The sequence below is a fragment of the Ctenopharyngodon idella genome, chromosome 22, assembly GCF_019924925.1.
Source record: "Ctenopharyngodon idella isolate HZGC_01 chromosome 22, HZGC01, whole genome shotgun sequence".
In the NCBI taxonomy this organism is placed as follows: domain Eukaryota; kingdom Metazoa; phylum Chordata; class Actinopteri; order Cypriniformes; family Xenocyprididae; genus Ctenopharyngodon; species Ctenopharyngodon idella.
In genome coordinates, this window is record NC_067241.1 from 14,939,364 (window position 1) to 15,063,254 (window position 123,891).

At 37.4% G+C, this 123,891-nt stretch overlaps 6 protein-coding genes and 4 long non-coding RNA genes across 18 annotated transcripts in view; 7 read left to right on the top strand and 3 right to left on the bottom strand.

Moving 5' to 3' along the window:
* LOC127505509 (uncharacterized) overlaps positions 1–22,776 on the bottom strand; it is a 25,792-nt gene extending 3,016 nt beyond the window's left edge. The window contains exons 1-2 of the long non-coding RNA XR_007927726.1: positions 17,240–22,776; positions 787–899 (exon numbers count right to left, since the gene is read on the bottom strand). This is a non-coding gene — a long non-coding RNA (uncharacterized LOC127505509). The remainder of the gene's footprint in view (positions 1–786; positions 900–17,239) is intronic.
* LOC127505510 (uncharacterized) lies at positions 1,306–8,324 on the top strand. The gene is made up of 3 exons (XR_007927727.1): positions 1,306–1,558; positions 4,659–4,808; positions 7,994–8,324. It is a non-coding gene; the product is annotated as an uncharacterized LOC127505510 (long non-coding RNA).
* Positions 22,777–42,450: 19,674 nt separating the features above from the next.
* Positions 42,451–54,606, top strand: LOC127505507 (uncharacterized). Its single transcript, XM_051881107.1, has 2 exons — positions 42,451–44,012; positions 52,640–54,606. The coding sequence occupies exons 1-2, from the start codon at positions 43,565–43,567 to the stop codon at positions 52,861–52,863; spliced, it is 672 nt and encodes a 223-aa protein (XP_051737067.1). The 5' UTR covers positions 42,451–43,564; the 3' UTR covers positions 52,864–54,606.
* Positions 54,607–54,722: 116 nt separating this feature from the next.
* On the top strand, positions 54,723–66,632 carry LOC127505505 (cytochrome P450 2J4). Of its 2 annotated transcripts, none has more exons than XM_051881102.1 (10): positions 54,723–54,863; positions 58,235–58,437; positions 58,514–58,676; positions 58,783–58,932; positions 59,790–59,950; positions 60,104–60,280; positions 61,642–61,780; positions 61,873–62,060; positions 62,629–62,770; positions 62,847–66,632. In XM_051881102.1, exons 2-10 carry the CDS (start codon positions 58,240–58,242, stop codon positions 63,020–63,022), a joined length of 1,494 nt encoding a protein of 497 aa, XP_051737062.1. In that variant the 5' UTR covers positions 54,723–54,863; positions 58,235–58,239; the 3' UTR covers positions 63,023–66,632. The 2 variants fall into 2 exon arrangements, with proteins under 2 accessions (XP_051737062.1, XP_051737061.1); XM_051881101.1 differs by having other exon boundaries at positions 54,729–54,863; positions 58,217–58,437.
* Positions 66,633–71,008: 4,376 nt separating this feature from the next.
* On the top strand, positions 71,009–80,772 carry LOC127505504 (cytochrome P450 2J4-like). 8 transcript variants are annotated; one of them, XM_051881094.1, is made up of 11 exons: positions 71,009–71,130; positions 75,011–75,060; positions 75,568–75,770; positions 75,844–76,006; positions 77,347–77,496; positions 77,606–77,766; positions 78,450–78,626; positions 78,836–78,974; positions 79,059–79,246; positions 80,088–80,229; positions 80,553–80,772. In XM_051881094.1, the coding sequence occupies exons 3-11, from the start codon at positions 75,573–75,575 to the stop codon at positions 80,726–80,728; spliced, it is 1,494 nt and encodes a 497-aa protein (XP_051737054.1). In that variant the 5' UTR covers positions 71,009–71,130; positions 75,011–75,060; positions 75,568–75,572; the 3' UTR covers positions 80,729–80,772. The 8 variants fall into 8 exon arrangements, with proteins under 8 accessions (XP_051737054.1, XP_051737055.1, XP_051737059.1 ...); XM_051881095.1 differs by lacking the exon at positions 71,009–71,130 and adding an exon at positions 74,066–74,278; XM_051881093.1 differs by lacking the exon at positions 71,009–71,130 and adding an exon at positions 74,300–74,706.
* A 1,604-nt stretch (positions 80,773–82,376) lies between these two features.
* Positions 82,377–84,822, bottom strand: LOC127505042 (uncharacterized). The gene is made up of 4 exons (XR_007927543.1): positions 84,741–84,822; positions 84,575–84,630; positions 82,975–83,125; positions 82,377–82,883 (listed from the first exon to the last, which is right to left on the bottom strand). It is a non-coding gene; the product is annotated as an uncharacterized LOC127505042 (long non-coding RNA).
* Positions 84,823–92,147: 7,325 nt separating this feature from the next.
* LOC127505306 (protein-glutamine gamma-glutamyltransferase K-like) lies at positions 92,148–97,058 on the top strand. Its single transcript, XM_051880770.1, has 11 exons — positions 92,148–92,304; positions 92,427–92,545; positions 92,624–92,731; positions 92,838–93,015; positions 93,130–93,268; positions 93,370–93,556; positions 93,877–94,030; positions 94,479–94,763; positions 95,736–95,896; positions 96,046–96,182; positions 96,308–97,058. The coding sequence occupies exons 1-11, from the start codon at positions 92,148–92,150 to the stop codon at positions 96,459–96,461; spliced, it is 1,779 nt and encodes a 592-aa protein (XP_051736730.1). The 3' UTR covers positions 96,462–97,058.
* Positions 97,059–100,092: 3,034 nt separating this feature from the next.
* LOC127505329 (uncharacterized) lies at positions 100,093–101,944 on the top strand. Its single transcript, XR_007927688.1, has 3 exons — positions 100,093–100,273; positions 100,884–100,906; positions 101,790–101,944. It is a non-coding gene; the product is annotated as an uncharacterized LOC127505329 (long non-coding RNA).
* A 203-nt stretch (positions 101,945–102,147) lies between these two features.
* On the top strand, positions 102,148–109,410 carry LOC127505307 (protein-glutamine gamma-glutamyltransferase K-like). Its single transcript, XM_051880771.1, has 10 exons — positions 102,148–102,196; positions 102,495–102,613; positions 104,117–104,224; positions 104,363–104,540; positions 105,006–105,144; positions 105,554–105,746; positions 106,440–106,593; positions 107,008–107,292; positions 109,019–109,179; positions 109,270–109,410. Exons 1-10 carry the CDS (start codon positions 102,148–102,150, stop codon positions 109,408–109,410), a joined length of 1,527 nt encoding a protein of 508 aa, XP_051736731.1.
* A 290-nt stretch (positions 109,411–109,700) lies between these two features.
* On the bottom strand, positions 109,701–121,663 carry si:ch73-217n20.1 (CUB and sushi domain-containing protein 1). The gene is made up of 12 exons (XM_051880795.1): positions 121,469–121,663; positions 120,017–120,217; positions 119,829–119,925; positions 119,588–119,661; positions 119,105–119,293; positions 117,242–117,442; positions 116,779–116,973; positions 116,449–116,634; positions 116,117–116,213; positions 115,582–115,655; positions 112,383–112,562; positions 109,701–111,804 (listed from the first exon to the last, which is right to left on the bottom strand). Exons 1-12 carry the CDS (start codon positions 121,536–121,538, stop codon positions 111,602–111,604), a joined length of 1,767 nt encoding a protein of 588 aa, XP_051736755.1. The 5' UTR covers positions 121,539–121,663; the 3' UTR covers positions 109,701–111,601.
* Between the last annotated feature and the right edge of the window lie 2,228 nt (positions 121,664–123,891).

The window sequence follows — 123,891 nt, forward strand, 5'->3', positions numbered from 1 at the left end:
GCCATCCCGCTCACTGCCATTATAAAGTTCAGATGCGTCAGGATGTTTATTAATATTTCTCTGATTGTGTTCACCAGAAAGAAGAAAGTCATATACACCTAGGATGGCTTGAGGGTGAGTAAAGCTTGGGCTAATTTTCATTTGAAAGTGAACTAATCCTTTAAAAACATTGCTGTCTTACATTGCTATTTTTCCTAATATTTTGATACAAAAAGGTTTTAATTAAAATGGTCATGAATAAATATGAATCTGAACTATCTGTAGGTATGCTATCTGAGAGTGAGACTATATTAAACATTCAGTTTGATACTGAGCTGAATGAAACTTGAATAAAACCTTTTTTCCCCCTGAACTTTTCAAGAGTTAATGTTGGATTTTCAAAGAGCCGCTGCTCACGGATGATTGCCTTCCCACCTCTATGCCATTTTATGACAGTGTGTGAATCCGCCACTGATAAGGAAGCTTTGCTGACAGACAGAGAGACTGACGGTCTGTCATGGGCTCATTGCACATTGGAAAAAGCCTGTCGCTTGATCCGGTTTAACTTGCTACTAAAAGGGGTCAGCGCTGGATTTACCCCAGGTGCTCAAGCGTTTCTTTGAATGCTAACCAATGCAAATAGCCACTGTTATATCTCAATTATGCCAAATTATTTCAATCCAACAATACTTTAGATCCGTAATGTGTGCCGGGAATGACGGATGCCAGCTGTTCGTCAAACTCAGACAAAGCCCTGTTTCGTCTGAAGCATTGATGGTTTCTCTCTGCAATAGTGTTCCAGCTTACCCAGGGGACGAGGACGGATAATGGAAGTTGAGAGCCGAAATGCTTGGGGGTTTGCTGGGAACGCCACGTGCCTTTTCCCTCTGGATCCACCTGAAGGATTCATTGAAACGGCACTGAAAGGCATAAAATGAAATTGAAAATGTTTGTTTAAAATGCTTTGATGTGACTGATTGAAATGTGTCTCATGCATGGCTTGTTTCTGTTCAGCAAGGAAAACAAAACATCATGAGCTACTTTCTGATTTATACACCTTACATTTCACTTTTTATTATTGTATTTGTTAATTCAAGAACAACTATTGCTCATACGGTTTGTGATTTAGTAGTACTAATATCAAGTATTAAATTTGGTATCAGTTATTAAAGGGGCTATTTATGTAGAAGTCAGAAACCCTTGTTATTAGCGGCACCGGTGGCCGTTAAGTGAACTGCAGCCAGAAACGTTTTGCTCATGCTCGAAGTTCCTCAAACTAAGGAAGGTACAAGAGACTGAACGTGATTCGAGGCCCCACGGCGAAGTTCTTTTTCATTCTTCATTTATAAGTATATAGAAGTTGGAAATACCTTTGCAGCGGTATACTATTAACAAACATCCCGACGCCATCCACTGCTGAGAACGACGGTTAGATGAATATGTAAATATGCGCAGCGCGCTTTCCTGTCAATAACAAAATAAACAACAAAAATAACAGAAAACGTTAATTAAGAAAGGATCAGCGATGTAGATGTTTGAACCATCTCTGCAATTCCCCGGCATGATAACGACAGATGAGGTAATTAAAATTACACTGTTATGATAGTTTGATTATAAAGTATATTTGAGACCTAGACTATATCTGACTATATCTTGAATTAATCCATTTTTTGCTTGAAACATTGACAGTACAGTACAGAATGTCTCTCTCGGCATTATCCTGAATATTGTAAGCATTCATTTCGTGAGAGAGAGGTTCTCGGGAGCGCGCGTAACCGTCACATCCTTTTGAATTTCCCGGCGAAAAACGAGTCACTAGTCCTTCACATAAAAATCAGTCTACAGTCATTCAGACAACCTAGGAAGTCGGGGGTCTCGTTTTTAAAGTTTTGTTACAAGCTGTTCACGCATAAGTAATTAATAGGCCTACACGAACATTCTTACATACAGCCGCTTTTTCTTGTCTTAAGCTTAAACTCACTTAAATTTGTGGTTGCTTTCGCCATGATCTACCGTTTGAGCTACAGTAGAGCATGGCTTTTTTGCACATAATTTGAATAATTCCTCAAATCATCTTGTTTGTTGTCTTGTTCTGGACAGGTGTGCTGTTATTTTAGACTGCTAAGGAATGGTGGATGTAAAACGGTGCAAAAATCTCATAGATTTACAATGGAGGAGGGACCCAAGCTATATTTAGTCCAGCCTAATCGGCCAGCAAAACAAACAAAAACGTCCTTAGTGCACCTTTAATGACATGAAAATGACAAACATGTACATATACATATGTATTTTATGGAAAATAGAGGGGTATGCAAATAAAAAGCCACCCAAATCATTAATTATGCTCATATCTAGGCCATCTCTCTAGGCACGAAGCGTCTGCTCTCATTGTGCTTGAAAAGAAACTTGCTGGATGTTTAAGACCAAACTGAGACACAATGTATGATTTTGTGGGACACATTTATACTGTTAACTTTTCATAACTATAATTTAAAGAGTTAGTTTACCTAAAAATGAAAATTATGTAATTTATTACTCACCCTCATGTTGTTCCACACCCGTAAGACCTTTGTTCATCTTCGGAACAGAAATTAAGATATTTTTGATGAAATCCGATGGCTCAGTGACTTTGGCAGTATCAAACTGCCAAAGTCATGTGAACTATTGAAATTGTGAAACACTTATGATGTAACGAAGCCTCGTTTACTGAAATCACGTGACTTTGGCGCTCCGAACCACTGATTTGAAACAAAAGATTCGTAAAGCTTCGAAGCAGTGTTTTAAAATCGGTCATTGCTAGATATTGTTTAAAAGTTGTTATTTTGTTTTTTTGGCGCACAAAAAGTATTCTCGTTGCTTTATAATATTAAGGTTGAACCACTGTAGTCACATGAACTGTTTTAAATAGCTTTTTGGTCATCTGAAAGTGTTAATTATCTTGCTGGCAATGGAGGCCTCACTGAGCCATCAGATTTCATAAAAAATATCTTAATTTGTATTCTGAAAATGAACGAAGGTCTTACAGGTGTGAAACGACATGAGGGTGAGTAATAAATGACAGATTTTTCATTTTTGGGTGAACTAACCCTTTAAGACACATAAGTGACTGATTTGGAACATGATTTCATGGTAACTTTAACAACCATTAATCCACTCAAACGCAATATACTAATAGCTGATTCTGTTAGCATATGAATGAAATGTATTGCATATGTATTTATTTGCATTTGCATAGCTTTTTACTATGCATTCACAGATTACCTCCTTCAGATTTTGGCCAAAACAAGGTATCTTAGAAAGTAGCATAATATAGTTTGCCTGTGATAAATGCTATCTAGGTAGGGATTTGAATACAGTCCTGTGGGTGTCAGTGTCACTATTCACAGTTTTCACATGACACAAAAACCTTTATAGGAATGCCCAATCTGGAGGCCAAAACAAGGCTTTCTTCCACTGACCACCAGTTATTTTTTTACCAGGTTTGTACTAAGTAGCTACTAATGTACTAAGCCAGTTACATTAGAAGTATACACAATAACGTGTATGTAATATGCATCATCAGTAAGGTGTATATTGAATTTGATCTTTTGATATCACTGTCCACGTACATTAAAGCATGTTAAGTGTTTTTTACGTTAAGCGTTTTAGAATGTCCTGCTGTTTTTAGTGACTGAAATACCGTGGCTGGTGCTGTATATGGATCGCAATGCAGGTGTCCCAGACTTGCAGTTTGTTCACATATCTTTGTTTTTCTTCCTTTGATAGTTGATCTAAATATTCATGGCTTGAAATTGACAGGCCTGTGCTGCAGTTCTATAGATAATTTGCCCTCCAGTCACATAACTGAAATTATGAATTGCAACAGTTGTGCACAGTAAAATTTGGATATTGTGCCAACATACATTCTGTGTAATTCATAAATAGTTCGAATAAATAGTAAATAGTCCGAACATTCTTGTTTGCATTGAAGCTGTATGTGTCCATGTCTGTGTGGATGTGTGTCTGCTGTAATAAAGGTTAATAAGGACGTCTTTTCGCTGCCACACAGACAGAGCTGTCAGTCCGGCGTGGAACGCGACTCCAACAGGTCTCCGCCACATGTCGCGGTAGAATATTTTAGAATATTAATTGCATACTTGGTATGCTGTTGTCATATGGCTTTTATTAGTATTCTATCAAGCCAATGAGGCGAGACCACCAGATGTAGCTCAAATGTCTCTCACTGGGGGAGTTCCGCAATGTGTTGAGTTTGTAGTGTCAGATGAGCGCTCAGCGCCGCGGCTCCTCGTCTCCTGTTCATACTGTAAGTGAAATGATGAAGGTTTATAAACGCTGTGGGCAAACATTGAGATATGAGTGAGCTTAACAAGTCAAGGACAGAGATGCTGGTTAAAAACCTCTCATGATGCTTTGCTGAAATAAGGTTTCAAAGTCAACATGAAACACCTTTTGGGAACAAATTAAAAAAAAAAAAAAAAAAAAATGCTTTTGTCTTGTTTCTAGTCCAAATATCTAAAAATTCTTAAATCAAGAAGCATTTTCTGGACAAGTAAAAATTGTTGTCTTGTTTTCAGAAAAAAATTAAAATCAAAATTAAATGTTTTTCCTTAAAACAAGCAAAATAATCTGCCAATAGTGTAAGCAAAATAATCTTGAATCTTCTTCTACTCTTTTTAAAGTTGTTGCATTACCGTGTTCGCCCCCTTCTGGTTTGGAGTGTGGATTGCCCGTGACTGACTGTATTCGTCGCCTGACTGTATGCACTGAACCGTGACGTCTGTACCGTACGGTATGACGAATACATGTATCGCTACACCCCTAATGGCCAGGTAATTAATATTAATAATAACTTCTGTCATTTGTGAAAAGACTGGTTTACAGTGGTTGAAATATTATGTACTTGTGAATAATATTGTTATTTTGTGTGTGGATTTTTTGTAATAGTCTTGTTGATTTTAGTTTTGGTATTAATTTTGAACATAATATGATGACGTTATGGTAATGTTATTGATAGACGACATCAAGAATTGATTGACGACACACGGTAGAAGGCCGAGTTGTGAAACGTTTGTTTCTTCTCCTAATAGAAAGTGACTTGTATTATTTTTTATGTGGACCATCATCATCATCTTTTTGAGATTTATACTAATACGGTCTGCGCACCTATGTGAAGTTTTCCCAGTGGCATCAGACTGTACAACCCTTTCTAGTCCCAATTGGTACTTTTATTTTCAAAACTAAATATTTATATGCTAATGGTAGCGATGGATGAGACAGAGAGAGAAACATCTTAGAGGGGCTACAGTGACTCATGACACTGAACACACTCAATAAATCAAGACGACAGAGATATGTGTGTGTGTGTGTGTGTGTGTGCAGACCATCTATTTGTGAAAAACACAAGCAGCGTGAGAGATTGTGAGCATGTGTGTGTGTTTCCGCTCTCCTCTCGTCTTAGGCAGCTGAGGTCAGTGCTCTTGACCTGCTTAAATGCCACAGTCGCTGAGCGCTTTATCTGCACCACGCAAATGATCAGTCCCCTCATCTGTATTCAGCACATTACACACACACACACATTTGTTTCACTATACTAGTAAGGACATTGCATAGATTTCCAATGATTTTAAATCAGTTTAATGATATTTTCTGTGTCTTAACCCAACCCTTACCCCTAAACCTACCCATCACAGAAACATGTGCAAAACACTAGATTTAAAGAAAAACATGTTTTGTCCAATTTATGGGCTTGTTAACTAGTGAGGACTAGTAAAATGTCCTCACTAGTCGGTGGTCATAATATTTCACTTTACAAGTGACTTGGCCCTCACAAGTATGGCCAAACCTGTACACAAACACACATACTGTTTACCACATAACCACTCAAGCACAGCAATAACATTATCTCACACAGTCTTTTGCATTGGGAAAAGTTGAGGACCAGCAAATAAAATAGGTGTGACCTGTTCATTCTGTTGTAATGAATATTCGTATGATTTACACACTAAACATGACTTAACTAAAACAGGTGTGACACGATAAATCAATTGTCTTTCTACGCTGAAAGCGACATGCTGGGTGACGTACAACAACCAATCAGAACATCTGGTGTTTAATATGCAGCTTTATGGGTTTGGATTTTTGGACCAATGAGATTTCACTGTGGGCGGGGCTTGCCAGTTGTTCATTGCGATGTACACTGATCAGGCATAACATTATGAGCACTGACAAGGTGAAGTGAATAACACTGATTATCTCTTCATCACGGCACCTGTTAGTGTGGGTGGATATATTAGGCAGCAAGTGAACATTTTGTCCTCAAAGTTGATGTGTTAAAAGCAGGAAAAATGGGCAAGAGTAAGGATTTGAGCGAGTTTGACAAGGACCAAACTGTGATGGCTAGACGACTGGGTCAGAGCATCTCCAAAGCTGCAGCTCTTGTGGGGTGTTCCCGGTCTGCAGTGGTCAGTATCTATCAAAAGTGCTCCAAGGAAGGAACAGTGGTGAACCGGCGACAGGGTCATGGGCGGCCAAGACTCATTGATGCTCGTGGGGAGCGAAGGCTGGCCTGTGTGGTCCGATCCAACAGACGAGCTGTAGCTCAAATTAAGAAGTTAATGCTGGTTCTGATAGAAAGGTGTCAGAATACACAGAGCATTGCAGTTTGTTGCGTATGGAGCTGCATAGCCACAGACCAGTCAGGGTGCCCATGCTGACCCCTGTCCACCACCGAAAGCACTAACAGTGGGCACGTGAGCATCAGAACTGGACCACGGAGCAATGGAAGAAGGTGGCCTGGTCTAATGAATCACGTTTTCTTTTACATCACGTGGATGGCCGGGTGCGTGTGCGTCGCTTACCTGGGGAACACATGGCACCAGGATGCACTATGGGAAGAAGGCAAGCCGGCGGAGGCAGTGTGATGCTTTGGGCAATGTTCTGCTGGGAAACCTTGGGTCCTGCCATCCATGTGGATGTTACTTTGACACGTACCACCGACCTAAGCATTGTTGCAGACCATGTACACCCTTTCATGGAAACGGTATTCCCTGGTGGTTGTGGCCTCTTTCAGCAGGATAATGCGTCCTGCCACAAAGCAAAAATGGTTCAGGAATGGTTTGAGGTGTTGACTTGGCCTCCAAATTCCCCAGATCTCAATCCAATCGAGCATCTGTGGGATGTGCTGAACAAGCAAGTCCGATCCATGGAGGCTCCACCTCGCAACTTACAGGACTTAAAGGATCTGCTGCTAACATCTTGGTGCCAGATACCACAGCACACCTTCAGGGGTCTAGTGGAGTCCATGCCTCGACGGGTCACGGTTGTTTTGGCAGCAAAAGGGGGGCCAACACAATATTAGGAAGGTGGTCATAATGTTATGCCTGATCGGTGTAAATTTCCAGTTAAAATAACAAGCGATTTATCTTGTTTTGAGAATTTTTTAGATGTATTTTACTGTAAATCAAGTCCAAATGAATAATTAAAAAGTTATTTTTGCAGTGCAGAAGTAAGTTTACATGAAACTGGATCTGCAATGAGGAAAATGTTTAGGCCAGGACTGATGATTCTTTCTCTGAAGTGCTTCATTTTCTGCTGCCTGGAAAACTGTAAAAGATTTTGTTGCCATACAAAAAAAAACAAAAACAAGATTCATGTTGTCATGATGACTCTAAAATCAGTCAGACAGCCCTTGTTATTTTTATGTGCAATAATTCTGTTATATTTAAGCTGGATATTCACTGTCAATCCTCAAGCACTCGGATCACTAGAGATTTGTGGGTTGTTGTAATTGAAATCCAGTATTATGGTAAGACTTTGAAATGCAGCCATGAATTTGCATTTTTGCGTTTCCGGTTCCATCGTCCTGAAGTCAGTGGGTTTTTTAAATGCCTGAAATAAGGTCTGTGGTTCATACAAGCTCAAGATATTTTAGTTTTTTTTCCTATGATATACAATACATCAGTAATTCCCTCAGTGATTTTTTTTTTTTTTAAATCTTATACTTGTCTTAAAAAAGGCAGTCGCTAACAAGTGTCTAAATGGGATTACAGAGGTTTTCGGCCATTAAACATCATCAGCCTAACAGGTAAACTCATCTACTACTAGTCACTTTCACAGTTAATTTGTGTAGATTATTCCGTTTCAAAAGATTCTGCAAAAATTCTATTTTTCTTCCACAGAGAGAGTAAAAGCACATGGGTTTGGAAAACACGAGGGTGAGTAAATATGACAGAATTTTTATTTTTGGCTTATTTATTTTTATTATTCGTTTAGGTGCAGGATTATTACCTGCAAGTGCTCCCAAACCAGCTGCTTTAATACTCTTTCCATTCAGCAGGAGGAGTGTTATAAAGTGTGTGTAAAATTGCATGCGATTTAAATGCATTGACTGGATTCCCTGCATATGTATTAGTGTAATATCATCAAGCAGCTGTGATTGAGGAGCGAAAGCCATTTCATTCAGCCATGTTTGTGTTTGTGTAGTCATTGCTTCCTTTTGGAAACGCACGCCTGATGGACTGATAACGAGGGTCATTATAACTCAGCCGTCAAATTACACAACAACCAATCAAAACTCTGAATGAGGGCACGGAATTTAGCACGTTCTCACTATCACTGGCGCTCTCTCAATTTGTGTGTCCTCTCTCCTGATCTCTCAAGAGAGGTGTGTATTTATGTGTGTGTGTTTGTGTCTTCTCATTTCAGAAAGAAGCCTGGTATTACTGTGAGGTGTCTGACCCTAATGTCATGAATATTCATGAGCGTATACTATCTGTCAGCCGGTGGCCCATCATTGTGTCATCTTTATCAGCGTGTGTGTCGTTTCCCTGGCACTGACTTGGAGAGGCCTGATTTGTAATTATGTTGTTCGATGCCACAAGGCACAAGGCTTTGGCTATGAGGACGGATCCTGGGCACAAGGACACAGAAAGAACCAGTTGGAGGCATTTCACCGTGGTATATGAAACCTGCGCTTTTTGTTTGACTGGTGGATTCATGAAAATGTTACATAAATTTAGAGGGGTATGGAAGCTTGTTTCCGCCATGAAATAAAAAATAAAAAAGGTAATTGCGACTTTTTATCTCACAATATTGACTTTTTTCTCAGAATTGTGAAATATAAACTCATTATAAAGTCAGAATTGGGAAAGTCAGAATTGCGAGTTATAGTCAGAATTGTGAGATGTACAGTCAGAGTTACGTGACATAAACTCGCAATTCTGAGAAGAAACCTCTTTTTTTCCCTCACAATTGGACATTATAACACGAAAATGCGAGTTTATATCACAATTCTGACTTTATATCTTGCAATTCTGACTTTATAAGATGCAATTGTGTTTATATCTCGCAACTCTGAGAAAAAAAGTCAGAATTGCGTGATAAAAACTTGCAATTGCGAGAAAAAAGTCAGAATTGCAACTTTGTATCTCACAATTCTGACTTTATATCACGCAATTCTGAGAAAAAAAAAATGAATTGTGAGATAAAAAGTCGCAATTACCTTTTTTATTTTTTTTTATTTTTTTAGTGGCGAAAACAAGCTTCCATAAGAGGGGTCATATCATGGCAAGTCGATTTTTTTCCTTGATTTTAAGAAAGAAAAGAGTTGTTTTAAGACTTTTCTTGGTGCTAGAAACCTTCAGTTAAGCTCAGGGAAGAAATAAAAATGAAAGAAAAAATATTATATGACCCATTAAAAACAATATATCTATATATATATATTTTATATATATCTATATATCTATATTTTTATTACATTTAAATAATTCAATGTATTATATCATATAAAATATCATATAAAATATATTTAAATTAATATTTAAATGATTACATTTACTATAGTACTATAGATATAGTACATTTAATTATGTAAATATAATAAAATATTTTTTAATTTTTATTAAATTAAATTTGTTTTAAAAGTACCATATTTAAATATATTATATATGATAGTACATTTAATTATTCAATATTTAAAGTAAAGTAAATGTAACATTTTAAAATATTAATTACAATTAATATTACAATATTACTAATTTATTCAAATATATTTAAATTTAAATACAATATAGTACATTTAAATAAATTAATTAATGTTTGATAAGGAAAAGATGGGAGACAGAGAGGGACTAGGAAAAATAGAAGACATATTGTATATTTTGTATATTTATAGTGTCTCCTATCTTTTCCTGGCTGACCATACAACATGGTACGCACATACACAAGCACTGTCCATCCATACCTTCAGACACAGATAAATTGCCGCTGTACCTGGAACAAATTGGCCCAGGTTAAAGAGAAGGTGTTTGTAAGAGCGTATAGAGAGGTCGTTCTACTCTGCGTCCCTGCAGTATTGCTGACAGTCACTTTACTTCAGCCAGCACATATTTCACATGTCTTCACAAGCTCAGCAAGGATTTCTCATTCAGACCTCATTACCTCGCCTGACAATTAATTAATAATAGTGGTCTCGGCTCGGTCCGTGGGGATCACGGTCACACAGGCCTGCTCATGTGTGGCCTGAGTGGGACCGGTGCCTGAGTTGTGCAGGTTGTTGAAGGTTGGTTTGAAGGGCCAGTTTTTCTATGAATCCCAGAATTGGGATAGTTAATATTTAGTTAATATTTTTAGTCAATATTTTATATTTAATTTTTTTTTAATATTTTTATTTTATTTAGTTTTTGTTTAGTTTATTTGTAATTAATTTAAAGATTTAAAGCGGTTCACTTACAACAGGCATTATTAACCATTAACCAGATTTTCACATTCACGTAATTCCAAAGATTTTTGCCATTTCGGTTACCATGCAAAGATAATTATGAGGCGTTGCTATTTCATTGCTAGGTTATTCAGAGTGGTTGCCACAGTATTTTTATGTAATTACTAGGCTGTTGTTATGTGGTTGCTAAACTATTCTGGGGTGCGTTTCCCAAAAAGCATCATTAGCGAACCACGGTCGCAAGTTTGGCCACATAGGCTATGTTCAGACTGTCAATCCAAATCCGATTTTTTTGTGAATATCCAATTGAAATCCGATCAGATTTAGCAAGTGTGAATGACAAAAAATCACATGAAATGTGATTTTTACAAATCAGTTTTGAGTTACATTCATATGTGGTTTGAAATCCTATTCAAATCGCATTTCTGGAAATCCGTTTCATTTTGCGTGGTTTTTGTGACTTTCTCACACCACGTAAAACATAAACGTCAGACGTTGTTATAGGAAACATGCTGAAATTCCTCGATTAAATTAGAGTACTCGACTTTAAAAAAATGATTACAATTTCCCTGTGTTGAGTAACTGGCAAAATACCGGAAGTAACGCATTCAGAGGCTGCACAATGTATTAAAAAGGTTTAAAAATCATACTATAGCATAGTGCTATTGTGAATTCACAAATACTGCGAGTCAATAAAATAAATATAAGCCCTGCAGGTTTAATATTTGCACTTTAATTATTTACATGGCTGCACAATTAATCGAATTTCTAATTGCAATTACGGATGCCACAATTTTGTAATTGTTCAAAGGCGTGATTACAAAAAAAATATCCACTTACATTATTCTGCGTGCTTAAGAGGTGTGTTCAGAGCATGTTACATTGTAAGAGGCGAATCATGACTACTTCAGAGTGTAAAAGGTCTAACCCAGCACAAAAGGAACTACCAGTGACGTAAGTGTACGCTGATTGGTCGAACACACACGAAACACCATCACCTGCCATTTTTAAAAAGCCGTGTACACAGCCTATATGTTAACTCCATAAACTAACTCTGCAAACATGGAAAACAGTGATAGATGGACCTCTCAACCTTAACCTAAGAAGAAAATACAGCGCGACTTTGAGTGGACCAAGCCACTCAACGTGCTGTCAAAATAAAAGTCACAACAACAAACGCAGTTTACGTCACTTCAGAGATCCTACTGATGGTGCAAATGCAACCAGGAAAATGGCCCAAAAAATTCAGGAAGAGTGTTTTCAGCTTGTTTTTTTATTTTTATATAAAAATATGTCATGCAGTTGCTTCAAACAATGGTATAAAGCTAATCAAAACATCATTCAACGCAATTACAATTTCAAGGGAATAATAGACAATTATGATTTTTGTGATAATCGTGCAGACCTACTTGTAGGTTAAGTGTGTCTCAGAACGGCTCAGTTCACAGGAAATACTGCTCCACATGAACTGTTATCATTCACATGCGTGGAGCTCGTTTCAAACTCCGTCACTGCATATGCTGTGAGTTTGGGTTGCTTATGATGTTCATCTGTGAACAAAATGTGCGCCATTTCATGAGATTTGTAAGGTAAATCATTTGTAAACCTACGCCAACACAGGAGAATACGTCAATATGTTTCTAAATATGCGAATTGTTCATCGCGATTTCAGAATAAAAAGTTTAAACTCTCGCTCTGAGTTTGCATGTTTTCATGTCCACATGTTCTTGTTTAAGAAATGAAAGTGGCTGTAGCATTTCTATCATAAAGAAGTCGCCAAATATTAAAGATTAAGTGAACATTTGAATTAAATGTTGTTTGGCCAATTTTAAACAAGGATTTGATCTGCTGTAAAGTGTAACAACACCAGGCCGTTGAAGCCCTCTGCAGGCATTTGTTAAAATACATATGTGTACATAATGTACATAAGATGGTAGAGCTGCATGATTAATCGCCCGTGTCCATTAAACCTTTGACAAAATCATACCAGAAGATTGAAATCTGTGTTCGTGCTTCTGGGCTGAGCCAGAGAGAGCAGTTTTGAACCACACAAATGTTACAAAATATTCAGTTTAAAATTAAGATATAAACACTGATGTCTACGATAGCGATCAACACATTTTGAAAATAACTTGGCTCTTCAAATAACTTGTAGCAGTTACATCTTACGCTAGGTGGGGACAAGTGAGTGTTAAAAATGTATTTGTCATTGAATCATTCATTCAAAAGATCTGTTCAAAACACTGATTCATCCAGTAATGAAACATTTGAGTCATTGAGTTCATTCAAAACCATTTAAAAAAATAAATAAATAACCCATTCAAATTAATTAAACATTTTTCCAGCAATTAATATTTTGTCAGAACCTTTAGTAAATAATGTTATATTGTTTATCTTGTATATTCAGAATCGTGGGAGAATCGTTATCTCTATTGGAAACCAAAAAATCTCGATTCTCATTTTATCCAGAATCGTGCAGCTCTATAAGATGATCATTAAAATTGTTTATTATGTATTTTAACAGTGTTTTTCAATAAAACCATATGATTACTTGCTTTTGATACTTTATTTGAACCAAATATTATTGCCTCATTGTTATGATTACTCGATTACTCTTCAAAATAATCGACCAATTACTTGATTACCAAAATAATCGTTAGCGACAGCCCTAAATCAAACTGACAGGGTTAACTTAGCCGTTTTAACAAATTAGATAGCTATCCGATCAGAGTAAGGTGTAAACAGGCCCAATATTTCACACCACTTATATCTTTAGACTCTAGTAAATGCTTTTGCGGATATTTGCTAATGTGATTATACACTTATCAAATAAACCGGTGTATGTCGTTTAAATCACACGTCCTGTCGCAGTCAGCTGTGTTGTGTTGTGTTGTCGCGGCGTGTTTTAATGATGGAAGTAGGACACAGACTGTGGGAGGGGGCGGACGAGGAGTGTTGCATTAGCTGATGTTCGTGACACACACAGTTCGTGCGGCTGCGGATCCTCAGACTGTTGGCGGCGATAATTAAATTTCCCAGAATGAGCACTGCCACTGTGACACAGGGGTAACACCTAGAATATCCCCCCCTCTCTCTCTCTCCGTCAATCCATCTCTGCAGGAACAGATAGAGGCAGGGTGAAACAAATGCGTTTCATCAGGGGACCGCATGCCACAAAAAAAAAATCCTATTTGTTCCGAGTTGCTCTTTATCGGCGCTGAAGCTGAGATATGGGCGGCACTGGAAGGTCGTGAAATGACCTAATGAATCCTGTCCAAACTGCATGAAGGGGAGGCGAGACCTGCTTTTAGGCAGATACTGCAGAGAAAGATTTCGTCCAATATTTCTTTTTTCCCTTCTTCAGTAAATTGTCATGAGTGAAATGATTCCCCATTCGCTCCTCATCTCTCCGTATTAAAATCCACACGGTTGATTCAATTTTCTCCTGCTAATTTACTGCTGCACAACTTTAATATTCTTTAACCTTTCGTGATTAAAGTTTTCTCGAGGTGGGTGGATGGGGAACGGTTAAATCAAAGACTGTTAATCTTCATTCTTATGTTATTATTTCCCGTCTCACATAGCGGTATTCGGCTGTCACGCTATCACACACCTGATTATTTCACACAAAGCTGCGTGTGTTTGAAATGTCTGTGATTGACAGCCTGAATGGTGACCATTAATGACTGTGCGTATTTATCAGGTGAATTGTTTTTAGGATCATGTTCACAATTTGTGCTATATTTTGTAGCTGATACATTTTGAAATATTAATTTCTCTAACCGTAACTCAACTTATGAGGTCACCTTGAAAATTAGTTCATGTTAATGTTCTTTCGAGTGCATTTAAATATATCAAGAATTGTTTTATTTTTACATTCGGTGGTTGCTAGGGCATTTCTGTGTGATTGCTAGGGTGTTCTGAGTGGTTGCCAGGGCATTTCTATGTAGCTGCTAGGGTGTTGGGGGTTGCCAGGGTGTTGCTATGTAGCTGCTAGGGTGTTGAGGGGTTGCCAGGGTGTTGCTATGTAGTTGCTAGGGTGTTGGGGGTTGCCAGGGCATTTCTATGTAGTTGCTAGGGTGTTGGGGGTTGCCAGGGTGTTGCTCTGTAGCTGCTAGGGTGTTGAGGGGTTGCCAGGGTGTTGCTATGTAGCTGCTAGGGTGTTAAGGGGTTGCCAGGGTGTTGCTATGTGGTTTCTAGGGTGTTCTGAGTGGTTGCCAGGGTGTTGTTATGTGTTTGCTATGATATTCTAGGTGGTTGATCGGCTGTTGCTATGTAGTTTTTAAGGTGTTCTGAACAGTTGTCAGGTCATTGCTTTGGTGATTGCTAGGGTGTTCGGAGTGGTTGCCAGGGCATTGCTATATGGTTGCTAGGGTGTTGAAGGGTTGCCAGTGAGTTTCTATGTAGCTGCTAGGGTGTTGAGTGGTTGCCAGGGTGTTGCTATGTGGTTTCTAGGGTGTTCTGAGTGGTTGCCAGGGTGTTGTTATGTGTTTGCTATGATATTCTGGGTGGTTGATTGGCTGTTGCTATGTAGTTTTTAAGGTGTTCTGAACAGTTGTCAGGTCATTGCTTTGGTGTTTGCTAGGGTGTTCGAAGTGGTTGCCAGGTCATTGCTATGTGGTTTTTATAGTGTTCTGAGTGGTTGCCAGGGCGTTGCTATCTAGTTTTTGGGGTGTTGATAGGGGTTTATAACAGGGGTATCCAAACTCGGTCCTGGAGGGCCAATGTCCTGCCGAGTTTAGCTCCAACTTGCCTCAACACACCTGCCTGGAAGTTTCTAGTATGCCTAGTTAGACCTTGATTAGCTGGTTCAGGTGTGTTTAATTGGGGTTGGAGTTAAACTCTGCAGGACAGTGGCCCTCCAGGACCGAGTTTGGAGACCCCCTGGTCTATAATGTTCAGGTCCTTCTTTCAATGTAAATCTGCTGCATTTTTGTCATAAATGACTCAATGACTGAGGAAAAAAATAGCACACCTCTCCTTAATAAACCACACAATTTGAGGTGTCATTGGGGTTGTAAGCGTAAAGTATAAGCAATACTATAGTAATAGTGACGCTTGACTTGGCAAGCACGACAAACTACGAGCCAACAAGCATATCTCTGTCAAAAACTTAATATATTCTGCATATGAACCAACTCTCTTATTGTCTGTGACTGATGATAAGATCGAAGTTGGAATCATTCATGTTACGGTTGTTAATAAGCAATTAACAGCTAGCAGCTTAGCTGAAATCTGCTGTGTCAGTAACTGAGGACCTTCTTCTGTGTGTTGTACTGATTTTATCAGCTTCTGTTCAGCAGTTTCTATCTCCACAAAACAAATAGGAATAGCCAGCTTTGTAAACAGTGGTAACAGTCTGTCTCGACTGACATGAATTAAAATACATGTAGCTAACAGCACCCTGACAGATAAAGGCTATGCTGTGTATCACAGATTGTTTATTTTAATGTACAGAATTTCTGTCAAGACAACTCTCGGAGTGTTTGGCATGGTAATGAATGTGGCAATGCTGATATGTTTGGTCTTGGCCAAATAGATCTGCTATGCTACTGCTGTTATTGCTGCTGCTGTTGGCTATTACAGCTGCTATGGGTTATTGCTGCTGCTGTTGGTTATTGATGCTGCTGTTGGCTATTACAGCTGTTTTGGTTACTACTGCTGCTGCTGGCTATTGCTGCTGCTGCTGGTGGTTATTGCTGTTGCTGTTGGTTATTACTGCTGCTGTTGGTTATTACTGCTGCTGTTTGTTATTACTGCTGCTGTTGGCTATTGCTGCAGCTGCTGGTGGTTATTGCTGCTGCTGTTGGTTATTGTTGCTGCTGCTATATCATACATGAATTACCCGTAGCAGATCTGTACAGGTGGAGCTGGGGAAGGTGGAGGGTTTCTGAAAGCGTGCTGCAACTGCTACAGCAAATGCTGACAGGTATTTGGAGGTTGAGCAGCAAGCTCATTGGCTACTGATACAGCAGGAACCAATCAGCTGTGCCCTGATGTGATTGCAAGCAGATTGAGTTAAGGACCTATCAGCCTGTGCCATCTAGAGTTTCATGACAGAACTTTGTGCTAGTGGCTCTGACTTTGAAGATTCAGTACAGAGTTGTAATATTTTTGAAGAAAAATAATTGAGTTGTGGAAAAATTGCAAGCAATTATTGTTCACATTTCTATCATGTTACTATATTTTGGCTGCAGGGCTCTGAAATATAATTTAGCTCTTATTGTGTTTATTTATTTACGAATTTTTGTTATTTATTTAAAAAATTATATTAAAAAAAATGCCTTTATGGTTGATTGTCATTAATATAAATGTTACTATTGCTAAATGCATGGAAGTTTAACAGTGAATTTATTTTAATTTAATTTAATCTAAAAAACTATATTTTAAATATACCTTAGGAAATAACATTATTGGTATTTACATATTTACATTTATATAATAAATTTTAAGTGTACAGTTTTTGTTTTTTTTTGCATGTGGGTTGTTTAGTATGACCTGAATTTAATCCACAAGAAATGTATATTACCATTTAATAATTACCCATTTCTTCTCCATTTCCAGGGAGTAGGTGTTTTCACACATCAGTCTTAACTGACAGCCGTCCTGTCACATGGACACATGGAGTTACTGCAATATTTAAGGCGACTGCAGATGAAATGCTTCATTATTAGTGTCGTGTCGGAGCGAGGAGGAAATCTCTGCAGATGGACACCGGGACAAAGAGCCTTCGGAGAGAGAGATAGAAGAGCAGTGTGGGAAATGCATTACAGAGGTATTGATCACAGTGACATGACTATCAGCTGTGACTTCCACAGAAAAGGTCACACGGCTTGAGCCCGTCTCCCGGATTCTGAGAGAAAACGAGAGAAAAGACAAGACATTCAGAAACTGAGACATTCTGAAAACAAAATAATATAGTCATGTTTGTTCATCTCAAATAATTTAATATTGTGTCATCATTGGTGAGTAAATGATGACAAAATTAAGATCATAGCATTCAAACCTATATGACTTTTCTTCCATGGAACACAAAATTAGATATTTTGCCAGTTCAGACAGCTCTTTTCCATATAACAAAACCTTACAGTAACCCCAAAGGAGAATATCAAGCTTCAAAATGACACATAAGTTCAATAAATGCATCATACAATAGTGCACATTACTTATGTGCTGTATTTAAGTCTTCTGAATTCACACTTGGTATCGCATTGTGCCTGGTGTATGATATGGCCCATAGTCAGCAGAATGTCTGTTGGGGAGCATCAAAATAAAGTGTTAGCAATTAAGCAGACAGTCTACTAATAGCCTACTCTAATGACTGGTAGGTAGCTGACATGTAGTTGCAAAGTTACTTGTAGTTAGTAGAATGTCTAAAGCAGACTATTGAAATACCCTGAGGTGGAAACTCCCATATGCATATCATTTTATTCATGCATATAAGTTGGACTACTTTTACATGTTTTTTTTGTTTGTTTGTTTTTTCGTTTTTGGAGTTCATCCCCAATCATTATGTGGGAAAAAAAGGCATCAACATTAGCTAAACATCTCCTGCATTCCACAGATGAAAGTCATACAGTTTTGGAATGGCATGAGGGTAAATAAATGGTGACAGGACTTTCCTTTTTGGCTGAACTGTTCCTGTAAATAGAGTCATATAGAGTCATGGTTTGCACTCCGACATGTAGTGCAGTTCAGGTGACCTGAGTTCGAGTCCTGGCTCGTGGTCTTTCCCGATCTGACCCCCTCTCTCTCCCACTTCACTTCCTGTCCTCTCTCCAGCTGTACTATCAAAACAAAGGCAAAAATGTTGCATGTATGCATGCTTCTAAGAAAACATGGTGCAAGCCTTTAACCGAAGATGTTTCTAGTGATCATTTATGTGAGTCAGCGTTCTAACTCTAATTTCCTGTGAGAGAGCGTGCATGTGCGTATACGTGCGAGAGAGGTTTTCACCTCGAAAATTCCTCTGTGATCACAACGTTACAAATCAAAGCAGACAGCAATGCCTGCACCTATTACAGTCCCCTCATTCACCGTAATCGTGACTCATCTCACTTTCCTGTAAATCTTTGTCCTCGGGTTTATGTAGTGCAGTTTAAATCTCTGAAACCCACTGGGCGTGAAGCGTCTCGTAAAACTGATGAATCTGCTATTCATGACGGGATTGGTGAAGCCTTATCAGAGCAGCTGGGACGTGCCCGTGTCTCTCGTCAGGCCCGGATGTGTTGGGTTTCACTTCTCAAGGGGACTGGTTTGTTCTGCAGTGCAGTGAGGTAAGAGTCAAACCCTGACCCTCATATGTTCACGGTCAAACTCCAAAAAGGACAAAAAAAAGCAACATAGAAGTATTTTAAAAATAGTGCATATTTTCCAACTCTTCTGAAGCCATGAAATAGATTTGTGTGAAAAACAGACATAGAGTGCTGCAGTGATGACGTGTTTTTGTAGCGTCACTCCAGGTTCCCTCGACAAAAATCCAATAGGATTTTTCCATTGGCTTTTGGATTATAGCGGAAAATAAGCTCTGTGACCAACAAACGTTAATGATTCTTACACATTTTGTTCATCATGAAAAATTAACACAACTTTTATGAATTTTGAAGCCTAAATACAAGAAGCAAAAAGCTAAACGTAGGCTATGATATCCGACAACTCTTTATTTAAAATACAAAAAAATAAATCCCTTAAAGTTAGCAAGAGCATGATTATAAACACAATGAGGTTGTGAAAGTGAATAGTTAATAGAGTATGGAAGCTGAATAAAAACTGAAAAAAAAATAAAAAAAGGTAATTGTGACTCTTTATCTCGCAATTCCAACTTTATACCACGCAAATGCGATTTATAAAGTCAGAATTGGCAGTATAAAAAGTTGCAATTATCCTTTATTTTTTTATACCATGTGCGGAAACAAGCTTCCATAGTAGACCAATTTAGACACTTGTTAGCAACCGCTTTTTTAAGAAATGTAAAAGCTTTTAAAAAATCATAAGGTATTACTGATGTATTTTATGTCGTTGAATAAAACGTGAACGTATCTTGTGCTAGTGTTCATGACAGACCTTATTTCAGGCATTTAACCAAAAACCCATTCAAAAAAACATTGATGATGATGGAACTGATAGTGCTAAAAAGCGAACTAATTTCTGTGTTTTGGCATATAAAAATATGCTTGCACCACTCTATTGTCATTTTTGGAGAAACTATTCCTTTAACATGCTATGCATATTCGGTGTGTGTGTGTGAGTGAAATCTGGTTGGTGTGCAGCAGATTTTCATCCCGTCTGAAGAGAAACAGCCTCCATCAGATCTCCATGCTGTTTCGATTCCCCCTCACGTCAGCGAGACACGCGGCTCTGAGTCATGCAGGCTGGGACGGATCCGCAGTTCTGCAGCATCACTGCAGACTCTCTCACGCACCGATGCTTTGTGTCTCGACAGCCGACTGTCACTCTGGTAGTATGTGAATGATTTTCTCTTCCAATTTATTTCCTGGAAAGGTTCCATAAACTCTCTTCATGTTCTTGACATCATCCGTAGAAGAATGAAAGAAAACTACCAACAAGAAGCCTCTTTTATCTTCACATAATAAACGTCACATAAACAAGATATCTTGGCCTTATTAATTTTTGTTAGCATTTTAGTGCATATTTAGTTTAGGTTTGTTCTTTGTTCTTTCTTTTTTTTAATTTTAGAAGTTTTTTTTTAATTAACGATAACAGCCTTGCATCCCAGTTGTCACAGTTATGTTCAGTTGGTTTTCTGCTTGCACCTTTTCTCTGCCTGAGTTTGCTACCATAGTGACCTAGTTAAGTTAATCATTCCATTCAGCTGTGCACCTCATTATCTCTTGTTTTTAGCTCTCCCTCTTTTAGTTTGAGTTTGTCTGGCCTCATCTATGCTACTGTCACAAACGTAAAGGCTTTGTAGTAGAAACTCACAAAATGAAGAAACATGAAAAGAATTTACTAATCAACTCGATCACAACTACTCCTTCAACGTGTAAACGTAATGTGAACCGAAATTAGAATAAACCTAACAGGATATTTATACATAGAGTAAATGAGGAACTGAATCATGCACACCTGAACGTGATTAACAAATGAGTAGCCATAGAAACAAATGAGAACTAATACAGACATGACAGAATCTGAACTAAACTGAACATAACCATGACATAAGCCCCCCCTCCAGAAGGCGTGACCTCGCACCATGATAGAAAAAGTTCAGGACGAGGAAAGATGGCGGAGGCTTCGGTGGAGGGCGTGGAGCTGGTGATGGAGCATGGGGTAGGTAGGCACAGGCACCATTGTGGCACTGACGGTGAGAGGATCTAGGGTGGAGTCTTGATTGAAGGGGCGGATGGAACCCTGGGACCAATCGGTGGAGGCGGAACCATGGTGAGATGAGGAACCGGCGTAGCAGAGCGACTTACGGACCTGGGCGACATCAAAGGGCTGGAAGACTAGGGCTGAGCTGCTGGCTTGTGGTACTGAGGCAGCGACGGGGACTCGGATGACCGGGGCGACGATAGGGCGAGCAAGGATGACGGGGAGGTCGGAGAAAGGAAGGAGTGACCTGAAGTGCTGAGGGAGCCCAGCGGAGTCTCAGGGCAGATGGGCCACGGAGGCAACGAGGGAGCAGTGAGCCAAGGCGATAGCAACGGGCTGACAGGCCGAGGTTGAGACATGGGCCTGGAGGCCAGAGGCGGGGAAGATGAGCCGCACGGAGTGAGCGGCGGGGGCAGAGCCAAGGAGCTGAACAACACCAGTGGTGCAGACAGATCCAGAGGACTGGCCGTGATCAGCAATGGAGACGGGATCAGGAAGTCAGGAAGGGATACAGACAGAAGAAAGTCATTTCCATACAGGACCCGCGAAGACGACGAGGACTTGAGGGTGGGAACTGGATCCGCGGACCACAGATCTATCAGGTCCCGGTCCACTCCTGGCTCTGGGGTGGACTTATCAGTGTGCTTCGTCTCCGGAGATGGAATGGTCTCTGGCTCTGGGACTCGGACAACAGTGGTAGTGGCCTCGGGCTCACAGATGGTGAGGGAGAGGCTGCCATATTTCACTATCCAGCCCGTGTACCCCAGAAGACTGCAGCGCCAGTAAGTTCATATCCGTTTCTCTTTGTACTCATTTTTGAGGGTCGGTTCATCTGTAACAAACGTAGTAGAAACTCACAAGATGAAGAAACATGAAAAGACTTTACTAATAAACTCAATGATCACAACAACTCCTTCAATGTGTAAACGGCCGCACGCGCTTCTCACTCTCTTCGGTCCAAGGCGCGAGGGGTGACGGCTTCGGCACAGCGGCTCGTCCTCTTTAGGCCATGACAACTGAGGGGAATAGCGGCCCGGCGTCCTAACCTGTCGGCAGCGTTACGCATGCTTCTCCATTCCGGACCGCGGGTCCTGCGACTCACATCTATGGCGGTGCGGGAGTCCCTCCGCCCTCCCTTCCTGGACCCACGAGGATACCAGCGAGCATGCACAGGGGAAAAAGACCGGTCTCCCGAGGAGAGGCGCGCTCAGCATTTAACAGCGGCGGTGACGAGGCTTCATTATCTTAAGGTGTGCCTCATCACACGGCGCCAGACCTGGTTATTTCAGCGCCAAAGTACCATGAAAGTACCATGGTATTACTGGTATGGTCTCTTGGCTATGGAACCATGGTAATATGTTTTTTGAACAAATACCAAAGTAATTTCATGGCATTCTTTGAGGTACCTTGGAACTTCAGGCAAATACCTTAGTACATGATAATATTATTCATTCAGTAGTAGTACCATGATATATATCAGAGTACCATGGTACTGCCATCTGAAACCGTCTTTCAGCATTTTTGTGTTCATTTTCAACACTTTTGTCATTGATTTTCAATTACCGCTTCATTTAAACCCAGCAGCACACTAAGGCCGCATTTATATTACATAAACCTAATTACGATATTTTCCCCCATGTGGCTCAGATCGGATATGACCCACGAACGTGTAAGCAGGAAAAAAGCTCATGGATTCCGATATTCTCAGATCAATTTCAGACCTCATTCATATGTGGAAATAAATTGGATACGTGCATTTGCGTCTGCCATGTAAGCAGACAGATCGGATATGTGACGGTGGCGAATCACATGACACTTTTCAATGGCGCAATGAAGGACGAAGGCTTAACCCAATGTTTTGCTGAACTTTAAAGATGGTGTGGAAAGCAAAAGCTTGTATTATAATTTCATCGGCGTCCATTGCAAATTGCGCTGTTTTTAACTTCCTTTCTGGCTTAAGCTTTTCTGGGTCAGTACGTCTACCTTGGGTTGTTTTGCCAAGCATAGAGTGTAAACGCAGATATCAGATATGGGTCACTTTTAAAAGATGTAAGCTGGTCGTCAAAAAAAATCTGATATAGTCAACAAATCGGAACTGGGCATCAAGACCTGCAGTGTAAATGCGGCCAAAGTGAGCACTAAACGAGCGCACGAAGACAGAACAACCCTGCTTCTCCCATCACTTCATAAGCACATTAGAGACAAGAGAGCCAGAGCTAATTAATATCCAATTAATATGCATGACAGCACTTCAGCAGCCCTTATCGAATGAAAATGCACTGTTTAATGCTTTCACTGAAGGGTTTTTAAATCAGGATTTTGTGTTTCATTAACAGAGAGACAAGATGTAACATATTATTATTGAAACCTATGCTCTCAAGTGTTGGCTCGCATGCACTTTCCTAATGTAAATCAATACTTCTAAAAAAAAATAGATATCTATATTAATAGTAATCAATAATCTGACTGTATGCTGTATGAATATGCCATATACTCAATTCAGTTTAAATGTTGGGTATAACATTCACAACTTGCAGTGCCATTTTACTGGAACTGTATCAGTGTGAAATATAGTTCAAATTTTAATGCTTGATGATCATATTGTTTTACTGGTACTGCATCCATTTGTACTTTCTAGAATCTGTTCACATAGGATGCATGTCTTCTGTCATGCTAATCAGTCACCGTGATTTTGCCCAGTAAGGCATCTTGGAGCAACATTCCTTTCCAAAAACATAAGACCTAACTCTATCCCTACCCCTAAACCTAACCCTACCCAAAACTTATCCCTAAAATCATAAGGAAATGATAGGTGAATAAGAATGGTGAAGAAGCCCCTAACCCTTGTTGTAAGCCTATACTTGACGTTAACTGTAAACTCAAATCTGATTGGTTGATTGGAATAATGTTCTAGGATCAACAAGATGTTCTACTTGGTGAAATCATGTTCACCCATGTGAATATATGTACATACACGGATGTCTTTGGCTGCTACAGCATGTCTTGTTGTTTTTTTGTCGTCTCACGCTATGAGTGCCACGTTTTGAGTTCGGAAAACAACTTGCATGCGTTCATGCAAACCTCAGTACTGAAGGGGGTGATAGAGTTTCCTTTAAATGTCTTTGTCATTAATTCAGTCTAGGTAGGCAGCTTACTAGAGCCCCTTTCACACAGAGATTCCAGGAAAGTACACTGATAATGTATCCCGGGATTGTTTGATTTTGGTTCATTCACACTACCATTGATTTACTGGAATCTGTGCGTGCATCCTCACACATTTGCTTATGGTCTGCAGTTTCTCTCTCTCGAGAAACCACGTTTGTGCGCATCACGTACCGTTCCATAAGCTGGCAAACTATCTCAGCCTCAGCGTCATCATTACGACACACCTCACCTCGGAATTGATTACGGCTTTTGTTCATACAAGGGCACGTTCTGGGACTGATCCCGGCAATGTTACTAGGTCCCCATCCTGGAATCAATCCCGGGACATGTTTGCGTTCACACAGAAGGCACTCTGGCAATTTTATGGGATCAACGTGCTATGCAGGGTTGCCAGGTTTTCACAACATGCTCAACGTATAGAGTATATGTATGTTTAGTAAGAGAAATCCTAACGGTAAACATCTAGTGCTTGTTCGTGCTCTATTTTGGTTGCTTTATAAAACTGCAAACTGCAGTAGTAAAGTGCTTCAAACGTGTAGAAGTTTGCCACACTGCTGAAATAACTATCAAATGTTTCTTTTTTTGAGTTCACTCTGTCCTTCACAAACAAATATTATTTATCACACCATTTCTTCCATCCTGCGTCTTTCTCTGGAGAACGCCGCGTTTGTCTGATTGATTGAACGTCTTGGTTAGATGCTTTTCACGCGGGGCCGATACCAAGCTGAGCTCCGTCTGCCTCTCATATCAAAGGTAAATGTTTACTCTCTGACATAATATCCAAGCGAACATTTCCTCTCTCTTTCCTTTTATAAAAATATTCATAGCGTGCATTAATACATCAAATACTTCAGAGTGACACTCAGATGAAAATAACACTAGCCGTGCACCTATTGGTCTGCTGAATCCTGTCAGAACAACAACAAAATGTATGTTGTCAGAGATGGAAATGCATGTTATATGTACACCTTTTTAAAGAAATTAATACTTTATTCTACAAACACATTAAATTCATGAAAAAGTGACAGTAAAGACATTTATAATGTTACAAAAGATTCTAATTTCAAATAAATTCTGTTCTTTTGAAAAAAATGTATCACTGTTTACTATCACTGTTATTGACCTTGATTTGAAGAAAAAAAGACAATTTGAGATTCTAGGGCAATGAATGTATGAGGTTTATGTGTGTGTGTGTGTGTGTGTGTGTGTGCGTGTGTGTGTTTTTGTGTGTGTGCACGCGCTAATAATGACCAGTGGGAGTCTGAGACCTGTAGAACCAGGGAAAATCCTCCAAGCGTCTGGCCGGACTCTCCTGTCATCAGGGCTGTGATGGCGTTTTTCTCTCTTTCTCTTCCCGAGGGAGCGAGTGACAGAAGGGATTAGAGAAGCCAACTAAAATGTGTGAAAGGAATGTGCGGTGGACTTGAGGCTGCATCCCTTCAGCAACAGATGGGCTCCTAATGAACAATCTTACAGCCAACAATGTGGAATGAGCTGAACCATGTCAAGAGCCACGGCACACGGAGACAGCAGGACCACCGAATGAGTCAGCGGGCCACCAGACTCCCGTTTCAGTCGTGGGTTGTTTTTCCAAAGAGGAGAGAAGAGATGTCACTACAGGTGAACACAGGAGGTGACCTAAACCACCTGTCCACTCATTTGTATCCTAGTGGCCACCTGTTTCCACGGCAACACAGTGTTGATGGGTCACGTCACCTCAAAAGTTTAATAATTTTCACATTGTTGGAGTTAAAGCCCATCCACACCAATGAAGATAACTATAATATGAAGTTTTAATAGGCTAATAGTTCTAATTTGATAAGAAAAGGAAACCACACAGCTGTAACAATAACGGCACAGAGGAATGATATTATTGGAATCACTTTTCAGAGCTGTTTTTTTTCAAGTTGATGAACGAAAAAAAACATTGATAGCCAATCAGAATTCATCCAGTTTTGAAGAGTTCAAGCATTTAAAGTGACAGGCGACATAACTGCATTGCATGATTAGCTGAGGAACGATAAAACATTTACAGCCAATCAGAATCAAGACAACATAACTGCAGTGTGTGATTATAATAAAAACAAAATGTCATTGTGTGTTGATGTGGATGCTAATATAGTTACCGTTCTAGTGTTGGGGGTAACGCATTACAAGTAACGCGAGTTACATAATCAGATTGCTTTTTTCAAGTAACTAGTTTACTAGAGAAGAATTGGTTGAATAAAGTTGTTATTTTTGTTTTGTTTTTGCGTACAAATAGTTTTCTTTTTGCTTCATAACCCTCAAGGTTGAACCACTGTAGTCACGTTGACTATTTAAACCATGTTTTTACTACTTTTCTGGACCTTGAATGTGGTAATTTCGTTGCTTTATATTGACGATAAAAAAACTCTAGGATTTCATCAAAAATATCTTAATTTGTTTTCCGAAGATGAACGAAGGTCTTGCAGGTGTGGAACGACATGAGGGTGAGGGTGACATGAGGGTGAACTAACCCTTTAAGCCAGTTTAGTATAGACTGAAGGATTAGTTCACCTAAAAATGAAAACTCTGTTATCATTTACTCACCGCGAGGGTGGTTTCAAACCCATAGGAGAAGATTGGAAAATGTCCCAAAAATATGCATATAATGAAAAGTTGTGCTATATTCCAAGGCTTCTGTAGTCATATGACAGCTTTATGTGAGGAACATGAGTTAATTTTAAGCCGCTTTTCCATCGAAATTACCCGGAACAATTTGTCCCAGGTAATTTTTTCCCCCAGACCTGTTGCTGTCTGCGTTTCCATCCAAGATTAATGCTGCCTTCAAGTGCTCTTGGAATTATCGTAAATACGAGTTTCCTAGGTAAAAATTGCATATGAACACCCTCCAATTTCTAAAGTTGAATGCGATGAGTTTGTAATCACGACTTCAAAAGTGGGAATTATCAAATTTCCGATAGCACGTGAAGGCAGCATTAGTCCGGTGATGTAGGACTGTGCGCAACTTTCCAGTTCCAGCTGGATTTCGTCCTCCACATATAAGCCTGAACCTCGTCGTTGGTCCATTGGTCATATTTTTTTTAAACTCCTTTGTTGATTCGAATAGCAAACAACTCCCACTGCACGCGCTGCTACAGACTTTTAAAAATGGTGGTTGAAATAAAATGCTGCGTGGAGTCAACCAATCAAAATGCTGCATGAACTAAACCAATCAGCATGTTCAGCGCCCAAGTCCCACCCTCGAAAGTTCCTTAACTTCGAAAAAATACTACCTTGTGAGCAGGGACTTTCTGAGGGGTAATTTTTTACCTGGAACCCTGGTTCCTGCGGTCGAAACACACTGAGTACCACCTCAAACTCCCTAGTTCCTGGGGAAAGTTCCTGCGGTGGAAACACGGCTTTAGATGGGCATTGCTGGTCTATTACTGGTGCAAGTTGGTTGTAGGAGAAAAATGTTTGTTCATTGCTAGGATTTATTTCCACAGCAATATAGAGAAGTATTTATGACAATATTTCAACAGTAATAGTCGTCTGAATTACATTGACTCAACCTGTTAAATGTTTTATTGTAAACACCTTGACTTTGGTATTGGGATCGACTGCTGACATATCAGCTGTGTTTGTCTCCACAGTTTTCAGTGTGATAGTGTTTTATAATGCATCATATTTGAGGACTTTTGACCTCCTTTGAATCTCTCAGTGCAGATGCATGAATAAAACATCTCACTTGTAGATACTGTCAGTAAATCTGGGCCAGAAGACCTCCAATGTTTAAGGTGGGCTAACAGGCTTAGTGGATCCTTAGATTGTATTGCAGTTGAATTTTAGCTCAGTTACTACTTGACCTTTGATTTTTAGTTCTTGTGATGTGGTATAGTGGTTAAAGCTGAAAACTGGTAATCATACATTTGTGGTTTGAGTCTTTGAGCAAGTCTTTTAAATAAACATGAAACAATCATTTTACTTTTGTTGTGTGGCATGTTTCCAAAGTAGAATATGTTCAAAAAGAAAAAATGTAGGATGGGGTTATTTTTCTGGAACTGTAGAAAAATAAGAGAAATTTGTGACAAATGCCAAACAGGAGAGTTGTTTTAGAGGTGGAAAAAAGATTATGAAGAGAAACTTTTTTAATTGGAATAACATGCACTGATGGATCAGGCATTGTGTAGTTAAGAAAGTTTAGGGTCAATTTTGATTTAACATTTTACTTATTTGTTAATTTAAGGATTTTAAATTCCAGAAGTAGTTTCAAAATGATTGTATATGTCATCATCTTTATTTTAAATCAGGTAGAAACCACAGAAAACATCGACCATCAGAATAAGACCCCATTAATAAGCAGTGGATGTTTCTTTCGGTGTGGTAATTTTAGCAGGACGAGTTTAAATGCCTTTTGGTTGCATTACACTGTGACGTAAGTCCCCTCTCCCGTTTTCAAATTAATCTTCTTAAAACGAAGCTGTCTGATTTGATATGCTTTACTATATAGAGACGAGGCTCTAGTATCTGCTCATTAGTGAAAAGGATAATGATAACCACTCGTGCTCTCATACAGAGACAGTGACTCGAAGTGTGTGTGTTTAAATTTGTGTGTGTCTTCTATCTTTGACCTAAAGACACTGTGATGTCTTGCTCTAATCAGCTCTGCCTTCACAGATTTAATGAGTTAAACGAACTCCATCACAGGCTTTTTTTCATTTCTACAGCGAGGATATTAAACTGAGCTTAAATCACAGAGTTCACATCAAGTTTATAATTAACAGATGTAGAAATAACAATAATGTTACCGCCACCACACTATGTCTGTTTGTTCATGTGTATTTAGGGGTTCAAGCGCGTAGCACTGAAACCCTATTGTAATTGTTAGTTTCCAAGGATCAGCATTCTCCCCTAAAAGTGATCGAGCAAACCGTAGAGACTTGAAACTTTGAGGGATGGTAGTACTCACACCATCTACCACGTCACCAAGGCTCGCCCCAATTGGCCTGATGGTGGCGCTACAGCGATCCAAAGTACGTAATGGCTTATAACTCCTAGACCGTTCGCCACAGGCTCAAGTGTCTTATATTGTTGAAATCCTTGACTCAAGATGAACAAAACAAAATTTCAGGTATTTTGGATTTTTCGAAAAACCTACTTTTGCTAACTATTCTTAGTTTTTTCGCCTGATCTGAACCAGACCAGTGCAGAAAGTCCATGACAGGACAGCAAAACATTCAAAGTGGGCGTGACCACTTTCACTAAAATGGCTATCCCTCTTGAACTGAATGAGATAATTTCACAAAACTTGGTACACCTATGTATGGGCTCAGTCTGTGGTTGTGTGAAAAAGGATACAGCAATTGGCCACTTGGTGGTGCTATAAGATGAAAAAAAGTACAAACAGCTATAGCGACGCAACAGTCAGTCTGACTGACTTAAAAACTGGCATGCGGTGTCTTTGTCCAAGGTGTTGCTATCTACGAGGACATTCGCATATCTTGAAAAACACAGGCGCCGTCGGACAATACATTTCGAGCGGCTGTCAGACAAGGTTAACGGAGGCCACCGTTTGATTCACAAATTCTAAAGAAATCGGCCACCGGGGGGTGCCTTTGCATTTTTCACGTGCGTAGGATTGTATATCAAGCAATTTTTGGCACATGCCCACGACATTCATACAATATGGTAGAACTCCTCATTCTGAGCAACTTTGCTTCTAGGACCACCGCTGTCAATCGAATCATTCGTTAAATATGGGAAATTATTTCAAAAACCTACTTTCGTGAACTAGTCCTAGGTTTTTGGCTCAACCTCGATAACTGTGAAAAAGCTTAAAAACATATTTCCTTAGTAAAGTGCCTGTTTTGGATGTATGTAGTCTTTTCCATCTATGATCTAGGTGGTTGCAGGCTTGCTAAATAAAACATAATACCTTTTAATGCATGTGCTTAAAGTGCTTGAACCCCTTTAATTGCTGCTTGCAGCTAAATTCATGTATATTGAGTCTGTGTTGCTTGAGTCCAAAGAAAAGTCCAGGGCCAGGCCAATACAAAATTATATACAAAGAAAATGTAGTCCTTATTAGGTTCTTTTTCATGATGACTCTTATTACTATATATTTTTAATGATGAATATATGTTAGGAAATGTCTAGGAATTTTAAAATAAAAAAGTCATGAAAATGAACATATATTTTTATTTTATAAAATATTAATTTTTCTAGATGGGCTCAAATATTTCATGACATTTAATAAGTATAAATTGATAAGCCACAGGATGGAAAACCACAAATGGAAAAAAAAAACACAAAGACGTCATTGAAATCCATTGGTCAAAAGTTATGTGAACCATTTACAAATATACTTTAAAATCTAATTAATATCGTTTATTTATGTAGTTGTTTATGCAGTAATGAGAATGTTTTTCAGAGCATTTCAATGTGCTTAACTGCCATGAAAATAATATCACAATGCAAAACATTTTATTGGTCCTAAAAATTTCTTTCTTTCTTTTGATTTTAGGGTGAAAAATTAGGTTCTTGACAGGTTGCATCACCCAACCAGTAGTGAGAAAATGTGTGAGGGTGAGTTTGACATTATTCCTAACATTATTGTCTGCTTCCTTTAAGCTTATCACTGCCTTCAATCATAATTCATAGTGCCATAAAAACAAACTGCTAATGAGTTAATCCTTATAGCGGTCTGCCCTTCCAAACTTCTCTCCATCAGTATCCAAGACTAATCCAGCGCTGAAACTTTAGGATTTACAGCCGTGTCCCATAAGATACATATCCTGAATATAAAACAGTTGCGGTTCACCTTCTGTCCCACTGTAAACTCAAGGGGGTCTGTCAGGACCTCCTGCCAAACCCAGAGGAGGTGCTGATGAAAACTGCTCGCAATTTACAGCTTTCAATTTCCATACTTAGTGAGGCGGGTCACTGTGGACTGCTCATTTTTCCACTATTACTTTCTTTTCCATATATCTTATTAATTGCATGTTTCACCTTCAGTGATCTGATTTGAGCCTGGCTTTGTTTCTGCTGTTGATTCTGATTGGTATGGACAAGAGCGACTAATATGATTCACCTTTTACACAAGAAGTCATACAGGTTTGGAACGACATGAGGGTGAGTAAATAAATAAAGGAAAGAAATCACATGCTCCAAGTGCAATAAATAATGCCTGTGTTACTTTTTCAGATAAGTAATGCAAATTACTTTGATTTCCCATTTATTGACTGACAGTGTGGATGTGTGCACATGATGGTTATTGTAGTTCTAGGTTAATGTGAGCATACATTTCCTCCTCAAATAACGTAATAATAACTTCCATTTATGAAACAACTTTCTTTTTCAGATGCTGCCACTATTTATTGTTCAAATCCTCCTTTTAAACCACATGTCTCCATTTAACACACATTTACCATGATTCAGTCAATTCCCAATGGATAATGCCATGCTCCACCCTACATTTTTTTATCAGTCAGTATCCAGTATCACTTTGAAATGTGCCAGACTACAGATGTGTTTTTCATGTTGACTTCAAACTCAGTGACTCAGTTACACTTAAAACAATAAACCTGTCTCTAAGAGATCAGTTGCACTCATACAAATTCAAAAAGACTTTCTTTTCTCCGGTGTGATATGTATTCAGGAGCGTTGGACTGCGACTCTGTGACTGTGGCAGAAGTCATTACTGAGCTCCGTGGAATAGAGAGCGGATCTTTGCTTAAGGTGAAAGATTGCTGCAGAATTCCCCCTCATACAGATGAAGCGGGATAGAATGGAGTGAAGAGGAGGGCAGCAAAAGTTGATTGAAGACTGAGTGGTTGTGTTACTGCGTGAGGTCAATTTCATTTCACCCGAAAGGGAAAAAATCAACAAGGCTGGGAGTCTTCTTTAAGCCACCAAATAACTAGCGGAAAAACACAAAACACAACTGGGGAGGGAGGGGGGGGTTGACCTTTCCCCAACATATCTTATAACAGTTAAACATGAAACATGCAAATGCAATTGCTATGATATTCTAAGTGGTTGCATGGGTGTTGCTATGAGGTTGTTACGATGTCAACTGTGAAGTTGCTTGGGTGTTCTGAGTGGATGTCAGGGAGTTGCTATGTGTTTGCTAGGGTATTTAAAGGTGGTTCCTAGAGTGTTCTGTGTGGTTTCCAGGGTGTTGCTGTGTAGTTGCTATAAGAATATTCTAAGTGGCTGCCAGGTTGTTGCTAGGATATTCTGAATGTTTACCAGAGTGTTGCTATGTGGTTGTTAAGATGTTGACTGTGTAGTTGCTTGGGCATTTAAAGGTGGTTGCTAGGCTGTTGTTGGTGGTTGCCAGGGTGTTGCTATGTAGTTGCTAAAGGATATTCTAAGTGTCTGCCAGGGGGTTGCTATAAGGTTGCTATGATATTCTGAGTGGTTACCAGGGAGTTGCAATGTGGTTGTTAAGATGCTGACTATGTAGTTGCTTGGGGGTTCTGTGTGGATGCCAGGGAGTTGCTATGTTGTTGCTAGGGTATTTAAAGGTGGTTCCTAGGGTGCTCTGTGTGGTTTCCAGGGTGTTGCTATGAGGTTGCTAGGACATTCTGAGTGGTTACCAGGGCATTTAAATTTGGTTGCTATTGTGTTGTTGTTGGTTGCCAGGGTGTTGCTATGTACTTGCTATAAGACATTCTTGGTGGCTCCCAGGGGGTTGCTATGAGGTATTTAAAGGTGGTTCCTAGGGTGCTCTGTGTGGTTTCCAGGGTGTTGCTATGAGGTTGCTTGGATATTATGAGTGGTACCAGGGCATTTAAATTTGGTTGCTAGGGTGTTGTTGGTGGTTTCCAGGGTGTTGCTATGTACTTGCTATAAGACATTCTTGGTGGCTCCCAGGGGGTTGCTATGAGGTATTTAAAGGTGGTTCCTAGGGTGCTCTGTGTGGTTTCCAGGGTGTTGCTATGAGGTTGCTTGGATATTATGAGTGGTTACCAGGGCATTTAAATTTGGTTGCTAGGGTGTTGCTATGTAGTTGCTATAAGACATTCTTAGTGGCTGCCAGGGGGTTGCTATGAGGCTGCTAGGGTATTTAAAGGTGATTTCTATTGTGTTCTGTGTGGTTTCCAGGGTGTTGCTGTGTAGTTGCTATAAGAATATTCTAAGAGGCTGCCAGGGTGTTGCTATGAGGTTGCTAGGATATTCTGAGTGGTTACCAGAGTTTTGCTGTATGGTTGTTAAGGTGTTGACTATGTAGTTGCTTGGGTGTTCTGAGTGGATGCCAGGGGGTTGCTATGTGTTTGCTAGGGCATTTAAAGGTGGTTGCTAGGCTGTTGTTGGTGGTTGCCAGGGCGTTTCTATGTAGTTGCTAGTATATTCTAAGTAGCTGTCAGGGGTTACTAGGATATTCTGAGTGGTTACTAGGGTGTTGACTATGTAGCTCCAAGGGTGTTCTGAGTGCTTGCTAGTGCATTGATAGTTGTAAAAGCAAATAAATACAGTAACCGAACACAGACTTGTTACAGTATGAAGAGAATCCAAACTGTCAGCCCTGAAGGACAGGATGCTGGCCTTGTTTAGACAGGAAGTCTTAAATAAAGTTTAGGGGATCCCTCATCATTTCTGACAGCTGCTGTGATGGATCTGAAATTTACATCACACATAACCTTGAGAGGAAGTGTGGCCAGAGCAGCGACAGGCTGTACAATACAACAGCAATAAATGGAGCAATGAAAAAGAGAGCAGGACTGATGGCGGAGCAGGATTGATTAATGTGAATATAGCAGATCGCTCGTGAGAGGAAGAGGAATGCGCTCACTGTTGTTATTACTTTCCTTGTCCCGTCCCTGAATAGAAAATGAATGGAACATTTAAAAAAATCAGCATTAGTTCCTTAAAATTTTATAAAATAATTACTTTTAAAAAAGTTGCACAGTAATACAGTAAAGAAATACTGAGAGTCAAATAACAGCCAGCATCAAGAATAATGAGAATTTAGAGGAAAATGTGCTTAATTGTTATCAAAATAATGTTACAGTGCAAAAAAGAAGGAAAAAAAAAATCAAAATATTGATTTTTATATTACTTAATGCAAAATATTGTTTTTTTTCCCCCTTTTTTATTCTGGACTATTTTCATATGAATGCTTAAATGCACACTAGTCAGAAAAAGTGAATGTACTGGAGAGACAAACATGTTTTCATTTAATTGGGCCATTTTTATAGCGCTTTGATACTGAAATATAAATGTTTTAGAAGTGCATATATAAATAATGTATACATTTTTATTTGATGTTTTGTGTTGAAGCCGGTCATCTCTTGCAATCAAGGTTTATGTTTTACTAATTATACAACAGTAACACTCATTTATTCTCTGTGAAATGAAGGTGCTTTGAAATGTAAACGTTGTAAGTTGGCCTTGAAATAAGAGTATATGTATCGTGCACGCATTGCCATTAGCTTGAATAGCGTTGTCACATTAGCATTTCAACAAACTGATTAACAGTGAATCGTAATGGCTGTTTACAAATAACAGCTCTGATCGTGACATAATGACATCAGACTTGGATGTTTTGAATGTCGTTTTTCTTTACTTTAAATATCATAGGATTTGTTGTCTTTTTTTTAATAGTCAAGCAACAGAGTCACAAGATATTGAAGTAGTGCACTTGAACCTAAAAGGAAGCTGAATATGTTTTCAGCTCACGACGACAGTTACGGATGAGTCTTTATTTTCTGTCCTGCCACACCATCAGATGAGTTTGTTAAGGCTTCAGGGCTAAATATCACCACTACAGCATGTTCCCAAAGACTTAATCCCCATCAGCCATTAATGTTATTTTTAGAGGCCTCTGGGTCATTGTGAAATGAACGTCATAAAGGGTGTCTAATGGAGATGTGGGGCGGCGGCACTGAAATTGAATCTGCTTTAGTGCTGAGCTCACCTGAGGACTCGAAGAATTAAACTGAAACATTACATGAGAGAGAAAACAAGCTCTCCGTCCATCTGTGTTTACAATGCACACTAAATGACCTCGCTTTCAGCCAGCACAGATGGAGACATGAAAACACAACCAGATTTGCATTTCATAAGAGAAAATTTAGCAGCGCCTGCAAAGGCAGGAACACAATAGATAGATAGATCCTCACTGGTTCTTGCGGAAGCTCAAACGTGCTGCGTAACACGAGAATGAACCTCATTGGTTCTTGCGGAAGCTCAAACGTGCTGCATAACATATGAGAATGAACCTCATTGGTTCTTGCGGAAGCTCAAACGTGCTGCGTAACACGAGAATGAACCTCAATTGGTTCTTGAGGAAGCTCAAACGTGCTGCGTAACATATGAGAATGAACCTCATTGGTTCTTGCGGAAGCTCAAACGTGCTGCGTAACACGAGAATGAACCTCATTGGTTCTTGAGGAAGCTCAAACGTGCTGCGTAACACAAGAATGAACCTCATTGGTTCTTGAGGAAGCTCAAACGTGCTGCGTAACATATGAGAATGAACCTCATTGGTTCTTGCGGAAGCTCAAACGTGCTGTGTAACACATGAGAATGAACCTCATTGGTTCTTGTGGAAGCTCAAACGTGCTGTGTAACACGAGAATGAACCTCATTGGTTCTTGCAGAAGCTCAAACGTGCTGCGTAACACGAGAATGAACCTCATTGGTTCTTGCAGAAGCTCATACGTGTTGCGTAACACACGAAAAGGAAACCTCATTGGTTCTTGCGGAAGCTCAAACGTGCTGCGTAACACAAGAATGAACCTCATTGGTTGAGTAAATGATGACAGAGTTCTAATCTTTGGGTGAACTATCCCTTTAAGTCATTTTGCTTCTTAAGTAATTGTACCTTCATTTAATATTGTTTATTTGTACTGGAAAACAAGAAAGTACTGAAGAAAATCTTTTTTTTTTTTTTTGCAGTGTAAAGATTTAGAACATGTTTGAGAAACATGGCTTGAAAGCCCTGCAAAGAATGAATGAAATTCATTTAGTCCACTGAGGGATGTTACACACACACACACAGCCTCTCAAATGACAGGAAGAGGAAACAAGGACATGGAGAAAAAGCATCTACAGAGACAGAGAAACAGAGAAACACACGTGCGCACACACAATGTGCCATGTGCTTCTCCGTCTGAGGTCATACCTGATTTAAAGGAGTGTATAGTGAGCTAGAGTACGGAGTAATTTTCATCAGGGCATTTTCATCTGAGATAAGCAGCTCCACAAAACTGTGACTGTTTATTACACAGTGTCGCTCGTGAAGATCACGAGGAAGAGGGGAACGCTCCTCTTCCTCCACCCTCATATGAATCTGTGCTGATTAGCTCTGATTGGAGAATCACAAGCACCTACCAAATGCTTCACTTATACTTAATGAACCACACAATCCATTTTACACTATAAGTCGAAACTACAACACAATCGAAATGCTCACCTCACTGCATGGATGAGCTTGATTTTACAGAAAACTGAATAAATATACAGTAAGTTAAAAGAATAGATCATCCAAAAAAGATAAAAATTCTGTCATTTACTCAGCCTCGTGTCATTTCAACTGTTTTGAACAAGGAGAAAAGCATTTGCAAATATCAGCAGTGTGTTCAGATATTTTTAGGGATGCTTTAGATTATGCACTAATGTGGTGTGATGTTTAAGTCTGTCACGACCCCTTAAACCTCTTGTCTTTTAAAAAAGAGATTAACGTCTCTTCTGAGGACTTGGATGATGAAATGTCTGGCCTAGATCTACAAAACACCCAGATGTGCCGTCCCGGGCTGGGACAAAAAGGTTATGAATGAAACATGCAAGATGAAAACAGAACAACTGTCTGGGACAAACTCTTTTAAAGAACCAAACTTGGAAACCGTCAGATGGTGGTGCAATTCTGGAGGTTTTCAAAGCTACTTGAATTGCTGGAGTTAAAAGTTCCCATTTTCATGTTATTAGATGTGTACATCAGTATTTTTATTTGATGTTATTGATATGCAATGTAATGGAGAATGATAAACTGTTGGTATGATAATGAGAAAATATCTCTGAAGCCATTCTATCTGATACCGCTATTTATCTTTACTATTCGCTGAAAATCTTCTGCCACAACTCTCAAATCTAATTTGAGCTTGTACACATTCAAACAACGTGTCTCAATAACAACAGCGTGCAGAATTTCCTCCAGAATCAGTGTATTCTGGCTGGGTCTGGCGACTGCTCATTCCTGGATATCCGCCATCAATTTAAAGTTCAGGGCTGTTCCTGACAAAGTGCCCAGTCATCTCAATGCTGAGTGAACAAACTCAATTAAGTATGTGCACATCTGGAGACCTGCACACCAAATGACATGGCAGCGCTTGAAATTAGCACACTTTTTGAGAGGATTAGTGTTTTTTTTTTTTGGTTTTTTTTTTCAAAATAAAACATTCTGCTCAGATTATCCACCCAGAATATCTCCATTTTCCCTGTGCATGCCTTTTAAATGATTGCCCTGAGAAAATGGGAAACCTTTAATCTACCCCTCACTGCATGATAGCAAGGGAGAGTTTTATTCTTGCAATGCAGATGTTTCCATCTGACAGATTACTGCGAGGATATTGTCATTGCAGAGATTTCAGTGTTACAGACAACTGTATTAAAAAAGACTTTAAAAGCTCATAAATAATTGAAAGAACTATGGAAGCTTGTTTCCACCACTAAATAAGGGAAAAAGGTAATTGTGACTTTTTATCTCACAATTCTCACAGTTGCGATTTTACATCTCGCTATTCAGACTTTTTTTTCTCTCTCAGAATTACATGATATAAATTCGCAATTGCGTGTTAGAAAGTCATAATTATGTGATAAAAGTCACAATTGCGAGTTATAAAGTCCGGATTGCGAGATATAAACTCGCAAATTGCGAGTTATAAAGTCAGAATTGCGAGATATAAAGTTGCAATTGCGAGTTATAAAGTCAAAATTGCGTGATATAAAGTCGCAATTGCGAATTAGTCAGAATTGCGTGATATAAACTTGCAATTGCGAGTTATAAAGTCTGAATTGTGATATAGAGTTGCAATTGTGAATTATAGTCAGAATTGCGTGATATAAACTCGCAATTGCGAGTTATAAAGTCAGAATTGCGAGATATAAAGTTGCAATTGCGAGTTATAAAGTCAAAATTGCATGAAATGAAGTCGCAATTGCAAATTATAGTCAGAATTGCGAGATATGAAGTTGCAATTGCGAGTTATAAAGTCAAAATTGCGTGATATAAAGTCGCAATTGCGAATTAGTCAGAATTGCGTGATATAAACTTGCAATTGCGAGTTATAAAGTCTGAATTGTGATATAGAGTTGCAATTGTGAATTATAGTCAGAATTGCGTGATATAAACTCGCAATTGCGAGTTATAAAGTCAGAATTGCGTGATATAAACTCGCAATTGCGAGTTATAAAGTCAAAATTGCATGATATGAAGTCGCAATTGCAAATTATAGTCAGAATTGCGAGATATGAAGTTGCAATTGCGAATTAGTCAGAATTGCATGATATAAACTTGCAATTGTGAATTATAAAGTCAGAATTGCAAGATAAAGTTACAGTTGCGAATTATAGTCAGAATTGCGTGATATAAAGTTGCAATTGCGAGTTATAAAGTCTGAATTGTGAATTATAAAGTTGCAATTGCGAATTATAAAGTCAGAATTGCATGATATAAACTCGCAATAGCATGTTATAAAGTTAGAATTCTGAGTTTATATCTCGCAATTCTTAGAAAAAAAGTCAGAATTATGAGATAAAAAGTCGCAATTATATTTTAAATGGTTTTATTCCATGGCGGAAACAAGCTTCCATAAAGAACACATGCATATTAAAATATAGTATTATCGGTAACACTTCAGAATAGGGAACACATATTAATAAACAGACAATATTCTAGCAATATGCATGCTAATAAGCAACTAGTTAAAAGACCCTAAAATAAAGTGTTACCGTATTATCTTAGCAACAAGACAAGGCTCTGGTGAACACTATTTGTATGACTTATGGAATTGCTGCCTATGTCGACCGTTCCAATTTGGTAACTAATAAGGTTACAAGGCAAATTCATACAGACAGTTTCCTTTTGTTTTAGGTAATCATACAAAGGCAAGACTGAAGGGGAACATTTTTTTTTTTTTTTTAACACCATATTCCCTGAGGTATGTTGGAAAAGTGTTTGTTGTAAACCTGTTGTGGCATGCAATCAACATTGCTAACTGAAATAATGGAAAGTAATAATAAAAGTAATTAATTTATAAGACATATCTTGCTGCTGATAAGCAAATAAATTGGTGTGGTTTAAAAAAACAACTAAATATGCACATAAAATGTAATAAAATGTGCTTTTCTTCCCTGTAGGATGTTAATCTCACCTGCAGACAAGGAGACAGATCTTAGATGGAGCATTGCTGCTTTCAGCCAAGCTTTAATAAATGGTCTTTTGATATTTATCATCAAACCTGCAACCAGGAAATCCATCATGTCTTGCTCAGACTTCATTCTCACACGCCTCCCTCCACCACGACAAAACCCTCTACCTGATTCAGCCCTTTGCTGTGTGAGGTCACTGACTCCCCTCGCTTCCTCTTCTTCTTCTTGTTGAAAGCTCTGATACGCTCTTAATTGACTCCAGTCCATCAGAGAGGGGGAGACGGCGAGGCCAGCGGACACAAAGGTGCGCAAAATATCACAGGAGGTAATTGACAACCGCAGACGAGCTGACCTCCTGCAGAGAAAAGTGAAAGGGGTTAGAGCTGTATTTGAAAAGAGGGACTCATGGGGGTCAGTGCCGGTGAACTCTTCAGCTAATGGTGATGGTTTCCAACATCAGTCACAAAGTTATAAAATAGATAATTCCTTTCCTTACTGGTCAGTACAGCATTCCTGCTGAGGTGAAATATAATGATGGTTAACACGCAAAAGTCTTTAGGTGCGTCCCAATTTGCGAACTTATGTACTATTCTATGATGTTTTTAAGTAGCCTATAAATAATGCGACTCATACTGAAAATTCCAAAAAGAAAAAGTGCACTTTAAATACCCGGATGATGCACTACATTAACGGTAAAAGCGAAGTGTGGAATGTTGGACACTTCATGCACTCAACTGTCCCAACTTGAATTATGTAGCGGAGGGGGAGGGGCATCAGACTGAATGACAAAATAACCTTATAAAATTCATATTCTACACGGATGAGTACATAGTATATAAGTGCATAGTGTATAGTGCGTCATTTGGGATGCAACTTTTGTCTTAGTCTTTTCTTCCTCATTGTGATGTATATCAGAGTGAAACTGCTTCTCGAACAAGAACAAATGTAGGGCGGGACCTGATTTTTTTTCCAAGGGGAATTGATTGGATGATTGTGGTTTGCTATTGGTGGATCTCTTGTGAGTGTGTTATAAAGTCAGAATTGCATGATATAAACTTGCAATTGCGTGATATAAAGTCAGAATTGTGAGATATAAAGTTGTAATTGCTTGATATAGTCAGAATTGCGAGTTATAAAGTCAGAATTGCGAGATATAAAGTCAGAATTGTGAGATATAAAGTCAAAATTGCGAGTTATAAAGTCGTAATTGCGAGTTATAAAGTCAGAATTGCGAGATATAAAGTCATATTTGCGAGTTATAAAGTCAGAATTGTGCGATATAAAGTCGTAATTGCGAGTTATAAAGTCAGAATTGTGAGATATAAAGTCATATTTGCAAGTTATAAAGTCAGAATTGAGATATAAAGTCGTAATTGCGAGTTATAAAGTCAGAATTGCGAGTTATAAAGTCAGAATTGTGAGATATAAAGTCATATTTGCAAGTTATAAAGTCAGAATTGAGATATAAAGTCGTAATTGCGAGTTATAAAGTCAGAATTGCGAGATATAAAGTCAAAATTGTGAGATATAAAGTCAGAATTGCGTGTTATAAAGTCAGAATTGCGAGATATAAAGTCAGAATTGCGAGATAAAGTTGCAATTGTGAGATATGAAGTCAAAATTGTCAGTATTTGAAAAGTGAAAGGGGTTAGAGCTGTATTTGAAAAGATGGACTCATTCTATCTGAAATAACTATTTTTGTACATAAGTATTTTACAGTATTTGTGGCTAAATTTGCAAGATTACCCTAAAACAAATGTAAGGTTTTCTTCAACTACATGTAGTTGAACATATGGCCTAAATACCTAAATAAATGTCTCGGCCTAAATGCATGGTCTTCTGGTCATAAATATGCTGTTTGACTTTATAGGTCAAAGAATTTAAATCCTGCCGAAATCAATCATCGGGAGTCTGGATTTTGTACTAAAATATGAAGATTTAAACTAAAGCTTGCAGCAAAGGCACAGCCCTACCTCTTCATTCATGCATTACTCATAAGAATAACGTGCTTTTATGAACTGGGTTGTTTTTAAAATGTGCCATTAATCTCCATGACAAATTTCTCTTGGGAAGTATGAGCATTTATATGAGGTCATATTTTGTCTTGTGTAGGGAAAAATCACAGTACGGATGGCATTGAAGGCAAACTAAACCATTTTATATTTAATTATTTCCGGTGGCACCATTAATTTGGCCTATTTTAAATTGTATTAAATAAATTATCTTGCTTACAAAATAAATCTCAAACAGCTGTTGTTTGCTTGTTCAGCTGGTTTTCTTTTAAGGCCAGTGCTAGGCTAGTTTAGCTGATGGTCTTCCAGCCTGAGCAACTGACAGATGCCCAAAATCCTGCTAAAACCAGCAACCTGTTTATGTTTTGTTGTCCAGTCAACGAAGTTGGTCGCATTAAGATATATATCTCTGTCTCTCCAGCTCTTGGGAGTCGTGAGGCACGGGTCAGCGCATGAAGGATGTTTTCGCCTCGTCTCTTCATCTTATCAGGAGCTAGAGGATATCTCGCGACGTGATCAGAAAAAAAGGAACACGTGACTTCTGTGGCGCGCACGGCTAGTTATGGATGAGTGTAGTGAGGTGACGGGATTTTGAGGCCCAGGACCACCATTATTACCCTGCTAGTGATGGTGATTGTATAAATGTGATTATTTATACAAGAACATTTCTGACAAAATTTGGAGTGATGTCTCCGTTCACTTTTCCTAGTCTCCTTCAACCTTGTCCTTCAAAGATGACTAAAAAAAAGACTCCAACACATAAGTCTGCGATAACATTGTCTTTTCCGCTTTAAAATTCCCATACATATCACCCAAAAGCTAATGTTTGAAGTGTTTTTGTGAAAGTTATACCTTCGATTAGCCTTGACGTTTCCTCCCCGCGCTCCCTTCAGCACTTGTCTGCGCGCGCTCTCAGTGGAGGCAGCTGTGTCCTTATACTACCTTGAGAAAAGGATGGGAAAACCGTACAAAACCCGTTTCCAGGTCAACACGGGGTTAGACTAGCTGAAGGCGACCCTCGTTACGCTCTTGAACGCGCTCGCTTTGAATCCCCCACCCCCTGCATACAAAATTGACGCGCGTGTTTGGAGCTCGTGAGGAAAATGCTGACGCGTTTGACCGTTTCGTCAGCGTGTTTGACGTGTAGACTGCTGAGGGATATTTATTACTCTTAAGGACTTTTTATGGAGGCGAACGATCGTCGAAAAATATTTCGTAAACGCGGAAACACTTTCTTGGGAGAACGACATGAATTTGGGATTTTTGTATAGGCCTTATAATGAGAAACGATGTGTAGGTTACGACAGTAGCCTACTGAGGGATATTTATTACTCCTAACGACTTTTTATGGACGCGAATATCGTCGCGAAGATGTTGTTATGTGGAAATACTTTTGGGGTAAACAGAATGTTTGGAAATAGACGTTAATATAAACGCAGGTATGTTTTATTATTTATCCTCAAATCTCGTATTCTGCACCATTTTCCATTTAACGAATATTTGATTGCATTATTAAACAAGAAAACAATAATTCTTTCCACAGCAAACAAACTCGAATGATCATCTCAAACATCCTGTGTGAAACTCTTTCTCTGAGAACGTCCTTGCTTTTGGAAACGTTTTGAATATTGTGAGATAATTTAAACGACGTGTTTTACATATTACAGGATATTTATTGCTCCTTCGCGACTTTTTGTGGACGTGAGCGATCGTCTTATATGTGGAAATACTTTAAATTTGGGGATGTTTTGAATAAAATACAGCGCTAATTATTTTTTTTTAAAGCTTTTACTGCAGCGTTTTCATTTACAGAACATTTATCTCTCATTGAACAAGCGTATACAGTGTTTCATGTGGAAATAACACAATTTGGGAATTTTAGCGAATTTTTGGGACAGATTTCTCTCTTATTAAACCAGGAAAATTCATGTTGCACTAATGTATGAGGAAACTGATAACCTCATTTGGATAAACTGAACGAGACTTCAGCAAGAGTTTGGCGCAACTACATCCACTGGTGATGCCGGAGGTCACTTCCACCAGAAGTGATAGGCTAACATCCAAAGGCATTATGTTTTTATGCAACACCACAGCCATCAAGGACTGGAGTTATTTTCTCTCTCAGATCTTGCCTCTTGTGAATAAATCAGCGGGATTTGTTCATAAGAGTATGGATCGGGTGGAGGCGGTGACGAGCACCATGGTGACGGCTCTGGAGCCCGATCTGAGCGGGATGAGCGCCAGTCATCCGCCGCTCAACTCCAATCACACATCCGGGATGGAGCACGTCTTTCAGTACTCGTACTCCGAGAGTGACCTGCAGTACACGGACTACAGGACGCCGCAGAGGGACTCGATACCGCTGCCCAAGGCGGTGCTGTACCTGGTCATGGCCGCGCTGGTGGTGGTCGCCGTGGCTTACGCGATCGTGGGGCACCTGGTGAAGGATCTCGTGCATGAGTTTTTGGGTAAGTGCATTCTGGAAATGTACTGTGTATGTGTTCAATTAAACAACACTCTGACAAAACACTGTGCAAGTATTTGTGTGTTTTGGGTATGCATTCAAATCAGCAAGAGAAATAAAGAAATGCAACTCTGCATCTGTTTGGTGCATTGCACTAGTACTGATAAAAATAAAACAAGCCAAGGTCTCTGATTTCCCAGCCTAAACCAGCAAGTGCCTATACCGAGCGAGCTAACAAAAATATATACCAAAGACGTTTTTCTAATGTTCCCATCAAGTTATGAAAACCTTATTTTTGAATTTTTCCTAAACGCTCAAAACGTTTAAAAAACATTGCAAAAGACATAGAGGTAATATTCCATTTGTCATCCTTCAAACATTATGGGAACGTTACTTTTGAATGTTCTCTGAACATTCTAAAAATAGTAACATTTAAAAAGACGTAGAAAAACTAAAATGCTTCAGAAAAAGTTCCATGAATGTTTTTGTGCAGATAACTAACAGACATGCTATCTATGTTACTGGAAGAACGTTGCCAGAATGTTCTGAGAACATTCCCTGTTATCTGGGTAAAACCGCTCTAAAACCAGCCAACAGATCAGTCTGACAGTGCTGGACCATCTAAGGTTGTTTTAAAGGATTAGTTCACTTTCAAATGAAAATTATCCTAAGCTTTACTCACCCTCAAGCCATCCTAGGTGTATATGACTTTATTCTTTCTGATGAACACAATCTGAGAAATATTAATAAACATTCTGACGCATCCGAGATTTGTAATGGCAGTGAGCGATACCAACGAGTATGAGCTGAAGAAAGTGTCTCCATCCACATCCATCCAACATAAACGTACTCCACGCGATTCCAGGGGGCTAATAAAGGCCTTCTGAAGTGAAGCGATGCGTTTCTGTAAAAAAAATCCATATTTAACAAGTTCTGAAGTAAAATATCTAGCTTCCGCCAGACCGCCTTCCATATTCTTCAGAAAGCTTACACTGTTCGTCCTACGCCTTCCCTATTCAACTTACGGAAAAAGCTTAGCTGACACGACGCCAGCCCCGTTTTTTTTTTTTTTTTTCGTAAGTTGAATACAGAAAGCGGTCTGGTGGAACTTGTTAAATATGGATATTTTTTTACACAAACACATCGCTTCGCTTCAGAAGGCCTTTATTAACCCTCCGGAGCCGTGTGGAGTACGTTTATGATGGATGGATGTGGATGGAGACACTTTCTTCAGCTCATACTCACTGAACCCGCTCACTGCCATTATAAAGTTCAGATGCGTCAGGATATTTATTAATATAACTCCCGATTGTGTTCATCAGAAAGAAGAAAGTCATATACACCTAGGATGGCTTGAGGGTGAGTAAAGCTTGGGCTAATTTTCATCTGAAAGTGAACTAATCCTTTAAGCTGTTTTTTTTCTTCTTCTTCTTCTTTTCCAGCAGATCATATATTTACAGCTCATTTATTCATCCATTGCAACCATTAACTAGTACTATGGTAATTTCTAATATGAAATAGTTTTCTGAAAGTGTGCTTTTGGATTTCGGTGTGTTTAGGTATTCATAAGGGGTTATAATGAGTTTGTCTGGAGTGTGTTTTTTGGGGGATGCTCCATATGTTTGATATTTACGCGTATGTATGTGAGTGCATTAGACTCATGATATTTTGTTTGTTGGTGCACACTACTGTCTGCATCAGTTCTGACATGAAGCAGTCTGAACTCTGAAATGCACCTCTGTTGTTCATTCACACATTTACATTCACCTCCACAAACATCTCGTCTGATCGCTGAAAGCTCAGAGTTGAGTATCTGGAAGGGGATGAAAAGGAATTACAGTTCCTCACTTCTGTTTTTCAAAGACCTTGATGTTTACCTGAAGCGATGAAGCAGGCGAGTTTCACACACACACACACACACACACACACACACACACACACACACACACACACACACACAGGAGAAGCAGAGAGGGGACATGAGCACTCAACAATACCTAAGAGATTTCCCCAAAAGCCCTGGTTACAGCAAGCACTCTTCCTGTAGATGTGCTCTGTGCATTTGTGTCGGTCCTGGAGGTGTAAATGTGAAGATTGTCTGTTTGGTGAGATTCTCACTGTAGTGTTTCTCTCTCCAGGGTCAAGACAGGAAGTATAGGAAGCTTACTTTTTCTATCCTAGTAGTCATGTGCACTATTTAGTTTAAATTCATCTGCTTGTTTATTATGATATGGCAAGCCTCACTATTGCTGATATTTATAGGTTGGAGTTTTCTTCAAAATGGACAGGAGTTGCATTTTTTTCCCTTGTTGGACAATAAAACGGCTGGAGAAAAAAGCAGGTGAACGCCACTAATATTTTCTTCAGCAAATTAAAAATCTAGTGTTTATTATGAACTATTTTAAAACTGATTAAAAATAAGTACAAAATTAACAAAAAAAAACAAAAAAAAAAACATAACCATTGGAGATTATTTACACAGTCTGTCATATAAATCAATGACACTATTAAAAAATACAGATGAATCAGACATGCAGATTGTATAGGGGAGAGTGGGGTAAGATGAGCCATTTTAATTTACTTATGTGCTCCTCAAGATAAGGGAAAATGAGGCAGGAAGTACAATGAAAGTATTGCGCACACTTTGGCCCAAATGTTGGGGACATTTAATTTTCAAAAGCATATAAATTATCTGAAAGAAAAAGAAATGTTAGTTATGATTAATTTAAAAATTCCCTAACAGTATCTAAAGTAATTTCAAGATGTTTCCTATCATTTTAAATGCTCAGAATACATCTATGACAAAGAGTTCTAAAAATATGGCTTATTAAAAAAGTGCTCCTGTGGCTCAATTTACCCCAGGTTAGGGGTAAGTTGCTCCATATGGGCGTAAATGGACTAACTGAATCTGAATCAAACCCATGTGAAATTTTAAAGATAATTTAACTATTTTAAAAACAAATAATTATATTTCTTAAAGGTAACTTAAAGGATTAGATCACTTCAGAATGAAAATTTCCAGATAATTTACTCACTTTATTTCTTCAGTTGAAAAGAAATTAAGGATTTTTCTCCATATAGTGGACTTCACTGGGGTTCAACGGGTTGAAGATCCAAATGTCAGTTTCAGTGCAGCTTCAAAGGGCTCTACACGATCCCAGACGAGGAATAAGGGTCTTATCTAGTGAAACGAATGGTCATTTTCTAAAAAAATAAATAAAATTTTTATACTTTTTAACGACAAATGCTCGTCTTGCACTGCTCTGCAATGCGCCACATATTACGCAATCATGTTGGAAAGGTCACGCGTGACATAGGCAGAAGTACCAAGCGAACGTGCAAAGACTAAGTCAAACGCCCTTTACAAAAAAAGGTAAAACAACGATGTTGGATGATTTTGAAGTTGAAGTTGAAGTTCGCCCTACCGCAGTACTTCCGCCTACATCACGCGTGACCTTTCCAACATGATTACGTAATCCGTGGCGCTATTAAAATGAAATAAAAACTAAATTAGAATGAATGGCAGCATTTGGTTCACTTTGCCCCATAGCTGCCATTTTGGAAAAAAATTAGCTAGTTACCCAATTCAGGCTAATTTTTAGCTAAATGATTTGTATGGTTTTACACATTGCTAAATCACCAATATGGATCATAAATATTTTAGACCTGAACAAATTTGCTTTGATGTAACAGCCATTATATCTATAATGCTAAAATTTTACTTTGACACACCAAAAACAGTTTTTAAAGTAAATGGGTGCCTTCCACTCCTCCCATGTGCTTCTCCTTTCACCATCTGGCAGAAATGATGGGAGGTCACATGACAATAAAAGTGTATAGTTGCCAAGATAAAAGGAGGTGGGTCGACTTACCCGCTGGCTTATCTTACCCCACTCTCCCCTACAAGAGCCAGTTCTCTTACATGTTATTTCTCATGAATTATAAAAATCCCTTTTAATGTCCTGATTATATTGCCATGCTCATTTTCCCTCTCCCTCTTTCATTGAAGCAGTTCAGCCTAACTGGCATAAATTTGTATGTGGGAAGTTTTCGTGCCATCACATGGCTCTGCTTATCAGCCACTTTTGTTTACTCACACCCTTCAGGCCGACTCTGCTGTATTATCTGCTCATCTTAATTCCAGGAGGCTTTCTGAGTCAAAGGCGAATGCGTTTAGCAGAGCCAGGCTGGTGCTTTCTGTCATGGATCTGAACTAAGCGTTCGGATTGATGGCGCATTCATACTGGATGATGACGGTACCTTAGAGTTATTTGAATCATTAATCAAGTAGTGTAGTACTTTAATTCATAACTGCAAGGTATAATTAATGCAGTCAGACAGCAGCCTGAGGCTCATATATAATATGTAGTGTGTATTGCATTACAGAAAGAAGCTGTTGTTGCTTCCTAATTGGAATATCAATATTGTTTTCATGAATTGTGAAATATGACCGGACATATTCTTGACAGGTTTTGTGAGATTCTTGGCTTCTGTTTCATAAAGAAGGCCTGCACATCTTTTTCGATTTCCATCATGCTTTTCATTAAATTATTGAAACCAGACCTTTTAATCAAGTCATGGGCTATTTTTAACTTAGTTTATGTCCTTGAATAATAATAATGTTTGTATAGCGCGTCTGTGAAAGTGCACTGCTCTTTTGTGTTAGACAAAGTGTCTTTGGTACATTAATGCCATTTCTAATCAGATATACATGTTTGAGTGCATAGAATATGAATATTTATGTTCAATCTCAGACTTTTTTCCACCTCTGTCAGTGCAGATTACCATGGTTTAACCTCTCACTTCTGCTGCCACAGGCTGTTTACTGCTATTTTCTTGTGTCCTGTGTTTCCTGTCACAGTTTTCTGACTGAACCCGTCCCCAGACCATTTTCCACAACAAACAGTTTCACATTGTTTTGTCAAAATGGACTCAATAGATGAATTCATTCAGCCTCCAACAGGGTTTTCTGTGTATTATGAGTGGTTCAAAATCATAACTCTCAATCATGAAAGTTCAATTTAAAGTATACTGTGTTTTTTCCCTATTCTGGAGAGAAGTTATTCTATTTGTTTAGTTATTAAACTTAAAAACGAATCATACACGTGTTGGTATGAATCGGCGTGGACAGTAACAGAATAAAGGCCTATTCAAAAGATTTTGGCATGAAAATCGCCCAATTTCAAGGCCATTTCAAAACAAAGCACTCTATGGCCCCTTTTGTACTGAAAACGTGATTCATCAGACCAGGCCACCTTCTTCCATTGCTCCGTGGTCCAGTTCTGATGCTCACGTGCCCACTGTTGGCGCTTTCGGCGGTGGACAGGGGTCAGCATGGGCACCCTGACTGGTCTGCAGCTATACAGCTCCATACGCAACAAACTGTGATGCTCTGTGTATTCTGACACCTTTCTATCAGAACCAACTTCTTGAGCAATTTGAACAACAGTAACTCGTCTGTTGGATCGGAGCCTTTGCTCCCCACGTGCATCAGTGAGTCTTGGCCGCCCATGACCCTGTCGCCGGTTCACCACTGTTCCTTCCTTGGAGCACTTTTGATAGATACTGACCACTGCAGACCGGGAACACCCCACAAGAGCTGCAGTTTTGGAGATGCTCTGACCCAGTCGTCTAGCCATCACAATTTGGTCCTTGTCAAACTCACTCAAATCCTTACGCTTGCCCATTTTTCCTGCTTCTAACATATTAACCTTGAGGACAAAATGTTCACTTGCTGCCTAATATATCCACCCACTAACAGGTGCCGTGATGAAGAGATAATCAGTGTTATTCACTGTTACTCACCTGTCAGTGCTCATAATGTTATGACTGATCAGTGTGTATTATCTCTGACATGTAAACTAAGCTCAATAGTGGGATGCTGCACTGTGATATATTTATTTATTTTTTAGTTTATTTAACAGGGATAATAAACTGCTCCACATATAGGCTTCTAGCCAAATAAGGCTAATTTGCAGCCCCAGTCCCTGGTTAGGCTTTTTTAACAATAGTAAAACATTAATCACAAAAAAAAATAAATAAATAAAAAATATAACAATAATAAAAAAGTTGAGACCGTGCATGACCATGAGTGTTCACAAACCTGCTTTTGTTTGAACCACTTTTTTAAATTTCTTTGAAAAATGTTTAACTCTGTTTGCATTTTCAGTTCAGCTGGCAGGCTGTTCCAAAGCAGTGGACCTTGAACTGAAAATGTGGATTGTGCAAATTTAGTTTTTCTCTTTGGTAATGTGCAATTTTGATTAGTTGCACCTCTTGTAGTGATCCCCTTACTACTCTGTTTTGATATTAATTGGCATATAATTTCTGGAGCAAGATTATGTACACATTTAAACACCGTTTTAATAAGAGACAAATTTATAAAATTTTCAAAACTAAGCAAACTATATTTTTGTAAAATATTACAATGATGAGTTGAGACACAGGTGTTTTACATCAGAGCTCTTACTGTATGTCTTTCAACTTGACTGGTATCATTTATTGGCCAATCACCAAAAAATAAGCATTATTTTTTTATGCACTCAACAAACTATTTAGGCCTAAATTTAAGATGTATGTATTTGAATTGTATATAAAATGTCAATTATTTTGGATGGAAACAGTTTTAACCTAAACAAATAGTTATTATTATAATGTGATACATATTTGTCAGTCATACAAAAATAAAACAGGTAAGATTTCTGCACTTTATTTAAATAATTTTCAAAAGGAATTTATTCAAATTGCTTTGTTCATTGTCAAAACAATTAGATTTATTTAGTTAAAAAGTATAAACTTTGTGTAAGTATGTCTAGCTGTGGAACAAGCAATACACAGTTCAAATGTATAAGACTGAAATATTGGATTGATATATAAACCTGGTTATTGTAAAACACATTATTAGTACTATTACAGAAATCTTATACCTGTTTTGTTTATGTCTGATTGACAAATATGCATCATATAAATTTTATTAGTTGTTAAAACTGTGTAATCCAAGTGGATGGAAATTTTATGTGCATTATGTATTCAGATACATAAAACTTACATTTACGAGGAAATATTTTTTGAGTGTGTATCATACTTAAATATAAAGGTTCACAAAAGGAGAGTTTTGTCATATAAGAACCATTTTTGGTTCCCCAAAGAGCCTTTCAGCGATCAGTTCTTTTTTCTTAGTTGAAGAACATTTTAATAATAATAAATTATTATTAATTAATTAATAATTTTAATAATCTGAAGAACCTTTTCCATTTTGTGGACGTTATGGACGTTAAAGTCCCTCTGTGGTGAAAATCAAGTTTGTTTATATGTCTATCTGGTGTTTTTAATGTGCTTTAAGACAACCATTAATCACCATTCATTCATAATCAACACCATTGCTGAGTATTTTCTCTTTAAAACTGCAGTGATCTAAAGATGCGGTTTGAATCAAGAAAAAGGCTAATCATTTATGTGTCCGACGTTGTAAAAAGCAATACCATTGTGCAGCGTTTACCTCAGTAAGTTGACCAAGTGGATCTCTGAGCTCGTGCGAGTGAGTGGAGGCGTGGCTAATTAGCATATTCATAGATTCATGTATATTAAATGAAGCAAGGGTGTAGAGTTACATTCAAGCTATTTTAAAGGGTTAGTTCACCCAAAAATGAAAATTCTGTCATTTATTACTCACGCTCATGCCGTTCCAGACCCGTAAGACCTTCGTTAATCTTCGGAACACAAATTAAGATATTTTTGTTGAAATCCGATGGCTCCGTGAGGCCTACATAGGGAGCAATGGCATTTCCTCTCTCAAGATCCATTAATGTACTAAAAACATATTTAAATCAGTTCATATGAGTACAGTGGTTCAATATTAATATTATAAAGCGACGAGAATATTTTTGGTGCGCCAAAAAAAACAAAATAACGAATTATATAGTGATGGCCGATTTCAAAACACTGCTTCAGGAAGCTTTGGAGCGTTATGAATCCGCGTGTCGAATCCGCAGTTCGGAGCGCCAAAGTCACGTGATTTCAACAGTTTTGGTGGTTTGATACGCGATCCGAATCATGATTCGAGACGCTGATTCATAACGCTCCGAATCTTCCTGAAGCAGTGTTTTGAAATCGGCCATCACTATATAAGTCGTTATTTTGTTTTTTTTGGCGCACCAAAAATATTCTCGTCGCTTTATAATATAAATATTGAACCACTGTACTCACATGAACTGATTTAAATATGTTTTTAGTACCTTTATGGATCTTGAGAGAGGAAATGTCATTGCTCCCTATGTAGGCCTTACAGAGCCATCGGATTTCAACAAAAATATCTTAATTTGTGTTCCGAAGATAAACGAAGGTCTTACGGGTGTGAAACGGCATGAGGGTGAGTAATAAATGACAGAATTTTCATTTTTGGGTGAACTAACCCTTTAAGGCATGAAGAATTTTTTTTCACAGGAAAAAATGTTTAGACATGTAATTTTGGTAATCAAAGAAGTGATAAAATGATTGACTACAGGGGTTCCTCGTGGAACCATCAATGCCAGTAAAGAAGCTTTACTTTTAAGAGTTTGTCCTGTCTCATGCAGTGGATCCTTTGACTTTCTGTGTGACTGATAATCATCTCTAATCTGTGTCTCTCATCAGAGTGGGTGTTTGGGCCGCGTTCAGACGACCGCAGGAGCAAGAGTGAGGTGAACTGCATCAGCAGCAGCGTGAATGAAATGAGCGAACTCTCGCGTCCAGTGGACACGTGCTGCATCGTGTACAATCACTCCGAGTCCCTGAACGCCATGAAGCCGGAAGAACTGGTGGTCACCATCGATGAGACCTTGCAGGACCTACCTCGTGAAGCTTACAGTGGAACCTAAATGAGAAAAACAACCGCGGTTTGATCCAGCCCTTTATTATGAGGAGAAAAGCACGGTTGCTTCAGTTTGATCAGCATCTGTGAGCCGGTGCAGTAAAGTCAGATGACCATTGGCGGTCATGTGGAATTTAGGAGACTTTAGAAGGAATGGAATCACAATAAAGTACATGTACATGTTCTTTATCGGAGTGCTGTGAGACACTATATTCTTTGAACTCGAGAAAGAGGAGAGACACTTCTTTATCATTCATATCAGTGTTATTTTTCTTGTTTTGTGGAGACATGCACTGTGAATCTAGAATAGTGTTCTGCTGTTATCCGTTTCATACTCTACCCACAACCAGCTTTGGTTTGATTTTCCCACTTTTTTTGCAGATATTTATGGCTGAGAACTTTTGGCTGTGTTGTAGTATTTGCAAATACTTACATTTTACTTACTTTCAGGTTTCCTGGAATTGATTATGCTGCTTGAAAACAGAAATACTTAGAGATCTGCTCCCTACAGGTTACTTGAAAAGTCAAGCAATGAAGATAGTTTAGATATATACAGCCCTTGATGAAAAGAAAGAGATCAACAATGGTGAAATGGTTTCATCTAAGGCAGTGTTACCAAAAATGTGTGTTTTATAATGGAAGGAGATGCTACACAAACAATTCTCACTGAAAAGATATATTTAAATGAATGAAAACAGCAGTTAAATACACTTGTAAGTGGCTTTTGATAATATATTTGAGTTATACGTTGACAGATGTCTCTGTTTACTTCACAACTAAGGGCTATAATTTCAGGTTTCATTGCAGATGGTTATCATAACGAAGCTTCAGATCTGAGTATCACAGATTTTCAAAGTCAAAAAAGGGGATAATTGGTAGAATTATTCCCTCACACACACTCTAAAAAATGCTGGGTTAGAAACAACCCAAGTTGGGTTGAAAATGGCCAAACTTAGTGGTTGGGTTAAATGTTTGCCTAACCTGCTGGATAGTTTTATTTAAATCAATTATTGTTTAAAAATTAGTATATGACTAGCTTAAAATGAACCCAAAATATGTTGGAAATTAAAAATCAGACACACCATTACTAGGCAACAATAATGATCAAAAGGTAAACACTTTTTAATAAGCAATTTAATAAATGTTTATTGTTAATGTTCATTTATTAAACATTAATAAATGTTAATTTCCAACACATTTTGGGTTCATTTTAAGCAAGCAATACAGTAATTTCTAAACAATAGTTGGGTTAAATAAAACTACCCAGCAGGTTGGGCAAACATTTAACCCAACCGCTGGGTTTGTCCATTTTCAATCCAACTTGGGTTGTTTTTAACCCAACATTTTTAGTGTGCAGTTGTTTCAAACTGGCAAAAGAAAAGAAAAAATGTTCAGAAATAAGATTGAGCCGTCAGATTGAAGGCTTCGTCCACTTCTGCTGTTCTCTCTTTCATACATTTTCAACAGTAAAGGTGAAAAAATAACTTTACCTGGTTTACCATACTGACAACTTGTTTTGACCTTTACTGCCAAAGTGTAATTGTTTTGTCAGATTGGAAAAAAAAAAAAGAAAAAAAAAAGAAAAAATCGTTCTGTGATCCATGTGTCCAGTCATGCCATGTAACAATAATCGAAATATGTTACGAAAGTTGTAGAAAAACACAGAAAAGATGTTTTTCCTGTTTCATGTCCTGCATTTTACACAAACGTCACAAGTCACCTTAATAAATGTGACATTATGTCAAATTTATCTAAAACAACTTGACATTCATTTATTTTTATTTTTACATATTTTTATAATATTATAAATGTTAAATACTATTTTTCTTTATTCTGAACGTGTGCGCAGTGACGTTGAAAAGTAGGCGGTCCGTAGGCGGGCGCGCTGTGACGCAATCAAAACAACATTCAGCCGTTTCTTCCTTGTAGACTGACTCCAGTTTTTAACTTAACGGCTGTACGTTTATGTATTTCTACGACGGTCCTTTGATAAATAACATTATTCTCGTAAGTACAGATATCCTGACCGACATCTACGCGGTGTAGCGATCATTTGACATTAATTTGTTTGTGCAGCAAACTCAGGCAGGTAGAAGGTCCGACTTTTACTTCGTTGTGTTTTTATGATAATTGTCTTAACCGTGAAGTGACTGAAGTAAAAGCGTTATTTTTTTTTCTTCTTCAAATCCTGGGTTTTATATGAATCTGCGTGAGGTTGTAATAGAAATGCCAAATTAAATTTAAATAATTTTTTTTTAGAAATATTTTATAACTTAATAAATATAAAGTATAAAATTACATCAAAGTAGACCATAACATTTTAATGTGGTCTTTCATAGTAAAATGAATTAAATGCATTAGTCAGGTCAGGTATAGTTATTTGATTAATTCATGTAAAATCACTTAAATGTTTCAATTTATTTAATTTAAGTATTATTAAAATCTAGCTGGTGTGATGTCAAAGTACTTGCAAATATCTTTTTTTTTTTACCTTAAAAAAATATCTTTGAAAACCCTTACAAAAATAATGACCAAGTTGAAGTTCTGTAGTATACATTGTACTTGATGGTTGTCATGAACACTCCTCAGTTTTGAGTCCGATCTGCTGTGGTTTGAACAGCCAATTATCTCCCGTCACTTATTAAAATTAATGAAGTGTGTTTTAGCACGATGATGAAATATTACCACAGTTCCCTAAGTCTTAAATGGGATCAAGCACGAAGGCAAGTGGAAAAGCGATCGTAATTAGCCCATATTAACATTTAAGATGTTTGTGTTTCTGACCCAACATCCATCCTGCTTGTACTTGTTAATTCAGGTTTGAAGCAGTTGTCAAATGTGTCTTTCTTACGTCAAGCTGAAGGAGTCTTGAAGGGACTTTTTCTGTAAATCAGTTTGCCTGCTAACAATAAAACAATAACAGTAAACATCAGTAGGAAAATAGGCCACTTCATACATATCAGGTGCAACAGACGCTGTCATAAACATTCATAGCTGACAACAGTTGTGCGTGTACAAGGTCAAGAGTGTAATATAACGTCTTGTGTGAATTGATTTATCAGGTCTGAGTTCCTCGATGGGACCTGTATGATAATTAGGAGTATTTTCTCTCTGACATGTTTCATACGCCGTGTCCTAGTTCTGTATGCAGCGTTTGAAAGTTCAGGACTATTAGTCAGACATTCACTGATTCTTCAGATGTGAGAGAAAACATGCGCAACAAATTTACCTGTTGTTCGTTTTGAAAATGGCAGCATTTCCACTTTGACATTTATTCAAGATTGATTCCTAAGCACAAAATACCTCCAGCGGGAGTTATTCTCTATATCAGTGCGCACTGTTTCTGAACTCCCTGAAACACCTCCATCTTAAAGGGTTAGTTCACCCAAAAATGAAAATAATGTCATTTATTAATCGCCCTCATGTCGTTCCACACCCGTAAGACCTTCGTTAATCTCCGGAACGCAAATTGAGATATTTTTGTTGAAATCCGATGGCTCAGTGAGGCCTGCATAGCCAGCAATGATATAGCATAGCAAATATATAAATATAAATATATGCATAGCAAAGATCCATTAATGTACTAAAAACATATTTAAATCAGTTCATGTGAGTACAGTGGTTCAATATTAATATTATAAAGCGACGAGAATATTTTTGGTGTGCCAAAAAAACAAAATAACGACTTATATAGTGATGGCTGATTTCAAAACACTGCTTCATGAAGCTTTGGACCGTATGAATCTTTTGTGTCAAATCAGCGGTTCGGAGCGCCAAAGTCACGTGATTTCAGCATTTTGGCAGTTTGATCCGAATCATGATTTGACACAAAAGATTCATAATGCTCCGAATCTTCATGAAGTTTCCTTCCAGGAACGAACACAACACAATATTTCTCATTTAAATAATTCCCGACAAAGGCATACGCAAAATAAAGGGGCGCGGCCTGGTTGAGTTTGTTAGTAGTGTGTTGAAACCATAGACTGTAAAAAAAGATGGATGACGCAGCTTCACTGTCTTCCATTGGCGCTTCAATATGGCGCTGACATCTTGAGGCTCGATTCTGCGCAGTAGTGAGCGTGAGCCATATCAAGTTCCCGCCCACACTCCCGCAGAATCGGTTAATACAGTTTACTGCAGAACAACTCATGTCGGTCCTCCCGAAGATCCAAAGTCCGTTGGGGCCTCAGTGACTACTTCACTCAGAGAAGCTGTCCATCTCAGCTGTCAATCATGACGTCAAAACCTGCGTTTTTAAGGTTATCAAATAACTAACTAAAACCAAACTTATTTAAAGAACGAACACTTTAACTAACATCAGCATGATAAAAAGCTGCCTAAAATGACAGACACCATCTTTGAAAAAAAAAAAAAATTTAACGTGTGATTTGACTGTTTAGTTTGTCTCATGTCCCATTACATTACATGGAGAGGGCGGGGCTTATGACCTATACTGCATCCAGCCACCTGGGGGCGATCGAGATGCTTTGGCTTCACTTTTAGGCTATGTGTGCACCGAAATGTTTTTTCTCCCACAGCTAGTGTATTTTTTTCAATTGTTTTCAATGGGAGCGCCATTGAGCAATCTCTCGCCACAAGTTACAACCCATGTAAACATCTTTATATTCTTTCATGCTAAAGTTGTACAAATGAGAGTAGTTTCTAACCTCTTCACACAATCTCTCGTCTATGTAGACCTCCATCATCGACGAAATTCGTGTCGCACGCTGTATGCTGACCCTCGCGTACGCATAAAAAGTGAAGTATACATTGCTTAATGAGGCGCTGAGCGTTCGCCGTTTTTTACCACTGTCACTTTTTACCCAGCTGTCCAATCATAGTGGAGGAGAAACAATACAGACACAAACTATATGTGAAATGAGATACTAGTAATTCTTCCGTGGATATTTTGTATCATAGCAAGTGAAGCATCTCAAATGAAAAAAACATTGCGCTGCCGAAACGCTCTCAAACGCTCACAGATTTTTCAGTATGCTTGGTTGAAACTCGCAGTTATGGTAAAAACGCTCGAAGCGCTTGACCAATCACAACACACTGGTCCAATCGACCAATCAGAGCACATTGAGCTTTTCAGAAGGAGGGGCTTCATAGAGACAGGAACTAAACAGAGCGTTACTGACGGACTGGGAAGAGAGGAGCTGCAACAATGGAGAAAATGAGAAAACAAATGTGTTTTTTGAACATTAAAGCATGAAAACCTGTTCCAGTTGAGCCCAAAAACAAAATCAAGACTTTGAATAATATGGACTCTTGCAGTGACACATTTTTAAAGGATTTTTTTGTCAGCGTTTATTTGAAATGGAAATCGTTTGTCATATTATAAATGTCTTTGTGTGTAGTGGTCTCTCTCGTCTCAGTAAGCATGGCGTCAGTGTTGTCACAGCTGATGGGGGAGTGGATGGATGTTCAGGGACTCCTGATATTTCTGTGTGTGCTGCTGTTGGTGAAACACCTGCGAGATGTTCAGTCCAAGAACATGCCGCCAGGACCCTTTCCTCTGCCTGTCATCGGAAACCTTATAAATTTAGGCTTTAGTGATCCACTGGGCTCCTTTCAGAGGGTAAGTCACATATGACACATACAAATATGTAAAATGATTCTATGTGAATGTATAACATGAAGATCATGTTGATTAGATTGCTGAGAGGTATGGAAATGTGAGCACACTTTATTTGGGAAGCAATCCCTGCATACTACTCACTGGATACGAGACTTTCAAAGAGGCGTTTGTGGAACAGGCGGACATCTTCACAGACCGGCCGTACTTCCCTATAGTTGACAAGCTCAGTAAAGGGAAAGGTACAGATGGAGGAAGAAGTTATATTGCACCTATCTGATTCAAATACTGGCAAAATCCTTAAACATTACATTTCATTATAATCATAAAATTATTCTTTCTATGTAGGTCTAGTTATGTCGAGTGGCCACATGTGGCGTCAGCAGAGGCGTTTTGCTCTGGCAACACTGAAATACTTTGGTGTGGGGAAGAAAACGCTAGAAAACTCCATCCTGCAAGAGTGCCGCTTTCTCTGTGACTCTGTACAGACTGAACAAGGTCAGTGAGCATCATTTTAGTGCCAAACACCACTTTTTTTCTCCTCACAAGCAAGATTTGCTGTCATTCTTTTATTAAAAACTCAAACAAATATGAAAACAGAATGAATGCACAATGTTTTATAACCAAGAAATGAAATTTTAGCTCAATGTCATAATCATGTCTTGAAGGGCTGTGTGTACATACTATCCTCTAGAGGCCACGATCTGCAAGTGCAAGTGTCTTTTTGAAGGTCAAACATCTGGGAAACCACATGAGAGCCCATCTTTCCTTTTCATTTTCATAAATATATAGTATACAGTGAGATCCAAAGTCTGAGACTTCACTGAAAATCCTGGATATTTTTGTACCTGCAAATAGACAGAAGGTTTTAGGATTTAAATGTTTATAATAATAATTATAATAATAAATAAAATAAATATCAATGTTGTAATCATAAAAAATAAATTAATTAAAATTTAATAAAATAAAATAAATAATAATAAATAATCTTTCCTTAATTTTAATTCATTCTATTTTTAATTAAAAAAGTACAGTGAAATCCTGGATTTTTTTGTACATGCAAATAAGCAAAGTTTTAGGATTTAAATGTTTTTCATAAGAATAAGAATAATAATAAATTAATTAAATGTAGGAATCATAATTAATAAAAAATGTAATAATCACAAATAAAAATAATAAATATGTTAATAATAATAATAAATTAAATATATATAAATTAAATACAAATATTTAAGATTAACTATTGTTCAGATCTAGAGTAAATTTGTGAGCAAATGTGTATTTTTTTTTGTTGTATTTTTCCATGTTTTCTTAAATCTTATAACATTGCTTTAATCTCATTGTTGTGTTTCTAGGTTTGCCCTTTGACCCTCAGCGTCTCGTGACCAATGCCGTGGCTAATATAATCAGCGGGTTGGTGTTTGGTCACAGGTTTGAGTATGATGACCATCAGTTTCATCTGATGCAGAAGTATGTGGATGACTTCTTACAGCTTCCCATCTCCAACTGGGGACGGGTACGAGTTCACCCTGCTATTAAGTTCATACAAAGCAGTGAAACTGGAATTGACTTTATTGACAAGTGCTATCAACGTCAGTTTCATTCAAGGGATTGTAGTAAATTGTAGCATTGTTTGAACATTTTTTGTCCTTTATTTGTTTCTTTATAGTTATATAACCAGTTTCCAACCCTCATGTCATTGCTGCCAGGAAAGCACCAGACGGCATTCGCCAGCATGTCTAAACTTCAGCCCTTCATGCAGGAGGAATTCAGAAAACACAAGGAGGAGAGAGACCCGTCCAACCCCAGAGACTACATTGACTGTTATCTGGATGAAATCGAGAAGGTAGTGTTGTCCTAGGATGCCCTGCTGGTGTATTTATATTCCTTTAAGAGGGCTTTATTGGGAGTTGGGACATGTGTTAGCAGCTCCTTTATGAATATTCATGTGTAGTTACAGCATCTTACAGCTTATTGGATCATGTTAACTAGTCAAACCTTAACCACCAAATTCTACTTCTGTCCTTTGTGTACGTAATAAGGGCTGGTGCTGAAATACCACCAATTTATTTAGAATATGAACCTTTAAAATTGAATATATGTTTAGTTTCAGGGGCAAAAATACATGCAGTCAATGCAATATATATATATATATATATATATATATATATATATATATACAATCAAACCAAAAATTATTCAGACATTTTTGATATATTTTTACTAGTGGGTGCAGGACACTATAGTTCATTTATGTAAGTGAGGATAGCAAAATAAAGTAAACTGTGACATATTATACCCAAAAATTCTTCATACAGTGGACTACCAGTAAAATTGATAAAAATTTGGAACCAAAAATTATTCAGACGTTTGACCTGACCATGTTTTGCTTAAGTGTTATCTGACATAATTAAGATTATTTTTTTCTGACAGTTTAACTCTGAGATCTTGTCATATTTTATTACCATTTTTTTAAACTATAGTTAATAAACTGTATTAATGAATGAAATGTTCAAGGTGTCTGAATACATTTCGGTTTGACTGTATGTATATATATGTATATATATAGCCCTAAATATAATATAAAAATATTTAATTTTTTTAGTCATTTATTTTAGTTAGTAAGATATATATGTATATAAAAGAAAATATATTATGTATTTATTATATTTATGTTAGTATATTTTAAAATGCACATTACCAAAATAGTTTTGTATATTTTGTATAGTTTTATATATCTGAAAATATATTTCTAATATATAAATACATATATGTATAATATATAATTTAAAATATTTATTATATAAATATGAATATAAGAAAATATCTGTATGTACAGTAAATATAAAATATTTATTGTGCATGTATGTATATATGTATGTATATATATATATATATATATACATACATACATACATATATACTATTTATATATATTTACAGTACATACAGATATTTTCTTATACTTATTTATATTTACTATATAATAAATATTTTATATTATATATTATACATATATGTATTTATATATCAGAAATATATTTTCATAAATATTTTTAAATTCACTTCAAAATAAACAATTTTTTATTTTTTTATATATATATATATGTGTGTGTGTGTGTGTGTGTGTGTGTGTGTGTGTGCGTGTGTGTGCGTGTGTGTGTGTGTGCCATATGTGAAGTGTTTTTTGTGTTCCATCATTCCCAGTGTAAGGACAGCGAGGCAGAGTTCACAGAGGAGAACCTGATGCACTGTGTGGTTGATCTGTTTGGAGCGGGAACAGAGACCACCTCTAACACACTCAGATGGGCTTTACTCTTCATGATCAAGTATCCAGATGTGCAAGGTGGGATATCAGTCAATCAACAGATGTGACTTCTTGTTGCTTGTCCTCAAAAACTACCATCACCATGTTCTTCGTTGACTATTTTCTTTCAGAGAAAGTCCATTCTGAGATCGATCAGGTGATTGGACAGACACGTCAACCACTAATGGATGACCGAACAAATCTGCCGTACACCTACGCTGTGATCCATGAAATTCAGAGGTTCGCCAACATTATTACCTTCACGCCTCCCAGAGTGGCCAACAAGGACACAATGGTGGGAGGACAACTCATCCCGAAGGTCATTGTGTTTTTATGTTATGTACAATACAGCATTTGTGTGACTGAACAAGGTCAGTTATGTGCAACTAAAGAAAATTAAAGTGGTTCTATTATGCTTCTTTTTATTCATCTTTCTTTAGTGTGTAATGTTGCTGTTTGACCATGAACTCAGTTTCACTGTTTCTGAACTCCCTGAAACGCCTCCATCGTAGTCTTGAGTTTTCTTCCCGGAACGAACACATTACAATATTCCTCATTTAAATAATTAATATGCAGAATAAGGGGGCGGGGCCTGGTTGAGTCAGTTAGTAGTGTGTTGAAACTGGCGGTTATAGTAAGAGGCGGGACATTTCCCAAACACATTCGAAGCGCTTGACCAATCACAACACACTGCTCCAGCCGACCAATCAGAGCACATTGAGCTTTTCAGAAGGAGGGGCTTCATAGAGACAGAAACTAAACAGAGCGTTACTGACAGACTGGGAAGAGAGGAGCTGCAACAATGGAGAAAATGAGAAAAATAAGGTGTCCAAAAACAAAATCAAGACTTTGTAAAAGTCGTAACTTTGTATGTTTGGTTATTACAGGGTGTGATAGTGATGCCCTTGCTAAAGACAATCCTACAGGATAAGAATGAGTACAGCACTCCGTATGAGTTCAACCCTGCACACTTTCTGGATGAAAATGGCATGTTTTTGAAGAAAGACAATTTCATTCCTTTTTCAATAGGTAGGTTATGTCCATATACAACTCTATCATTACACAGATTATGAACAAATGTACTGATCCAGACTGTGATTCCCAGGTAAACGGATGTGTCCAGGTGAACAGCTCGCTCGTATGGAGCTCTTCCTCTTCTTTATCTCGCTGATGCAGCGTTTTACCTTCCTGAATCTTGAAGGACAAAAGCTGAGTCTGAAAGGATCTATAAGCGTCTCATCCGGTCCTGAACCCTTCCAGATACGTGCTGTGCCTCGATAGATTTTAATCATGCAAAAATCAGCTTCCTTAAAGCAGTTCTGTTCCTGAATCATGTTCATTACATGGGCTCTTCTCCCAAAGGAACCTACAGCTACAGCTCACAAACTTAATTACTGAAGGGATGTAATGTGTTTTTGATAAGAAATTGATCTGATTTTATTTCTTCACTGTTATTTTCCTGCTCATATACTGTCTGGGCATCAAAATGCAGAGACAACAAACTTGATACGATAGTTCAGTACTCTACTGTTCAAAAGTTTGGGGTCTGTAAGATTTTTGGTTGCACTTCCAATATATTTACAGTATACTTGCCAAGAAAGTACTGAATAATATAAGGCAACTACATGGGTTAAGGTTAGGTTCAGGAGTATTACCTAGTTATTACAGTTATTGTAATTACTACAATAAGTATATTGTACATGCGAAACAGGACTGTAAAATGATTTATGCATTTATTTGATCATATACAGTAAAAACCGTAATATTGTGAAATATTATTACAATTTAAAATAACTGTTTTCTATGTGAAAAATATAGTAAAATGTAATTTATTCCTGATCAAAGCTGAATTTTCAGCATCATTACTCCAGTCTTCAAGTGGCATTATAATCATTATAATATGATGATTTGCTGCTCAAGAAACATTTCTGATTATTATAAATGTTGAAAACTGTTGTGCTGCTTCATTTTTTTTTTTTTTTCAGAATTCTTTTTCTTAATAAAAAGTTCAAAATAACAGCATTAATTTGAAATAGAAATCTTAGTAAAATGTCTTTACTGTCATATTTGATCAATAATTTGCTGAATAAAAGTATTATTTATTCCAAAAATCTTACTGACCCCAAACTTTTGAATGGTAGGCTACTTTACGTGGTGCTATATAAGCTAATTTGCATCCTTTAAGTATTTCTGTAGAAAATTAGGCAGACGTCATTTAAGAGACAAAAGAATTTGGAGTCATCTGAATTTTTTGCAGACAAACACTAATAAAATTTTCTGCAGAGCTCATATTAACATATTGACCAATATCTTCTGAAGGCTCAACCTGAGGGTACGTTTACACGACAACGATGTACTAAAAACGGAAAAGTTTTTTCTTTGATGACAACGTTATCAAAACTATCCCGTTCACACAGATCCACGAAAATGACTAAAAACGCTGTTTTACACATGCCAGACGAGTAGTTGGCGATGTCAGTTTGTAAATAAAGACTACGTGCCTCTGCAAACGTGTTCTTTTACAGCGCACTCGCACCAAACGCGCATGCATATCCACTTTATTTTTACAGTTTACTACACTTTGATATTCTTCTTGGTATTTCCTTATAGCCGCTAATAAATCGGAAGTCTCGCACATTCACAGAAAAAATAAGGTGGATAGATTAAACGCATAATACGCATGTGCATGACGTCACTGTTTTCACAGATTCGCGGTTTTTGCAGTTTACACGGAAATGACAACGGTAGCGTTTTCAAAAACGTGCACTTTGAAACCCGTTTTCAAAAGTTTGCAAATGAACGGCCAAAATGCATTAAAAGTTTTGTTGAAAACGGTGTCGTTGAAACAGCCCCTTTTTTCAACTAAAAACGGAAAACTTTTTATGCGTTTCATTTACACGAGAAGGGCGTTTTGGGTGCCGGAAAACGCAAACTTTTGAAAACGGGATTCAAAGTGCAAGTATTTGAAAACGGTCTCTGTGAAAACAACAAAAACGCGAATATGTGGAAACGTTCGCGTCAGGCACATGCGCTTTACATGTTCAGTCTATTGTGTTTCATCGCCATCTAATGGCCTGCCAGCAGATAACAGCGTTTTTAGTCGTTTTCATTGATTCGTATGAATGGGGATCGTTTTGACAATGGTGTCATTTGTACGCGGAAAACTCAAAGGAAAAACTTCTCTGTTTTAAGCATATCGTTGTCGTGTAAATGTACCCTAAGCACAGAAGTACATCAGAAGTACCTAAGTACATCTCTATAAAGATGACATAACTCATGCAACAGGCATTTATTAGTAGTAGTAGTAGTAGTGTATATGCAATTTTTTGCTGCCTAATATTTTTTGTCGAAACTGTGATATTTTCAGGATTCTTTGATGAATAGAAAGTCCAAAAGAACAGCATTTATTTGAAATAGAAATCTTTTGTAACATTATAAATGTCACTTTTGATCAATTTAATGCATCTTTGCTGAATAAAAGTATTAATTTCTTAAAATAAAAAGAAAAATCTTATTGACTCATTGAGAAAATGATCTAGATTAATACATAACATGTGAAAGCTCGTGACATATTTGAGCAAATATGAAATCTGGTCTGGTATTGTATCTCAATAAATATGTCTCATGAATATTAATTAGGTGACATGATAGTCCAGAAAGGGCCTAGAATCATGATCATTAATTTAGTTCAGCTGACTAGTAATAGTCCAATTTCCACCCCGTAACTTCCGACAAACCCTTGAAAATCAAGTAAACTGCCAGTAATCTAGGCCATTAGCTCGGCATATGTCTCAGGTGATGAACAAACACAAACACCATAAAAATTCATCACTGGCAGCCGGACGAGGTCAAGGGTGTAATATAATTTCTTTGAGCTAATGGCTTTCTCAGATACAGACCCCACAGTGAGACCTGAATTACAATTAAGTGTATGTCCTGGCATGGTACATGAAAATCTCTGAAAATGTGGACTTGACTATGAGTTTAAGAAGTGATGGTGCAAATTTCTGGTGTAATGTTCTGTTTTGTATGATGATCATTGCACCTCAAGTTAATATAGCCTAATATTAATAAGACATTGTAATCATATCAGTTTTAAACATTAAGGGCCACAATTACTAAACAGGGCAAATGGGAGTGAAAAGTTCTTGGCGATAAGAATGAAGCTTTTCGAAACTTCGAATCAATTGAACCAGTTGCTTCGCAAAATGATTCACTGTTTCGTATCGCTGGAAACGCCACACGCTGGTGACGCCTGCTGGTCAGAACGGTGTAAATGCAGCAAAAATTCAGCTCAAATGTGCATAAACATCTTTTACAAAACCATTGCAAAAAGGTTTAATCTATTAGACGCAGTAAACAAATCATCTATAACATTAAATACGAAGTGTCTTTATAATATGAGTTATTTTATTAAACTGTAGGGCTTGGATAATCAATCCAATAAGAGACTTGCAACTCTTCCTTTTTATTATACAAATGTGTCCTTAAATGTCTACAAATTTATAAAATTAATCCGAGATCATCGAGTAAAAATGTGTGTGTGTGTGTGTGTGTGTGTGTGTGTGTGCGCGTGTGTGTGTGTCATGGCAGGACAGTGTCGACTTTTTGTTCTTTTTGTTCTCTCTCTTTTACGCTTTCTCTCTCTCTTTAAACTTTTGTGACGACGTAGAATGTTCATTTGTGTACTGTTTGTCTTTAGTAAATCCTGACAGATCATTGGAGATATGAAATTTTAGGTTTAAATTCATAATCAGATCTTGCAGAAACAGTTGCATGTATAGAAAGTTCGCACTGCCCTCTTCAGGCCACAATATGCAAGTGCACGTTTCTGATGGTCAAGCATGAGTTCATCGGTCCTCTTATTTAAATAAACACATTTTCCAAAATCTCTTAGCATTGCATCTGCCTGTTTTCTTTCATTGTTGTTTTTCCAGGTTTGCCTTTTGACTTTTAGCATCTTGCGATCATTTTGGTCACAGGGTTGACTGAGTATGATCTATGATGATCATAAATTTCATCTGATGCAGAAGTATTTAGATGACATCTTACAGCTTCCTATCTTCATCTGGAGTAGGGTATGAGACCAGCCTGCTATCACGACCACAACCTTGAGATATTAAGAATGACTGCCATTTATTTCTATTAATGTAGAAAAGTGTAGAAAATCACCCATTAAGTTCAACTAATGTCCATGCAAAAATGAATGCACAGTTAAACATATTATGCAGAGATGGAAGGAAACACTTATAATAATAATAATAAAAACACTGCTATGTTTTAATGAATTTCCATGTATTTCAGAACATGCTGCTTTTACAGCTAAGTTTTAAATCATCAGTAGCCAAAAAAGTGTTATTTTATATCAAGTGATGCCTCATTCCCATAATTCCTTTAGTAAACCGGGTGCTTAAACGAAGCAGACATTGCATGCAAATAAACTCAGTAATTTTTAGTGCAATTCCCGCCTGAGTGTTTCAAGAAAAAAGAAAAAAAAACTGCAGAATTGAACCCTGCAGCAAAAAAATGTTTTTCATCTCATTCTGGGTATTGAATAATAAGTTTTTGAGCTTGTATGATATTATCTCTGATGTCACAGATAATCTCAACTTCACTCTTTGTAGATTATCCGTAGGGTAGCCGACCTGAAGAAGGCAGTTCAGCTCTGAGATCAAACCCTTCACACTTCAGAGAGCTGGATCTGAGCTACAGTCACTTCACTCTCTGCTGTCTGATCTACTGAAGCGTCCATATCATAAGAAAGTGCCTCCATCCACATCCATCCTTCATAAACGTGTACTACACGGGTTAATAAAGGCCTTCTGAAGTGAAGCGATGCGTTTGTACAAAAAAATCCATATTTAACAAGTTATGAAGTAAAATATCTAGCTTCCGCCAGACCGCCTTCCATATTCAAGTTAGGAAAAAAAAAAACGGAACTGGCATCGCGTCAGTTAAGCTTTTTCCGTAAGTTGAATAGGGAAGGCGTAGGACGTAGCGTTAGCATTTTGAACTGCAAGACGTTACACTTTCTTCCTAAGTCGAATACGCTAGATATAAGAAAATCATATACACCTAGGATGGCTTGAGGGTGAGTAAAGCTTGGGGTAATTTTCATCTGAAAGTGAACTAATCCTTTAAATATATTTTTTTGTGTTTCCATTTGCACAAATAGTGAAAGAAAAACTCCACGATCAAAAAGAGGAAAAAATAGAGAGCAATTGATAACGGCAGTTAGAAGAGAGAAAGATGGTTTTTGTTGGGTTTTTTTTTGTTTTGTTTTTTACCGTCGCTCCCATAGCCGCTGTATTAGAAACACACAGCAGCGTTAACTATTTTTTTTTTGTTTTTTTGTAATTTGATGCAAAGGTAATATAATACAATGTATAGTGTTATAAATGTAGCCTACATATATTTTAAAAAAAAGATGAAGAAAATATAAAAAGCTTTGCAGGATTTACGATTTTGATGACCGTTATAACGCATCATCGCAGTCTGTGAAAAGGGTCTATTAGCAAAAATTAGATATTTTTGCAGTAAAGTTGAGTAGGTCGTATATTTTTACATTTTCAGTATTACTATATGTTATATGTTGAATTGATGTTTATAAAAAAGACGTTGTAGACAGTGACGTCATATCACGACCGTTGCAGCATCTGATGACATTTTGCACGTTCAAAGTCTAGTCAAGTCCCTTTAAGGCAAGCCATTTTACTCGGCCGCCATCTTTGAAACGCCTCTCAGGCATGCAATTGCAGCTCCTATCTCTTTGAATGGGGAAACATCAAATTCTCCAAAGCTGTTTGCCAAGCTTTAGATTAAATTTCATATTTGAAATCATCAATGAAATCTAACAACAAATGTCTCATGACATAAAAGCAGTATTTTTTCAGGATGTATCAAGCTAATGCGCATGCGCAATCCTAATTGCGCGTCTCATTTCGGAGGCCCGCGTCTGACTGTTTCTATAGGAACCGGAGCTTCTAACGGCAGCTACAGTGATGAGATGACTTTACCAATTGGCGATTGGCTCTTATTTATAAGACGGGACTTATTCCGCCATTTTGCGCGTTGCACTTTCTCCCATTCAAAACAATACGAGTGACTCGTCTTGTGTTATTCTATAGTCTTTGGTCTAGTGTGACCACGGCTTGAGTCGTCTGCCGCTTTAAATGCTCGCGCAGCAGGACGGATTCTGATTGGCTGTCATTGTTTTTATCGTTCATTTTAGCTGGAAACAAATTCGTTCTGAAAGTGATTCCAACAATATCGTTTCTTTGTTCCGTTATCGTTCTAGTTGGGGTGTGGATTCTGCTATTCTTTTATATTTAGAACGAATTTTAGAACTAGGCTATACATTTATCGTTATCGCTCGGTGTGAACGGGTCTTAACTCATTGTTTTCAGCAGGCTGTAGCTCATTTGTGGATCACGTACGTTCATCAAAACCACTGGCCGTTTAATCAGGTACACTTTTCTAATACTGGATAGGACCCTCTTAAACACTCGAAGCCTTCATTCAGCAAAGTGCTAGAAACTTTCCCCAGAGATTTTGCTCTGCGATGACGTCATTCATGCCACAAATCTACCATTCCACCTCAATCCAAAGGTGCTCTATTGAACGGAGATCTTGTGACTGTGGAGGTCATTGGAATACAACGAACTCATTGTGGAACTAGTTTGAGATGACGTATGCTTTGTGCCTTTGTGCCATATCTGTCAGTCATGATTCATTAGGTTAGGCGATGTTTTTCTCATGCACTACCCTTAAAAAGTTTAACTTTTTTTTTTTTTTAAAGAACTTACTCTGTAAGGATGTATTAAGTTTATCAAAAAAAAAAATATATATATATATATTTCTAGTTCAAATAAATGTTCTTTCTATTCATAAAATTCTTTTAAAAAAGTATCATGGTTTCCACAAAATATTACATTTCTAACACTGATAATAGTAAGAAATGTTTCTTGAGCAGCAAATCAGCATATTAGAATGATGCTGAAAAGTCAGCTTTGGTCACAGGAATAAATTACATTTTACGTTATATTCAATTATAAATGTGTTATTTTAAATTGTAATAATATTTTACAATATTTCTGTTTTTACTGTATTTTTTATTGAATAAATGCAGCCTTGGTGAACATAAAAGACTTCTTTCAAAAACAATAAAAGACGTACTGACCCCAAACTTTTGAATGGTACTGTATGTTCTTATTGTAAAAATTAAATTTAAGTCAAGTGACTTTCAGTGCTTTCAACTGTTTATCAGTTTGTGTGTTCCCTGGGAACCGCACAGACGCATGGCCTTATTCATAAAACACAAGCTGAAAGAATTTGTGTACACCACACTTGAACTTGTCTCACTGAATGCTGAAACTGATTAATAAATGATTTACCCAGAAATTTGTTATGCTCTCGCTGCCATTAAGGCCCACTGCAAAAAAATGCATTGTCATGTCATACTAAAATAATACATCAAATCAATTAAGATTGTTTATTTCTTTTTTTAAGACTGTTTTTGCTGTCTGTTTCACAGGCTCCTTTTAGCTGAACATCTGACCACAGAGATCTGACATTTTATTTGCTTTGTTTAACAAAGAAAGATAGAAGAGACGTGACGCAATACAGTATGACCATTATTTCATGGACATCTCACTGATGCTATGGATGATTTTTATCTGATTTAACCCTATAAATTTTACAATTTGTTTATACGCTATAAACCGTTTGGAATATGATTTTTAAATGTTTTTGATGTCTCTTATGCTCACCAAGGCTATTTAATGAAAATACAGTAAAACGTTAATATTGTGAAAATGATTACAAATTAAAATAGCTGTTTTGTAATGTAATTTATTCCTGTGATCAAAGCTGAATTTTCAGCATCATTACTCCAGTCTTCAGTGTCACATGATCCTTCAGAAATCATTCTAATATGCTGATTTGATGCTCAAGAAACATTTAGCTTACCATTAAGTTCTCTTTAACTAAACCCCAGACCAACCTGTTATTTCATACTTTTGTTAAATGTCCTGTAAATTTGATTTATACATAATTTACAGTTGGTATTTCTCCATCATGTACTGAAAAACAAGTCTCAAGACGTTTATGTTGTGAATCAAGGATGCCTGTGCTGGTGCTCTCAGGAAGAACAATCACATGTGTCATGTGATGTTTTCAGATTTTAGCCATTCTAAAATTTCTAGCTTTCTGCTTTCACTATCAAGGTCAGCAGTGTTTTCAGCACGTCATAAGACATGGGGTTCAGTTTTGTTGGTGACGAAATTCTTCCACAGTCTATAAATTTCTGGAGCAGCCACCAAGAGAGACACACTGGCCGCTTCCACATTGGCAACGTCTTCAGCCAGCAGCCACTGCTCAAAGCACTCAAGGTAAAATTAAATTTTTTCCCCTTGTTAGCCTATGTTTATATACGGTGAATGTTGTTTTACCAAGTAGAACTTGTTCCTGGATCAACATTATTCCAATCAACCAATCAGATTTGAGGCATACATGTAGGTTTACAGTTAATGTCAAGTTTACGCTCACAACCAGGGTTCTACATCAGTGTTATTTTTCCTCTGATTTTAGGGATGGGTAAGATTACTATTAGGGGCAGGGACTGGGTTAGGACTATGTTTTTGGAGAAGAATGTTGTTCCAGGATCAATGGAAGATGTTGATCCAGGAACATGTCTTACTTAGCAAAATCACGGCGATGTTTTGGCTCATTTCCACCGAGCGGTACAGTTTGGTACGGTACACAACTTTTGCCATTTCCATTGTCAGAAGTTGTGAATTGTACCCTTATTCCGAACTGTACCATATTTTTGGGACCCTTGCATTGGGGTACCTAGCACAATAGTACCAAATAGTACCGGTACCAAAAGGGTGGAGCTACACTCACTGCAGAATGTTGATTGGTTGACAGAGAATCGTCACTTGCGCGTGCTACAAGGTGAATGACAACACAGTACCTTTGGAACACAACAGGCTTGTTCGACTTCATGCGGTGCCACAGCGATCGGCTGCCACCTGACAAAAGCAATGCATTCTGGTTAGAAAATTTGTCCGACTTTGATCGACGCTACAGCCGCCTTACGATCACACGTGCCATCAAAGTACCACGAGAGCAAAACGAGACCAGCCGTCTAGGTCAGGCGCTGCAGTTGCTTAAAATCGGCTGCGAAAGCCTTGAGGACGACACACTTTATTCTCATTGGTCAGAATCTGTGATGACAAGGACGATGTGTGTTGCGTGTTTTTTCTTACACAAGTTCCTGTATTTAACCAATCTTGATATTGAACATCTGATATTCAAAACATGGGAATTTCAATCGCATCCACTTCTTCGGCTAAAATCAACGCAAAAATCGTGTGGTCTGCCATGAATGACGTTGGTTCAGCACACTATGGAAAGCACGAAGTGTCCAACTTGACGGCCGACTCTGTAGGCTACTTCTCCCCCGCCCGCAACCGGAAGATCTCCCAGCTGGCGGCAGGCTAGTGTAGTTCATCTCTAACAAGCCTAATAGCTGCGTCCGAAATCGCGTACTCTTGAGTAGGTACTACATTTGAATTTAAATTTACTTCACGACCGTTGAAAAAGTACGTTCTATATAGTACGAATGCGTGTAGTATGAACGAATCCAGACGTACTACATCCGCCATGTTGTTACTGTCACATGACCTACCAGCATCAGTTGCGTTGCTTCAACTCCATTCACAAATCCTCTCCCGTGGCCTCATGGGATAGTAAAGTGTCCATCGTATGCACACCAGAAGTAGTAAGTCATCCGGGTAATTTTCACCTACTGTTTTTCGGATACTATGAATTCGGACATACTACTCTGTTCGCATACTATATAGTAGAGAAGTATTCGCTTTCGGACACAGCTAATGTGTATTTTTCAGCTGTTTTTCCTTGCAGCCTTCAGCTTTTGATCAAGCAAAGCTACTGAATGTCCTCCATTGTTGTTTACTGTCACTTTCTTCTTCATGTGGAATGACGTCGATCGCTATTTTCCGGCATACACAACGCATATCAAGTAAGGGTATTGTTGGTGGTGGAAACGCTAGTGTTGTTTCTACATTTAAAGTCTTAAATGAACGTAAAGTGTTGTGAGAAAATGCGTGTCGGATCCGCATCATGTGCGTCGGGTCTTAAAGTGACAGCAGCCTAATAAACCAGCTGCAGTCTGTTGTTAATGTTAATCAAAGAACAAAAGACAAAGAAAAAAATCACTCGCTGCTCTTGACTGAATAACTTTTGTAGCCTTAATAAAAATTAATCTATATTTAATTTATAATATATGCAGTGAAGACTGTGAAGTGTTTGATAACTTTATTCAATTTCTGTATATTTCCTACATGTTAAGCCTGGAACACACCAAGCCGACAGCCGTCGGGCAGTTTTTGTTCGTCGGCCGACTAAGTTTTCTCAGTGTGTTCCGCGCCGTCGGCTAAAGTTGGTCCTCGTCGGCTTTTTTTCCGGGCGATTCGACATGTTGAATCGGCGTCGGAGCTCGTCGGTCAGTTGGGCCATCTGATCATTCTGATTGGCTGTTCAGCTACTGCCACCTGCTGGTATGGAAAGGCATTTCTTCTTACGTAGGTGCAAAACTTGGCCGTCGGGTGTCGAGTGTCGGTTTGGTCTGTCAGGGCAACTTTGGACCCAGACTCTGCCGACGTGAGCCAACCCCGCAGTCTGCTTTCGTCGCCACTAGTTCGTCAGCATCAGCTTGGTGTGTTCCATGCTTTAGATCAAATATTTACTGTCTTTGTGTTGTTTCTACATTAATTTGGAGATTAAATTCGAAATTATTACAATATGAAAACATATTAAAAACGTTAATGTTAGGTGTGATTAATTGTGATTAATTGCAGAAAAATATGCAATCAATTAGTTATTTTCAATCGATTGACAGCACTACTATTGTTATTTCTTCTATTTGAGTAGTTTTATATTTTATTTCTAGTTTTCTGTTCTTTCTTTTTGCTGTTATTTATGTCAAATAATTTAATACTTTAGAAAATAAGATTATGCTAAAAATAAAGGGTTTGTAAAGGTTTGTCCCATTACAAAATGGTTCAGTCAAGGTAAAGGTAAAAGGTCCTACAACCTTTGTACTATGTGCAGTCTTCCATATGTTTTCCATGTCTGAGTTCAAAGAACTTATGGGTCAATATACACTAATTGTACACATTGTATATCAATTAAGGCAAAACGATTATGGAAGATAACACAAAGTAGAAGCCCACACAGTTACACCTGAATCAAAACTATAATTGCACACCTGTTAGAAGCTTAATCTGTTTAGATCAGTTTTAACAGTTAACAACCTGTTTAAAACCGTTTTTTTTTTTTTGAGATATGCATTTATTAAAGTGATAAATAATGGCAATAGGCTAGTTATTTTTTGTCGACGAATCGTCCGATTCTAATTCTGGAGCGGTTTACTTTTGCTATGGTTATCTCGAATGAACGTGACTAACCTTGTGTAACATCTAATTGGCTGCTGCTGTAAATTCGCACTCTATGGTAGTGTTATCTGAAAATACTGTTGATACGCTGATTATGTAATTAGGTATATCACGTTTTGCGATATGATCAGATGCAGGGGGCCCACCAAGCGACAACTTTGTGGTTCGAACTTTGTACGGACTATTTCCTTCACGCTCTCCCTGACGGTCGAGCTCGAGCAATTCACATGTTATATAACATTAAGTTGACAAGATAACAGAAGAATACAAAAGACAAGGAAGATAAGAGTCAAACGGTCCGAACCTGCATCATATTTTCACGCCTGTTAGCAGCTTGATTATATTGGTGACTATTTAGACTAGTTTTAAAAGTTAACAAACTTTTTAAACTTGTCCTACGTAAAATAAAAAAATCCGCGGGAAACTTTAAAGCGGTCTGCTGTTTTTATAACGAACGCAACTTCTGTTTGGGAGCGTCGACGTCAGGTGAAAATCATAAACGTTTGAAAACGCGGTTGAGATGTACCTCCTAAAATATCTAAAATAAAATGTTTTTTTTTGATTGGGTCGCGACTTTATTTATTTATTTTATTTATTTAAACGAGACAATGCGGTCTGTATAATACAACGACGCCTCAGGAGTCATAGATCACATAAAACTAATCAAGTACCAAAGTGAATCAGCGCTTAAATGCGAAATGTGTTGAGAAGTTTCGGTGTGAACATCGTTAGGTACCACAGTGTAGAGCATCTACAGTACATAGATAGTAATTTGCCGTGTTTCTTTTAGGTTTACTGATGAAATTCGTAAAACAAATCAGGACACACTGTGATCTCTCGGTAAGTACAACCTTGTTCCCTTCATCTGCAACGTTGCATGTCCTTGGCAGTAGTATATTGTGCAGTATAAAACAATACAACTTTTGTGAGTGTGCCGAGCAAATGGGTTCATATTACAGTAGTCAACATTTGAAGTGGATCAAAACCTTTAATCAAAGTTGTCCTAAAACCTTCTTAGTACAACTTTGATTAACTTTTTTGATCCAGTGTTTGTGCACTTCAGATTCTCTTAAAATGCATTTAACAATACAAGTAGTGTTCAAAACTTATAATGCCCTAAAAGTGGAATGAAATTTGTGAAACATGTTTGTAGTTAATGTGATGAACTACCTGTGTGAACCTGAGGACTTCATACGTCCACTAAACACCAGGATGACCAGTCATTGATAGTTTTGAGAAAAGCTCCTACAGCATTTGAACGCAGACACAGAAATTTGCTTTGATATTTTATATGTAATGCAGTGGCATTCATACTCATTCATGTGTGGAAAATCTCTCTCGTCTCAGTAAGCATGGCGTCAGTGTTGTCACAGCTGATGGGGGAGTGGATGGATGTTCAGGGACTCCTGATATTTCTGTGTGTGCTGCTGTTTGTGAAACACCTGCGAGATGTTCAGTCCAAGAACATGCCGCCAGGACCCTTTCCTCTTCCTCTGCTTGGAAACGTAATGAATATAGGCTTTAGTGATCCAATGGAGGTTTTCCCAAAGGTATGTATTTTTTTTTTAGATGCATATGGTTATTAAATGAATTGTGTACATTACAAGTCGACATCTTGATCAGGTTGCTGAGAGGTATGGAGATGTGAGCACATTTTATCTGGGGAACAAACCCTGCATACTGCTCACTGGATACGAGACTTTTAAAGAGGCGTTTGTGGAACAGGCGGACATCTTCACAGACCGGCCGTACTTCCCTGTGAACGACAAGATCTGTAAAGGGAAAGGTAAAAATGTACACATCATTACACTTTAAAATGCTCAAAAATATTAAGTCTGTTATCAGTCATAAACTGCTCAACAGTTCATCTTTTTGTTGAACGTAAGTTCAACATATCATCTTGTAATTCTGTTTTTACTCAAGGCATTATATGGACTTTCAGACACAAATAATTTGTTTTATTTTGCTATATCAGTAAAATGGTCTGAATAAAACTGAAATGTTCCAGTGTTGTTGAAAGAAATATCAACATTCTGCTATCATTTTCAATCAGTGTACCAGAGCTGTTGTATAATTGGTAAAATTACCTTATGCATTGGCTACAATAGTGAGCTTTGTGGTTGAAAACATGCAGAACTGTTCATATGTTCTGTAGATTTTTACAGTTATCCTGCATTTAATTTAACATGAGAAATTGAATTTTCCTGTCTCTCTTGAAATAAAGAAGTTCATTCATTTAGTACTATGAAAACATATGGTTTCAGAATTCAAAACTCCCATGGGAGTTCACTCTTGTGTTACGCATCACGTTTGAGCTTCTGCTAGAACCAATGAGGTTCATTCTCGTGTTACGCAGCACGTTTGAGCTTCCTCAAGAACCATTGAGGTTCATTCTTGTGTTACGCAGCACGTTTGAGCTTCTGCGAGAGCCAATGAGGTTCATTCTCGTGTTGCGCTGCACGTTTGAGGTTCATTCTCGTGTTACGCAGCACGTTTGAGCTTCTTCAAGAACCATTGAGGTTCATTCTTGTGTTACACAGCATGTTTGAGCTTCCAGAAGAGGTTTGTTCTCACGCGTCAAGCAGGTTCGGTTGAGCTTCTGTTTATGTTTGCTGATCAATGTTTATATGTGAATAAATGCCTAAATTCAATCTGCTCATATAAAGCAATCGAGTCTCTTCATAAAATTTGGACTAAATCACTCAATTCATATGGATTAGTCTTACGATCTCTTTATGAACTTTTTGAAAAGTTCAAAGTGGTAGTTACATAGCTGTCTATGGAGAGACAGAAATCACTCAGATTTCATCAAAAAGATCTTCATTTGTGTTTCAAAGATGAACGAAAGTATAATGGGTTTTGAATGACATGAGGGTGAGTAAAGACCTTAAAGGTTTGTGTGGCAGATTTCGGCACAGATTAAATTGTTACTGTCAAAGTGTAACAGTTTTGCAAAGTATAGATATCGAAGGATCAGGCAACGCAAATATTGGAAACAACATCAAATTCGCAGGCTTTGAGTATTAACTGTTACCAATTTCACTTGCAAAAAGGGTGTTTACATAGCCTCAAGGGAATATGCTTTAGTAATCATAGATTTTGCTTTTTTTATCTCTTTAAATGTAGGTCTGATCTTCTCCAGTGGGCACATGTGGCGTCATCAGAGGCGCTTTGCTCTGGCAACACTGAAGTATTTTGGTGTGGGCAAGAAAACTCTAGAAAACTCCATCCTGCAGGAGTGCCGCTTAGTCTGTAGTGCTTTTCAAACCAAGCAAGGTCCAACCAAGCACCATTTCTGCATTAATTCATACATCTGAACAGGCTACAAGTACATACTGCTCTCTACAGCAGCCGTAACCATTCTTTCTTTCTTTTGCTGTCCAAGGTTTGCCATTCGACCCTCATCACATCTTGACCTATGCGGTGGGCAATATAATATGCAGCCTGGTTTTTGGCTACAAGTTTGAGTATGACAACCATCATTTTCATGAGCTGTTGCAGTATTCAGATGACACCTTCAAGCTTCCCATCAACGTCTGGGGCCGGGTACGAGACCAAATGTACCTTTTTCACAGACTATGATGTTTCCATAGTTATTAAAGTGCTCCTATTATACTATTTTAAAAGCTCCTGATTTTGTTTTGGAGTCTCTTAGAATAGACATGATTTCAAGGTCAAAAACACTTTATTTTTCTCATAATAAACATTTGCAGCATCACCTTTTTCTCACAGTGTCTGAATCGGTTCGATAAAGGATTCTGTCTCTCTAAACCCCGCCTTTCCGAGAGCCTACTCTGCTCTGATTGGTTGAGATGGCTCAGTGTGTTGTGATTGGTCAACCGCTTACAGTGCATGTCGGAAAATTTTAAAGACATTTATAACCTATAATACTTTGTTCTTTTCTTTTACTATTGGAGCAAAAGTGGATGCAAAAATTCTGTTTGTTGTAGTTTCCTTTTACCACTAAAAGTTTACCCAACTATGATGAATGTCTAAATTGTAATTTGTAAAGACCAGGAACATGTATTTAAAAAAAAAAAAATGACCAATTTTGATTTTGTTGACTTCACTAAGCAAGATCAATGATACTGAAATCTTTTATTTTTTTCTTTTTCTGGTCAGTTATTTCAGTACATGCACTAAGATGCGGAATTTACTTGAAAAAATAAATTTCTTTATGGCAAAGGTTTATGAAATCCTGATGACCAAATGTATTTGTCCCTCAACAGTTGTATAACACATTTCCCGCCGTGATGTCCTTGCTGCCAGGAAAGCACCAGACTGCGTTTGCCAACCTTTCCAAGCTTAAGCTCTTTTTTCAGGAGGAAATCAGGAGGCACAAAGAGGACCGAAACCCATCCAGTCCTAGAGACTACATTGACTGTTATCTGGATGAAATTGAGAAGGTAACCGGTTTTAGAAGATCCTGGCATAATGATTTCAGAAAATCATTTCAGAGTTTTTGTACACTGATAATTCATGTATTTCAAATGAAATCAAGTGAAACAAGCAAAATGCATCCCATATTTTACTTTCCTTTTACCTTTTTGTCTCTGTGTTTAACCCCTCTTTCTGTCCATGGTTGAATCCTCTCTCATCTTCCCATAATTCCTAGTGTAAAGACAGCGAGGCAGAGTTCACAGAGGAGAATCTGATCCACTGTGTGTTGGATCTGTTTGGAGCCGGAACAGAAAGCACTGCTAAATCACTCAGCTGGGCTTTACTCTACATGGCCAAGTATCCAGATGTGCAAGGTGGGCCGCTCCGCTCCTGTGACCTACTTGTTAGGCAAATGTGTCCACATGTGTACTTATACTCTGCATGTTGACTTTCCATAGAGAAAGTCCAGTCTGAGATCGATCAGGTGATTGGACAGAAACGCCAGCCGCTGATGGAAGACAGGACACATCTGCCGTACACCTACGCTGTGATGCATGAGGTTCAGAGGTTCGCAAATGTTCTTGCCTTCATTCCACCGAGAGTTGCCAGCAAAGACACCACAGTAGCAGGATGCCTCATTCCAAAGGTGAGTCAAAAAATACTATTTGTAGCATATTTCAAAATCAAAATTAAGCATAAGTTTTTTTTTTTCTCTCCCAAATTTTGCATGAAAGTATTTTTTTACTGCTTTCTCAATGATTATTTTCACTAGCTACTGCATTACATTACTGTACAGGATTTAAACCGGCACAAATTCAAGGATTATGGAAGAATGTAGAGTAAGTTTTTCTTTGAGTTAACCCTTATGCGTCCTTAAAACTGAAAAAGATAAAATTTTTTTTTTTTTTTTTTTTTTTTTAGCCAGCTGCATAAATTTTGGCAAAAGTGTGTATTTTTATTTATTAATATTTCACCATCATTTCCTTTAATAAATCTATTTTACACTAGAAAGAAACTGAATGACAGAAATTATACTGTACTGCAAATCTCAAATCCTAGTGCTGTGTATCAGTAAAGATTTGCTGGGATCTAATGAGAAATATTTGACACTGCGCCCAAACAAAATCTTGCTGAATGCTAATTTTTTTGAGATCTCAACCTCAAATTTGGAACACAACTTTAGATTTATGGCTCTGATTTTCTAGCAGTTTTTTAGTTCAAGAAGTTTTATAAAATATATATTGTTCATAAATCATTTTCATAAACTACAACCTCTAACTTATTTGTTTCACTTTAACTTTTTTAACTTTAACAATCTGCCAAGGGCCTCTTAAAATGAGACCCCGAGCTCCCAAGCTTCAAATTTTTTTGAGTAACTTTTAAAATAAGGGTTAAATTTGGTAAAAGTACAGATTTAAACAATATATTGTAGCCATAACATGATTCTATTCTGTTCTTACAGTTCCTTGTGTTTTGTCATGTGACAGGGCGTGATGGTGCTGCCGATGCTGAAGCCAATCCTAGAGGATAAAAATGAGTACAACACTCCGAATGAGTTCAATCCTGCACACTTTCTGGATGAAAATGGCAAATTTTTGAAGAGAGAAAACTTCATCCCCTTTTCAATAGGTAGATCATAAGGAATATGCAATATATAAACTATAACTAAAATGTATATCAGCTTATTAAGGCTGCATTTGTTTGATAAAAAATACAGAAAAAAACAGTAATATTGTGAAATATTTTTACAATTTAAAAGAACTGTTTTCAATGTGAATATATTTTAAAATGTAATTTATTCCTGTGATCAAAGCTGAATTTTCAGCATCATTACTCCAGTCTTCAGTGTCACATGATCCTTCAGAAATCATTCTAATATGATGATTTGCTGCTCTAAATGAGATTTTTATAAAGTTTACCTTGGCTTTACTGATCCAGTCTGTGATTCCCAGGTAAACGGATGTGTCCAGGTGAACAGCTCGCTCGTATGGAGCTCTTCCTCTTCTTTATCTCGCTGATGCAGCGTTTTACCTTCCTGCCACCTGAGGGACAAACGCTGAGTCTCAAAAGGACAGTTGCCATCGCTTCTGCTCCTGAACCTTTCCATATTCGTGCTGTGCCTCGATAATGTGACATGATTGCAACCTAAAATAAAAGAATCAGCTCATTAAACCACACTGGTTGACTTTCTCTGGTTACATGAAACGCTTGTAGTTACGAAAATGGCATTTTTATTTTCATTCCATACACAAGGTTGTTTATTTGATCTTGCGTATATTCAGGCTACTTTTTCCCCATTTTAATAAGGGACTGTCCAGATTGCTACTCTGTTGGGTTTTTGTATTGGGTAATATTGGCCGTGTTCAAAATCAAAAGCAGTCGACTTTGCTGCACATTCAGGCAATGAAATAAGACCACAAGAGTCTATCTAGGGTGCAACGCATCTTTTTCCATTAACAGCCATTAAAAGTAGCTTTATATTCTGATTGGGGCTGTTAGTTATTAACATTTCTAATCTAATTCATTACACCATGTGACCATTAATTAATCGCACATCAAATTACCCCCAAAAGATAATTTAAAGTCATCATTGTGTTAAATGAGAAAAGTATCATATACATTACAAAAAAATAGCTTTAGAAAGAAGTAATATATTCGATTCAACATAGATTTTATTACACGATCTTTTAGGCTTATGCCATGGGGGTGAGTAAATGATGACCGAATTTTCATTTTTGGGTGAACTATACCTTTAATGGTTTTTTTTTTTTTTTTTTTATTAATATGGAATATGAAATTATCTTTTAATGAAATGATACGCTAAGTAACAAACTAAAACTGCCAGTAGGTGGCAGTAAATGTCTTAATGAGCAAGTCATTGAGTCATTCTTTTTTTTTTTTTTTTTTTGGGTGAACTAACTCTTAAAGAACATTAAGTGTACTTAACTGTGCTTTTTTTAGACACCATGAATATGAAGTAAAATGTGCTTTTAACATACTATCTCTGTATTAAAAAATTTATTTAGTTACCACTTGTAGTACACTCAAACCTATCTTTCTATGTCCCTATACGGTTCTATGAATATGCAAATTAGCCCCGCCTCCACTCACTCACACCAGTCCAGAGATCCAGTCGTTGACGTGATTGGTTACAAGGTAGTTTGTGACATAAGAAACACCAGCGATTTCAAACCACGGGTTTGAGACTGTCTTTAGATCACTGCAGTTTTAAGGAGAAAATACTCAGCAATGGTGTCGACTTATGAATTTGCACATGGTTTGTCTTAAAGCACATTAAAAACACCACATAGACAGATATAAACAACATTAAAAACTTGATTTTCACCACAGGGGGACTTTAACAACCACCATTTTCTTACACAGCTGCTCTAGTTTCACATCTCTTCTTGCACTCTGTGGTAGTAAAATAGCCTCCACTTAAATCAATATTTTACGTCTGTGTATTTATTTTATAAGTAACCTTGTAATGCGATAACAAGGACCGTTATCGCAAAACAAACTGTCAGAGTAATACAAGAGCCTGTTTGGGGTTTAATATGGGGTCATTTTGCCAGGATGGTTGATGGTACTTGACACTGATAAAAGGCATCAGTACACACTAAAGAAAGATGAACATGGGAAAAAAACATGATAGGACCCCCTTTAAGTAACATTGCATGTCTGCTACTGCAGAAATAAACCATACACTCACGTTTTCTTTTTAATATTTTAATTTTCTAATTTTTGCATCATTCTAATCTAAGTTTTTAGCTCCATTCAATAACTTTTGCAATAAATTTCTGCTTCATTATTCTAAACAGAGGAACCTGAAGACTGAAACATCACAGTCCAACATAATCACAGCTTTCTGTCAGTTAGTGGCAAAGGCAGTTGATCACAAACCGGTGTGCAGCACACGCCCTTCCACTTATTGACCGGGAATGAGACTGACACTTCAGTTCCACATGTTCTCCTGCATTCATCCTGGATGACCGTCTTGACCCCATGATCATGGCATGACCTCAGGTTTCTGCAAGGGTTGTGCTGACAAACTGGCTTGAAGCAGCCGCACACCTGCCGTCCACACGCTCCACTGCACTTACAGTCATCCTGGATGACCACAGCCTTACGACCACAGCATGTCTCACAGCTGCATGGGTTCTTGTGAACAGGAGCGCAGAACTTCACTTTGCTGCAGTCGTCTGACTGTAGTTTAACAACTTGGAAACGTCCGACTGCACAATAGTTGTTGATGGACGACTTATCACAAGACATAGTGTGAGCTGAAACAATAGAAATGATAGATTGATGAATAGCAAGAAAATACACAATGGTTATCTTTTAAAATTTACAAGAGTTGAGTTGAGTACTTACATGTGTTCAGTCTTGAGTTTGTGTACTCGTAGTAACTCTTCTCTCGCTCTGATGTTCCTCTCCTCTGCAGCCTGGTATATATTCACGTCTTCATCTCCACCCCATCCACAGCTCAGAGATGAAGAGTGTGAAGAATTTCTCCATCTCATGCCTGGGAGGGAGAGTTTAGTGTTTATGATGAGTCTCACTTATTTAATTTTAAGTACAGCATTAGTGCAATCTTGACAGCGTTACATAACAGAGAATGTCATTTTTTTATCACAATGGGAATGGATGTTTACTTAAGTTAAAAGCAGTTTAATGAGCGGCACGTGTGGAATCTCCATGTGATGCAATAGTAAATAAAGTTCCAAACTAAAGAGCATTTATTCTCAAACTATTATGTTTTCATACTGTATGCATGTAGAAGATTTTAGTTGGTTAAAGGGATAGTTCACCCAAAAATAAAAATTATCCCATGATTTACTCACCCTCAAGCCATCCTAGGTGTAAATGACTATCTTTTTTCAGTCAAACACGATCGGAGTTACATTAAAAAATATCTTGACTCTTCAGAGCTTTATAATGGGAGTGAATGGGGCTCACGATTTTGAAGCCCAAAAATAATGGATCCATCCATCATAAGATGACTCCAGGGGGTTAATAAACGCCTTCTGAAGTGAAGCGATGTGTTTTTGTCAGAAAAATATCAATATTTAAAACATTATAAACTATAATCACTGGCTTCCATGTACGCGAGTCGAGTTCCGGCGGAAGAGTGACCTCTGACCCGACGTATGACGTAGGAGTAGCGTAAGCTTAGATGCCTCTCGTGGTTCAAGCAAATATGGCTGGGCAACAAACTCGAGCTCATCCGACATTTCTCATTAAAAATTCTCGTTTTAGACTTCTAATTCTTGACGGGCGTTTTGTTTTGCTCTATCCTCTGAGCTTCCACGTTTGTCAATACGTCATGCATTGGGTCAGAGGTCATTCTTACGCCGGAACTAGACTCGCGTACGGCCATTGCCAGAATCCCATGATTATAGTTTATAAATGTATAAATATGGATATTTTTCTTAAAAAAAAACCATCGCTTTGCTTCAGAAGGCCTTTATTAACCCTCTGGAGCCGTATGGATTATTTTTATGATGGATGGATGCATTTCTTTGGGCTTTAAAATCTTGGAAGCTTGGAAGAGCCAGGATATTTTTTAATATAGCTCCAATTGTGTTCATCTTAAAGAAGATAGTCATATACACCCAGGATAGCTTGAGGGTGAGTAAATCATGGGATAATTTTCATTTTTTTGGTGAACTATCCCTTTAATTTGTGCTTTAACCTTTTACTTCTCTAAGGTCAAAGCTGAGGTATATTTTTACTTCTTGTTAAACCTTTCCCATTATCGCTGAAATGACTCACACTTTCATTTATGTAATGCTAAATACACATACATAAACAATCTTTTTCTCTTATGTAACACTAAAGATTGCAATACTATTGTATTTAAGTTTAAATAAGTGAGACTATTCTAAACTCTGAACCCGCCCTTTTATGAAACAGAAAATTCTTCAGCTCTGAGATGTGGATGGGGTGGAGATGAAGATGTGATTATATATACCGGGTTGCTTGTGAGAGAAAAGTCAGAGCAAACGAAGAGTTGCATCCAGTGAGACTCTGAAAACACAGATACACGAGTCGTTATTCAAATACAATCAGGAAAAAGGACTGAAAATGTAAGTATTCAACTTAGAAAATCAATCCATTCAAAAAGCTGATTTTCTCACAATCTCTCCTTTCAATTGTTTCAGCTCACACTATGTCTTGTGATAAGTCAGCCATCAACAACTGTTATGGAGTTGGACGTTTCCAAGTTGTTAAACTACAGTCAGACGACTGCAGCAAAGTGAAGTGCTGCGCTCCTGTTCACAAGAACTCATGCAGCTGTGAGACATGCTGTGGTCGTAAGGCTGATTGCAGCTGTGGTCGTAAGGCTGTGGTCATCCAGGATGACTGTAAGTGCAGTGGAGCGTGTGGACGGCAGGTGTGCGGCTGCTTCAAGCCAGTTTGTCAGCACAACCCTTGCAGAAACCTGACGTCATGCCATGATCATGGGGTCAAGACGGTCATCCAGGATGAATGCAGGAGAACATGTGGAACTGAAGTGTCAGTCTCATTCCCGGTCAATAAGTGGAAGGGCGTGTGCTGCACACCGGTTTGTGATCAACTGCCTTTGCCACTAACTGACAGAAAGCTGTGATTATGTTGGACTGTGATGTTTCAGTCCTCAAGTTCCTTTGTTTAGAAGAATAAGGGAAGAGTTATTGTTGAATTTTAACATTTAATGTAACTGGACAAATTAGGCTAAAAATACAAAGAAATAACAAATGACCAATAAAAACTTTAAAAAGAAACTGTGCGCGTGTGGATGGATTATTTCTGTAGTACTAAACATGCACTTGTGTAACTGAAATCAAATATAGAGATCAGCACAGAATGTGGTACTGATCAATATTTTCACATTTTAATATAAAAACTTTAAAAAAGGACACCCAAGACTAAAAGAATCTGCAAAAATAAAATATATATATGTGTCTAGACTGTGCTATCTTAATTAATTGAGTTGGTTTAATATTTTATAACACACCCCCTTAACAACCACAATATTAGAGAAACATTAATAGGCCTACAACCCTGAATACACTGTAAACAGACCACAAAAAATCATATTCAATATGAAAAAGCATCAAAACATTGTTCCTTTCACATCTTTCTCCAGAGGAAAACTCGTTATTCGACACTCAGTTTAGCAAACATGGTGATTAGCTAAAGACAAAAAAGAAGGAAAACGACTAAAAACCGATCTGACATTGTAGCTGAGAAAAAAAAAAAAAAAAAAAAAAAAAAAAAAAAAAAAATATATATATATATGCGCTAAAGAAATCAGTCATTTTTAAACCAGAAAACTTTTAGAAATTAACAGTAAATAGTAATTGTGCTACAAAACTTTTTTATTTAATTGTTTTAATTTTATATAGGCCTAATTTTCTTTCTCGAAATGGTAAGCTATTTCATTCACGCACACCAGGGTCTGAAATTAACCAGAGGATTCATTCTGTTTGCTTCACATGCCATCCTTGTTGATGATGAAGAGTGACTGGATAAATGGTAGAATGAAGCATTTTGACTTAACAAGCATTCTTGATATTAAACATGACTAGTTCATTAACTGCAGACTTGAGTCAGTAAAGACTGATAGCTGACTTACAGCTCCATAATATTATTTAAAATAATTACATTATTATGTTCTGCATCTGTGGCTTTTCAATGAGGCTACAAATAAGATTATGTAAAATTTTATTAGAAGTTAGAACAAATTATTATCTTTATTTTGATTTTGTTTTGGTTTAGTTATATTTCTAATTTATGTTTATATATAACAACAGGAGACTATGCTATGGACGACGTACAGTAATAGACAAATGCTTAACAACTCGCATTCATTTTTAATTAAATTTAATTTTAATCTAGATGACAATGAATGGCATTGTGTTATACTCTCATTACTTCTCATTAAACCTCCCTCCCCATCATTACTTAATTGACACAATTTGCTTATGTAACAATGTGAAGATTGCACTGATGCTGCGTTCATCCTAAACACTAAACTGTCCCTCTCATGAGATGGGGAATTCTTCACACTCTTTAGCTCTGAGCTGTGGATTGGGTGGAGATGAATACGTGAATATATACCGGGCTGCAGAGGAGAGGAACATCAGAGCGAGAGAAGAGTTGCTTCCGACAAGAGCCTTTCAAACACAATCAAGAAAAACGACCAAAAACATGTAAGTATTTAACTTTTAACATGCACTTAATCCTTGCTTTCAGAAAACAGGCATGCAGATTTTAGAGACTGAACAACTTACCGTTACATTCTAGTACCTTTAAAGGGGAACTATTATGCCCCTTTTAACAAGATGTAATATAAGTCTCTGGTGTCCCCAGAATGTGTCTGTGAAGTTTCAGCTCAAAATCCCCCACAGATCATTTATTATAGCTTGTCAAAATTGACCCTATTTGGGTGTGAGCAAAAACACGTCATTTTTGTGTGTGTCCCTTTAAATGCAAATGAGCTGCTGCTCCCGGCCCCCTTTCCAGAAGAGGGCGGAGCTTTAACAGCTCACGCTTCGGTTGCTCAACAACAACAAAGCTGGAGAATCTCACGCAGCCAAAATGAGGATTGTCAGTAACGGTGTTCAGCCTTACATTGTTCAAACCGGAGTCGACACTGATGGAGAGACTCAGGAAGAAGTTACAACTTTTAGAATGAAACTGGACGTTTCTGAATGGTTAGTGGATAAATTTATGTAGTTGCTGTGGAGTTGATTCAACTCATCGACTAGCATGTGCCGTCATGCTAATCTTTTGTGCAAAACCCATATGGACGGCCACTATACGTACCTGTTTGCCAAACAGAGCCATACACACCAGGCTAACATTTATGATTGCTATCAAATGCTGTGAATGGTCTAATATTTTCACTCGGACAGAAACGCTCCTTTTTTAGCAATCGAGCTTGCCAGGGTCAACTTGCAGGCTATCCAAGCTAACAAGACTGTCTGTGCAGCCAACGACAGAACAGTTAGCATGCTTTGCTCGAACTTTTACCATGGCGTTAGAACTGGTACACCGTTTTCGATTGCGAAAACAAAATGGCGCGGTGGGTGAAAACGTGCAGGTTAAGGGGCGGTAATTTTATAATAAGATCCCCTTCCTACATCACTAGGGGAGCGAAATCTGAGCGGCTCGTTTTTTCCACATGCTTGCAGAAAAATTACTGGGTTGTCCTTTTTAACATTTTCTGGGTTGGTAGATGCACTGGGGACCCGATTATAGGACTTAAACATGATATGTCCTCTTTAACAGTGCAATTCAAGATTTGTATCACTAAAACTCTGTAGCTAAACCCTTTTTAAAAGTTAAACTAGTAGAAAACATGGCTTTATTGAATGACCAGGGTTCCAATGTTTTTGAATAACTACTTAAAGACAGTTTTGTCTTGCCATTTATTCTCACACACTCTTTTTGTCTTTTTGTTGCAGCTCACACTATGTCTTGTGAAAGGTCAAACATCAAGTGTTGCCCGGTCGGACGTTTTACAGTCACTACACTGGAAGATTGCAAGAAAGTGCCATGCCGCATGCCAGTTTGCAACAACCCTTGCAACCACATCCCATCATGCAGCGAATGTGGTTGTAAGAGCAACTGCAAGAAAGTGCCTTGCTGCATTAAACCTTGCACTAAATCCTGCAACTGTGTCCCATCATGCTGTGATTATGGTTGTAAGGGCGACTGCAAGAAAGTGGCATGCAACAATCCTTGCAGTAACCCCTGCAACTACACCCCACCATGCCTTGATTATGACTGTAAGCAAGTTGCCTGCAAGAATATCAAAGATGACTGCAAAGGCGTGCCACTATGCGGAACCAAGGCGATCGGGCGTATTCCAGTTATCAAACTCGATTCAGGAGATTCAAAAGAGGCTTTCTGCAAGCCGGTTTGTGAGCGCAGCACTCTGATGTCATGCCGTGATCAAGATGTCAAGAATGTTAGCGGTGACTGCAAAGGCAGGCAGCCGTGTGGAAACAAGATGATTGGGCGCTTTCCAGTCGTCAAACTGGATTCAGAAGATCCGTGCTGCGAGCCGACTCATGCCTTTGCAATTGACAACATGATGTGATTACTGTATGTTGGATTGTGATGACTGCAGTTAAAAATGTTTCAGAAAGTTATTGTTTTGCTTGATTATTCTCTGCAACACTGCTGAAAGTGCAAATGAAAAATAATGATGTTAAAATGAAAATGTGTATATGCATTATATCTGTAGTAATAAATCAACCTATCTATCAACCAAATACATATAGTGTTTTGTGTTCCAAATTTCACTACTGTTTGTCAGATGCTCAAAATTCATGATCTTGGGATATTCCTGCACATCAATGACTCTTCTCTAAAATGATATGAACAATATAACATAACATCACAACATTTATTTCCATCAAGGGGTGCATCAATTTTTGATCAAGATCTTGCATTGACAATGCAAGAGTCGAGCACTATGTAAAGTCTCCTCCAGCACATCCCAAAGACTTTCAATGAATTTAAGGTCTGGACTCAGAGGTGCCAATTCATGTGTGAAGATGATTCTTCATGCTCTCTCCCAACCATTCATTCACAGTCTGAGCCTGATGAATCTTGACATGGTCATCCTGAAATATGGCCATGATGTGTCTTCCTACATGGTTGTTTAAGAAATGAAAAGCTACACACTCCATCAATTAGGGTTAGAAGAACTGTTGCCAAATATATAACATGCTAGAAACATAATAATCACAGGAATAATGATCAAATCATAGACTCTTAAGTATTTGCCTATTTAAACCCAAGCATGCAACAGTGCATGTTTGTAATCATATTACTGATAGGCAAACAATGTGTAATTTGGTGTGTCTGTTAGGTGAGGAATTACTGTGTCAATGAGACATTCTGTTTGCCATGTAGATGAATGCCTTTTTCTTTTTTCCAGAGGATTAATTCATTTACTGGAGCCATTTGCAACACATTCCATCTTTAATACCTTGATGGTTTTGGATTGAAAATTCACGCTGATGGGAGAATTGAAATAAGCTGTTACAATTAACTTGTGAGACTCATCCTAAACACTAACCTCTCTCTCATCAGATGGGAAATTCTTCACACTCTTCAGCTCTGAGCTGTGGATGGGGTGGAGATAGAGACGTGAATATATATCGGGCTGAGCTGGAGAGAAACAGTTGAACAAAAGAAGAGATCAACTTCACAATCGCTTTATTAATTCTTTCAGATAACACGTTAAGGACATTCAGAACTACAACCATGTAAGTAATTAACTTGTTTTATGCTTGTGTGATCTGATTTTATTTTGCATATTGCTAAAAAAAAATTGGTAGATTTTAAAGATTTGTTCAGGTGAAGCACAGGAACATCTTTAGAAGTCCATTGTGTTTTTCCCTGATTATGTGAAGAGGTAATCTATGCATTTATCTGTATATGTCTTTATAAGTAACTGAATTGATAAACCTAAAAGCAATAAATATGTTCTGACAGGATTAACAAAAAAGATGCGGATCCTTAATTGAGTTTTTTGTTATGGAAGTTTGTTTCGGCCACTGAATAAAAAATAAAAACGGTAATTGTGACTTTTTTTTCTCGTAATTGTGAGTTTTCATCTTGCAATTCTGACTTGTTTTCTCACAATTGCAAGTTATAAAGTCAGAATTGTGAGATATAAACTCCCAATTGCGAGTTATAAAGTCAGAATTGTGAGATATAAACTCGCAATGCTGAGAAGAAAGTCATATCCTCAGAATTTTTTTCTCGCAATTGCGAGTTTATCTCACGATTCTGAGAAAAGAAGTCAGAATTGCAAGATATAAACTCGCAATTGCGAAAAAAAGAGTCAGAATTGTGAGATAAAAAGTCGCAATAATCTTTTAAATTGTTTTATTCTGTGGAGGAAAGCTTGCATATTTTGTTGCTAATATTCGTTTGAGGGTTAAAGAAGTTGAGAAAGCCGGAGACCTGTATGGAGTTGAGAGCCCAATCTCAACAGACCCCAACAACCTTCTTTCAAATGGCTGATTATGTGAGTTTTGTTTTTGATCAATCACTGATGATTAACTAATCATGTATTCTTGTAAAAGGTCATTCAAAGCCATTATACTGGAGTCAGAAAAGTGTACGGAGGCAGGCAGTGTATCCGTTTGCGAGCATTGCTGTTGCAATCACCTCAAATCGAGTCAAAAATCTGATGACAATGAGCATGTTGCCACCAGAATTATGAATTATTGCACAGACTCGTGGACACATGTGGAGCCTGTGGTGAATGGTAAGAGGTCTTTGAAGTGTAATGCATGATGTAAGATGTGTTTTGATCTACATCAGCCAATTATATGCAGTATATCATGTAATGAATTTGATTAAAAATTCTAATGAACTGACTGCCCTACTCTGATCATTAACTGTTTCCTATTTCACAGGTCTGCCATTGCAGGTGTGTTCTGTTGACCTCATCAAATTCAGGACAGGACAAAATCGACGAGAGCATCACACGGATCGTTATCTTAGCGATCACCTCATCATCCGTAGAGGACAATGTTTTGAGATGTGGATTGAGCTTTCCCGACCTTTTAACCCAAACTGTGACCAACTTCACCTGGAGCTGAGACTATGTCAGTTTAGGCCTTTAGTTAGATGCCATCTTGATACCCAACCAGATGCATTCTGACAACCTAAAGAATTATACACTGCCTGGCCAATGTTTGGATTTAAATAGGAAAATACTTAAGAGTCTATGACTGGATCATTATTGCTGTGATTATTATGTTTCTAGCATGTTATATGTTTGGGAACAGTTCTCTAACCCTAATTGATGGAGTGTGTAGCTTTTCATTTCTTCCAGACCTCGTCCAGGCCTTAAATTCATCGAAAGTCATTGGGATGAGCTGGAGTAGACTTTACAGAGTGCTCGACTCTTGCATTGTCAATACAAGATCTTGACCAAAAATTGAGGCACCTCTTGATGGAAATAACTTCACAACATTTATTTCTATCAAGAAGTGCATCAATTTTTGGTCAAGATCTTGTATTGACAATGCAAGAGGTGAGCACTCTGTAAAGTCTACTCCAGCATATCCCAAGGACTTTCAATGAAATTAAGGTCTGGATTCAGAGGTGCCAATTCATGCTTTCTGAACCATTCTTTCACAATTTTAACCCTGGTGAATCTTGGCATTCTCATCCTGGAATATGGCCATGAAGCATCTTTCTACATGGTTGCTTCAGAAATGAAAAGCTTCACACTCTATCAATTGGGGTTAGAAGAACATGCCAACATGTTAGAAACATAATAATCACTGCAATAATGATTCAGTCATAGACTCTTAAGCATTTGCCTATTTTAGCCCTATATTTTCAGCCCCATTCTAGAAACATTGTGGATATATTCTAAAAGGCATATCCTCACCATGATTTTCTCTTCTTATGTCATGTGTTTTATAGGTAACATCCCTTCAACATGGAACGAGACACTCACGATTGTTCCATTAGTGAGCGAATTCAAGAAAGACTGCTGGGAAGCCAGGATTGTTGAACAAATGCAAAACCGAATCAAACTGTGTGTTTACTCTCAGTCAACAGCTTCTGTTGGACGATACAAACTCACTGTCATAACCAACTGCCCGGGAGGAAAGGCCACTTCACCAGACACTCCTGAAAATGACATTTACATGCTGTTCAACCCCTGGTGTAAAGGTATGTTCACATGATATTGCATTCTCTTTTCATTTTAGTGGGTTTTTAAATCTCATCTGAATCCTGGAGCTAAGGGAAAACTAGAAAGCACTGTTTAATTTATAAGAATGTCTCTTTATTAGATGACTGTGTGTACCTGAATGATGAGGCGGAGAGAGTTGAGTATGTGCTGAATGACATGGGCAGAATCTACTATGGAACAAAGCAGCAGATTGGCTGCAGAACATGGAACTTTGGTCAAGTAAGAGCCAAACGTTCATCCATATTCATTAAAAAATGCATGCAAACATTTCTTACTTACTTGTTCTGTGATTCTTAGTTTGATGAAGGAGTCTTGGCTGCGTGTTTCTTTGTGTTGGAGAAGAGTGGTGGACCTTGCTCAGGATGGGGAGACCCTGTTAATGTGGTCAGAGTAGCATCTGCAATAGTGGGTTTTCCAGCCATTTTCAATCTAGGTTTTTTGCTCTGGATAACAACCTGATTAGACAATGAGAACAATGTGACATAACAGTTACATTTCATCATTGTGACAGATTAATGCCAATGACAACAGTGGTGTGATGATGGGTAGTTGGTCAAATACCTACACAGATGGAACTTCTCCTACATCCTGGTGCGGCAGCGACGCCATCCTAAAACAGTACCACAAAAGTGGAGGAAAACCTGTCAAATATGGACAGTGTTGGGTTTTTGCTGGAGTCACCAACACAAGTAAGATGTGAAACATATTGGATGTAAAAAAGTGAACAATAACGTGACTGGGAGAATTAATGTGGCTATGTATATTGCATTAATTCATTCTTCTCTCAATCTCTCTATCCTCAGTTTTGAGATGTTTGGGCATTCCCACTCGTCCGGTCTCAAACTTCAATTCTGCTCATGACACTGATGTTTCATTGACAACTGATGTTTATTTAGATGAGAAATTTGAGCCAGTTGAACATCTAAACCGCTATTCGGTCTGGTAAGATTGCATGGTGTGAAAAACATTCCTGTTTCTTGAAGAACACTGCATCCCTATTGATTTCAATTTCTTTACCATTCTTGGTTGATTTTTCTCTGTAGGAACTTCCACGTGTGGAATGAAGCCTGGATGGCTCGTCCAGACCTGCCATCTGGTTTTGGAGGTTGGCAGGTGGTTGATTCCACTCCTCAGCTGACCAGCCAGGACATCTTTCGATGCGGTCCCACCTCTGTTGCTGCGATCCGCAGCGGGCAGGTTCAACATGATGCACCCTTCCTTTTCGCTGGAGTATGTTAATGCCTTTCCTCAAACCTTCCATCAAACAGAGTTTGATGTTGCATGGAATATTTTCACATGTAAACATAAAAGTACAAATTTCTTTGGGTAGCATTTAAACAATGATTATTGATGTTGTGATATTTCAGGAAATATGTCATATGCTATGATAACATGGTTTTGGTTAATATTGAAAAACGAAATGTATAACTCTACATCCTTAAATTCAAATTACAATTCTGCATCTTGCTTCAGTTTAGGAACTGAAATAGAATGCAAAAGGACAGATGCACAAACCTGGTGTACTGAATATTTTGCTTTTTGTGTTGTAGGTGAACAGCGATAAAGTCTACTGGCAGCGTAAAGCTAATGAAAACTTCGCTGTGATTCGGGTTGACAAGAACGCAGTAGGTCACTGCATCAGCACCAAAGCTGTTGGTTCAGATCAACGTGTAGATATCACACACCTCTACAAACACCCAGAAGGTGAAAACTTGTCACAGAAACACACACATTCATGCTGTAGCTGGCACACCTCTTAGAGGACCTTACTGATATACATTATTATTGATACCTAAAGCCAAATGTGTTGGTTTCAGTATTAGGTTTGGCTGGTTAGCATGCAGAGTTAGCCGCTGCTAACATCACCATTCTGCGGGGGAAAAGCATCTTTCTCCATTGACGGACATTCAAAAGTAGCCATGTATACTGATAAAATATAATATTGAGTATATTATTATATAAAACAAGCATTTCTTTATATTATTATAGACCTCCTTGAACAAAAACAAGGTGTGTGAGTTTTCTGACAGTTTAGTGACATGTTTTCAGCGATATTTAGAAGTAGGGACGTTTTTATGCACGCCATTCAAAAAGCAGCGCTTTTAATATTCATATTATGTCTAATTATTTATTATTTTATCCCATTCATAAGGTTCGGATGGGGCACAAATTGCTGAAGAAACTGCCTGTCGCCATGGCTCCAAACGCTCAATATACTCATTGTCCTACAGTGAGGATGTCATCATTGAAGTCAACATGCAGGGTGATGGACCATGTGTTGGTCAGGACGTTGTGCTTTCCATCATTCTGAAGAACAATTGCACGTCTCCTCGTAGTTTCACTCTTTACAGCCAGGTGGCAGCCATGTACTACACTGGAGCCCACAAGGCCTTAGTGAAAAAGGACCAGACACTCATTGAGCTAAATTCGTATGAGGGTGAGAGATGATAGAAACTTGAAATCAGTTTGAAAGATAGTCTAAAGCCTGGGACACACCAAGCCGACATCAAAGAACTAGCTGTAACTGTGTTGTCACTCTAGAAAGCTGCGCTTAAACACACCAAAAGGACTAAAGGACTGTCAACTAGTATGTGTGTTCTGCACTTGTGTGTAAGTAAATATCTGTCTATATCAGCAGGCATCAATAGTCTATTTTCATAATTTAAAAAGGAAACTAGGACTGCAGATATACAAACCGTAAACAAAGCAGCGCTTGCTTACCATTTTGATTATCAATCACGCTGATCACTTTCTTCAATCCAGTCGGCTCATGTTATGATGAAAATATTTGTGCATTAAAATGCTCAGGTAAGATGACTTAAATTATAACAGCCTTCTGTCTGTACCGTCTTGACAATCAGAGTTCTCTCTCTCACCAACGGCCTGACGGTGATTCAACAGGCTGAATCGGCCCAAAAAACCCAGATGCCATCCGACTAGAGCCAACGGTGTGGAACACACTGAAAAAACTAAGCCAACCAATGCTCAAAAACAGCCCGACAGTTGGCTTGGTGTGTCCCGGCCTTAAAATAACTTGGTACAATGCTTGTCTATTAAATTATTGTACTTGAAGAATTAGTTTGGTTTGATCCAAGCAATACTCACCAAACTTGGCACAGTCCTTCAGGCTGTTCTGACTTAAAATGGAAATTTAGACCTTTCAGGAAATACTTTGTAAAGCCAACATCAATATTAGTCTTGACTCTTGACAGACTTACCTTTTCTAGATTTGGATTACTTTGGTGCAAACCATGGATAAACCACTCCTACCAAATTCATCTGTCTTCACATACAGTATATCAGCTGTGAAGAAAAACATAACGATGAGGATGATTATTCATTTCAAATGAAAATTTGATATGAAAGCATTAGTATTCACTCACTGTTTATATCTTGTTTTCCTCTGTAGTCCAGATTCTGGAGTGGACCTTGCGGTATGAGGACTATAAGGACCACCTGGTCGATCAAGCAGCATTGATGCTTACACTCTCTGGACGGGTCTCAGAGACGACACAGATACTGGCCACCCAGTTCAACTTCAGATTGCGCACACCAGATCTCATTATCATTGTGAGTTTTCTTTATTATGAACTCTTAATATACTGAGACTTCATCAGCTTCATCAGCGTTAGCTAGATTTTATGCAACCCAGTTCTTTTTGCGGCACCAAAATTTGCAGACTAGTGCCTGATTGTCTTTTGTAAACCTTTCTTTTTCAGCCTGTATGTGGGGGTGTAGTGGGCAAAGAGATGACATTCAAAATCAAATTCCAGAACCCACTGCGCTGTGTGCTGAAGAACGTAGTTTTCCATTTTGAAGGACTGGGATTGCAGTGTGTCAGAACAATTAACTATGGGTAAGACGCAGGAGTATTGTATTAATTTGCACTGCTTGAAATAAATTACAGTTGACTGATGTGCACAATGTAAAATGAATACAAATGAAATGTGTACATAGTAATTTTCTCTCTCTGTCACTCAGTGACATTCCAAGTCTGGCCACAGTGAAACTGACGGAGACCTTTATTCCCAAGTGTCACGGGCCACATAAACTTCTGGCATCTCTTGATTGTCCTCAGCTCACTCAAGTGCATGGATTCACCAACGTTGTTGTTAGTGAAATGATTTACGGTTAAACAGAGATGGATTGTGTAAACTTGCTAGAGGCACATGGAACCATAAGGCTGTTTATGTATGATAATGCATTTTGTGTCTCATATATTCTGTTAAAGTATTTTGAGGTACCTAAAGTTTATTTATGGTTCACAATAAAAGTAACCAAATATATTACATATTCTTCATTTCATTTACTTGAATGGCACACTTTATCACAAACCAGATTATTAATATGTATGTGTAACTTCATATTTTATAAGAATATTTGAATCAACTTAATTTATAACCAATGTAATTAATTTCAGTTATGATGTGACATTATAAGCATTATTTTCTTCCCTCAAATGATGGCAAGTGTTTTCATAATGCTTGAAAGTATTTCTATAATGCTTTGACTATAATATGGTGTTCTAAACATAGACAATAAACCCTAAAACAACATTAGAATCCTGTTTACCTGATGAAAGGTGCAAAATTTGGTTGCAGAAATTTGCAGAAGTTCCAAGCATGAACTTTATTACTCCATAGTACATTTTCATTTGAATAAATGTGTAAGAATTACTGTGTATATTATAACTGAATACTGAAATTCAGATTCAAGATGCTATGAGTCTGAAACTGTGTGATTATACTAATTTATTGATTATGAAGGGAGTATTTGTGAGAGTGCACATAGGCAGTCAGTCAGTTTGCACTGATCTACACTGAGAGTCATGTTCAGCTATTATAAAGGGAGTGTTATAGTATTGTCAAGTTGTCTATATTTACTTACATTGCAATAAAGTAATTCAGAAACAGCTCTCAGCTTGTTTTGAATGTGTGTAGACTACATAAATAGCATGACATGCATGCTGTAGGCTACCAAACAAACACACATTTTAATGTAAATGATATTATTTGAAATGTGTAGCCCTGATTACAGTATTGAGATAAAAAAAAAAAAGTTATTTTAAAAGGGTGGTTCATTGCGATTTCACTTTTTTAACTTTAGTAAGTGTGTAATGTTGCTGTTTGAGCATAAACAACATCTGAAAAGTTACAGCGCTGAAAGTTCAATGCAAAGGGAGATATTTTCTTTTAAAGAATTCTCTGTTTAAGGACTACAACAAACGGCTGGTAGGGACTACAATGAGCTTCTTCCTGGGTTAGTGACATCACTAACACTAAAATTTACATAAACCCTGCCCCCGACAACACACAAGAAAGGGGTGAGGCCATGTTATTGCAATACAGTATGTAACACAAATGTCATAAAAGCAAGATGACAAGTTATAACCGTAATTAAACTAAACTACTGTTCTATCTTCATGCAGCATATATTCGCTGTAGGCATCTTACAACAGTTCCCACATGAGCGATTTATAGATTATCATGACAGGATATGCAATCAATAACTTTAAGATAGTGAACTCCACATCAGCTACATAAATTCATCAACTAACCATTCAGAAACGTCCTGTTGAATTCTACATGTTGTCACGTCTTCTTGAGTCTCTCCATCATTGTCCGACTCTGTTTTGAACATAAAAAGCTGAACAGTTTCTGATATTTTCAGTGAGTCTGAGGTAATCGGCGCTGAACTCCGCCCTCTTCGTAGGAGCAGCAGCTCATTTGCATTTAAAGGGACCAACACAAAAACGGAGTGTTTTTGCTCACCCTCAAAAAGTGACAATTTGAACATGCTATAAAAAATTATCTGTGGGGTATTTTGAGCTGAAACTTAACATACACACTCTGTGGACATCAGAGACATATTTACATGGCTTTATATGACCCCTTTAATAATAATCTGTATTTATCATAGCCTATTTAATAATCCTTAAGACGACTTAAAACCAATTGTTAAATTCACTTAATCATACCAATATAATAAATGGACTTTATTTATTTATCACACATTTTACTCACTGACCAAATGTTTTGACAACCCTAAACTAAATTATATTTCAGATAGCAGTACAAATAACGTTAAAAAAGTTAAAATAAGTAAAAAAGAACGTTCTAATAATGTGCAATAAAGTTAATGTTTACAAATTCTAAACAGCGACATGTTACCCTACAACATTTTTCACAATCGATCAAAATGGGCACGTATTATTTTAATGGCATACTTACTTGCGAACGTCCACTGAATGTCCAATGCAGTGTACAAAGTTATTGTAGCCTATGCCGAAGTCCGAATGTGCGAATATAAAATTAAATTTACCCAAGTATGTGCACCGTGTAGATAAGCTCGTTTGTATTGATTCAAAAAAAAAAAAAAAAAAAAAAAAATCTACCTCGACTCAAAGAAAAGCTCCCACAACTCAAAACATGTTTCAACATCGATTCAAACTTTATATTTACTATTAACTTTATTATTTAGCTTGGTTGGCTCTATGTTCTAATGCTGCCTTCATGTGCTGTCAGAAATTTGATAATTCCCACTTCTGAAGTCGTGATTACGAGCTCATTGCATTCAACTTTCGAAACTGGAGGGCGTTCATGTGCAATTTTTACCTAGGAAACTCGTATTTACGATAATTCCGAGAGCACGTGAAGGCAGCATAACAAACACGGCACTTACCTCACCTCAGCACCGCACCCCGCGAAATGAAAGGACACAGCGCGCGGGAATGAGGTACTCGTCTCTTAAAGTGACAGCATCATTATTACATTATCTTTACATAACATCTGTCCTAACAATTACAGTTACAGTTATGACTCAAAATTTAAAATGCTTTGTTAACTACAGTCATTATGTCATTATGCATAAAATATGGTGATTTAGTGCCTCCAGTTAAAGAATTATTGTGTTAGTGAAATATTTTATTCACCATGTAAGTCATGAGCAGTTTTTCCACATGGCTGAATCATTCACTGAAGGTGTTTGCTGCACATTCCATCTTCATTACTTGTTCCTGATTAGGTTAGGAGATGAGCGTTAGGACTGGTGGAATGACAATTGCAATGTGCGTGATTCGGCTGATACAATGATTTCTGACTTAAAACACTTTTCATGTCTTTTTTTCTGGTCTATTCATACATTGTGTACAGTGTGAATGGCTATTTTAATGTTGTGGTAATTGTTAGAGTGGTTTAATTTGTATTATGTCACTTCAGGCCCCATTAACCTGCAGAGAGACAACATATAAATGTATCAGAAGTACATTTTGAAATACAATAACTGTTTTTATATATTTTAAGAAAATTACTTGTTTATATATCTTTCCACAGACCCATAGGAGTCTAAACTAACAGACAAATTGTCATTAAGTAATGGGCTTCTAAAAATAATTATGAAAAACTAACTGCAGTGAATCAGAGAGTTGTGCCTACAATGGGTGTTTCTTTTGGTAGATGTGTGTTTGAGGCTCAATATTAGCCATTTCTTTCATATATTCCCTGCTCCTTATTATAGAAATCCTCATTGACAGCTCTGCGGTAGAGAATTTAGTTGAGAAGTTACTGTCTTGTTAATGAGGTAGTTCAAATGTTCTGCACTGTCATCTCATTACTCCTCCTTTCACATCATTACAACAAATGAGACCAACCTTAATTTAAGTCACGCTTTAAAGATTGCACTCGGGCCGTATTTAAACAAGCTGTTAAAATTACCACGTGAGATTCATCCTCAACACTAAACTTTCTGTCATGATACAGGACATTCTTCACACTCTTCAGCTCTGAGCTGTGGATGGGGTGGAGATAAAGATGTGAATATATACACCATGGCATCTGAATGAAGGAAGAGTTGCCTCCAGACTGAAGTTGAAGTTGTTTAGGTGCAGTTACTCTGTCCAAAGAGGAACATACACTCTCCAAAAAATTAAAGAACAAGAACTGCAAACATGTAAGTATTCTATTCTAGTTATTTATTATATGTAGGCTATATATTCCATTCTATATTTTTGTGTTTGTGATCTTGTTTAATTTTTCACATAATCCTAATTTTCCTAGAATACAGATGATTTTGGAGACTGAAGGCCCGTTCACACCAAGAACGATAACTATAAAGATAACTATATTAGCATCCACACCAGCGGACGATGTCTTTCTGTTTATTCTAAGCATGTTGTTGTCTGTCACTTTAAATATTCGAGTTCATTACAGCAGGATGGATTCTGATTGGCTGTCAATGTTTTTATCGTTCATCAGCTGGATAAAATCGTTTTGAAAGTGATTCCAAAGATAGTTTCTCTGTGCCATTATAGCGATGGTGTGAACTCTGCTATTCTTTTATATTGTGAACTATTTTTTAAATCTTTATCATCATTTTTATAGTTTTCGTCTTTGGTGTGAACGGGCCTTTAGGAAATCCAGAAACATCTTTAGCATTATCTTCTTCTCTCTCAGCTTGTACAAGTACAAAAATGTCAAATCCATTTGAACACTTTTTTTTTTTTGTAGATAATTATTGCTTTAACAATAAAGTTTGAAAAATGTCTCTCTCTTCCTCTCAGGGGTCCACGTGTAGAAGTGAATGGTAAGAGCAAAATATCTTATAATGGTAAATAATATTAAGGTCTGATTGTCTTTATGCTGCATTGATAAAGTTTACTTACATACTATTGTATAAGTATTGCAAAATATGTTTGCATTACTAAACAACAAAATGTTTTAACAATATCTACATCCACCAAATTTGGAGCAGTCTAATTCTGACTAAAGCCGAAAGTATACTTCGTTTTTTAACAGTCGAACGCACAGCCTTGCAAAGTATACTTCACTTGACTTGTATGCGTACACAGGCGTTCGACGCATGCGCATTGCGACAAATTGCAATACCTCTATGAGTTACAACCCATATAAACATCTTTGTATTCTTTCATACTAGAGTTGTACAAATGAGGGTACTTTCTAACCTCTTCGCACAATCTGTCGTCTATATAGGCCTCCATTGTCGCTGTAGCTTGCATGCGTTCTGGTCTGTTCTGTTTATGCAGTTTTTCTTTGACTACCTTGTAAATCAACGCCCCAGGGCCATGGTTGCCACCTTGTGGATAAACTAATTACTGCAAAAAAATTCATGCAAGGCTGTGCATTCGACTGTGTACACGAGCATATGCGTAAAACCTCGACGGTTATACTGTATCAGGGTGAATAACACTGATGTAGAAGCACCTAACCCTGGCTGTAAGCCTAAACTTGACATAAAAACTTGTACCTCAAATCTGATTGATTGATTTGAATGTTGTTCAACTAAGATGTTGATCCAGGAACTTGGTGAAATGATGTATGAACCTGAAACCAGCTTACAAGGTTTTCTCAAAGAACAATTTGCCATCATCTAAATTATGTTTAAAACAGATATTAATGCTTATTTTCAGTTTGTCAGCTAAACTTTCCCTATATGCCTAATTGTTTAGATGCAGTACTGCAGGTACGTTCTATTGATCTCATCAGGACCAGGAAAGGACAGAATCGACAGGAGCATCACACAGACGGTTTCTTTAACGATCATCTCATCGTCCGTAGAGGACAATGTTTCCAGATGTTTATTGAGCTGTCCAGGCCTTTTGTTCCAAACAGAGACCAACTTCACTTGGAGCTGAGACTTGGTCAGTCATGGCTTTACTGTTTCAAATGATGATCTTGTTTATACCTAGCCATCTTGGATTACATGATCAAAAATTATTTTTGTACATGTGTGTTTTGCAGGTAATGACATTCCAGTACACAAGGGCAGTTTTGTGATTGTTCCACTAGTGTCAGAATTCAAGAAAGATGCCTGGGAGGCAAAGATTGTTGAACAGGCAAAGACCACAATCAGACTGTCAGTTTACTCCCTTCCAACCGCTTGTATTGGACGGTACAAACTCAATGTGGTAACAAACTGCCCGGCGGGAAAGGTCACTTCACCAGACACACCTGAAAATGACATTTACATGCTGTTCAACCCCTGGTGCAAAGGTATTATTTGAAGAGAGGGAAAATCAGGGGACACTGTGTGTGTTTATCATGACCTGAAACTAAGAAAATTAGACTGAATCATGAAATAACAGAATGCACTTAAATGTTAATGAAGCTAATCCATTAAAATGTCAACTTTCTTTTCTTTCTGTTCTTAATAGACGACTCTGTGTACATGAAGGATGAAGCTGAGAGGACTGAATATGTACTGAATGATATGGGCAAACTGTACTATGGAACAGAGCAACAGATTGGTACCCGAACCTGGAATTTTGGTCAGGTAAAATTTCAAATATCAAAAACAATGTATTCATTAGTTATTTAAATCTATCAGTAAAATGTATAGGTTTCCTGTTATTAGGGCCCGAGCTCCGATGGTCTGAGGACCCTATTAGAATTGCTCCGTTTCTTATTCATCTTCTCTAAAATGAATCACATTTTTAGGACCTAAACATGCTCAAACTCATGAAACTTTGCACACGCGTCAGAAGTGGTGAAAATTTACGTCTGATATGGGATTCAGAATTAGGCGTGGCAAATTGGCTTGATAGCGCCACCTACAAAATTTCTACAAAGTGCCCCTCGTGCTACGTTTCACGTACAGGTATGAAATTTGGAAGACACATGTAACAGCCCAATACCTACAAAAAAAATCTCTTGGAGCAAAATCTGAAAACCAACAGATATTTTGAATTTTCTTTGCAAAATTTGGGCAGGTTTTGCCTTTTCCAGATGTTGTACTTTAACAAACTCCACCCAGAGCATTAATCAGATCAATGTCATATTTGGTCAGTCTAATCTATAGGCCTTTGTGACATTAAATTGCGAAGATCTTGAGTTTTCGTTGAACGCCGTGTCTGTGGCGGCCTGACAAAGTTTGATGTTTCGCCATGAAACAGGAAGTTGTTGTAACTCGGGCATGCAATGTCCGATCTGCCCCAAACTTCACACGTTTGATAATAGTCCTGACCTGAAGACATCTACATGCCAATATTCAGTTATAGTCAAAGCACCACCTGCTGGCAGCAGGAAGTGTGGCAAGTCAAAATGACTGCCATATTTCTCCTATATTTACCCGCTTAAATGCATGTCGCACACTGTTCACTGTTTTCCTAAGGCCACCGGGTGGTGGTGACCCTGGGTGTAACGGCCCTTTTAACGCTGCTTGCAGCTTTAATTATCTGGTTATTTTTCAAGAATTCTCATTATCATTGTAGGAATTTTCATTTCCGATAAATTTGTGACAACTTAAGAATGATTTCAAATGCTTGTTTTTAAGAATTATTCTTAATTTTGTTCAGCTAATCATGTTTTTTATATTTCAAATGAATTTGACTTGTTTTAAGAAAAATTATTTTATCCTTCCTGTAGCTCAGACAGTAGAACATTGCATTAACAGTGGAAAGGTCATGGGTTTGATTCCCAGAGAATGAATGAATTGCAAAAATGTATAGCTCGAATGCAATGTAAGTACTTTGAATAAAAGTGGTGCCAAATGCATAAAAGATTAATTTAACAGTGGATCAATACAAGACATGACCTGTCAGCTGATTATTGTTGTAACATTGAAACATGATTGCAGAAAGACTAAATGGAACTTTGTCCAAAAATATTCTGGGAACCGAAACTTGTTAGTTGGAATATATTTCACTTTAGACATCTAAGCTGTATTTCCATGAAGTAGAAAACCTATTTTGCATTATTTTCAAGACAACATTTCAAACTTGTCTTGTTTTCTGTAATGAGCTTGTTTCAATCTCCAACCTCTGATCTGTGATTCTAGTTTGATGAAGGAGTGTTGGCGGCGTGTTTCTTTGTGTTGGAGAAGAGTCGCACTCCTTGCTCAGGATGGGGAGACCCCATTAACATAGCCAGAGTGTTATCTGCCATGGTGAGTCTTGACTCTCTTTTTACCAACATCCACTTTTTTCCATGCTCTGTTGTTGTGTAAGGACGTCTGATCAGGTCAGGGATGATCAATGAATTGTGAAGATGTGAAGCAGATAACATCATTTTGTCAATGTGTCAGGTTAATTCCAACGACGATCAAGGTGTGCTGATGGGTAACTGGCAAAATACCTATGAGGGGGGACTCTCTCCTACAGCCTGGAGTGGAAGCAGTGCCATCCTGAAACAGTACCACAACAGTGGAGGAGTACCTGTCAAATATGGACAGTGCTGGGTCTTCGCTGGAGTCACCAACACAAGTAATATTTTGAGCATTATTGACAGGGGGCTAAAAATTAACGTGAGGATAGAACCAACTTTCCTACAAGTGAAAAAAATTAAAATTATCCCATGATTTACTCACCCTCAAGCCATCCTAGGTGTATATGACTTTCTTCTTTCAAATGAACACAATCAGAGATATATTAAAAAATATCCTGGCTCTTCCAAGCTTTATAATGGTAGTGAATGGGGGGCGAGATTTTGAAGCCCCAAAAAATGCATCCATTCATCATAAAAATAATCCATATAACTCCAGGGGGGTTAATAAAGGCCTTCTGAAGTGAAGCGATGGGTTTTTGTAAGAAAAATATCTATATTTAGAACTATACTAACTATGAACTATAATAACTAGCTTCCGGCAGACGGGTATATGGAAATTGGACCAGAGAGGTTGGGAATGAAATTTTAGGCACTTTGTTAATGTTGCTCTCTTTTTCTCTCAGTGTTGCGGTGTTTTGGCATTCCCACACGTCCAGTGTCAAACTTTAGTTCTGCTCATGACACTGACAGTTCCTTGACAACAGATGTTTATTTAGATGAAAATCTTGAAGAGATTAAACACCTTAACCGTGATTCAATCTGGTAAGATGATTCTCTGTATTCACATGTTTCTTTGCGATGCTAAATATATATATATATATATATTTTTAATACTTTGATTTAGTTTATATATATATATATATATATATATTGATTTCATTTTAATTGTAGTTAAAGTAGTTTAATTCATTTTCTAAATGTCTGTATAGTTTTTATTATTTTTTAATTTCAGTTTTAGTTAAGTACATCAATTTAAACTACATAAAAATGGGAAATGTGGCAACTAGCTAAAATAAGTTTAACATTTTATTTTAAGTAACTTTTTTTACATTATCATGCATCATACAAGTTCAAGACACCTTAGGAAGCATTTGTGATTTCATAAAAGTTGTAGGTTCATTATTGTTTTAATAAATTGACAACGTTAAAGTTGCTGCTTTTCCCTCTATAGGAACTTCCACGTGTGGAATGAAGCCTGGATGTCTCGTCCGGACCTGCCATCTGGTTTTGGAGGTTGGCAGGTGGTTGATTCCACTCCTCAGGAGGGCAGTCAGGGCGTCTTCCGCTGCGGCCCCACCTCTGTTACTGCAGTCCGCAGCGGACAGGTCTACCTCAAATATGACACGCCCTTCGTTTTCGCCGAAGTATGCTAATTACTTTCCTGTAATTTAAGATTCCATTTCATATTTAATGATGTATAATGATTTTTGAGCGTATCTTCCTCATATTTCTATTTGTCACTCATAATCTCACTACATATATTTATAATATGGTGTGTTAGTAGGCATGTGACAGTTTCATTTTCATGTTGCAATCATTTCTGAAGCTTTTATCACGGTATTAAAATAAGTTGCAAAAAATGTGTTTATATCTGTGTACTATAACAGATTTAATAACTTTTCATCATCAGTTTATGTTAATAATGTTAACTAATGGAGCCTAAAGTGTTACCGAACAATATTAAAGAATCAGAACATTTTCAACCATTAGGCTATCTAGGGCATGTTGTAGTCCAGAATAAAATATAAAATGTTAAAGTCTGTAAGCTGTTTAAAACATTTAAATACTGTACAGAAACAGAAAGTAGCACAGCTGCTTTGTTTATGGGGTTACTGGGGTAACCGCTGCATTTATGCTGTTCCTTCAGCACCATCCGCAACTGTTGATGGGAAAAGTATTCTTAAAATGCATTCTAAAAATTGAAATATTTATTCATGGTAATTTGAAGTGCCCACGATAACAATATTGTGCATGTTCATTATCGTGATATATCGTATTACTGTATACCGGCACATGTCTATGTGTTAGTACTAAATATTTGGCTCTTTGTGTTGTAGGTGAACAGCGATAAAGTCTACTGGCAGCGCAAAACTAACGGGACTTTTGCTGTGATTCGGGTTGACAAAAGCGCAGTCGGTCACTGCATCAGCACCAAAGCTGTTGGCTCAGATAAACGTGTAGATATCACACACCTCTACAAACACCCAGAAGGTGAAAACACACATTCAGTGTCAGTTGTGAACATGTTTGCACTTACAATTTTTTTTTTCCACAAAACATTTCCAAAACATTTTATGTTGTTTGAATGAAATCAAAATGCATTTGTGGAAGAGTTTTGGTAATCCAAATATATAAACTACACGTCATGTTTTGGTCACGTTATGATTATTTTAAAATTTAGGTGTCAGTATCAAATTCAAATGTATTTATAAAGCACAATTAAAAAACATTGTTGACATCAAAATATAAAACATTATAAAAAATAAAGCTTTGTGAAAATAAAAAAGTAACATTTTGCTATATCACATAGATATTTAAACAACATTAAAACTTGATTTTCATCACCAGGGGTTTACATGTGATTATAATCATCCCTTTCCCTTTTGTTTCCCCCTCATTCGTCAGGTACGGAGGAGGAGCGCACCGCTGTGGAAACGGCCTGCAGCTACGGCTCCAAACGGTCCATCTACTCTCCCAGCAGCGCCAGTGATGTGACTGTTGAAGTTGCCATGGAGGGTGATGGACCGTGTGTTGGTCAGGACGCTGTTCTGTCCGTCCTTCTGAAGAACAGCAGCAGCGCAGCCCGCAGTGTGGATCTCTACAGCCAGGTGGCAGCCACGCGCAACTCTGAAGCCAACAAGACCTTCCTGAAGAAGGACAGGACCAGCGTTGAGCTCAAGCCCCATGAGGGTGAGAGATCAAAGCTCATATAAACATTACTTTAAAAACCTAAACTTAACAAACTTAAATGATAATTAGCTAAATAACTGAAATAAGTGTAAGTTGAAGTACTAAAATGATTAAAACAATTGAAATAAAAATGAAGTAGAGTTATATAGAAATAAATATATAAAAAAATGAAAACTGCAAATATAAAAATAAAAGATAATTCAACATATTAATAAATACGATAATAGCATATAAATAATAATAAAGTAACACTGCTATAGTGTTGTATACTAAGAGTAAAACTCCATTTAATTCTGTTTTAATTCCATTTAATTTAATAACTCAGGTGGTACTTGTAAGCAAATATTATCATTAATAATAATAATAATAATAATAAAATATAAACTTAAAAAAACTTAGAAATGTTAACTTGGCAACTAACTGAAATACTAAATACAGTAATAAATAATAAATAATTAATACTAAAATATTATATAAATAATACTAAAATAACACTGGTATAGTGTTGTATAGTTGTAAAATAAGAAATAACCACATTAATTCTATTTTAATTCAGTAACTTAGATGGTACTTGTAACTAAATCGTAATTAGAAATGTTACCTTGGCAACTAACTGAGATAAGTTGAAATACTAAATTTCCTAAAACTTCAACTGCATTAACACTTAATTAAAACTATATAGGAAAACATAAAAAAAACTAATAAAAATGACAAAAGCACACAACAAAATTAATAAAACGTAACTAAAATTACATTTAAAAATTGAAAATATAAAACTACAAGCTAATTCATTAAAAATAATAAATATTATAGTATATTAATAATACTAAAATAACTCTGGTATAATTTTGTGTACTTGTAAAAAAAGACTAAACATTTAATTCTATTTAAATTCAATTTAATTCAATAACTCATATGGTACTTGTAACCAAATATTATTAATATTTTATTATTATTAATACAATACAAATATTAGATGATAAACTTAAAAAAAAAAAAAAAACTGTAATAAAAATTAGAAATGTTACCTTGGCAACTAACTGAAATAAGTTGAAGTTGAAGTTATGTTGCATTAAGATTAATTAATTAAATTAATAATTATTGATTAACTTAATTAAACCTATATAGAAATATAAAAAAAAATGACATGACAATGGAAAATATAAAAATAGTAATAAATAATATAATAGTATATAAATAATACTAAAATAACACTGGTATATTAGTTATTAGTTAGTGCTGTCAAATTGATTCATCGCATCTAACATATTTGTGTGTGTGTGTTTACATATATATATATATATATATATATATATATATATATACGTAACAAACGTTTGCTTTTTATACATATATATATATATTTTTTTTTTTTCACCAAAACACGTTTGCCACAATTATTGGCACCCCTAGAATTTTTTATGATTAAAATATCATAAAATGTTCCCATTCATATTTACATTTTTAGCACACCAGGGTGACTAGGAACATGAAATGTCCAGCCATGACTTTGTTTCACAGAAGGATAATTATGAGGAAACACAAAGGCCAAATTCTTTTAATCATCATAATCATTATATATATATATATATATATATATATATATATATATATACAAACTTTTATGTCAGATATGATTAATCGATTTGACAGCACTATATTATTATGTTAAATGGTGGCTTGTATTGTGAGTGTCAGTATTGATGATGATGTTTTGTTGGTGTAGTCCGGTCTCTGGAGTGGAGTCTGCCCTATGAGGACTACAAGGACCAGCTGCTGGGTCAGTCGGCTCTGGTGCTCACGCTCTCTGGACGGGTCACTGAGACCAAACAAACTCTGGCCAAACAGTTCAGCTTCAGACTGCGCACACCTGACCTCGTCATCACTGTGAGTTTGAGTGACTCCACCTGCTCATCTGATATTATTGTCCATCTTGGCTGTTGTGTTAATGCAGTTGTGTGTGATTTTCTCTCTCAGCCTGTATGTGATGCTGTGGTGGGCAGAGAGCTGAAAGTCAAAATCAGATTCCAGAACCCACTGCCCCGTGTGCTGAAGAACGTCATCTTCCGGATCGAGGGACTGGGAATGCAGCATGTCAAAACCATTCACTATGGGTGAGACTTTTCATGTTGTCTGATGAAGTGGTTTTCATCATGTTGAGTGTTCACAGTGATTTTGCTGGTTAAAAAATATATTTTTTTAAATAAAAAATCAGTTTTCTAAAGAAGATTAGTTTTAAAATCCTTGTTTTACGGCTCCTGAAGAAATGAAGAAAGAAATGTTTTACTGGTTTCTCTGATTTAAACTTCATTCATTTTTATGAATTAGCTCACAAAAGTGAACTGACTCTAATTCGTTGTTAATGGAAGTCTCTGCAAAATTATTTACCAAAAAAAGGCTACCACGGCTACAGGCTTTATTTCATTTTATTATATTTAAAAACAATAATTGCATACAAAAAGCTCACAGGAAAAAGCAAACATTGACTACAACGGTTATTAATATTTCATTGATTCTCTCTTGTTTTTGCTTGTGTTCATAATTTCTTTGTATGACAGCCTGCTGTCGGCACAATTTGGCACGTTTCATTACACATACCACAAATAAAACATATTGGCTATACAATATGCCTACAAAATCTTTAACAAATATTTCATATTAGGATAAAGAGAGATGACCACTATTGACCACTACTGTATTTACAACATCGCTCAAAAATATAAAATAACATCTCTCATTCTTTCTCAGTGATATCGCAGGCCGAGCCACGATGTGTCTGACAGAGACGTTTGTTCCCAAGCGGTCCGGCTCACAGAAGCTTCTAGCAACACTCGACTGTCCTCAGCTCACTCAGGTTCATGGAGTCGCAAACATCTTGGTCAAAGACCACTGAGAGACCTTCACTTCATCTAATGAAGAGCAAACATCTACATTCTCAAGACACTGAGGCTTTGTGTGTTTGTCTTAACCTGCACTATTCAAACATGCTGCTTATCATTGTGGAAGTTGTTTGATAAGATTTTGTAGATTTTTAGAGGGAGTGTGAATAGAAGATCTAACTAATATAACAACTAGAAGCTTATTGTAAAGTGTTACTGTACCAATTGTTGCTTTATGCCTATTTTGTGCTGATTAAAGCGTTTCTTGCTTCCATCTCTGTTGTTTTTTTATACTGAATTAAAAAACAACAAAAACATGAAAACAAGTTATAAAAATAGTACCCATAATGCTGTAGATTAACAGAATACATAAATTTGTATAAAATAATTTTTTATTTTCACTCAGAATACTTCTTTTATGACAATAAATACTCTTGAGTAAATAGTGTTCTGCACATTTTAATGAAATACAGTTGGTATGGAAAGTATGGAAATTTGTTTCCGCCACTGAATAAAATATAAAAAAGGTAATTGCGACTTTTTATCTCGATTCTGACTTTTTTCTCAGAATTGCGAGTTTGCAGTTACAATTGCATTCTGACTTTACTTTATCTTGCAATTTTGACTTTATAATGCAAATTGCAAGTTCATATCTCACAGTTTGTATCTTGCAAATCTGACTTTTTCTCGCATTTCTGACTTTATAACTTGCAATTGAGAGTTTATTTATTGCAATTCTGACTTTATATTGAGTGTTCTCTCATTTTAATTTATACTGAATTAAAAAAACAACAAAAACAAGCTATAAAAATAGTATCCATAATGCTGTAGATTAACAGAATACATAAATAATAGAGTTATAAGAAAAGTATGGAAGCTTGTTTCCACCACTGAATAAAATATAAAGGTAATTGTGACTTTTTATCTCGCAATTCTGACTTTTTAACATGCAATTGCGAGTTATATCACAGTTCTGAAACAAGATGTCAGAATGGCAAGATTTAAACTCGCAATTGCGAGAAAAAAGTAAGAATTGCGAGAAATAGTCAAAACTGCAAGATATAAACTTGCAATTGCATTATAATGTCAGAATTGCGAGATATAAACTTGCAGTTGTGTGAAAATCACAATTTTGACTATTTCTTGCAATTGCGAGTTTATATCACGCAATTCTGACTTTATAATGCATCTGCAGGTTTATATCTAGACATTTTGACTATTTCTCGCAATTGTGAGTTTATAACTCGCAATTGAGAGTTATTTATTGTAATTTTGACTTTATAACTTGTAATTGTGTCAGAAAAGTCAGAATTGTGAGATAAAAAGTCGCAATTATCTTTTAAATTGTTTTATTCTGTGGCAGAAACAAGCTTGCATAGAAAAGAGCTTCATTATGACTTTAAGACAGCCAGCTGTATTATATGTGTCTTTCAGTTGAATCTAATGTCCCGTCGCTCACAATCTGGAAGTTTTGGTTTCCACTCCCCGTCTGGGCCACAGGTGATGAAACTCTGTCCAATAAGTCTTAAACCAGGAGCGCAGGCGATTACCACTGTGTTCCCAAATTTATAGACAGACCTAAATCCCCTCATTCTTGACCCTCGTGGCACATGTGGGTGAGGACAGGCAATGTCTGAAAGGCACAGGAAATAGTCTGTTAATTCATGTTTTCAAATTAAAAGTTTTTGGTAAACAATGAAGAAACATAAACGGGCCACAGAAATATTTCACTAATATGCGTTCAACAAAATGCACAACAAATATAAGCTATTCTCTCCCAAAAAAAGAATCAATTCCCTGAAAGGAGTCTTCAGTAATTCCAGAATAATCACAAAATGCAAATTAATGGCATTTTTAACCACAAGAGGTCAGCAGAAACACTCAATGAGTGAATGCATGATTTATTTTTGATGGTTTCACTAGATTGGACTGGAATGAGGTCTTTTTTTGTTTTTGTGAAACTGTAAAAAAAAAAGAAGCTTATTTTCAATTTAAATAATAAAATTAAAAAATTAGTTAAATAAAGTTAAAATCTACAAAAATTTTTTTTAAAAGAAATGCATACATTTAAAGATATTATTTTATCAACAGACCGATAGAAGATTTGTGGACCAAAAAAAAAAGTAGTGTAATTTTTAGGCTCTGGGTCATTTTGACCCCCCAGAAGATGTGTTTTTCCGTGGGGAGGAGAGGATTGAAGTTTATCTGTACCTTTACACTCAGGAGGCGGGGCGCTCCAGGTGCCCTTCTGTGTGCAGTGTATCTCTCTCGCACCAATCAGAGCACCAGTACGGCAGTGATAGGACACCACGTGACCGAAGGGAACATGGTCATATATGGGGTCAGACATCTCAGCATCCTTGACCTCTGGAGGTGGAGGACAGTGCACAGCTGCAAAACACACAAGTACACACTGTCATCAGTGATGGGAGTCGACTCCAAAAGATTCGAATCCTCAACTATAAATAGCCCTCAATTCAGGGTCAGCTCGAACATAAGAATCAACCCTTGTTGTTGACTTTGTTTGTACAACCCGAAATCTGGAAATGTTGGGACGTTTGTTAAATTTGAATAAAATGAAAACTAAAAAACTTTCAAATCACATGAGCCAATATTTTATTCATCTATTTCCAACTGCTGAAGTTACTGGTCGTCTTTGATGTATTTTTCTCTGTAGGTGAAAGATCTGGACTGCAGGCAGAAGCCATGCTGTTGTAATAGCTGCAGTATGTGGTTTTGCATTGTCCTGCTGAAATACACAAGGCCTTCCCTGAAATAGACGTCGTCTGGAGGGGAGCATATGTTGCTCTAAAACCTTTATATACCTTTCAGTATTCATAGTGCCTTCCAAAACATACAAGCTGCCCATACCGTATGCACCTATCCACCCCCATACTATCAGAGATGCTGGCTTTTGAACTGAACGCTGATAACACGCTGGAAGGTCTCCCTCCTCTTTAGCCCGGAGGACACGGCAACAAGAATGTCAAATTTGGACTCGTCTGACCATAGAACTCTTTTCCACTTTGAAACAGTCCATTTTAAATGAGCATTGGCCCACAGGACACGACGGCGCTTTTGGACCATGTTCACAAATGGCTTCCTTTTTGCATGATAGAGCTTTAGTTGGCATCTGCAGATGGCACGGCGGATTGTGTTTACCGACAGTGGTTTCTAGAAGTATTCCTGGGCCGATTTAGTAATGTCATTCAGGGTGTCTACAGATATGAACAAGTTAAATTTGAGACTTTTTAAGACCTTTTTAATACCACCTTACATGAAATTTAAGACCAAACCTGCGATGCCATTTATTAAATAGAAATATTTTGTAACATTTTTAATGTCTTCACTCTTCACTCACTTTTCAATTTACAGTTTTTCTCAGTCGCTTTGGCACATTTCTCAGATAAAATTCTCAAAACTACTTGTTCAACCACCACATCATCTAGTCACTTGTGCACATCATAAAAGCAGTTTCTCATTCTTTTGAACAAATTGCAAATGCTTTAGTACATTCAGGCAATTGATTATGTACAACTAGTTCATCGCACAAGTCATTAAAAGCAAAATGGCTGACCTAGTTATCACAATGTGTATATACAAGTATATTATCTATACATTTCTATTAGACTTTTGTAAATGTGTCCTGAATTGATGAATTTTGTAGGTGAATCCTGAATTTCACTAATGTATTCAGGGGAATGTAAAGCATTAGATCAACCAATGACCCAACCAGTTCTCTAAAACAGCTTAAAGATGAATGTATTAAAGTATTAATTTTTCTCTTTTTTAAATCTTACCATAAATGTTTGAATTGTATCATTGTTTACACAAAAATGTTAAGCAGCAAAAACTGCATTTTAACATTGATAATAATAAATAGTGAATGTTTCTTGAGCAGCAAATCAGCATTTCTGAAGGATCACGTGACACTGAAACTTCTCTTTGTAAACAACAACAGAATTATAAACGATTCTAATGACTAATGTTGCGTTCCCAAATGCAAACTTAAATGTCACAATCAAAGTAGCATTTACAGTGAATCGAAAATGAAAACAGCAAGCCTGCATCGCGTCAGACTATTATTTATATAATTAGGCCTACATCACAGCCGTTGCGAATTTTATATTAAATTCTCACCACCATTCATAAAAAAGTTACCGGGCGAGTTACACGTTTCAGCGCTGATTCTACTCGCATTTGGCGCGTTGAACCATTTGAACTCTAACTCTTTTATGACACTTACACGTTTTGCCTATCAAGATAATCTTTACAAGTTAACACCACATTTATACATTTTGAAGCATAAATAAAGTGGTCAGATATAAAAAGCTAACAGTAGGCTATAAACGGACTACAGCACACCATGGTCGCGGATCAACGTCACCACCACCAAGCTTCCTCAAACTTTATTTAGAAAACAACTTTATTTAAAAACATGTTTGCTGATTATGATCTGCGCCGTGTATGAATACTTATCCACTTTTTCATGAGAAATGCTGTCCAAATGTCCTGGAAGTAGTCCCTTTTAGCAATTTGTTAGCAACCGCCGTTTTTAAGACACAATAAAGGTTTAAAAAAAAATCACAAGCGTGTTATAACTGGTGTGTTTTATGTCATAGATCAAAAAGTGAAAATATTTAGAGGCTTTGTTAACCACAGATCTTATTTCAGGCGATTTAGCAAAAACCCATTAAAAAAACCCATTGACTTTGGGGCGATGGAACCGGAAGTCCTAAAATGCTAACTCGCTTCCGGGTTTTGCTTACAAAAACACGGGCATCCAATAAAGGTCTTCGGCCTTGTCCCTTACGCAGATTTCTCGAGTTTCTCTGAATCTTCTGATGATGTTATGCACTGTAGATGATGAGATTTGCAAAGCCTTTGCAATTTGAAGTTGAGGAACATTGTTTTTAAAACAATTCCACAATCTTTTTCCACACTCTTTCACAGCTCTGCCCATCTTTACTTCAGAGAGACTTCATCCCTTTTCAACCAATGCTAATCATGTTACAGACCTGATATCAATTAACTTAATTAGTTGCTAGATGTTCTCCCAGCTGAATCTTTTCAAAATTTTTTGCTTTTTCAGCCATTTGTTGCCCCCGTGCCAACTTTTTTGAGACCTGTAGCAGGCATCAAATTTGAAATGAGCTCATTTTGTGCATAAAAGTGTAAAATTTCTCAGTTTAAACATTTGTTATGTTATCTATGTTCTCTTGTGAATAAAATATTGGCTCATGTGATTTGAAAGTCTTTTAATTTTCACTTTATTCAAATTTACGAAACGTCTCAACATTTCTGGAATTCGGGTTGTATCTGAAATAGTCATTTGGTTTGCAATTTTGTTATTTGATGCTTTGAGATTCAGATACCAAGCTAGTAAAAAAATCTCAGAAAACCATCATACGTTCACACGTAGGGATCCTCCCGTCCCAGCCTCCATCTCGGCAGGTCCGCATTTGTGGGCCAACCAGCTCATACCTAATGAGAGCGATCAGAAAAAAGAAATGAATCAAAGATGACGAATGTCTAATGAGATCATGGCTCTGTTCCAAACACTAGTGAGCTGCCTTCATTATTATAAAATAAGGTCTGGAAGAGGGTTGCTTTAATAATTATCTTCCTGTCTCTAAGCTATCATTTTTAACGAAGCTTTTAGAAAAAGTTGTGCTCTCTCAATTGATCCTGTTTTTAAATGCAGTCAAGTTATTAGAACCCTTTCAATCTGGTTTCACTGCCCATCATAGCACAGAGTCTGCCTTGCTAAAAGTGTTCAATTACTTGCAGTTGATGCCGGTAAAAATGCCTTTGATACTGTAGACCATAATGTTCTTGTTCTGTCTATTTAGGCAGTCCACTAGCTTTTGAAGCAGAGCCCTTGTTTTAGAGTCTGAATTTCACGAAACACAAAAAGAAGCATTATAACTGCTACTGTATCTCACCCTTCTTGACAGACAGCTTTAGCTGAATGTCCGAATGACACGCCCGTGTACTCAAAGTGGCCATAGGAAATCTCTCCAGCAGATCCGCATCTTTTCCCTTTTGATATAAACATATTGTTAGATTGTTCCAAAACATCAGGAAAGTCTGAATATGAGAGTGGCAAACACAAATGTATGGTTGCACACACACACACACACACACACACACACACACACACACACACACACACACACACACACACACACACACACAGAGAGACAGCTACTAAGAATCCTTGGATCCTTCAATATAATAAGTGTGAGCAAATGCAGTTAAAGGTCCTATGACATACGTTCACAATGGAGCCTCAGTTTTGTCCACTGGCCACCTTGACAGCGTATGCTGTCACTCCCTCTGGCCCTGCGGTATCCTATACCGCATTTGTAACGAATGCGAGAACCAGATGGGTACTCTTTTAGTGTGGGGGACCCGTTTCTGAGCTCAAAGTTGGGGTGTGATGGAGCTGGACCACATTTACCTGTGAGAAAAACCAAAATGAGTTTAAGCAATGAATCTCGCCTATATTATTCACTGATCTCATCAACAGAAAGAAAGTTGGCCCTTCATGTGACCACAATGTATACTACTGTTTGAAACCGTTTCGACACATTAATGCACCTACCAGTAGCTGAAATCCTTTTAGGCCGACACTCAGGCAAGCCCTGCCATTGGCCGTCTGGTCCACATGTGACCTGTGCTGGGCCAATCAGATCAAAGCCCTCACTGCAGCTGACGCCCACAATGTCTTTGGGTTTGTACAGAAATCTAGATCCATGTATCCTTCCGTTTGCCACAGTAGGTGCTGAACAGTTGATCACTGATAATAAACAAAGGTACAAAACACTCTTACTGCTTTTATTTGTAGTGAAGAACAATTTGCATTTAAATGTATGCATTTAGCAGACATTTTTATCCACAACAGCTTCATTTGACATGCAAAGTTTTAACATTTCTATTTGTTTACCAGCTTGTTTTTATCAGGATAAAATGACTTCAGGCACAACATTCACAATATTAAAGAAGATCATCACATTTCCTTGGATACAATACAATTTTCCCCAAAACATTCAATCATCTGTACTTACTTCGACACTTCGGCTCATTCGGGATCCATTTCTCGTTTGTGTCGCACATGAAATCTCCAGATCCGATGAATCCCTCATTGCAGGTGATGGATAAGGGGTCTCCCGGCACGTAAACAGACTTCAGCTCTTTCACTGTACCATTTTTTCCCAATTCAGGAATGGGACATGTTTTGAGAATAACTAAAACTCTTGAGAACTGACCTTTTGAGATCATCGGCAAATGAAAGAAAAACAAGGATAAAGACTTAAGTGAAGTGAATATTATTTACACAATACATTTAAAGAGGTTAAATCAAATGTTTCTTAATGTTTTAAGATAACAGGACTTGATGTGGACTTGAACACATACAAGAACTTTCAGAGCTCAAAACTCCAAAAAGAGCATTTATTAAAAGAAAGTTGCAAAAACACTTCAGCGCCGTTGCTCATTTCACATGTGAACGGGTGTTTCTTAAAGGAGCAGCGTCAAAAAACAAAAGGACACTGACAACAGCTGACGTTGATATTTTACTGGTTTTACGTCAACCTCAAATTCAACGTCTACCAAATATCTCATGCCAATATCATATTAATGTCAAAGACCAACATTTTAGGTATGGTAACCAAAACCCAACATCTGATAATCGTCATAATGTTAACTTCCACACAATGTTAAATTCTAACATCATTAGACGTTGATATTTTACTGGTTTTAAGTTGTGGTATTACATAACCAAAAGTTTAATATCTCTCAAACATCTCATGGCAACATCATAATAATGTCAAAGATCGACATTTTCAACATCTGCTAAATGTCATAATGTTAACATCCACACAGTGTTAAATGATAAATTAACTGAAAATCAATGTCTGTCCAATGTTGGAAGCTGACATAAATCCAACGTTGGGTTTTGACATCAACCCGATTTACATTTCCAATCAAAATTCAATGTCTGTTTAATGCTGGAGGTTGGCGTCAAGCCAATGGTGGGTTTTGACATCAACATTATTTACATTTTCATTTTCCATTCAATTTTTATTTCCAACCAAACTTCAGTGTCTATCCAATGTTGGAGGTTGACATCAAGCCAACGTTGGGTTTTGACATCAACCTGATTTTCAATCAAAATTCAATGTCTGTCCAATGCTGGAGGATGTTGTCAAGCCAACGGTGGGTTTTAACGTCAACACGATTTTCAATTCCAACCAAAATTCAACGTCTATCTAGTGTTGAAGTTTGGTGTCTGATTTTCATTTCCATTTTCCATTCCATTTTCATTTCCAACCAAACTTCAAAGTCTATCCGATTTTGGAGGGTGACATCAAGCCAATGCTGGGTTTTGACATCAACCTGATTTGCCCAAAATGTAACATCTGTCCAATATTGGAGTCCAACGTTGGGTTTTGACATCAACCCAATTTACATTTCCAATCAAAATTCAACATCTATCTAGTTTTGAAGGTTGGTGTCAAGCCCATGGTGGGTTTTGACATTAACCTGATTTCCATTTCCATTTTCCATTCCATTTTTATTTCCAACCAAACTTCAATGTCTATCCAATTTTGGAGGTTGACATCAAGCCAATGTTGGGTTTTGACATCAACCTAATTTCACCAAAATGTAACTAACATCTGTCCAATGTTTGAATCCAGCATCTTTCTGACGTTCAATTGAGTTAGATGTTTAGAGCAAGAAACCACCTTTAGCGAGCAGCATGCATTCTTCGTATCAATAAATCATTGGAGGAAGTAGGTGTTGAATTTGATTTCAGATTAAGTATTCAAACCAGGGCTGCGTCTGACATCGCATACTCTCTTGAGTAGGTACTTATTTTGAATAAGTAATTAATTCACGACAGCTAAAAAGTACGCTCTCTAAATTACCTTTAGGGCGACACTCAGGCAAGTTCAGCCATTGGCCATCTGGTCCACATGTGACCACTGACGAGCCAATCAGATCAAATCCCTCACTGCAGGTGATGGTTACAGTGTCTTGGACTGTGTACTGTGTCCTTTCTCCAGGTTTAATCCATCTGTTTGCCACAGCAGGTGCTGAACAGATGATCTTTGACACTAAACCAGAAGAAAAAATAACAATTCTTTTTAACAATTTTTTTAAACAAAAAAAGTGGATTGTTCCTTTAATAGATTAAAGGGGATTTACTGCCATACAATCCTCTTACAGCTAATACACTGTAAAGGTCTGTTGAAATGCTACTGCGTCATGCTTTTTCATAGTTCGTGGTTTTAAGAAGATATAATTGCATTTCACGAGTGTGTGGCTGAGTGATAGCTAGAAAGTTTTGAGTGTTATAATTGTAAATCGAAGGGTTTGATGATTTTTACATGACAAAGGGTTAAACTCACCCTCACAGATGGGGTCTGTCCCATTCCAACCATATTCCAGACACATACGGACTCTTTCTCCTCTCAAAACATATCTGCATGAGAAAACAATTACATGACAGAAAAATGACATAAAACATCATGAAAGGGAAACATTATTGGCCTGGTCACTTATTCTACCTGCTCTATTTTTTCTAATATAACCATGTTTTCACATATTCATGGACTTCAGACATAAAGAATGAAAATAAGGTTTCAGTACCCTTTATTACACATAGCAATGGCTTTATCACCAAATGACTGTCCTTCTCGACTGTATTGCCCATTCTCTATTTCACCCAGCGCATTGCACTTCTTCTCTGTGAGAATAAATGAGAAAATATGAAAAGGTTGAGTGCAATGAATAAATAATTGATATTTTAGTGACATAGATAAACAGATCCATCTTACTTTGGCAGTTCATGTTCAAGGGTGTCCAGCTTCCTCCTATACAGTGTGATATTCGACTTCCACCTGACTGCGAATAACCCAGAGAACATTTATAAGCCACTTTGTCCCGGTCATTGAACACTAATTTGTTCAGATATTTGTTGTCCAGCTGCTTGTCCAGATATTTGGTTGGTTCGCCACAATGATGAAGTCTTTGAGAAACTGAAACGGAGAGTTTCAAAGCACAAAAATGATGATAGTGATGAAAAATGTCACATGATTGTCACATGATTAGGTAATGCTGTTTTTGTTAATTATTATGCATGTTGGCTGCCGTACTGAAAAGAACATGTATTCTTGCTACTGAATCACTTAATCATCAATATGTGACCCTGGACGGTCCACAAAACCAGTCATAAGTCACACGGGTATATTTGTAGCAATAGCCAACAATACATTGTATGGGTCAAAATGATCGATTTTTCTTTTATGCCAAAAATCATTACATTAAGTAAAGATCATGTTCCATGAAGATATTTTGTAAATTTCCTACCGTAAATATATCAAAAATTTATTTTTGTGAGTGGATATGCATTGCTAAGGACTTCATTTGGACAACTTTAAAGGCGATTTTCTCAATATTTAGATTTTTTTGCACCCTCAGAATCCAGATTTTCAAATAGTTGTATCTCGGCCAAATATTGTCCTATCCTAACAAACCCATACATCAACGGAAAGCTTATTTATTCAGCTTTCAAATGTTTCAAAAAATTGACCCTTATGACTGGTTTTGTGGTCCATGTTCACATATGATGTAAATATTAATAGATCGATAAATATTCAATAATTCATTTCAAGTGTTTTGAGTGTGAATGTTGTAAAGTAGCAATGACCTGCAACTGGAGGATATTATGCAACGCATGACTCTAGATGCCAGTAAATCTATTTTAAAAGTGTGGTTAAGAAAAAAAATCTCAAAGGTATGCATAAGAAAACACCTCCACCTACTAGACATATAGCCGAAGCATATGTGACCTTATGTTTAACTTTATGTTTATGGTTATGCCTATTCATGAAACTACAGAATCATCAAGTAGCCTTGAAATTTGATGAAACAGTTTATACATGGTTAGCCTAGATTTAAATTAGCTTAGCCAGCTTATTGATCTGACAGGTGTCCATCAAACTTGACAATTAAAGTTGTTAAAATATATTACCGGTAAAATTAATAGCCATCATTTCACACATATTATATGTGAAAAATATATAGTTGTATTAATAAAGTGGCTGGAATAACGGTGCGCCGTGTCAAATATTGAAACGTGGTACGTTAAATGAATACACAGCGTGCCACATCGAGCTCTTGTTGTGCCTAAGGTTACAGCTTTAAAGTTGTTGATTCTAATGAAGCGATCAAGTTTTGTCGTGTAACGTTAGACATTTAATGTAATCTTATATTGAAAAGATACTTACCTACAAAGTGCGCAAACACAAGTATGAGTATATTGCCAAAAACAATCGCCATATTCACGGACATCTGCATACGAAGTGAAGAAGCCTGTCTGAAGCAAAAAAAAAAAATAATGCGTTCAAATTACACACTCACAAAGTGCTTATACGCCCGGTGCGTCACGAAAGCTCAAACCCTCCCCTTATTTCAGTGTAAATCCACATAAACACTTCTACATGCGGTAGTCCTTGTAAAACAACAAAAAACGACTGACTCATTCAAATAATATCAAAATTGAGAAGAATTGTGTGGTTTTTTTTTTAAAGAAAAAGCGTTTCTGAATGGAAGAGAACGCAGGTCGTGCTTTTGACCCTCTATGGCAAACCGTTTTTTACATTTGTCCATTAAAACTAACTAGGCTAGTATCTATTGTTATGCTAGCACCTTTTTTTAACTAGCCTAATTAGTGACTAGCTTAAGTTTCTCTAGTATTGAGAAGATAGGCTTTTTAGTACTTATTCCAGTAGTGATTATTAGCAGCTAGTACTATTTCCATTACTTAGTAGCCTACTTTTCCCTTTGCTAGTCTGCCAAGTTTTGATTAGCCTAGCAAATGAATAAGAACTAAGTGATGAAAAGATACCAGCAGTGACTAACTGAACAGATAGTCTACTAGTCATTACTCGATGACATACCATTAATGAATAAATCAATAATAGGCAATAAAGGAATAAACATTAAAAACTGCACACTGAATCACTTATACTGCATTATCCAGTACATTCAGGCTTCATAAAAAGTGTTCCCCTGTACTCTATTAATGTTAATGCCATACTTTCATCTACTGTGTGCGGTTTTAATTATACCACACAAATGCAGTCTCATTTTTATTTCATTTCATTAAATGTTTTGATTTTCTTGATAGCAGTAGCTACTGTGGTTCAGAACTGGTAAATGGTTTTGCAAGATATCATTAAAACAAGCTCATACACGTGTTTTTAATGTCTGTAGGATTTTTCACCTAGAGAATTAACCCTTCCATCATAAATCATAAATTGTTTCTTCACTGACTGAACAAACAGAGTTTTAAAACGTTAAAGGGAAGTTTTACTTCACTTGCAATAGCCTAAACATTCATGGTTATCTTTCGTAGTCCTTGAGAAATTTTGGTTTCAAAAATATCTCTGCAACAGACAAGATTGTTTGTTAGCATCATCCTTGATAAAGCAGTCCTAACAGAGGCACAAAATATTCCCAGTCAAGTTAAACATCTGATATGTATGTCATGTTTCAGGACACGCCCCAATGATATGGATGCTATTATTATTCTAACAACCTCTGCAATCGTTCCAGTAAAACAAGCAGGCGGTTTGAGGTGAGGCTGGTAAGACGGGTCAAAAGAAGATTCATGAATGTGCATTCAAGCAGGTCTTACAAATCACCGACACCCCACCTTGAAAAAGACATTAATGTTACTCCATATGCTGCGGGTGGGGCACAGTTTTAATACATGGTGATGTCACAGTTTCTGTTGTCCAACCCTGACGGATCTTTTCCGTCTTCAGAGTCTTGATTAATTCACTGTGGAGACAAAATGCGCAGTTTTAACTTTAATATGTTTGGCAAATGCCACCTTGTTTTGCCTAGAATGTGATTGGATCAAAATTGCAGGAAATAACATACTGGAATGATTTTCCCAAGAATTCAACATTCTTTAATCACTGTACTGATGAAAAAAAATAAATGAAAATGTTTGTTTAACCATTTATCACATACTAAATTATTTTTAACAATATTTATGACTCACTTGCTACTTGTGTGATGTTATTTCAGGACAAGCTACAAACGTTCTACCAAAAAAGGACAGCATTATTTTTTTCCCCAGAGCTGTGTGAACAAAACTGTCCAATGTTGTGGCCATGTTCAAGGCAATGGCTCAAACAACCCTCCCTTTTCCACATGTCAGACCAGTCTGAACCAGAGCTGTTTGTGCGACCGTGGGCACTATGAAGGAAATTAAAACATAAATCATTCCAGAACTTCAATCAGCCATTTACCAGAGCAAATATTTTTTATAAATGCATGCATATAAATGCATGCATGATTGCAATATTGCACATTTTAATTGCTAATATAATTAGATGACAGAAAAATGATTGGAATCATTAGGAAAAAATATGTAATACAAATTACGTTGACATTAGTGGAATTGCATTGGCAAGGTTCAAATTGTACTTATCTGACGGTCAACAATTCGTAGCAGTAAATGAAGAGGCATCATACTGATCACAAGTTCAGTATGGAGTACCACAAGGCTCAGTACTAGGACCGTTGCTTTTCACCCTGTACATGCTACCCTTGGGAGACATCATTACTCTGATGATGCCCAGCTCTATATTTCTTAGTGGCCTTTCGAAACATACCAATTCACAAAACTAATGGAATG

What these genes read in the sequence shown, in the direction of transcription:
- LOC127505507 (XM_051881107.1), top strand. Translation starts at nt 43,565, where the DNA reads ATGCCGGAGGTCACTTCCACCAGAAGTGATAGGCTAACATCCAAAGGC. An exon ending in TCTCGTGCATGAGTTTTTGG is followed by an intron (nt 44,013 to 52,639) that starts GTAAGTGCATTC and finishes GTCTCTCATCAG; the next exon opens with AGTGGGTGTTTGGGCCGCGT.
- LOC127505505 (XM_051881102.1), top strand. Translation starts at nt 58,240, where the DNA reads ATGGCGTCAGTGTTGTCACAGCTGATGGGGGAGTGGATGGATGTTCAG. An exon ending in CAAGCTCAGTAAAGGGAAAG is followed by an intron (nt 58,677 to 58,782) that starts GTACAGATGGAG and finishes CTTTCTATGTAG; the next exon opens with GTCTAGTTATGTCGAGTGGC. An exon ending in CCATCTCCAACTGGGGACGG is followed by an intron (nt 59,951 to 60,103) that starts GTACGAGTTCAC and finishes GTTTCTTTATAG; the next exon opens with TTATATAACCAGTTTCCAAC.
- LOC127505504 (XM_051881094.1), top strand. Translation starts at nt 75,573, where the DNA reads ATGGCGTCAGTGTTGTCACAGCTGATGGGGGAGTGGATGGATGTTCAG. An exon ending in TGCTTTTCAAACCAAGCAAG is followed by an intron (nt 77,497 to 77,605) that starts GTCCAACCAAGC and finishes TTGCTGTCCAAG; the next exon opens with GTTTGCCATTCGACCCTCAT. An exon ending in CCATCAACGTCTGGGGCCGG is followed by an intron (nt 77,767 to 78,449) that starts GTACGAGACCAA and finishes GTCCCTCAACAG; the next exon opens with TTGTATAACACATTTCCCGC.
- LOC127505306 (XM_051880770.1), top strand. Translation starts at nt 92,148, where the DNA reads ATGCAAAACCGAATCAAACTGTGTGTTTACTCTCAGTCAACAGCTTCT. An exon ending in GTTCAACCCCTGGTGTAAAG is followed by an intron (nt 92,305 to 92,426) that starts GTATGTTCACAT and finishes TCTCTTTATTAG; the next exon opens with ATGACTGTGTGTACCTGAAT. An exon ending in GAACATGGAACTTTGGTCAA is followed by an intron (nt 92,546 to 92,623) that starts GTAAGAGCCAAA and finishes TGTGATTCTTAG; the next exon opens with TTTGATGAAGGAGTCTTGGC.
- LOC127505307 (XM_051880771.1), top strand. Translation starts at nt 102,148, where the DNA reads ATGCCTGGGAGGCAAAGATTGTTGAACAGGCAAAGACCACAATCAGAC. An exon ending in CGCTGGAGTCACCAACACAA is followed by an intron (nt 104,541 to 105,005) that starts GTAATATTTTGA and finishes TTTTTCTCTCAG; the next exon opens with TGTTGCGGTGTTTTGGCATT. An exon ending in CCTCTACAAACACCCAGAAG is followed by an intron (nt 106,594 to 107,007) that starts GTGAAAACACAC and finishes CTCATTCGTCAG; the next exon opens with GTACGGAGGAGGAGCGCACC.
- si:ch73-217n20.1 (XM_051880795.1), bottom strand. Translation starts at nt 121,538, where the DNA reads ATGCAGATGTCCGTGAATATGGCGATTGTTTTTGGCAATATACTCATA. An exon ending in GACAGACCCCATCTGTGAGG is followed by an intron (nt 119,294 to 119,587) that starts GTGAGTTTAACC and finishes CTTCTGGTTTAG; the next exon opens with TGTCAAAGATCATCTGTTCA. An exon ending in AAAGCTGTCTGTCAAGAAGG is followed by an intron (nt 115,656 to 116,116) that starts GTGAGATACAGT and finishes CGCTCTCATTAG; the next exon opens with GTATGAGCTGGTTGGCCCAC.